Raw genomic sequence first — 144,179 nt, forward strand, 5'->3', positions numbered from 1 at the left:
CAACATTAAAAAACTGGAAAAAATGAAGGGGGTCAGCTAAGGGCTTCTGTAAATCACTGGTATTAGGTTAAGTAATAGTAAAATAATGCACCTCCATAAGCGCAGTTTTCATTAAATCATTAGCACGGTGAAATTCCAGGATTAAAAAAAACAAATAGTTTTGATAAAGTCGATATTTTAAAGGATTTGTAATGCCTCGATTTTCATTCAGACCTTTGCAGTACTCCAGACAGCCATCAGGAGGCGACAGGCTGCTCCATCTCGTTTCAATGTTTTGGGTTTGTGCTTTATGCAAGTTGCACCGGTGCAGAGAGCGAGTGTTTCATCCTGTGCTATGATTAAAGTCAGATAAGAATCGACCAACGTTGCTCCCCTCTGTAAGAAGTAAGTTAAAGTATTTTTATTGAGCGCAAGATAAAATATAGGCCGTATCCGAGGAGGCGAAGGGGGTCTGTCTGCTAGTTAGCCGGCTAGGTCGCTAAGCTAACTTGCTAGGTGTAGACTCAGTGCTGCTAATGTTAGCTTACTTCGTTCATTTTCAAGCAGGCGTATCTTGTCAGTTCTGTGGCATGAAATTTCTGTTTTGACTTGGTTTTGAGAAAACACGTGTATTATTTTCAGTTCTGTTATTTAAGTAGGACTATTGAGAAGGGGAGTAAGAATAAAGAAGGCAAACTAGAAAGTGCATTATTGTTAGCTTACCTGCTAGCATTAGCTAGTTGTCATCATGAAACATAAGAGCGACCTGTTGTCTCGCAAGGTGCGCACTGTGACTGAATTTGTCTTCACAGGTGGGAAAAGTGTTGCTTTGTTGGCGGAGCACATGCACAACGATTTATTTCTCTCCCCTCTTTATTCAGAAACATTTAATTTGCAGTGGTGTCTGAATATTGACACCTCTCAGCTGCCCATCTATCAACTCTCGGTGTAACGGAGGAAATTGAACCCCGTCATGTTTAATCCACACATCCATCAGCAGCAGCAGCAACAACAGCAGCAGTTTCACCAGCACCTGCGGCAGCTGCAACACCTTTTTCAGCAGCAGCCTCCGCCCCCACCTCCTCCGCAGCCGCCTCCTGGGCATCATGTCCCCCATCACCACCACCAGACTCCCCGGTAAGTCCGTCAACTCGAGACCGGGGATTAGACAGGGCCCTCCGGATCAGATATGCGTGTCTGGCAATGGCTGAGGTGCGACAACACATGCCAGACTGTACGAGCCTGAAGTGGCTGACATGTATGGCTGTGCAGGATTTGAAGTAAAATAGCGTAATTGGGGAGCTAAGGCTGGGATTATTGTGAAATAATCTTTAAACAGGGAACAGGAACGTTTAAGAGTTTTGTTTGTGTTTGTCCAAATCAGCTTTTCTTTTTGAGACCAAATTAGATTTCTTTTAACTCCTAAACTGAACCACACATTCTTTCTTGATCAGACATTTATCCCATTTATGTGAACATTAACATTTGGACTACCACCATGCACTTTTTCTGGCCTGCCCAGAGATATAGTGGATAAGATGCAGCAAAAATGCAGAGCAAAAAATGTATGATAAGAAGTCATTTGTTCGGCTCTGTCCCTGACCAAGCAACCAAATTGAGGCTCCTTCTAATGTCACCACTTCTACTAAAGTATGAAATTAACTGAGTGTCCCTGTCATTTTATCTGTTGGCTTTTGTTACTTCGTCTTTTGTCTACATTAACATTTAAGACTTATTCTTTTTGACATGCTCCCATGCTTTCAGTCGGTTTTCTTTCCTTAATGCTACTTTTGTGGTGAAAAGATAATTTCTATTTCCTCAACTTAATTTTTTTATAGCATACCAACCTTTTTTTTCTTTTTTATCTCATTGTAATGGTTTAACCTATCAAACACTATTTAAAGAAGTTCATCAATCAGTCTTTATTTGTATAGTGCTAATCTAAAGCAAATGTTATCTCAAGACACACAAAGAGGGCAGAACCAGATCGTACTCTTTGTTATATTATTTATGAATGCACTGAGGGCATCTGCCTGAAGGGAGGTTTGAAAACAGAAGTGTGCTGGGTGGGTACAGTCCTGTATAATGAGAGAAGCTTTTCCCCTGCAGTAAGTGTTGTGAATGTCCTGTACCTGTGGTAGTGGTGAACCGATGATTTTTACTGTGTTCTTGATAAGATTATGGTCCTGTGCTGTAATGTTGCCAAACTGAGAGGTTCGAATCATGTCACCATTGGTTGGCGCCATCTTTATAGTTTTATTTGTTAATGTGGCAAGGGAAAAAAAAAAACATTTAAACAGGCAGAGCTGGGTTGGGGGTGTAAGAGGATAAAAGGAGATGCAGAAAGAGAGAGACAGAGGCCAACAATTAGAACATGAGACTGAGTAAGAAAAAGTTATGGCTGCCCTGCCCATCATAATCTCATGTCTTCCACATGGCTGCAAAGCTAGTGATAATGGTAGCAAGACATGTAGTGTTAGCAGTGGTAACTATGTAAAATAACAGGCTGGTTAATTTATTAATAATATTGGCAACTGAGATGATAATATGAGTTTTTAGAGTAATTACTCCAAATTTTACATTATAAAAAAGCTGAGGCTTGGTCAGATCTCAGTCTACAGGCAGGAAATAAAGAATACCCTCAAAATCTTTGTTATTAGATGTCCAGCTTTTTCTGCTTCTTCTTCATCAGTATACTGCATGTGCCTATAAAAAAAGACAGATGTTGCTTGAATATTGAAGTAATTTAGCAGATTTCTTAGAAAGCAGACTACTACGGATTGACACCAGGGATGCACAATACTGACGGCATGATATCTGTATCGGCATATGATGAAATTTCTGCAGATATTCACGACCGACATTTTGGCTGTAAAATCTAAACAAGTCAATCGAGTTTTATGGGGCTTTTCCATGACATGCAGCGGCTTGGCTTGGTTTGACTTGGCACAGCAGCCCAGTGTGGCAGGGGATTTGCTTTTCCACCACAGCCGAGCCCGTTTAATGGCGCGTCTAGAGCTGATGACACAGCGGTTTGAGTTGCTGTCGATCTCATCCACAGTCTGATCTGTATGATCTGATGGACTTTACATTGTCTTAAAGCAAAACTCAAACTGTAGACTGACAGCACTGCATGCCACTTTTCTTTGTTTTTCTCTCTCTCTCTCTATATCTCTCTCTCTTCTGACAAAGGCCAGTTAATCAATAAATACTCATTAGCTGGACTTTTTTTCTATCATAAGCTAAATGATCAAACAACTCCAGCATTTTATTTTGTAAAGCCTAGAATTAATTTTTTTATGAGAAGGGGAAATGGTTTAAACTTTTGTTATTAGGAGGCACGGACAAAGTTGTAATCCTGGTGCTTTGCCTGGTTGGTCCTGATTTCACGTGTCAGTGTGAGAACTCAGGCTGTGTGTGACTATTGGACCACAGTATAAGCACATAAAGCTTGTATTTTGGTCGTGTCTCATAAATGTTCAGTCGTACAGCGAATGCTGAAATTAGGCCACCACTGCTAAGGAGTTGTAGTCAGTCTGAGCAGAGGGATGGATAAAATGTATCAGGCTGAAAAGTTATCATCAGAGGGCAGGATGTTAGATGCAGTAGGGGAACCCCCTGGCAAATTGCACCCTGACATCACCACAGCATGCTCAGAGGTGGGGTGGGCGGGCTTTGGCCCTGCTCTGGAGGAGGACCATTCTCGGCGCAGCTAAAACGATGATGGAAAAGTAAATCAGCACAGCTTTCTTTGGCTCGGCCAAAAGTCATGGTAGAAAAGCCCCATTAGGCTGGATCACCAGATCGTTGTCACCTGAAGTCTTATTCTTTGTATATCATCATTCCTTTCACTATGAAGTGTGTTTGAAGGACTAAAATTTGTCAATTTGTTAGCCTAAAACCAACAATTATGTGTTTTAAGGACTGACATTTTAGGTCTAAACTACATTTAAGTACCACTAACAATGCCAGTGTCAGCAAAAATTAATTTGTAAATATCTGCATATCGGATATCAGCAAAATTCCAATATCATTTATTCCTAGTCGACATGGATTTATCATTCAACTGACAACTGACTGCGGTCTTGAGCTGCAGATTCTGGTATTAATGCTGCATTTTTATGCTACATATTTTTTCCTAGAGCCATCCCTGTTCCTCCCCAGACCGCCCCTCCTCCCAGGATGGTTAACCTGTGCCAGGCAACCCAGACCACCATCATCGCCCCTAATCCCATGCTGCAGGGGGCCCTGCTGATGCAGCAGATGCAGGGTATGATTTTTATTAAGGTGTATTAAGGGAGCATTTGTAATAGCTCATTTGCATGTTGAATAACTTTAGTACATAAGCAGTTAACAGGACTGTAGTTCTTACTTTCCAGTTTCTGTTCATCTTCTTCCTTTCAGGTAAAATGCGCAGTTTTGGGATGGGTGGGCAGCAGTTCCGACAGTTCTTCGCAGCTGGAACCCGGTCATCCCTGCTCGGGCCTGTTCCAATGGGTATGGCAATCAAGACGCCGATGATGGGCTTCCCAGCTGCTCGAATGTTTCACCCACATGGTCGCTATCACAATAACAACGCCACTGCCAGCACAACAGCTTCCTCCTCCTCGTCGTCGTCCTTCTCTTCCACCTCTACCACAGTAATTACAACAACATCATTTTAATGACTGTAATCACTGTGCAGGTTTTCTGTTGATGTCCTTCACCACACAAGGCTTCTGTTTGAGGTTTAGATGGAGACAGTGGGAATATTACCACGTTAAAAAGTTACTTTTCATGCTTGCAAAGTTATTAACTTTGAGAAAACTATTATTCTCCAAATGTAATAACATGTCCCTCCTTGGAGTTATTGCCAGCAAAGTATAGCCCTAAAACAATAATGATAATAAGAAGTAAGCCAATTTTTAAAAAGTAAGAAAGGAAACTGTTTTAGGGAATATTTAAATTTATTATCTTACCAGATATGCCACGAAGGTGTTATTCTCACTTTCTAAAAATAAATATTTACTATCTTTTTTTTTCCTGTACTATTTGACATACTGATGTCTGACGGTATTCCTTAAACTTGGCATGTGTCACACAGAAACACAAAGCTCAGCTCTGCAGGAGCTGATTGCCAGTAGTGTGTACCAACCCTTTAAAAAAATAATCTCTCTAATTATGTCAGAATCATCCATTTTTAACAGACTTGGTGTACAGTTTAGGGTAGAACCCTCGTCAAGTGCTTATAATTTGATTTAAAGACTCCTAAAGTCAAGACAGTGGAGTTTGGAAGGCATTTCAAAACACCAGAAATACTCGTTGATATTGATTGGACAAGTCTATTACCTGGTATTCACCTCTTCAACAACTTTCACATGAACATGTAGGGTCAGACTGGACAGCGCTCCAACCATTCTGTATAAAACTTGGTGTATTCTGTGTAAATTTTAGTCTAGAAGTCACTCATAAGGTTGGCTACAGACTACATGATTTAAGCCTGATTTTAGGCCAAATTCGCCTCCCACATCGATCGTGGGGCGTATCCTGAGTGGAGGCTCTTCACAACGATTATTTGTGATTATTAATCCACAAGTGTGTGGTATCAACACAATGATTTTACTGGTCCAAATTGGGTCGTAGCCTGTCAGACCTTAAATTATAAACATCAAACATGTTTGATGGTTATAATTCAGGGTCGAAATGCCTCTGTCAGAATACCAACAACAGCCAACCAGCGTCAGCAGCCAGATCTTAGGTACTTTGACCGCTCAGAGACATAAACTCAACTGTACCTTTATTCTAGCTAGGATTTCGTCCAGATTTTTCTCCTTGTTTTATGACTTTTTTCTGCAACTGTAACGTACATCAGGACAGACAAAAAGTTGAGAATCTCGTCATCTATTTTATTTTGATTCAGAAGTCACATTTGATCACGAGATTCTGTGAAATCTCATGTGTGGGGAGTCTACACTGAGATATGAAAAGGGTGTGGCCAGCCTAAGTCAGAGGTAGGAGACAGGACCAAGTTTATTTATGCGCTGCTGCTGCACTCGGTTGCTGTAGACTTGTGTAGACAAATCAAGCTATAACCCTTAAGCTGTCTTTTCATTTTGTAAAATGTCATTGTCCTAAAGGTAAAAAATTACCCCATAAAGCCATAAAGAAAGTAGTTTAACGTGAAGAAAAACCTGTACGTACTCACAAAACCTTATTATTTGTATTTTTGTTCTTCACGGTACGGAACGACTACATTTAATCACAGAATTACAAGCCTTCTGTAAATTTTTACCTAATTGAAGTTGTATTATTATGGGGGGTCATAATTACCATTGTTTTTACTTCATGTCTGTAGTTATAATTTCTTGGCAAGATACTTGTGTAGCCCCAAAAATGAGGGAAAATATGCAAAAAGTTCAACCTCTTATGCAGAATGCAATACTACACTTTTCTATATACTTAACAACTCAGCCACTAAATGCCAGACTAGTCAAGGTAATGTCATACTTTGACACTGAAGCCACTTTAAGAAAAGCAATCAGCATAAAAGTGTCAGAAAATGTAAATAATGCACAGTTTCAAAATTAATAGATAATTTTTTGGTGGTTTAAGTCCCTGTAGGCCAGCTGTTAATTGTGTAGTTAGCTCAAAATCAGTGCTAACCATGTTTGGAAACTATTTAGCTACGGTCTGTTGAAATTGGACAAATTCAAATGCACTTTATACATATTTTTTAAAAATGGATCCCAAAGCAATCAAATCCAGGTACACATTTTTCCTAAAATGTTCTCTCAAATTTGTATTCATCAGGTTGTTTTATCTGTGGCTTATTTTAGACTTTATTGCATTGCTATTACAGTTTTCTTCTCCTCTAGATCTTAAAAGCCAGGCCTCTTATATCAGCATATTTACAGTGCTGTTGTCTTTCTCCCTCTGTCTTTTTTTCCGCGTAGGACGCAGCTCGCCAGCCAGACAGGAAGAGAGACAACGAGCAGATGGCAGTGGGGAGCTCAGATGACCAACAAGCAACAACTAGCACCAATGACACTACAGACAAGACTGACACGGGTAAATCTGACAACCAACCAGACCTAAAACAGTAATATTTGGCAACTGTAGCCTGAGGTTTTTTCCATTTTAATGTCAATAAGATTGGCTTTTGATTCTAGGTCATGTTTCATTCCTTTTTGCCAAATTTGATTTTTCTTTCCTCTACCCACAGATGGTACAGTTGGAGGAACGGATGGACCCACACAGCCGTCTGAGGAGCAACCTGAAGAGCCAGTAGTGAAAAAGATAAGGACAGAGGGGTAAAGAGAGCATTTAACATTGTATCTTCAGTCAAAAATACTTGGCCAAAAACAAAATGCAGGGTTAAGTTTATGGAAATGTTCTTGAATCAGTGGGCATGACTCTTGTGTTTTTCTCAGGTCAGAGGGGCCTAAAGGACAGGATATCGTTGAGACTTTGACTATATCAGACACAGAAGGGGATGCTCTCTTCTCAGAATGTATCAACAACACAGAGGACAGCCAGCCCCAAGGTAAAGCCACCAGAACCATGAAGCACAGGCCTTTAAATCTCTAGTTTTTCTACATGTATTGGTCTATAAACCTTTTCTTTACCTTGAATCTTTTCCCTAGACTTCAGCATTCTGGAGGAAGGAGGCTCTGCAGGGGGGTCAGATGTTACTGAGAGGTTAGAAGAGAGCAGAGCTGCAGAGGTGAGTTTCTAATCAAAGTAAAAATGCTAAATGTTCAAAGGGATTAGTACTAAGTGCCAGTATTTGTACAATCTCCTTAAATTACATCTCTGTTCTGACTCAGATGCTCAGCTGTTTGTCGGCTGCATCCGCATCTGGGCGCCTCAGTGAGGACTGCCAGCAGGTTGATTTACCAGCAGAGGAAATGCCAGACGTCAAAGATGCTCCTTTGGCATCACCAGACAACCAAGAGGAAGGAGAGGAAGGTGTAGCTGACGGGGCTAACAAATTCTACTGCTACCTCTGCGGGATTACCTGCCACAACCAGCAAGTAGGTGAAACATGCACATTCATTAGTATACCTTAAGAGTTGTTTTTTATCTTAATAATTCTCCGCTCCTCTTTGCATTGTATTTGTCCTTTACAGAACTTCAGGAGTCATATGAACAGCATGTCCCACCAGCAGAGGATGATGGAGATCCAACACATGAGCAACGCTTGCCTCGTCACTCTGCTGCCACGAGTGCAGGAGTCTCTACAGGGAGCGATTAAAGACGGGTCAGTTAAAGCACACTATAACATGAGAGGCTGTCAACATTTTCAATACTTGTTCAGTACCTCGTGATTTAAAGTATTATACACGCTGTTATTTTGTGTTTTTTATCAACCTTATTTCATCCCTCTCGTAGTCTAAATTGACTTTAAAATAAACATAACAAGCTTTTTGCCACATAATAAATCATTTTTACCCCCTTAATTGAAATAACAACTGACTCAGAGCTATATGCCTGTCTATAGTCTTGTAATTTCTGTGATCACAGCACTGTTAAAGAAAAAATAACTTCAGTTAGTTTTGGTCTTATTTTATGACATTAACACTTAAGATGACCAACGTATTCAGCCCGTGCTAGACATAAATTCTGTCCAGGCAACATGCAAGGTAGGTTTGTTTACAGAGGTGCAAAAGTCTGCAAGCTGGGACATAAAAACATCTAAGGACCATGTGTTAGCATGTGTGTTTTTTAATGTGATGCTAAAAGGACTTACTAAAATGTATTTGCTGAATAAAACGTGCAGCGGTGGGTCAAAACTGTGACAGAGGGCTGTGCAGAGACACTTTTCCAGGATTGATATTATCTGATATTAGGTGCCAAGGATTGTTAGTTTTGTATGAAATCATGTGTTCATAACAGTGAATTTTACCATTCTCTTGTCGTTGTGACAACAGATCTTTCAATGCATTTATTAGGAATGTCTTTGTGTTTTAACAAAAATTGATCATCCTGGTTGAACTGGTCTAGTGGCTTTCGATGGCTTGGATGGTATAGAAGCAAATAGCGCATCACTATTACTTTCAGTGTGTTTCATAACCAGCTAAAAACTCCCCACATGAGCTCTGAAAAGTGGAATTAATTCCTGTATTGTGTTTGTTTGCAGAGAGAAGAAAGCAGGTAAGAAGCACTGGTGTGCCACCTGTCACACCCACTTCACCTGTAGCATCACAGACCACCGTCGCACCGAGGAGCACAAAGTAATCTCACTTTATAAATAAACATAAACATGTTACAAATGTTATGAAAAATATCAACAACTGTCTTTTAGTCTCTTGGAATAATGAGTAATGTTCCGGTGTCCTTTCGTCTCCTCAGCTCGCCAGTCGAGCAGCCGTCTCCTCCTGCACGATCTGCAAGAAACATTTCAAGACCTCACAGATCTTTGTGGAGCACCTTCAATCCCAGGAGCACAGACTAAAAGTGGAGAAGGTATCTGTGGAAAAAAAAACTCCTAATTTAGAAGAATCAGAAAAGCAACATTTAACATATTGATTTTTGTTTATAGCTCCAGGAACAGGAGGGCTGCGAGGCTTTGGGCAACCTGACTGCCACGGACACAGACGGCTTCTCTTTAGACGAGGTGGAGGGCAGTGAGGTGGAGGAGGGGGAGGAAACACAGAGGGAGGAAGGAGAACAAGAGGGCTCTGAAGTACAGGTGATTTACATCTACTTTGTGTTTGTTTGTAGAGCCCCTGCTGAGTCAATGGGCAGTATTTACATAAAAAAAGCCAGAAAGCTTTGCTTTGACTCTCTTTCAGATCCTCACACAATGAGAGTTAAATCTGTTCTATTCAACAATGCATAATTTTTTTTAATTATAATGTAACTGTACAGAACATAGGACTAAATGTAATCTGACATCTCAACACGGCAATTCACTGCTTTTCTCTCATTCTAATAGCTACCTTGCAGCAATTTCAGTCACTTCTGGTGCATTTCTACTAGTCAGTTTAGTTTGGTTCAATACGCTTTGGGACATTTTGGTACTGTTAATCCTGCTTGTGTTTCCACAGCCAGTGTTTCGGCTGTAGCGACGGGAATTTGAGCCCTTTTTAGAGATCTGTGTAATTTTGCTCGGCTCAGTAACAAGAACTGATCTTTCAGCTCTCAAGCAGGAGCTGGCTCCTCTCATTCACATAATACAGCTGACTCAGAGCTCTGTTATGAGTTTTGTTATGAGAGTGAACTTGGGCAACTGAACAAGCAGATAAGCAGGTGGAAAATAATCATGGTCTCATTATGAAACATGAATAAGATGCAACAGTAGAAAGGCAGCATCCAGTGGCAGTTCCCACTTCATTAGGTAGCAGTTTTTCACTTAACAGCCAGTGTTTCCATGGAAACTGTAAACAAGACATGTCCGTGGCTCTGCCATGACAGCAGCTTTGTTACTACTTTAACAACAATTGAAAGTTGCTGAAAATATTTTAGGTAATGTAAGAAATCAACTTAAAAGTATTTAAACTATATGGACAAAAGTATACAGATGCCTGCCCATTACACCAATAGGGTGTACAATTCTATTGTATTCAAGTACATATATTTTAATATGGAGTTGGCCCCCCTCTTCCAGCTATAACAGCCTCCTTTCTTTTGCAAGGCTTTCCACAGGATTTTTGAGAATTTTGTTGCAATTTGTGCCAATTCATTCTATAGAGCATGCAGCCAAACTCATCAAACCATGTCCTTATGGTCCTTGCTTTTTGCACTGGGGTACAGTCATGTTGCCACACAGTTGGAAACATAGCATTATCCGAAATGTCTTGGTATGCTGAAGCATTAAGATTGCTCTTCGTTGGAGAAAAGGGGCCTATCCCAAACCCTGAAAAACAGCCCTTTGCCATTATCCCTCCTCCAACAAACTTCACAGTTGGCACGGTGTAGTCAGGCAGGTAATGTTCTCCCATCAGTGGGAATAGTGATTTTGTCAGATTTCTGACAGATTTTTTTTGTGTTAAGCAGAGTAAAATTTCAAAAATTTGGCCTTCCAGTGTATGGTTTTAGTTAGGAAAATTGTCAGTCTGTTTGAGTTTAGATAACAGACTGTAGAGGATTCATAGGGAACAGGTTAAAGTTTGTAGTATGATGATCAGAGAGCATGTGACTAAAGGAATAAAGGTAAACACAACTTCAAAGATATAGATAGATATTTTATGTCTTAGAAGATGATTAAAAAAAAGATGTATGTTATCTTAGCTCATGTTTACAGATAAAGAGGAAGATGTTTGAAAAGTGTATTGAACACCTCTCTGCTTCTTGGGCAGAGGGCTGCCAGAGGGCTTTAGGGGATACATTTTCTCCCAAACTTGAAAATCTTACAAAAAGTGAATTCACGTCTTTTAACTGTTCATTTGGTTCCTGATTCAGGATGGCTGGTCCTCCATTAAAGAAGTGACTCTGAAGAATATGAGCAGTGATGAGCAGTATGACCCCGACACAGTCTATGGTTAGCAAACAAACTCCTGATTCATCACTGATGATTGCATAAAGTACTTCACAAACTCCCCCATTATTACTGTGTGAGATCACATTTGAGTGAAACTAATTCTCGAGTTTTTCTCCCCTGCAGGATCCAATTTTTTTGTCCCGGTTGCAGGTTTCATCTGCAGACTCTGCAACAAGTTTTACCACTTTGAGTCGTCTGCCCTGCACAGCCACTGCAAATCACTGACGCACTTTGAGAACCTCAAGGTTAGTTAAAGATCATCTATGTACAGATTTTACCAAAAGGTAGAATCAGTTCTCGGTTGTCTGGAATTGCTGCATGGGAAGTGGTCTGATTTCTGTTTGTAGTACGATTGCAGCTGTCCCCTTCAGCGATCTGAAACTGTCTTTTCGTATCACAAATCTTTGGTTTGTATTGGGCTAAAGCATATTAAAGCTCTCAGTGGGGATTCCAGTAGGTATTTGCATTGTTCTGAAACTTTTTATGTTTTCCCTTTCAGAGGCACAAAGATTTTCTAAGTCAAAAGAGTGAAGCTGCTGAATCTTCAAAAGGATCTCTTCTTGCTGCAGACAGCCTCAGGTCTTTGAAGGATATCACCACAGACTGCTTGGATGGGATTCCTCTCTTTGATGACACTAGCTCAGTGACTGACATAAACTCCATGCAGGCTTCTGTCGCTCTCAGCCCACTGAACAGGCAAACAGGAAACCAGCAACACACACAGCAGGCAAGCCAAGACTCCACCTCAGCGACCAGCACTGGCAGCATGGACCAAGACCTCGGCCTTCTGAGCACAGAGGAAGAGACCACTGCGCCGCTGGATTCTGTAGCTCAGGAGAGTCTAGCTGAGTCCAGAGAGGAGGCAGAGGAGGAGGTAGTTGCTGCTGATACGGGGAAAAAGAACAGTGCAGAGAAAGCAAAAAACACATCCAAACGCAGGTCAGGGAGGGCCGCAAACAGACGCTGACAGATGTGGGAAAAAGAAGGAAACCAGGTAAACGGGAAAGTTTGATCGGGATGTTTCCATCTGTGAGGGGGTGCTGTCATGGTACAGAGACCAAGAAGTGAAAAGCCCTGCCTCTGTCTGTGTGTTTGGAGGTTAAGACTGATCACACAGCAATTAATAGGAAATGAAATGAAGGTGAATACAGTGGAACATGACGTCTTATGATAGCAGCTCTCTCAGGGTGGGAAATTAACACACAGCAGCTTTTAAACACTGAAAAATCAGTGGAAGTGGGTACATTTCTTAGTACAAAATCCTTTTTAGAAGAAGATGTTCTAATTTTAAGCCTAACAATTAGAATCCTGCAATTTAAATAGCACTTTCCCTTCCATAACATCCCTCAAACTGCATTAATGTAGCCTAAATGTCTCATTTTTAAAATATAAAAAGACCCTAAATCTGTCATCAAGAAGATTACCTTATTCTGTTGTAAATACTGTAGTATCAGTCCCAAAAGAAAAAGGAAATGGTGTGTGACTGTAAATAAAAACAGTATGTATCAATTTGCATAAACATTAAAACTAGATATTTAAGAAAATCCAACTAGGTCAATAAACTTAAGGAATTAAAGGCCCTGGTCATCTTAGCGACCCAAAAAACTTACATTGTATTGGTAAATCATGACTCTGTCCCAAATTTTTTGAAACATGTCAACATAAAAAAACAAAAGCGGTGACATTTCTCAATTTTTGCATTTGATATGTTGTCATTAGGCTTTTTTTTAATCAAATAATTGGGTTTGATCATTTGCATCTCATCCCATTCTGTCTTCATTTGCAATATTCATGCCTTTTAATGATTGGGATTTTTAAAGTAAAGTCTAAGAAGGATCTGGGTATATAGATCATTAACAGTGGAGAAGTGACACAGCCACAGAATTTTGAAATAAGTCGTAAAATGTTTCCCAGATAATGAACCACACCAACTTGTTTGATCCGGGGACTTTCCTTCCAGCACCACCAACAAGGTTAAATGTGATTGAGGGGAAATTTCTTAACAGCTTCTGGAGGTATTGCTATGAAAGACACTCCACAGAATTTACAACCCTGACAGGATGTAGTCCCCTGAATTCCCGTCACTATCAAACATCATAGTTAAGATAAAGATTTCAGTTTTTTGTGTACTTTAATGTCCAAGTACATGCACATTTTAAAGATTTCCCTTATTTGCTGTGTTTGACACTAATTAGTTGTTAGCATACTGACATACAAATATGGTAGAATTCTAATCTATTTATGAAAGAGCAGATTTTGAAGGTGTGGGATTAGATTTTCATTTTAAAAGTGTTTGAGCAGTATTGACCAATCTTATGCAGGAAAATAGTCTGTTTGGAGAGCTAAAATAGCTTGGGGGACATCCTAAAGCGTTCTCTCTAATGCAGCTTCCTTTGAACCAAGTAAAAATGTGCATACATGCGCTCAGTGTTGCAGGTAACATGTTACAAAGTAATCTGTTGACATATTTAGATTACTTTTTTGTTGTAACAAGTATTGTACCATGTTAGTTTTACAATTGAAGTAATCTGTTATTGGGTCCCTTTTCATAAAAGTAATCTGTTACTGAAAGAAAATTCCCCAATTTGCTTTCTCCTCTGTGCCCAAAAAAAAGAGAGAAGAAGAAGAAGAAGCTCCTCGAAGCATCTGCACTGTTTTTCCTTCTTTATTTCTTGTATGTAAGCAGCATAAGGTAAACACAGCTGTGCCAGTACGCTCACGTTGCTAGCTTATTGAGCTAGTGAGATGGCAGAGAGGACAGATTTATACCGTGGACTTTTTTTCCCCTGTATGTTGGGTTTTTGGATGAAGAGACAAGAATAGCATCATGGTGTAAAAGCTCTCGTTTTATCTGCATTGAATCAGCTGTTCAGAGTTATGAACTCTGCCCAGGTTGTTATTGGTGTTATCAGGCTGCAGAGATGCAGACTATGGGCCGTAAATCAGGCCTTGCAATGACAAAAGAGTCAATACATTTAAAGGCAGATGTGCTTTCGTATGTTGTTTTTACAACCAACAAGCGGAACAAGTGGTTGGAGGGTCTGAATGTTTGGGAATGCAGAATAGCTCTAATGTATTAGCTTTACAAGTAGGTAACGCAGTGTAATGAATTACTTCTCTCAGTATGTTAGGCAGTAATCTTAAAAGTTAGTCTGAAAAGTAATGCTATACAACATGGCATGTGCTGTTGAAATCTGCTCTGATAGGGTTTTATTGCTTTTTGATTGTAAACAAACTAAAGCAACTAAAAGAAAAAAAGATAGTCTCAACTGAAAGTCAGCTAAAACACTAAATCCTGGCTACATTGGAACTACCTAAGAATGTTGTCAGTAGCTTCAAGGAGCTATCTACTTGTCAAAAGTGTTGCGATACTGGTAAATACTATTTGTTATAAATGCAATTAAGATGAATCTCCATGCCCAGCCTCACAAGGTTGCTGGCTGGCTGAAGGTTTGATCATATATAAGCTATAATATAAAAGTATCCTAAATTTGAAAACACTGATTTAAAATAATTTAAGCTATAGTCAATGTGGAGTTTTTGAAGGTGAAGTATGGCATGTCTTAGACCAGGGGTGTCCAAACTTTTTCCACTGAGGGCATACTGAAATAAAAAAGGATGGAGGGACCACTTTCGTATACCAAACCTTGAGGTTATGAAAGTCCATAAAAGCAATTTGATATAGGTTAAAACATTCTTAGTGATTGTGAGTCCTCACAAGGCAAATAGCCAATCAATTCAAGGACTGGGGAGGCCAATGAGATTTCAGGGGGCCCTGGTTGGCCCTGGCTACCACTGACTATGCACCTGGAATGCAATTGGTGCTGCCATTTTCTGTGGTAATTAATTAGAAATTAAGATATTATTTCTTTGGTGGCTGATATGTTACTGCTATCTACAGTGTCTTCTTAGTTTAGTCACAAATTTAAAAAGCTCATCAAGAAATTCTTCTTGTCAAAATGTTTGTTCACAGAATTAGCATGGTAGCACCACCTAGTGCTAAACGTGAGAAGTACATTGCAGCCAAGCAAAAGCTTCATGTTCTAATGTGGGCCAAATTTTACTATATCTTATAAATTTGCTGTGGGTCAGTCGAAAGTGGACCTCGGGCTGCATTTGGCCCGTTTTTGGCCATAGTTTGGACACCCCTGTCTTAGACAAAAAGAAATGATAGGGAGTAAGAAGAAAGCTGTTGTCTTTCATTGAGAAGCGGAGTACACCCTAGACAGGTCACCAGTCAATCATAAGGCTGACCAATAAAACATTCACTCTCAAAGTCACACCTATTGGCATTGTAGAGTCACCAATTAACCCAAATGGCGTTGATTTCTTTTTTAAACATCTGAGGCCTACGCCCAATTAGTTAATTTCCCACCCTGCAGTGTCCTGAAGGATGAAGAAGTCACTGAATGTTGATTGTAAGCTTTTGCTAACTCTCCAGCTAGCTAGTTGAACAATTGTTCAAAACATAAAGCAGAGACATCTTCATCATAGCTTATCGCTCAAAACTTAGCAACCCGAGAAGTACATCATAACCATCATCAAGTGTTTGAGCAGGTGGAAACTTTAAAATAGGTGTTACAATTCAATTTGAGTGGAATTTTGAATCTCATAGCTTCGTTCTGGGCATTTTATCATTATGTGTTATCTTTTTCCCACTTTTTTAAAATCATTTGTAGATGAAGCTGGCAAAAAATGTTGCGTTTGTGGCCTCCCTGAAACACCGCCACTCACATTTGATTTATTCTGCTGGTGGCAGTTTGAAAGATACAAGTTTATGTGAAGTGGGGTCTCAAGGTGGAAATTAACCTTGGAGCTACCATCGGTGAAACAGTCCTAAAACCATTTTACATTCACACAAAGTTTAGAGAAAAGAAAACTTTTGGGGGGGGGGGGGGATCTGCAGGCAGACATCTGCCTCAACAAGACCAGAAACTTAAATTAAAGCTCCTGTGAGGAACTTTTTTGATTTTGGCACCCTCTGTGGACAGAGTAGTTATTGTAATCTCTTAGCTGCTTTTACTCTGTGCATCTGTGTGTAGTGTTCTGTGTTAAAAAATCTCATTCTACTTTATTATAACAGCCGCATTAATCATGCATAGTAAATCCTTGCCATGGAAAATTGTTCTGCACCTCGCTGCCCATCTCTATGTCTGACATCTACCCCTCTGCAGCTTTTAATGGCATTAATATTACAATATAAAAAGTGTCATAATTTGGAGGCATGACTATCAATTTCACTATGATTTACAACCAAGTAAAGTCCTCACAGGAGCTTTAAGAATGGTCTCCAGCTCTTTAAAGAGTCTGTATTTACAAAAGACTGCAGTCAGTCTGAGTTTTCTTTTACTTTTATGATTGAAAGCTTGCAAGGGAAGGATTGTTTATGCTGCTTTAAGATTAAAAGACTCGAAAGTTCTTTTTCTACTTCCTTATAGGACCCTAAACTCTGACTTTTTAGCTCAGAACTTGTATAAAAAAACAATTTGTGTAGAGTGGTTGTTTTGGAACATCTCGACTAATGTATCTACATTTAGGGGGAGAAGTCAATTAACTTTAAATGCTGTTAGTGTCTATAGTTGCTCATTTTCCTCCAGTTAACTATTGCGTTGATTCCTCATCATTTTATTAGCAATACACTGGACGGATCAAATAAAAGATGAGGTGATAGAAAGAGAGGGGTCAGTTATGTATCAGATGTAAGCAATTTTAAGCAGCTGCTGCTTAAAACAAAGCATGAAAGTGTTTAACTTTGGGTCCAGCATTTCATTTGTCATAAGGCTTAAATACAGATTCATCACTTCTGTTTTTCATGACTAGTCTTCTTTCCTGGAAACTTTTCATCTTGGTTATTAGAGAAGGATATTTCAATCCACTGAAGTGGTTTGCGGATTCATGTAGCAACTCTTGGTAGTGATGGTGGTGATTGTCACATGATAGGAAACACATCATGGTCTCTCTGAAGGAAAAAAAAGACATGATGGAAAAAATGTACCTGTTAGATCCCAACGGAAGCAAGGAGGGGAGAGAAAATTACATGTAAAATATAATTTCAAACAAAGCTGTATGTTTCTTATTGTATTTTTATTCAGCTACTGACAAATTAAGAAGAACAAACAGTGATGTTTTCTAACTGCTGGAAGTTTAATGTATTTTTGGATGTTTGTTTTCTGTTTGGGGGGTCATTTTAATTTATATTAAAATGTCTGATAATTCCCACACGTTGTTAGCTTTCTTCTTTAATCAACTTGCAGTCACCATGACATATAAATTCTACAATACCTGATCTGATTGCATTGGTAATTGTACTCAAAGAATGTAAAGTGGAGAAAAACAATGAAGATTTACAGTCATGCTGCAGATCAAACATTTTAATACAGAATTAGACACCTGGAATGTTGCATATTTGCTTAACAGTACAACAAACAAAAACACACACTTCAAAGTTCTCGAAAGCTGAATGATAACACCAAATGCATCAACACCAAAGACAAAGATCCTCTATTAAAACAGAAATACAGACAACCGTATATTTTAAGGTTAACTTAGCATGTTGGGTACTTATAAAGATATTCAAGGAAAATCAAAGTATGGTTGTGAAGTCTGAGCTGCTGAAATTAACAGTAAAATTGCAAACATTTTACAGTATGATCCTGATAAAAGACTTTGTCTTCATGATGTTAAACTTAAGACTTTTACAACAATGTCCTCAGATTTTATCAAATGTGACGTAGATTTTCCCAAAGCACCAGATGGATACAGCTGTTCATGAAGCTCTTAGAGCTCAATAAAGTTCAATCTACTAAGAAACCAAACATCAGCACATCATAGTTGAACGAATGAGAAAAATAGATTCTGGATGGGATGTAAATTCACATATTTATCAGCCAGAAGGTCAGCTTACATAAATACATCTATCATTCATTTCTCATCTCCATCATCCTTCTCCAGATCTTCTTTGTCTGGACAGGAGGAATCCTGGTCTGCAGGACATTGTTCCTCCTGTGTCGGGGTTCCCAGCAGCTGGGCCCTGAACTCCAGCCGAGCTTGCCGGTTTGACTCCATCAGTTCATGCAGTTTTCCGTTGAGTGAATCATTGCGTTCCTCCAGGTCATCGAGATAGGAGTTGATCTGATCTAGCATGGAGTTGATGGCTTCATACTCTGTGGATAAGGAGCACAGATTAGTCTTTCTGTCTATGATTGTGTTCATCTTCTTGTATGTCTATTTAAATGTGTGATTCAAAGTCAAGATGACAAGAGGGGAGCTGAAGCCTCATTTGAACAGAAGTGGATATCAGCTTTTTATGTCTTCATTTCAGGTTTATATTTAGAGTTGTTCAGACACTGGATGATGGCATTTTTTTGAGAAACTGAATGAGTGTGGCCTGGTGAAAAGTCTTAAGTTAGCTCGAGTACATGCATCCAGTTTTACAGTTTATATATATATATATATTTCTGCCTTTATCTATAGAGGACACACTGGACAAAATCAGCATCACTGTGAATTACGTTCATATAATCAGTTTTAATGTTATCTGGAAACAAAAATGGCCCCTCATGTGTAAATTAACTTGCAACGACATGACACCTCAATGAGGAATCCCATGACCCGGTGTTTCATCTAATCTTGTGACCGTGTTAGCTGGTGAAGTTAAGCCAAATGCGTCCGTGGTTGTTGTAGCTACACCAGATTATGAAGATTAATCATGTCCAGACGATTTTTCTTTTTTTTTTTAATATTACAATGCCAAAGTCAATTCATGTAATACACACCTTCAGAACACCTTAGAAATCGCTAGAACACTACATTTTCAACAGCTTTGGTTACTACTACAAGCCCAGACGCACTCGGCTAAAAGTCGCTAGATTACACGGTCACTACATAACCCGTTACACCTGACATATGCTCCGCACAGTACAATACTAAGTCCATATTTCAGAATATTGCTGTTGCATAGATGGTTTTGAATTTGTAGTCAAGAAAAATAATAAAAGAAAGGCACATACAGTACTTTCGAGTGGGGGTGGTTTTACCAATTTGCTGTCATACAGATACTACATCATCATCGACTACAATGAATGAAAACCACAAGACAGTACCTTCTTCGTCGTCAAATTCATCGTCGTCGTTTATAATACCATCGTCGGCTGAGATGTTTGGATCCCCATTTGGTCCAGACATTGCGTATAAATTCAGGTCTCAAATTGTATTACCAAGAGTAAGCTAGCGTCAGAGATAAGCTAGCGTCGCTGCCAGCTGAATGACATTAGTAAATCAATAGACAGTAGTTCACACCAGAAACATATCAAATGTGTTTGCTGTGTTATGTTCGGACTAAATGGATAAAGCAGGATTCTCCGAGCTGATATCCACAAGGGCTACTGCTAGCTTCAGCTGTCATTACTGAGAGACGTCAGATATTTGTTTATTGGACTGTTGCATTCTGGGAAAAATGTAGGCAGAGCGTTTACGTTCTTGTCAAAGATTGCAACAGTCCGAGGGAAGACCGCTCACTCAAAATGCACCGGATAATAGATACGAAAGAGGGAATGTATCCCTTCTACATTGGTAAAAGAATAAAAACAACACTTTAATGTTACTTAAAGTAAAAACTGTTTGAAGCTCCTACCTGCTTTCTTAAATTTGAAGTTTCTTGGGCAATTGTCGATTACATTTACGGTTTTGTGAAAACAGGAACAGAGTGAGCACTCTTGCTGCTCCGAATGTTTCAGTCTGTAATGAGGGCTTTTTTTAGTGATCCGAAGCATTTGTCTCGGCTCGCCAAAAAGAGTCGATTCTTTCAGCTAACAAACATTTCCTCATTTGGTATCAATTTTGCAGGTGAACATCCTCATGTATCAGTAAAATTACATGAATTTACATCATAATTATTAACAGTGAGATAGTAAATCATTGTCAACCTGCAATGCAACCTGCAATTACTTTTCTTAACTCTCCCCTTCACTATGGTATGTATGTTTGAATGTAAACGCACTTCTTATACAATTTTAACATGAGTGCTTTTCTGAACATTGGTTTCAAAATTGATTGAGTAATTAAGACCGCCTCATGATTTTGGCAGGAAAGTTATTTATTATATTTAATTAAAAATTAAGGAGTAGGGTTAAATACCTTTAAACTTTCTCCCACTCCTTTTTACTCATGTAAATTGAGATGCTTAAATTTTTGCAGGTGGAAGTTATTGCCTCTTTTTTTATTTTCTTGTTCTATTTTCTTTTCTCTAACTGTTTTTGTGTTGTCATTTTACATGTTCAAAGTAGAGGCATCAATTGAATAAGAAATATGATTGATATTTGTGCTGGTGTTTTCCCTCCAGTTGTACTTAAAGAAATATTTAACTTAGTGCAAGGTTTTTTTTTTTTTTATATTGGTGGGTGACATGGCCTTTTCTTTTTTTGGTTCCGAGTGGTAATTTTAAATGAATTAAAATTTGATGATTAATTTGTCAGTCATATTGTCTCAGAGTCCAAACTTTATATTTGTGTCAGTAAAGATAAAAAACATGTGTCCCAAAAATAGAAATCATGCGGTGTGACACAATTTTATAATATTTTTACAGTTTATCTGAAATAATAGGGGATTTGAGTTCAACCAAAAAAATAAACAAACACCTCATTAAGAGATATTGGAGGGTCAATGACTTAGATAAGAGAAATTCTGTGTCCAAAAATTAAGTTTAAATAACTGCGAAAAAATGAGTCAGATAAGAAAACTCAACCGTATTTACATTCAATACAGAAAAATGTTATACATTCAAATATAACTCATTTTTGTCAGGGATATTCTGATTCGGTACAACACAGCTCAAAAAATTCCATTCCTAAGTTTTGAAAAAAAAAAAAGAAAAGAAAAGAGTAAACTCCCCCAAAGAGTAATGTCACCCATCCAACACCTTGCAGGTCACAAAAAAAAAAAAAAAAAAAAAAAAAAAAGACTCTTAAACCAGATCTAGTAGTTCGCATAAAAGTTCCTGCTCTTTGAACCGGTTCGTTTACGAACGACACATCTGTCACAGTCAGGTAACTTCAAGCACAAAGCCCCTGGCTTAGATCAGTTTAGGTTTATTCTTATACGTGGAAAGAAAGAAAATAGTCTTATAAATTTGCCACGGACGATATCAAACAGGGACTGTCCCATATAATAACAGCAGAGACAGTCTATGCATTAAGGACAATTTCTAAGTGCGTAGTTTGCCTCAGTTTTCATACTAGCGTCAGTCCAAAAACCTCAGTCTTCATTTTAATTGATTAACCACGCGGTCATGATTGATAAATTCCATGCTAATCTCTCAATAAGAATCTTTGTCTCCTTTGTCAAAACTGCCTTTCTTATCTTTGATCAGTGGATGGCGCCAAGATATCACAAAACACATGTCTGCACTGAGTCGGCGCTGTCAACCCACGTGGAGTTATTTCCTGAATGGGGGTGGCCTGATCACCACGCTGAAATACTTGTTTTGAGGTGTTTCTAAGCTATGGAGGAATTACCCACGGATCTTAAAGATTTTCTCCACAACCATCCTTTCCTCCAGCTTACTGATGGCAAAAAGGTTTGCGAGCCAATGGCTTCTCTTAACTCGACATACACTGCTCTATATACTGTGATGCTAGCCGTGCTAACTTATCTAATGAGCCGTGTAGTGTAAAGTGTTGTGATGGTTGGACGTGTTGACCTAGACTGGAAACCTGTCAATGATTAGCAGGTTTATTGCTACAGCAGGTCAAGCTACACGATTAAATGTACCATATGTGTGTCCTAAATGGTTGTTTTTAGATCAAATGCACTCTGAATGGCCACGAGTTTCCATGCAACCTCACAGAGATTCAGAAGTTCACTGAAGGGAAGAAATATGAGAAACTGAGTGCTGCTGCAGACTTCAGCTACAGCCAGTATGAGCCACATATTGTGTCAAGCACCAAGCAACCGTAAGAAGACCATTTTATTTCTATTCCCAAGAATAAAAACTGATCTTATCTTATGTATTGAGATGGTTATAGCTGGCAAAATTAACAGTTTGCAAACTACAGTTTATTAAAGTTCCTGCAAGAAACTTTGAGCTTTGCAATTGTTTCATATAGTCATGTAGTGTCTCACTCTTCTTTCTTTCATCAGTAAAATATATCACTCATTGTGGATCTGTTTTGATAGCATGCTGTAAACACACTTTGCCTGACATTTACCCCTGCAGCCAGGGTTTCCAGGCATAAAAACCCTGTATAAAAATATTCAGTCTTGTCCTTGATGGTATTGTTTACTTTTAAAGATTAAAGAGAGGCATCAGTATCAGTTTGTTCCACAACCAATATAATATCCCTCACAGGAGCTTCAATATCACATAATTTGTGTTGACTGTACTAATTGTGTTTTCAGATGCATATTTTATATAGCTGTGTGTATGCCTTTCATGTGGACCCAGGAAGGCTATCAGGGCACTTGGGTAAAGCGAATGGAGATTTATCAAATAAAAAGAAGAATCTCCTCACTTTATAATTTGTCTTATGCTGTTACTGTCTCTTTTCAGCAATCAACTCTTCTGTAAGCTGACTCTCAGACACCTTAACAGGCAGCCACACCATGTCTTAAGACATGTTAACGGGAAACGCTTCAAAAAAGCTCTTGCAAAATGTAAGTACAGCACTTATCTAAATGTACTGGGCCGTTTTTCACAGGTTAACTTCTGTACTGAAGGTTATAGTGTGTGCTATGAAGAGAGGGGATGTTATACAACACATGAAGCAGACTTTCGATTGACAGTCATTATTCAGGAAGAAATTAAAGCTATCTTGTGTTTATCCTCTTTATGGAAATTCTAAATTACTCTTCTGCTGAACACAGAACTGTAAGCCTGCCTGACAGATATGTTTGTAATATTTCAGGGAATTAAAACAGACTCAAACATCCAGTTTCTATGAAAAGCAAGAACAAACTATTAAAACTGCCTTTCTAACATCACCAAGTGTATGTAGTCACAGTTATTAGATGAAGCGTTTATTAAAAAAAGAAATTCACTATCTGTTCAAGATTCTACTGTGTTGCTACCCCAGTTCTTATCTCTAATATCAAAGTACTGTACCTTGAGCCTTCAAAACATCTTTCTGCTATTATAGGAATGAACTGATACATCAGTTTAACATTGGCATTGGCAGATATCTGCCCTTTCCAGACTGACAGACTTTGTTTCTCATGTGTTCTTTAATTTCTTCAGATCGGAGCATGATGTGTTGCTTTTTGAGATCTTTTAGCCTACTTCACTTGTTCATACAGGCCCTATTTAAGTGATTTCCTGATTCAACAGATCCGACAGTAATCAGGCTAGTGAAATTGAATACAGCTTTCCCAAAAATGTGTTTTTCACATAGGGAAGTGACAGTCCTTTTGGACACACTTTAAGGTTTGAGGATGACCAAGGAAACAAACTTTAGTCCTGAAAAACACTTTGAAATTTAAAGAATGAGGATAAATAAAGAAGAAGACCTCAACTGACATAGGTCTGTTGGTTAAACCTAAAACTCCACTCATTTATTAGTATATATGGCCAAATTTACAGTCGATATATGCTGAAATACACAGGCAAAATATCTGATGTAAATGTCGGCAGAAATTTTGATATCTGCCGATACCGATACCGGACCAATAATATTGTGCATGCCTAATGTGTATGTGTAGTTCTCTGATTGTAAATCTTGGCCGTGAAATGCTATTCTCTCAGCTTACAGTTAAAATTTCTGACACCTACCCTGTATTAGTATTTACAGGCATTCAAAATACTACATAGAAAAGCCAGTCTTTTAAAGATATATTTTTGGGGCTTTTTATGTCTTTATTCAGATAGGAGGACAATAGATGAAGTCAGAAACAGGGATGAGAGATTGGGGGAAAGACATGCAGGAATGAGCTGTCCTATACATGGGGCGCAACCAAAATGCTAGGCCATCTGTGCCTTGAATAAGCCAGTCTTGTTGCTGATACCTTTTTTCCTTTGTAGACCATAAAGATGTATCAGCATTAACTTCATTCTGTTTTATAATCAAATAAAAATTACTAATCTGAGCTTTTACCTTATGTTGGCATTGAAATTATGCACTTGCAATTTTCGGTCCAGCATCATCACAGTACAGGGCAGATTTCTTTTCTCTACAGTACTCTTGTATCTTATCCATCAGATTGTTGGAAAATATCACAGAGTGAAGATCTGCAAGAGGACATTCATGGTTGTTCATGGAGACAGATTTGTACTGAGGCCAGCTCCTCAGAAAAATACCAGACTTAAATTCATTCAGTACAACTGGATATTGAGCCAGCCCCGCGATTCGCTGGGGATCAGTTCAGGGTGTATCCCGCTTCAACTAGCCCTCCCTAAATCAGTGCTTCCCAAAGTGTGGGCCAGATAACACTGGTGGGTACTTTAGGTGAGCCGTGAGAGGCCTTTTACCTTGTATAAAAACCATGGGCATCATTTTGACAATTAAAATCAAGTGTAAATTGATCATACAATACATGTTAAAATGTTTTTTAAGTCAAAGAAGTAACAGAACAGCCAGAGTTGTTAACTTGCATGCCCTCTTTAAACATGCGGGGGGGTTTGTTTTGTTTTTTTTTCAATGTACAGAACAGGTGTCATAGTTTAACTGGTTCTGAACTAACTGGTGATACTCCATTAAACATTCTACTATGCTGCATTAATGTAAGTAGGAAAGGATTCATGGAGTCACAGCATACATTTTAAGAGACTGATGTTAGAAAAGACACAAGATACTTCTACCACTGAAAAGATGAGCTGTAAGTGAAGAAGTCCTAGTTTGCCCTAAATGTTGGTATCTATAAGCCAACTGTGCAGAGTAATGGACGTCAAAAAACACACACTCACATCGCACAGCGTTGATTGTTTGTTGTTGCATTACTCAGCCTGTTATCTTGATCAATGAATGCACTGTTCTCATTCCTGCTCTAGATGAAGAGTGTATCAAACAAGGGATTGAATTCACCCCTGCCAGACTCAGGCAGAAAAGGCCCAAAGATATCAGAGATGACGACAGTCGGGGGAGGGCTCCGAAACACGGGAACAGCCCATGGGAACCCTCATCCAGTGACGAGGATCACAGTGACTCAGAAGACAGCATGAGTGACCTCTACCCTCGTCAGTACACAAATATGTTTTTCCACTTTTATTTAGTTTGACAACAAAACTCCTGAACGAGTTTTAACACTGTCATACTTTATGCTTCCACAGCATCTATGTTCACATTAAAAAATCCAGCAGAAGAGAGTATGGAGGCTGACGAGGATGAGGACGACGATGACTTCCAGACAGATGAAGATGATGAAATGGAGGTGGATAAGCAGGTGCAACAGAAACGGAAGAAGGTCTGTGGAAATCTGATTTTTTTCTTGTTTTTTTTTTTTTTTTTTTTTTTTTTTTACAAATTCCAGTGTATCTTTGTCAAGTCTTATTTAATTTGACATGTTTAATGCTGAATTTTTATGTATTTCAGGTCCAGGGTGGTGGCTTTCAGAAGAAATTCAGGAATAACCATTGGAAAAAGGGGCGCAAAAAACCTGGAAAAGCACTAAGTGAAAAGTAAAAAGCAAAACTACGGAAGCCCTAAGCTGACAGTGATCCATTTCAGTGTGATTACTCTGTTTTCCCCACGCTATCAGTTACTTTTGATTGTCTTCCCAGATCTTGACTTATTTATTGCATATCCCCAAAGATTCAAAAGTACAAAACAAATAGTAAATTAGGTTTATCCTAACTCATCATTGCAATGGCAGTATGGCCTGTCACAATGACCAGCATATTGGTTTTTTAGACCAATGCAAAATGAACAGTGTTATCACAAGAACCATATTTTTCTCATAATAATAGGAGGAATGAATATGTAATCATGGGAAACTCTAGTTTTTTATCGCAAAATAAAAAAAAATGTAAGTCCAGAACTACAAGAAAATTGGAATAAAACATATCAAAGGACAATGGAGTACATAAATGTATGGATGCATGTTTGCTTTGGGCTTCTGTACATAACCATAAAAGTTCAGTATTTTTATACCTCGTGGTTTATCAGGGAGTGACACTGCACTTCCAGTCTGTAGCAGTTTTCCGGTGTCTGAGCTGGCCTGACATTTTTTATAAGTCAGCATTTATTAAGAGTTTCATATTCTCTGGATATGAAAGTCGGCAACATGTTTGGGACATTAAATGTGTCGTTTTTGATTGGAACTGTGGTTTAAAATGAAATCTGTGGCACCAAATACAACTTCACTTGGATATAAAAGTATTGTCTGTGTTTTTGTTCTCATCGTTGACCGTAGGTTAAATTAAAAAAGAGAGAGATGTTTACTGACATCAGCAATTTAGTCAAAAAAAATCCTATAATCATATTTGCATTTCTTTAAGGCATCTTATGTACGAATTGCAAATCTTCAAATGCATTTTAATACTTTGTTTTGTTCACTGTGCAATATGTCTCATACTTATTGCCAGCTTACATTTGTTTATGTGCATTTCTAAACAAAAACAGCTGCCATAGTGATCATTGGACCATTGCTTGTTAAAATACCATGTTACTCTGCTTGGCTAACAGGGAGCGGACATGCTTCAGAAGTTTAAGACTTCTCCCTGAGTATTTGGACTTAACAAGCCACAAGTTAGCTCTGGTTCCTCTGAAAAACATAACCTCCAACAGCCACAGATCTTCTGATGATGACAATGAGCTCCAACAAACACAGCTGCATTGCTTGATGTCCCTTTGGGTTGCTGTCACGTAGGAAGGAAACGTTTGCGAATCCAAGCAAGAGGCCAAAGAAGTAAGGAGGCAGAGATCGTAATAAGAGCTGGCAGGAGTTTCTTGTCTGCTTCTTTTTGTACAAACCATCTGTGGTGTCCTCTAATGAAGGAAAAGCTGCTGTTTGTGGTCTTTCTAAAACAGTAGTGTAAACAATCTTCAAAGGTGTGTGTATGGTTACAAGAACCAGTTTTACCTCCTGGAGGAAGCAAAAAATAAGTAATGATACTAATACTGAAATATAGATTTTTGCTTTTTACTACGATAATTTTCGCAAACACTGATCATTCCATGTGGAACAGTATGAAAAAATATCTTCATACATCATTGCCGTTTTCCAAGTCATAAGATATAAAACCATAATTTGAAATTTTGTACAAGCCTTTGTATATATTTTTACAGCAAAGATTCAAAAAATGATTTAAATGACTTGTAAAAGATGTGGCGATTTTTTTCCTGTCAAATCACTACCTTCACATGAAAGACGGTCTGGCTATGGACCCCACATCTCTGATGGCCACTCACACAGACTGTTAATCTGAGATACTGTCAGAAAAGAAATACATAGTAAAACGTTTGAATTAAAATTGGATTAAACTTCCGTTTGGGATTAAGGTAAGGGTGAGGATACCAAAAGTTAAAAACCTTACCTGCTAAACCTAATGACAAACTGTTTGATAAAGCCGAGTAGACAGTCTTCTTACAGGAAAACAGCTCATCCTCCATGAAAACATTCCAACGACGCAAGCATAGCTTACGTTGCATTGTTAGGTACTTAAGCTACATATCTAACGTGGCTAAAGCTAAGCTCACAATGCTTCATAGGCTATGTAGCTACATTCTCTATGTAACTACATTAATGTTAGCTACCTTTGATTAAGCTCATATAACATTAATAACGTACCTAGAGTAGCTATATTAGTTTTAGCTAAAGCTAACAAAGCTAAAGCCAAAAAACGTTTGTGTAACTACTATTAAAAAGGGTCTATACATAATTCAATCATAGATAACACCTCAATTTTTTTTTTGTTTTATTTATGGAATATTTTATGAACAAAACTGAATTTTAAAAAAATCTAACTGGAGATACCCTGTACCAGCAAATTATAGCACTTCCATTCTGAAATGGTTGGCATCTCAGATTTACATTCTGTGAGCTGCCGTCTGAGATGTACAGTCCACAGCCAGACCCTTCATTCTCACATAGACAAGATCAGCAACGTAGTAAAATTATTTGTCCACAGGGGGCACCAAAATCAACATAGTCTTAAAGTTTGTTACAGGAACTTTAATAGAGTTTCACGTGTGGTTGTTTTGCATTTATTTGGTAGGACAGTATTTGGAGAAAGAAAAGGGGGAGCGAAAGTGAGTAATGAGATGCTGTGAAGAGATCAAAGTTCAGACTTGAACCCTGGTCACCTACTTGAAAGACTACAGCTGCCATTTTGGGCTTGGCCTAACTGCTAAGACACCAGCGCCTCAATTCTTGCTTATTTTTTGTGAATTTTAAAAGATATGTCTTTTTTGGGGTGGGGGTACTCTTCTATTTGATAGGACTGTCAAAGAGAGACAGGGAACATGGAGAGAGAGTTGGGGGAAGACATGCACCAAACACATGCTAAGACGAGGAATCGATCCCTTGACCAGTGTGCTGAGATCTACAGCCTCAGCTCATGGGCATCTGCTCTACCAGGTGCCCAATTCTGGCAAATATTGAATGTAAAAAAATGCTACTTAGAAGGAACGCTGAGTGTGGAAGTTTGTCAGAAATATAAGGCTGTGTGCTGTTAATCACCTCCTCTGACACCTACCCTCTGGCGGCAGTTTCAGACATTGAAAGTAAGTCCTTTTTTTATGAATAAATCTATTCTCTGACAATTTTGTTCACCTGTTTAGGTCATACAGAGGGGTCTGCATTAATTTCAAACAGTTTCAAAACAAGCTAAAAAAAATCCTCATGGGAGCTTTAAAGTGAATTTAAATGGTCCTTTCCCCTGGTGTCAGGGGTTTAAAAATCAAAGGGTCGGAGCAGAAGTGATTCAAACTTAGGGGAACTGTTATATGTAATGATAAAACGGTACATAAATTGACGCGTGTACTGAGATAGTTACGGTGTACATTTTTCCTACATTCCTACATTCCTCAAAATAAAACCAAAATTATCATTAACTTAATCCTGGGGGTAATAGAAATAAAAATTGAGCAGTAGGCCATAGAATGGTAGTGGTGGTTCAAGTAACGTGTCTTGAGATTTATTTTATTTTGATCAAGATGGATCAATAAATAAAACATTTTCCAACTGACAAGACGGATGCCCATCCAACCAGAGTTGTACCGTTGCCATTTTTAGTTGAATGGGTAGGAGTCCCTGAGTGAGTTCAGTATTTAAAGGCATTTACATGCGCATGTCCTGCAGACTACGATTAACGATTACAGTGGGGATGGAGGTTATAAACGTGTGCTTGTTTACATGTGTAATCTCCGTAAACAAGGCTGGATAGTTGTGTCAAGCCCCCGGACAGATCAGTATACGTGGCATACAGCGGTTGCAGTACCATGTAGGGGGCCCTTGTATGTCTTTCGTCAAATCGCGGGGCATTGTGGGGCGGAGGCGGCCTTTCTCTGCGTACAGGCGATCGGGAAATCTTCAAGTAAATAACGTTAACAGGGGGAGGAACAGCTCGAGCGCTGCCTGTGAAAAAACCCAACACATCAAACTGTGTTGCGCTTAGCCTTAATAATTAATAATCATTACATTTAACAAATATGGGGCAGGAGGATCTCATGAACACAGCCGAAGACGTGGCAGACCAGGTAACTTCAATTCTAGCACGACAGTTGATAACACTAGCCTCTGTTAGCATGCTAGATGCTAACTAGTTTGTCAGAGCAAGGAGTAACGTTCGGCGCTCGAGCGTTTCCGCTAACATTCTTGCATTATTGTTTCCACAGGTTAACGATACTAAACGTCGACTGTAATATGGCAGGCTTCAAGAAATAGCTCGCCAATTTGCGTTTTCAATTAGCATGTCAAGTGGCTGTGGTGTTTGTAGTGTCATGTATATTGACATTATAATACACAAAGTTGAGCTGTGTCTGGGAACGGGTAGACTAGTAGATATAAACACGTACCATTGACTAGTACTAGCTATTTAAGCTAGTCGTCTTCAGCGACCTGGTTTATGAACAGTATCCCTCTTTGTGCCAAACAACCCAGACAGCTCCAGTCATTGTGAAATCGCCTAGCTTAGCCTCTAAGTTATGAGCGAATATAATTGGTCATATTGTGCTTTAGCAACCCACTGGTGGGTTGGGGTAATAGGTAAGTTAAAGGAGCAATCCCAAACTGCATGTGGCCTTTGACAGAGCAGCTTCACGACACATAGCTAAGTCCAGAACTACCGGTGAACCTTCACTTTATTTCACAAGCCAAGGTAGCGACAGTTTCCTCAATTGTAAGAACATTTTTGGGTTTTTTTTTGTGCTGCACCTATGTGACTGTTATGGATGCAGTTAGCTACTATAATTGAGGTAGTATGTCAAAAGGAAGTTATTCTGTATGCTTTCTAAAATCCCAGTCAGATGTCATCTCTTGTACCTTGTATTTAATGTTTCTGTATGTGTGATTAGAGGTAGTTTTGTGTTCCTGATTTATGTCCTTGTGTTTGTGCAGAGAAATCCACTCTTAAAATCATGGCCATGTCCTTGGGAAAGTACTGCCAGTCTAAAAAACAAGTCATGGAGTCATTCTGAAGCCTGCTCTGTGTATTTTTATGACAACTTCTCAATGATCTCACTACTTCCCCAACCTAGGGACAACTGATTGATTTACACAGCGCTTATCACGGGTGCTGTCTGCTTTGCATTGTAAAGAATAACATGAAGAGATGTGAACCAAAAGGTGTCTCTTCAGCCAATTTTTTAGCATACTTCCCAGCTTAAGGGGTCTTTATCATGTTACTTGTATGTTACCCTACAAAATGGTCTATTTCTAGGCTGTCGCAGCAACCTTGAGCTTGTTGGGATTGGCTCCAACTTAGTCCATTCATGTCCCACATAACAGTCGTAGTGGGAGTTGGTGGAGTGTGATAGGCTGCTGAGCTCTGACAGTGCTGATGTGGACTGCAGAGGAGGCGGGGAAGTGTAGGGGGGCAGGTCACAGCTCTTCTCATGTGTCACTGTGGTGTCTGAGGATCTTTTCATAAATTCTGCTTGAGTGAAGAACTTTAGGTAGTTTTTCCCTTTATATATTCAGTGAACTTTAGCTCTAAAGAAGACAATGGGCGATTGAGGGTTGTAACTAGATGGCACAGACCTGTTGATGTCATGAGATATGTGGAGAATATCCTCCTTTTAAACATTTTGCCATCCTACACTTTTAACACTGAAATACTCTGTTGAACTTTGGTTTTCAACTTGAAAAGAGCACGACCTCTTTAAATGATCCCTTATATTTCTTAATATTAAAGACTTTTGAACGTTTTATGTATTTCAGGATACAGCTGTATCTCTTTGAATAGTAGATACACAAGAAGACACCAGCAAATTGTCTGAATACTAAAGAAAGTGAAACAAACCAGTGAATGAAAAAAGGTACATTTACTTGAAGTTTACTTATAAAGTCAAAGGTAAAACTTGCTTGACAACTATCACACCATTTGCCATAGCTTCAGGCTGGCTGTTCTTTCTCTGACTTTACAAGGGGGTCCTCAGTATTTGACAGAAGGGCCTGCTTTTAAAAGAAAAATAATCGAGCAAAGTCTATCAAAAGCAGGAGTTCTGTGTTGAATTACTGTTATTACCTTCCCTTATGTTAACTACCACATTGATGTGACTGGTGCATTTTTTTTCTATCCCTCTAACTGTCAACATAAACATTATTTAGCTAAGATGATGACCTCCTTTCTTACATTTGAGGAGTAGCAGTTCATGATATTATTGGGTGTTATGACATGTGTGTCAGGTTACCGAAGTTCCAATTGTGCTATTTGGCAGCATTCACACAGCAGACAAAAGTGACCCAAATCTGATTATTTTGTACATATGCATCTCAAACCAGTTTTTTTACACATGTATTTAACAGCAAAAGTCACATTTCGGGAATTGATACAATTGTATTATACTAGATGCCAATATTTATTCATCTTATAGATTCATTTTTTTTATCATTCAGCGTAATTTTCTGAGAAATGAAGCCACACTTTTTTACTGCTTTGGATTTGGCCTTTTTTCTTGTGACTGTCCATCTTGTTTACTTCTCTGTTCGTGTTCACGCTGACTTGCTCTTGCACGACCGTGTTTTTCAAGGCATTGATAAGGGAATCATTAAGATGAGATGTTAATGAGCCATTTGATTGAACCAATTGGAGCTGGTTTCCCATCCTTAGTCATTTGGAATAAGGGTGGAACAATTCTTTGAAATTTTATTTTCCTTATGCAATTTTCAAATTGCAAGATGGGCAGTTTCTCATTAAGTTGAAATGTATCACAGACCCATTTCGAGTGCCATTTTAATTTAAATATTTTGTAACAGAGATGTTCTGGCACACATTTTAAACATGGATGTAATAATAGAATATTTTTGGGCAGAATTAGCAAAACAAACATACTCATCAATCTCTTTTATTCTTAAAAAGAAAATGAGGTAAAAAAAAAAAGTGCAAGTGAAAAAAATTGCTATGCAATTTCTTTTTGAAGCCCTACATGGACTCTGCTCTTTTCTCATCAGATTTTTACCACTTGCATAGTCGTCCTAGTTTAGATGCAGATTGAACCTTTCCAATATCTGCTGGGTCTAAACAGCCTGGTTGTAATGCAGTCAACATTAATGTCATTGTGAGTGACACTGTCACAGTTGTGTGCTGGCAAGATGGGTAGAAGGAGCAGGCGTCACTATGGGTCTTGCTCAAACAGATACCTCTACCTTCCCCCTGCACACTTTCATTCTGTTTGCACACTCTTGTGTAAGGTCTGCCACATCAAGTGACATCCAAAGCCTCAGCATGAGACTGTGCCCTTTCTGACTCAGTGAACATGTGCAGTACCTTTTCATTGTTCGTCATGGTAGATGCTCTGCCGTCAAAGTTCTGCATCATTATCTGCACAGATTCTCAGGCACCATAATAAGTTAAGAGTAGCAGTATCATACAGATTTAAAATAAGAAAAAAATGGTACGTCAGTATCATTACCTGTCAAAACTGAAGATGGTTTATTTGTTTATGACTGTGAAGTATTTTATGCTTACAAGGACTGAAAAAATAATCCTCTTACAAATTATTAAAATTCCTTTATTGTTACAGTATGATCAAAATACATTAGAAACAAACGGTTAAGCATAATTTCAAGGTCTTTTCGACCCTGTTGCGATCATTAAAGTATTTTAATGTTTGAATAATGTGCTTTGGAGTGTTTTCTTGTTGCATCTTTGACTACATGAGTCCCGTGCAAAAGAGCTTCTCCAACTTACTCTGTATTGAGTCCATAAAGCACCTTTTAATGAGTCCGCCTAGTATTATTTATGTGGACAACCTTAAGTGACATAAACTTATGCTACATTAAGTTCTAGTTGCATGGCAGTTCGTCCCAAAGCAGACTGTTTTGTTCAAACTATCCACCTTAACAGAGGAAAGTTAATTTGTGATATCACACAGTGACAAGGAAGGCCCTACCACTCAATGAAAACAAACATGGAGTACCACTGTAATTGAGGTAGTCAGTAGAGGGACAGTGAGGCTACATTGGCTGTATTTGGGGTGGCACTTCTAAAGCAAGCAAAATTTGAGGGTCAGTACCATAGCCAACCTGTGTTTGATTTTTTTTGCATGGGATGTCTTTGCTGCTCTTTTGTATATGTGGGTCACTTTAGGACTGTGACTATTTCACATGGGGATCTGATACAGGCCACATTTAAAGGGGAATGTGAACACCCCGCCTAAAAATAGATTTAAGGAAAAATAATCAGAGTTTTCTATTGAGGCTTGTTGTGTGAGTGTTGCCTCTGACTTGTTAAACAGCTTGGAGATGAGGCTCTGTTCTTTCTCAGTTTTGCTGTAGATAGGAAGTTCAGCATCGTCTCATAAACCACATCCTTTGATTGTTTCATTTTATGTTTCTTATTTTTCTGTAGTAATTTACCCACTCTTTTCTCCACAGTTCCTGCGGGTAACCAAACAGTACCTGCCCCACCTGGCACGTCTTTGTCTCATCAGCACTTTCCTGGAAGATGGCATCCGTATGTGGTTTCAGTGGAATGAGCAGAGAGACTACATTGAAGGTACCTGGAGCTGTGGCTACTTCCTGGCTACTTGCTTTGTGCTGCTTAACCTCATAGGACAGCTGGGTAAGTGAATCAGAGGCTGTGAACTGTCAGGTTAAGGTCAGGACATGTGATGAGTCGGACATTTGGAAATTTGGAGTTTTTTTTGTTTGTTTGTTTTAGTGGAGGGTGTTAGATAAATTCTGGTTACAACACTGAGAGGAGGGAGTAAAATATTTTTTGTTACTTAAATATGAGGTAAAAGATATCCTACACATTAGTATGCTCATCAGTGTCCTCATGTGAAACCAAAGATTGAGTGATGTTTTAGGTCAAATTTGTGTCAACAGTTTGCAGAAAGTTGTGCAATAAATACACAGTGAACTTCACTTCTATGTTTAAACCACCTTATTGATTAGAGAGGTCAGGAAAGCAGCCTGCTTGTCAAAGATCTCATCATTATATCGGTGTGGAAATATAGTCCTGATCTCCTCAATCTTTGAAGCAGAGGAGCTGCAGAAGTTCACACAAAGCATGCTGATGAAGGCATCAGCCAAAACTTGGCTGAAGAAGTGTCAAGTAGATGTCAGGTTCCATTCCTGTCATGTAAGAGCCAAAATATGAAGCTGCAATTTTCACAAACTGCAATCCCCAGAGCATGACAGGAGGCTGGAAAATCTGTGGTAGGAGTCTTATGATCTCAGTTGAAAACTGTTGAAGCTAACAGTCAGATGTTTACATAAATGGATAGACAGATCCTGCCCTTTTTGATAGATCAAGAAGCATCTACAACTATGGTTGAGCATCATTTGTTTTTTTTTCTGTTATCGGTGCTAAATCAATACTAAACAATACAAAACTATAACAGTGTATAAATGGTGCTTGTATCGATAATTTTATTGGGGGGGGTTAAGGATATTAAATGCAAAGACAACTTTGAACTTCAAATTAAATATATATCAAAACAGAAACCCCACAAACAGATTCACACAATGAATACAACATTGCCTGACAGTATAAGAAACTTTCTAGTAACTACTTTGCCCTCTACTCTTATCTAAACTTCTGATTTTAGGAATGCATAATACTATCAGTATGAAACCAGTATAGGCAGATATGAAAATTTCTGCTGACATGTACAACAGTTATTTTGGCTCTACAAATCCGGAGCTGGACAAACAAACCTACCTTAGCGGAACTCTTTTCTTTATTTGTCATCATTCCTTATACTTTTAAGTGTGTTTTAAGGAATGAAATTTGTTCATCCCTAAACCTAAAATTGTGGGCTTTACTGACTGAAGTAATAGGTCTAAACTACTTTAAATATCAGTAATTGGTATGGGCTAGAATTATTTTGTAACTATTGGCACATTAAATACCAACAAAAATCCAGGATCATGCATCTTTGCTTAAGTTATTTTATTTTGGCTTATTATTGTGTTACTCCTACTAAAACTTGCACATTTAACTTTGGCCTGCTACAGCACTGAGAGGTCATTTGACAATGACTAAACGTTCACTGAAGTAAAAGTCAGACACCTTTTTTTCCTCTCCTTCATCAGTGTGATCCTAAAAAATGCTGTGACACTGCCTCTACTGAGTGCTACTCTGTTTTGCCTTTGTTTCATGTCCATAAAAACATTTCATATTGAGACATATAAATCTGAAAAACAAACAAAAAAAAATAGCAGGTAGTGCTGGGAGTTCCTGCTTGATCTGATCATTATAAATTGTTTTTGGAGACAAGCTCACCATCAAACCTTGCAGCCCTCATCAAGGTGAAGTAGATCAAATTACATCACCCATTTATGACCTTTCCCTTCCTCTGATACAAATATAAACAAATAATAATTCATCCAGATTATTTAAAGAGGGGGTTTTCTTATATGGAATCAATATCATTGACATGCTTTACTTGCTTGTTTTAGAAGTCAGAAGCTGAATAAAAGCTGTAATTTTATTGTAAATGGTTTGTACAAATATCTTTTAAAAAGCCAGAAGAGCATGGGATAAGAAAAGGAAACTGTTGTAATTTCTGGCAAAATTCATTATGCCTGCTGGCACTGCATCACAGGGAAATAATGAAGTAAATGTGTCAAACAGTGTGACTGTAAGAAAATGTGAGCAGAGTACAGGCATTGCTCCAGACAGTGAAACAAATGAAAGACTTTCATGCTCTGCTGAAATAAACTGAGTGCACATAAATAATACAAATACACAAAAGTCTGTATTGTGACCTAGCCTAGTAGTAGTAGGGAAAATATATAACATACCCATTTATACTTCCAAAATGACTGGACAAATGCTACAAATTTTCTTGATTTTTTTTTTTAACCTATGGTTTGTCACAGCACTAAATTTTAAAACTTTACAAAATGTATTGATCAATAACTATGTTGATAAAAATAGAAATCATACCTAGAAGGTAATAGAAACATTTTTGTATTTAGTGAGGGTGACTGTGGCTTCTCTCAATTGGAGGATCAGGGGTTTGATCCCCAGTTACACGCCATTGTGTCCTTGGGTAAGACCCTTAACCCCAAACTGCTCCCAATGCTTAGTTGCTTATGTGAATTTGAAGTAAATGGATGTCAATGGGTAAAGTGTGACCAGTGGTGTAAGAAGCGCTTTGAGACGTCAGACAATTAGAAAAGTGCTGTACATGCTCAGGTCCATACTCCCATTTGCCAACAACTGCACGCAAAAACATATCTTAGGGCGTTTTCACATTAAACATCATTTCGTCATTCTATGCTCAAGTATGGGTACCCCAACCCTCACTGCGCTGTCTGTTTTTAAGAGAGTTGAAAGCAGCTTCTATATGTTTATGAGATGCCAAAATGACTTCAGAGAGGTCAGTAACTTTGAATAAACCAATTCTCAAGATGCATAGACCACCATTACTCTGTCTTCTGCTTATTGCAGGTTTTGGCTGAAATATAGTTTGTTTCAAAACATTTGGTATTGAAAATTCTGATAATCTAATCTGATCTAATCTCTGTTTGAATCTCTAATGATATTCAAACAGCACAGTCTGAGAGCCCTAAGGAAACTCAAGATGATGTTTTAGTGAATGAGGACGGAAGTCTGCCAACTGTTTACTTTTACTCAAACACTCGAAGCTATTTCATTAGCATAAAGGAAAAATTTGACTAAACATATGGTGAATAATGCTAAACTGTAAACACAGTATCTTCCTGTGTCCTGTCAGGCACATTTTCTTCAGCAGTGTTATTAGCATTTAGAACACGGTGATCCTATGGTACTTCACAGCTGACTTAATCCACCTCTGTTCTTAGTTCTGTTTTATATAGAGACCTCAATCACTGAAATGTCACTGAGCTTTCATACTGTTAAATGATGGCAGTTGTTAATTATAAAATCACAAGTGGTTCAATATTGCATTTGCCAGTGTAAACTGAAAGTGGAAAGTAAAACCAGGTCTCTCTGTAACATTTCAAATGTTCTTTTTGTTTTTGTCCAAACAGGTGGTTGTGTCCTCATCCTCAGTAGAAATTTTGTACAATATGCCTGCTTTGGACTATTTGGCATCATAGCACTACAGGTGAGACCTTTTAAATACTTTATAATATTATTTGCATGTAAACTTTATGTCAGTAATCGAATATATGATTTTTTTTTCCCTGGCAGACTGTTGCATACAGCATTTTATGGGACCTTAAATTTTTGATGAGGTAAGCAACAGTCTTTGCTACAGTTGCTATGCATTGATTCAAATATGTGGCATCAAATATGAAAGACTGTTTGCAGAACTTTTAATCTTTGTGCATGATCATAGATGAAATTAGGCCAATCAGTCAGATAGCAATGACTGCTGTTTTGCTTAATGTCGTAGTATATGAAGGTCCTGATTTGTCCAGCAGTCTCCGATAATAACCGTAATTACTTTGCATAGGACCTGTGATTTACATAAACCTTGACAGGCTGGGTGAGCCATCTCAGCAATTTGTTGAATACAGTATGTACAGTGAGTTTATAAGTGTCAGCAAGATAAGATCGTAATCAACCAAAAACATCTTGAAACATAATATCATTCTCAGAAAGTTTATATGTACTCAGTCTCTTCTACAGATCAGAAAGTCTCTTTTTTTAAAGTTACCCTCCCTCTCTCTCCCCCAGGAACCTCGCCCTTGGAGGTGGTCTGCTTCTGCTGTTGGCTGAGTCCCGTTCAGAAGGAAAGAGTATGTTTGCTGGAGTTCCCTCCATGGGGGAGAGTTCACCGAAACAGTACATGCAGCTGGGTGGTCGAGTACTGCTGGTGCTCATGTTCATGACCCTGCTGCACTTTGACTCCAACTTTTTCTCTGTGAGTTCTGACAACAACAGCCTCCTGCTCAGTAATTGATATTTCAGCACTAATTACAGACCAGTACTACAGCACCAAATACTCACAAACGGAGACAAACATTAAAGAAAATGTGTAAAAAGGCATCGTTCAGCATTTTTGTAAATACATATTTGTTTGCTTTCTTGCAAAGGATTAGATGAGTGCAAGCAGCCGCTTAGCAAAGCGTGACTATGTGAATAAGAGGAAAAGGTGGCATGACCCTGTCTAAAGAATAGCATTTCATAACTTCCTTACATGTCACATTATAACAGAGTATAAATCATGGAGTGTTATTTTAAAATTGAGATATTAAGGAGATTAAGAAGATGTTTAATAGCAGGTTATCACATCTGAAACTAGGTTTCAGAAAGAAATATTTGGTATTTTTTGGTATTTTATTTTTAAAATTCTACCTCATTCCTGTAAGTTAACATGGAGGATGTCAATTCATGCAGCAGTCAGTAAGGGGAGCTTTAAAACTTTTTTGCTTCACTTTAAGAGAGGTGATGTATCGTTAACCTTCTTATACAGTCAACGGTCCAGACCAGGAAATAGTCAGACACTACTCATTTGTAAACACACATTTTTCTATACTTATTCCTTCTCTCCTGCTGATTAAAAACAAGACAAGACAAGACATAGAACTCCCTTCACTTTAGTTTAATAATAACTTTATTTATATAGGACCTTTATAACCAGATGTTTACGGATGTTCAACAGACATGGCAAAGACATAACTCACCAGATCAAGCATGATTCTGCCTGGCTACACATGACAGATTTATTTTTGGGCCTTTTCATGCCTCTATTTGATAGCGCAAGGACCGTGGATAGGCTCAGAAACAGGGAAGAGAGTGGAGAGAGACATGCGGTAAAGGGCAACAGGCCGGATTCGACCCTGGGCTGCCCGCGTACATGGGTAGCGCCTTAAACCACTCGACCATCTGCGCTCCCATACACACAACAATTTTAGACCTAATTTTTGAGCATGGTATGGGAGAGTTGGGGTTCAAAGCTTGTCACAGCACAATAACCCTGAAGAGTGTAGTGTCAATACAATTACTTTACTGCACCCCTTGGAAACCATTTTTTTCATAGGCCATGGAGTTGTGCCTTAAAAATTACTATGTAGCAGAAAGTCTATGATGTGCTCTTATTCTGAAGGGCATGGCTGTATCTCTTTGATCCATCACATGTTTTGCAGCATGTCATGTCCAAACTACACCCTTATTTCAGTAAAAACATTTGGGTTTCATTAGGAAATTTGGGTCACTGTCATTAGGAAGTGGTGTTGGGTTCTGATGGTAGACTAGCTGAGAGCCACTGGTGTGTGCATTCATGTTTTAAAATTAGTTAAGATTTGAGTATCATCTAGCGTTGTTTCCAGCCTTAGGTTAACCTTGCAAAGCAGGTGGATATGTGTTTCTCACTGGCGAATCCATCTTGCAAAGCTTCTGTCTGAACACTTTGAGCCCAATTAGAAAGTGACACGACCAATCAGCAACAAGGGGCAGTACTTTCAGGTGCAGCAGAATCATGATGTATGCAAGCAGCAACAAGAGGCCGGTGCAGATATGGCAGAAGAGATTAGCGTGGATGCTGCAAAAGCGCCAGGTTTATCAGAAATTGATGACATTTCTTTGTTAAAAGAAGAACAAAGAACAGCATTGAGTTGTTTTCTTTTAAAAAATGACATAAGTCATGTACTGACATGTCTACAGCTGCCATGCTTCGTGTGAAACACATCCATCTGGCATGTCAGGTTAGCCTTAGGTATCACCAGAGGCTTATCAGATGAATATGGTGACAGTGTATTTATAACCCAGTAAAAGTCTAAAACACTACAATGACCCCTGATGCATTTCAGCTGTTGAGGTCTGTTCATAACAGGAATTCATTTTTAGAGTTATAACTTACCTGTCAGTCAGAAGCTGACCTGTAAGGTTGGTACCGCTTATTTTATGGTTTAGATTCTTATCCATGTATTCTTCCTCAGATCCTGCAGAACATGGTTGGGACTGCCCTCATCATCCTCGTGGCAATTGGCTTCAAAACCAAGCTAGCAGCATTGACCCTGGTCGTGTGGCTCTTTGCTATCAACGTCTACTTCAACGCTTTCTGGACCATCCCTGCTTACAAGCCCATGCACGACTTCCTCAAGTACGACTTCTTCCAGACCACCTCGGTCATCGGCGGGCTTCTACTGGTCGTGGCACTTGGACCTGGCGGAGTGTCCATGGATGAGAAAAAGAAAGAGTGGTAGGAAAAGAGGGGGGTAAGGAAAAGAGGATTGCACAGCACCACTAACTTCCCCCATCGAAGGGACACAGAGACCCTCCCTCTGTTCCAGTTCCCCCTCACAAGGGTACACTGTTTTTTTGGTTTTCCCGATTTTTTTTTTTTTAATTTAATTGGCCAAATCAACAGAACCACATATGGACAATTATTTTTCTAGTTTCACTCAAACATTGGGTTTTTTAGTTGTACTTAAACAATGCCAGATTTTTTTCTAAACACTTCTTGTGCGTCCTCTCTCGTGTATTTCAAAGGTTATTATCTAATGAATAAGTGGAAGAAAAGATGATTTGTTCCATGTGCAGAAGAAGCTGAACACAAATGGTATATTGTGTTATGTGGGTGTAATGCCATAAGTTATAGTAGATTCATGTTCATATTTTCTCAATAAAACCCAAAAATCTGAGGAGTACAGCAGTTTGGGTTCCCCTGATGGATGCTAAGCTCTTTCTGCCGTTGGATCTTGGAGACTTAATCCTCATAGCGATGAGAACATGGGCACTGATTTGACTGCAATTCGCCTTGCCTCTCCAGGTTTGATCTCCCCTTTCTAGTTTTCTTTTCTGCCTTTCAGTAAGTCTGCACACCTTCACTCTTAACTGACACTTGTTTACGGGGGGAGTCGAATCCAAGGGGGAATGTGTACATTGTGTACAAAGTGGTGGAATGCAGTCGTGCTTGATTGAAAATTTCAACACAGTTGTTAGCTCCAGGACTTGGTATTAGGCACTGTACGTCTTGGGCAAATGCCTAACTAGTGAACTGTTTATGATTGGGGAAAATAGGGGGGAGACTCAACATTTGTGAAACATCATATTCTGCGATCTAGAAAAGCAAAAAAGGACTAAGCAGAGTCACTAGCCATTTGGACTTTGTCTTTGCTCAGTGTTTTTTTTTGCCATGTGTAAGAAAAAAAAACATATTCAGTGTATTGATTTTCAGAAGTTTATATTGTATTTTTGATCATTTGTTTTTTGATTTTGGAAGTTCATGGCGGAGAAATAAAAACACAAAAACTTAAAAGTCATTGTCTGGGTTGAAATTTTTAGCATAACAGTCAAATTGGGTGAAACTAATGTATGAGCCTGTCTTGTAAATGCTTTGTTAGGACTTGTTGGGTCCTGCAACAGAAAATGGGGGTGAAAATCTCAGGATCAGTGTTTTACAGTACTGAATGAAACAAAAATAATGCCAACACTTACAGCATCTAACTTAGGAACAGATGTGTTTTTAGGAACGCTGTGGAATCAGCCTCCAATGACAGGTTGAAAACTGAGCAAATACTGGCCTCCAGTGGACATTCGTGGTACAGTTTTTATTGCAATGAAGCACTGTATCATAACCCTCAATTTTTTGTGCTCTTTACTCCAAACTCTTGGAGTTGCTCATGTTGCTGTTCCACTGTTTATGAATTGGTTTAAAGGTGGATCAAAAGGACAGTTTCCTTCTAACTTTGTCAGAAAAATACATTTAAATATACAGGATATTTTGCAAGACAGCAGTGGTTTGAGAAGAGTAAACTTTGCCTCGGATCATCTCAAAACCACTCATTTAAATTGTAATCCCAGGGCCCTGGCCTTGAAATACTAAACTAAACAGTTCATAAAGTCTTTTTTAAAAAGCTCAACTTCAATCTATTAATAGATTACACATATAGGAGCATATCAGTTACAAGAACAAAAATAAGAACGGTACAAGTTATGTGGGTTAAGTATGTTGTGATGGACTTCCAAAATCTGGTTAACAAAAATTTGCTTTAATATTACCTTATAAAAACAATAGTTTCTCAGGGGTAAAAATGCAGCACTATTTCTCCACTGTGAGGTACATAATACATTTGCTCATTTTCTTCTCTAGCATGGCATTTATACATATTTTGACTGCTTTTTCTTGTCCTCCCCTTCATAAAATACCTGGGTCATGAATTGTTAAAAGTCTTATTGCTGTTGGTAACAGGGATCTCCTGAATCTCTCCGTTCTGCAGCACAGAGAGAGAAACCTGCTGCTGCCCCTGTGCACAAAGAGGAGGCTGAGAGAGGGGTACTTAAAGTATTTTCTTTCAAAGAAGGGAGACACAGAGACTTGTTTTCTAAGTTTTTTCATTCACAAAAAAACTTTGTTTTTTTCTAATAGCAGGGTAGCACAGAGGATGTCTTATCACATTTTTTCTCAAGGAACATGAACTAGTAGGCACTTGACTTTCTCCATTAGAAGACTTGTTTAAAGGAGTTACCGAGGAAACATTGCCACTTTATTTCGCTAGGAATATACCTTAGTTGGCACCTTATCACATTTTCCATCAGGAGGGAGCTTCATAATTGTTTCTTCACTCAAAGGGGAGAACTCTTAAGGTTTCTTAAATATCAGGGGACTGCAGAAGAAACTTTATGTCCACTAAAAACTTATCCTGGTGATCGCTTTATCCTTTTTTTCCACATTAAGAGGGGGTTTCATTTTTTAGAGCTGTACTTATAAAAAGTTTTTTATCAGATGTCAGGGTACCTTGGGGGACACTTCATCACATTCTCCTCTAGGAATGTACAGTGATCACATTTTCTGATTTCTCTTTTCCTACTAGATTTGTGATTGTCTAGATGGGTAATTTATCAGGTTTCATCTATAACAATATGAAATTAAGACAATTTTAGTGTGTTTCCTCAAGTGGAGAGGCTTTAAAGAATATTTGTGTCTGCACTGCCAAAACTCTCAGTGATTGTTTTGTAATGTTTGCTTGCAAACTGAGCACAAAAAAGCAGCACTTAATTGTTTGGTTTTATGTCATGGTTACATATGGTTATGTTTTTTTAACTGTTTGTCATTTCTAGTCTCTTATGGATGATCCAAAACGTTGTTTAAGTTTATGATGTTTGTGTTATAGAAATTTTCATTAATTCAATATGCGCCATAGTTAATTCTTGTTGGTGCCTTTGTGTGTTATTGCTGACAACGAGACACTAATTTAATATACGTTAGCTCTGAACACGTTGTATCCAGTTATTTCCGTGGTGCAACTCCTATACAGTTATTTCATCATGTTAGGCACATTTTTACGGTGGCGTGTTGCATTCACTTGAAAATAAAAAAAAAATCGTCCTGTTTTTACGACATAACTATCTCGTAAAAACAGGAAAGTTAAAAATAGATAATTTTCTGTTTTGACGAGATAGTGTCTCGTCAAAACAGGACGAAATGTTTTATTTTCAAGTGAATGCAATACGCCACCGTTTTACATTTTAAAGGTGTGACCATAGTGACGCAAGCTCAGACTGCAGTAGTCAAAGGAGCGCAAAGCCGGCGCAGCTGCCACTCTCTTTTTATACCATGAACCACCATTGACGGCAGCAACGACTACAGATAACTTTCATCTTTCTGCTGTTTAAGAGAAGAACCCACTCCCTGGTAAGTAAAAAACACCGAATGTGCTTTATTTTTCAATTTAAGCTTTTATACATCGGCCATAACAGCCTTTTTGGTGTTAATGAGGCTATGGTGGCAGCGGTTGTGGCAAGGCTCTTCTTTCAACATGCGTGTTACAGCTGCTGTGGTTAAATACGTTTAAACGTTAGCGCTTCAAATTCAGCCAGGCAATTCTAACGAAAAGAGGAAATTGGAGGTGTTTAGTCAGTTAGTCCACGACTTTTAACAACTCTCCACACAATTTATTAACACAATTTATTAAAATATAAGCCCCGAAAACTATAGAAAAGAAGGTAAATAACTGTAGACCACTTTGCTTTCAAAGCACCACATCAAAGTGATGCGTACGTGCTGAAAGACGCTGTCATCTTCATCACGCGCAGTCAAAGAGTCTTATCCAGAAACTCTTTTCTAACCACGTGGAATCTCAGTGTGGACGTTCATGGTACTCCTGGCGCCAAACAAGCATTAATTAAAGGGAAAAGTGGTTTCATTGCAACTCCACTTACTTTTCCCCAGACACACACGACACGGAAAAGGTTGAGCCAAGGATGTGAGGAAACCACTTGGGAATATTTCATCATGCTGTTAAAACAATGCTTATCAAACTGTTACGTCCTACCTGTCAAGAGAAACCTCGTCCTGTCAAGTTTGACTGTTCAATGCAAATGAGGTAGTCCTATGTCTTTTAGAGACGTTATTGAGGGTTTTATGTCGAAAAAAGAGGTTAAAACTATGTATTTAGGTTATTCCCCCAAATAGTTAAACCCTAGTCTGAACTACATTTAAATATCGATATGTGCTAAAATGATTTTTTAAGTATCAGCATGTTGGATATCGGCAAAAATTCAATTTCTTGGATCCCTTAAATCTGCTCATACCATTAATTTACTTTTTAGGCTATTATCTGTTGATACAGTTGCCATGCTGACAATTTGATCCCATATAATAAAGGACACAGGATGGGTGATTTAAAGCTCCCGTTAAGATTTTTTGCTGGTTATCAAAGCGACTGAGACAGTTGCTTTCTAAATAAACTGAAAAAGCAAAAACAACTGTCACTATAGTTTTTGTATTTCTGTAAAGTAATATTAAATGTCAGAAAAGTTTGCCGGGGCGAAGGTGTCAAACATGTTTAACAGCATGCAACAGCCAGAAACAGCCTTTTCTTCCACAGCAAGGATTCTCAATGAATAATATGTTTTAAAACGCAGCAAAAGATCAGAAGATGAAAAATGAAAGGAAGAGAGCAAAAAGAAAGTTTCCACTGGAGCTGTAATAGTTTATGATATTTCGCTACTTCGTTGTCAGGCATTCAATCACTCATTTTCATAGAGGACCTTCTACAGCCCCAGGTCCAGGCTTGCAGGTAGCTATTTATTTTCCTCTCTGTGCTGTCTTTTAGTTGTAAAAATGTCAGAAACATTCCCATATTGGTTCCCAGAGCCGAAGGCAGTGTTATCTTGTTTGTTCCACTTTTAACAATTTTGCATTAAAGACAAACAGGAATTGTTCACGTTTAAGAATCTTGAAGCAGAAAAACATCAATATTAATGAAGATTGACTTTGAAGTTGTGCATTAGCAGCAGTGCTAACTGGCAGTGAGATGAATGAGGCTCTTCTGCAAACTATAAAACCAGAACAAACTTTGCCATGTGTTTTTTTTAACATAGGTTATCTATTGACATTAACTTTCCTACTCTGCTAGTTACTGATGTATTTGTCTGTCTGGTGTCTGTCTGCTGCAGCTTCTCCACCATTTCTCTGCCTGTTGCTTTGAACCAACTTCATCATGTCTAAAGGTACAGTGGTTCTGGCCTATAGCGGTGGACTGGACACGTCCTGCATTCTGGTTTGGCTGAAGGAACAAGGCTACGATGTGATCGCATTCTTGGTAGGATGTAAAGAAGAGTGTTTGTGCAACAGGTGTCCAAGTTTGTGCTTCCTGCCAGCTGCTTTTGCTTGGAATGTATCTGCAAAGTTTGGGGATTTTCTCTTGTTGGACAGCTGACGCAATTTGTCATTTAGCTGTTTAGCTTGGGGAAAAAACAACAATCTGGGCTACAGAACTGGTTAGCTCCTGGATTCACTGCTATAATGCCAGCGTAGATCTGACAGGATTTACTTTCTGCCCTGTGGCAGTTTTAAACTGCACTGCACGCAGATTTTCCTGTTGTCCAACTTCTCTTTCATTGGTTCTGGAGTGGGGGAGGGGTGGTGGTCTATGGTTCACTGCCGTTGCATGCTAGGTGCAGCCCCCCCCCCGAATGTTAATGGGCTCTGCTCTCCAGGGTAACAGAGGAAGAATGGCAAGCCCTGATCCAATCCATGATTTATTGTTTTTGATCAAGTATGAAAACTATGCACTTTTGTCAGCTTGACAAAGAACTGTGGATTCACAAGCTGTCAGGCAGGATAATTACACACAAGTATTTGCTTGTGTCTTACACTGGAATGTCACTTGCAGTATGATGAGGTTTGCATTTGGGGAGTCATATCTGTATCAAATAAATGTAATGATACATCTCGTGTGCAGGATTAGTTGACAAGAAAAGGAAAAAATATTGTGCAGCTGCAGTGCCATATCTACTTGTAGCATCTAAAATGATTATCTTAAATAGTTTGTTCCTATGATCGCAAAAGTGCATGTTCACAAATAGTTGAAAATACAGTAGAGCAAAATAAAGTTTTAGTGCTGCAGATCTGAACAAGTGTTTGCATGATCAGTAGCATGCCATTGTAACAGAATTACCTTGTATTCCCTGAAGTGCTCATCTCAGGAAATGGCGAAAGTCTGTTCAAGCCTTGAGACAATGCTCATGTGTTTACTGTAAGAACGGATGTTACATCTGCTCTAAAGACATGATCTGATTTACAAGATGAGGGATGGTCTGAATTAAATCTTACACAGTCATGAGTAGAGCTGTTGAATGTTGGCAAAAATCATAACCATGACTGTTTTTATTGATATTGAGGTCATATTTATTAGACATGATTACTGACTGATCATTCAACATTTCATTGCCTCAAGAGGTGACTGTGTAAAAAATCCTACAGATTTTTTTCATTGCTCTAGATCTGACTCCTAAAAACAATGTAACTGAGTCTATTTTACCTTTTTTGTAACCACTGTCTGCATTTCTGTCATCTTCTTTAGCTCTCAAACTTTCAATCTAGCTGTGCCGTGTCTCCCTCTGCTCCTCACTGAAATGAAAATGAGAGCTGTTTGGGTGGGAGGAGCAAAGCACATGCTGTACTGCAAAGGAATGCATGGAAAGCCAAAATCTTGATTGAGATTGAGACTTGTTTGATTTCCCAGCCTGAGTCATGAGTTTGTACATGTTTGTGAGGTAGCTTTACAAGAAAATGTCATCATTGCAATGATAGTTTAATAAGCACTTGTATCAATTCAATGTGTGCTGTGCAACTAAATGTTTGTGGTGTTGTTTTCAGGCCAACATCGGGCAAGATGAAGACTTTGAAGCTGCTCGGAATAAGGCAGAAAGCCTTGGTGCCAAGAAGGTACGATATAAGATGAAGCATTATGTTGCTTTAAAGCTCCTGTGAGGAACTTTCGGTATGTGTTAATTTGGGCCCCTTGTGTGGGAAAAGCAATATCTTATCTCTTTGCTAAATTTTATCATGCACATGTGTAAGTAGCATCCTCTAAAGAAAAATCTCACCCTGCGTTCTCTTACCAGTCAGATACACCACTCATTGTAAATTTGTAAGTAAAAGAAAACAAAAGGTATGTTATAATGTAGCTCACTTTGTCTGACAATATAATCTGAAACAGGATCCAGGCATCAGGAGTATTTTCACTCTGGTTCATAACCAGCTGAAAACTCCACACAGTTTTAAGGACAGAATTTTTTGTTGCATATTCCCATACAATTTTCTTCAAAAAATATTTGATTTTTTTAATATATTTTATATTTTCTATATTTGATATTAAAGATCACTGATATTTGATGATATACTTTTTTTCTATAAAGAAGTGAAAGAAAACAAGGGAAGAAAAAATGTGGAACAAGAATTTTAATTCCGTGAGTAATTTCCAGTAGACTCTCACTTTTTCTCTCACCTCCTGGGTCTGCTTAGATAAAGCGGTCTGTGTTTCCATGTAACCACCAAAGAGTTGTGAGGAGAAGCTTGTATTTTTTAGTTTCATTTTAGTTGGACCAACACAACTAATTAAGTTTTTTGTGACTGTGTTTAAATTTACTGTCTGATTTTTAATCTAATGCTGCTTTTATTTTAGAGTTCTTTTGTTTAGAATGAGTCAATACCCATGTGTAATTCAGCTGCTGTTAAAAATCCCATGAAAGTTTAAAAAAGAAGGGAATTTATCCAAAAACAAGCAAAGCATCTGGAAACAAGCGGAGTAGTGGAAACACCATCATGTGATAAATTCTTTAAAGTCATTATCGTTCATGTTGTTTCCAACAGTAGTAGTTAGTTCCAGCCATCATACATCCTTAGTGTCAGGTTTAAGAAAGATAAGTTGCTTTCCATTTTTTAAAATGGCACTGTTGGGATCTCCAATATTCTTTGTGAAACCTGATCTCACACTTCAGGCTCTATCAGAGACATTACATTATTACTCTTAGCATCAGTGCAACTCAGCATCAGTGTTTAACACACTGATCAACCTGCACTTCATCTTTATTTGAAGTGGTTCAACCCAAAACACCTTTTATTCAATGCAATGTGATAACAGTGTCTCTGCAGGAAGTTTGGAAGGTAAGCCAAGATAATTTCCCTTCACCCAGAGCTGCTCTTAGTATTAACTCCCACAAGTCAACCATGCAGAATGAAAGGCAGCAAAACGCCCGACCTTCACCAGGGTTATCAAGTGGGAACTCCCTTCACTGGGGTTTTGCTAGTTGGTCCTATGACTAACTCCATCTCTCACCTCCCACCATACCAGCAGAGTTTTTTTCTTACCTACTCTGCCACACGCCCAGAATAGCCCAAGCAGCATTTTCACCTTAAATGACTCATAGTTGCTACCACAAAAAAGAAACTTTTCCTCTCATGGGCGCTACTTATGATGTAACCGCTATTTTTACACCTAAAAGAAAACGTAATAGGCACAGAAAAGTGTGAAAAGAGTTTAGCAAGTGGCTGGGGGAAACAGAGACAGGGTGAGACAGAGACAGAGCAGTGTTGATTCTCAGTTATTTTGAATTTAGTCTTAATCATTGGATTAAAATTTCTTTCAGTTTCAGCCAAATTTTAGTCATTTTTAACCATTATAGTTTGTTGAGTGTAGCACGTCAAAAAGTCCTTACATTTCAGTCTCTACTTTTAATCAGGACATTTCTTTAAACCAATCTAATCAAACAAACTGTAAAATTAATCTAAATGCATAACACCTGTATTAATGCATTTTCAATACTTTAATTACTGTAAAGTATACTGAAGAAAATACTGAAATAACTTAATAACACAGTGGACATTTTAATCTCCGTGACGATAACTAAACTTACTTTTAATCAGAGATTTTGTTCATACAGGATCTTAGTCTTAGTCTCATCTTTCAGGTGGAATAAAGGTGGCCAACTTTTTAGTTGTAGTTAGAACTGACTCATCTGTCTTCTCCTTATCTGTCTTTTGTAGTCAGTCAATAAAACTATTGACTTTGATATAAAAACCCTACATCCCACTTCTAGCTTCTGCCCCTAACTCTGTCTATAACTCTGTCAGGCCTCAGATTAGTGCAAACCGTCTCCTGAAGCACTAAAAGATTTCCTCCCTCTATCTGCATCTCCCAGTCGTTATATATTACCAGACTAATACCTGCCTTAAAACCTATTTCCTTTAAACTGCTCGCCCTCACAAGAAACTGAACAGCTGCACTCTCTTCTTGATAACATCCGGTATCCACCTGCTGCCTTCTGCTTTCAGTTCCTGCCGCTAAATTTATAAAACTATGTTATGTTGGCATGTATACCTGCCTTGTGAAAGATGGATCTTAAACCCTATTAAGAAGATATTGAACCCATTTTTTTCTCTTCATACATTTTTATTGGATGTTTGCTTTAGCACACTTCATTAGTTGCACCTAAATCAAGTTTCAAGCCTCTACAAAAATGAGTTCATAGGATGCTGAAATGGCTGGGAATCAGTCGTTCTTTTACCCCGACTCACATTCAGTTTCAGACAAAGCTCCTCTGTGGCAAACAATCACCAGTTATTTCCTCTCCAAGGAGGGAAAATATATCATGAATAATTCATGGAATATTTTTTCACATGACAATGACCCTGAGATGAAAACAATCCAAGATTTAACACAGAGTCTTGTTCTGTGTCCTGGCTTTGTTTTCTGTTTAGGTTTACATTGAAGACCTGCGAGCTGACTTTGTGGAGAACTTCATCTGGCCTGCAGTTCAAGCAAATGCTGTCTATGAAGACCGATACCTGCTGGGCACTGCTGTGGCACGGCCCTGCATCGCTCGCCGTCAGGTCGAGATTGCACGGAAAGAGGGGGCCAATTTTGTCTCCCATGGTGCTACGGGAAAGGTAACTGTGACACATAAAATAAGACCACACACTTGGGAAGGAATTTGTAGAAGAACCCACTGAAATGACTGACTCCTATCACCTTATATAAGTTAACTGAAGAAGATTTACCATCTCTTGTCTGTATTCTTGATGCTTTAGTTTAAATCGAGGCAGTGTAGTTCTATGCTGTGCCTGATCTACAAGTAAGCTTCAGCCAGCCTTTCTTAAACACTATTTAACAGGGTCACTGTCTGGAGTTTGGACACAAAAATTCAGGCCACATTTCTGCAGGGTTAACCATTAACTATTTTCAACCAAACTGCAAAAAAAGAAAAAATCAACCCCCCTTTCAGTCACACATCCCCCTCACAAGCCATAATTTCTTCTTTTCACTCACTTGTTCCTTGAAAGCAAACCAGTGCTTCCTTTGAAAGAGAAACCGATTCTAACTTCTGTACTTCCTGAGCTGCTGACTAAATGAAATGAGTCATTGCAGCTAAAATTAAAATGCAAATATGTTTTAAAGCTCTGGAGGCCTGCAAGACACTTTTTGATTGGTATGAGTGATGGTGAGTGGAATGTTAAATACATTGGTATCTGTTCATAATACAGGATAGATGAAGAATTTGTGCTTCACGAGATTAACCCATCATTACTGGGTCCTCTTGATAGGTTACCACAATATCAGAATTTAAACTTGAATATGATGCAACTCAAACCATTTCAATACCTGTTTTGACGCCATGCCAACAAAAAGAAGTCAAAATCACCAAGCGTTGGGTTATTTCCTGATTTTGATAACTAAAATTTCAGGCTTCCTCTTGCACATTATCTACACTGCAAAAGAAAACTACTAATTTTCATTTTTTTTACAACTTTACAGCATTGCCCAGATAACCATGGATGCTTGTTTTCTTGTTATTTTACATAATATCGTGCAAACCAGTACAGCACTCACTATTGTTATCATGAACTAATTCAGCTTATTGTATGTCCCAGATGTATATGAAGTGGTCTAGAACAGTGATTCTGATTTGATCTAGCCTCAAGACCCCCCACCACAACCACCTCCTTAATAACAAAACATGAACCAATTATGCAGAAATTTTTGACTACTTAAATTTGTTTAATGAAAATTTAGCAATTTGAACCTCAACTGGATCAAAACTTATAACCAGCAAAAAGACGGGACTAAACGAGTGTGATTAATGCACATCTTTACAGAGGCCTTAAAGATGGGCATGCATACATTTAACTCTGCTCAGTTTCTTTTGATATCGTATACATTTAGGTTGTTTTCTGGAAATATTAAGCATTAATACTTTATCAGGGGAATACGAGCTTTGTTATCCAAAAAATAATAAGATCAGTCAAGAGGGGACAATAAAAATTTACTCATTATCACAGCTAAATGGAGTAAAATAAAGTATACAGATATGTGTCCGCTAGGGGCTTCCGTACATCATAGACTTTTGGCAACTTTTTTCCATTCACACATTTGCTGCCCACTTAAAACAGCTACCTAATCCATTTGGGGTCCTGACCCAACAGTTGCAACCCATTGGTCTATAAGATTAAGTCTAGGTAATTTCTGTGTCAACATTATCTAGGTTAAGCCAGCTTTACATATTATACTGAAAAATTAAAAGGCCTCAGTCTTCTCAAAACTTTGGCTGAATTAACATTACCAGAAAATATGCCAAGTTACTGCAGAAGTGTGAAGTCCGTGAGCCACAGAGCAACTCATAGTCAAGTTGAAACTTCTTGATTGAGTTGGAAGGAATAGAATTGATTTCAAATAAGTTTGCATTAGTTGTCATGAGGAGAATTGTTTTCCTTGAAATTTATTTTATCTTGGATGCAGGAAATAGAGAGATGTCTTAACATGCAGTGCTCATATTTAGCCTGTAGATGGAGACATGCACCATATTACAAAGTTCATAGACTTAAACTGATGCTTTGTAAATTCTGTTCTGTTTTAGTATTGTTTTTAAGAAATTATCTCATTTATTGATGCCACATAACATGATGTCCAATCCTGATTTATTATTTCTGCCAAAGAAAGACAAAAAGGCCCTAAATAATTTTACATGAAAAAAAAACCTTTCAACTTCAGGAAAAAGGAAAGGAGAAACACTCATGCAGAAAGGGATCTTTTGCTCATGCTATGAGTTTATACTGACCTAGAAAATGTAATTGATGTAATAATTTATATGAACTACTCATGTACCTTATTTTACTTAAAACACTGCAGATTAATCAACAATGAAAAGCATTCTTGTTAGCAGGCTAAAGCCGAATACAGATAAGTATTAAAGCGCCTTACATGGGATGAACTGAATTTTCATAATTGTGTTTTTCAGGGCAATGACCAGATCCGTTTTGAGCTCACGTGCTATGCCCTCTATCCTGAAGTGAAGGTAAGAGTGCCGTTTCCTTACAGAGATAAAGGCTGATCCTATAGCTGTACTTTCTGATTCTCTAACTCCGTCTGTTTGTGTTCAGATCATTGCACCGTGGAGGATCCCTGAGTTTTACAACAGCTTCAAGGGAAGGTCAGACCTGATGGAATATGCACAGGTAACCTCATCAGTGTGTTAATGACAAAATCACAAAATCTTAACCTGTCTGATGTCACCTAGGGCTACTAAGTAAAGATTGCTTTCATTATTGTTTAGTCCATCAGCACTCACAATAAAGATGTCACCAAGGCACAAAATAATGTCTTTAAAGTATTAAAAAAGATTGTCATTACTTTGTAGACTTAACGTTTGTTTTCTTTGAATCAGTGACTTTTTAAAGCATCTCTTTGAACTTTTGGCGGGACAGATTTGGTGTCATTTGAAACAGTTAGGATAATTTTACAGCATCACTTAAAAAAGAAAAGAAAAGAAAAGATGGAACTAAAAAAGACATTCAGAAATATCTGTCCAGGCTGTTTAATTGTACCAAGTCTAACTTCCCTGTATTTTTCTCCTAGATTTTAGAATATGTTTACTCTCCTTTTTAGTTAGGGCTTTTCCTAGCCTTAATGTTATAAAGGGCCCTCCCAATGTTATTTTCTGTCAAAAGCTGAAAACAAAAAAATTAACCATTTCACCATGTCTGATCATTTTAGATGCCTCTAGTAAAGAAAACAACAAAATTACATAATTAGTACTCTCCCATCCTCTGCCTGTAATTGGAACTCAGACTCATGATGACTATTTTAGCTACATCAACCATCCTCAGAGTTTTGTGACTTCGACCACACACATTCAGTGGCTGTTTGTTCCTGCGGTCCCATTCGATGGTGGTTTAGACTAATTTCTACCACTAGAGGGCGGTCATGATATTTGATTCTCAAGCCTCCTTTCACTGACTTGTGGAGTATTTGAGAAACATACATCCTTACAATGCTTTTCTTTTTGAAGATACCAAGAACACCTTTCACTGTTGGTTGTTTTTTTCCACCACTGACTCTTAGAGACAAAAGCAATATGGGTAGAGAGGTATTTTTGTTACGCAGCATGTCAAAAACAAGCCACTGGAAATAGTTTACTTGCTTCCTTGTATTCATAACTTTTGTCAAAGGGAGGTAGAGGTGTGATTTAAAGTCTTGGCATCTACCTTCAGATGCATTACCTTTAAAGTAAACAATGTGTAGTGTAACATCTTTCTCTGTCACACTTTAGAAACATGGCATCCCTGTGCCAGTCACTCCTAAGGCCCCATGGAGCATGGATGCAAACCTCATGCATATCAGGTGTGTATTGTGCAACTTCATTAAGTTCTTTATAATATATTGTCATGATAAAGGTATAACCAGATATTATCTTAAGGAGACAATTATTGATATCAACAAGTATGAATTTCCTGCAATATATTTTGTCGGCCACGTGTAGTGTGGAGTTTAAGGCTGGACTACCAGACCGATGTCAGCTGGACTCTTCTGTATGTGTGTATAAAGGAATGAAATCTGCACTACATTCATGCATTGATATCAGTTAAAATTGCTTTTGAATTGTAAGCATATCTGAAATCTGCAGAAATCCAATATCATATATCCCTTCCTATCTCAAAAATTACAAAATACTTGCTAATTTTCCTACATTTCCTTTACAGCTACGAATCTGGAATTCTTGAAAACCCTAAGGTAAGACCAGTTACCAACCTTTATTACATCCTTTTGCTCCGCGTGGTCGTCACTTTTAAAGAGGCAGCTTTATTGTAAAATGAAAACTGAAACTGCTATCTACGTATGTGAAACTGACACCTTTTTAGAGACTCAAATCTTGATGCTGGTATGAATAAGTGCCGGTTAAATTCCCAGAAAGAAACTCATCTCGAAACTAACAGACTAGTATCACTCAAACCTGATGAAATATCTTTAGGTCATACTTAAACATCTGTGCAGTTTATCATCTTCAGATCTGTACCTCATCTTAAATGTTTTGTATTTGATGTAATCTGGTGCCAAACTGAAAAATCAGAGACAAAATTACACTGAGTGTTTGTTCATCTAGAGTGAAATTGATTTTAAAATCAGATGGTTGAGTACAGTGAATTATCTCTTTTGTCATCCTCATGCACTGTCTGTTTGCCGTCATTTCCTCGTTCTGCTGACAGAGAAGACAGATCATGTTTTTGTATAGTTGAAATGTATGATCCATCTATGGTGAGTGTTGCAATAACACAGCATTAAGGCTTCTCTTCCCTCTGGTGACCCATGCCAGTCCCACCAGAGACAAACATAACTCACTCTCCCACAGTGCCATGAGTGAGACAGAGTTTGATCTCTGCTGGGGTCAAGGTCAAAGCTATACGTACAGGTTGCCCTCAGTGACCCCCAAAGCTCCCATCCTCGGCCGCTGTGTCTCTGTCTCTGTCGCTCCTCACCCCGGGTCCTCGCCGGGCCCTGGGAAGAGCCTGGGACACACAGACACTGACTTGTCGTCAGCAACGCTTCGACTAATTCCCGATTTCATGGGAGCCAGGGAGGGGGAAGGGTTAGGGCGTTGCGCCCAGCTGGGGCCTCCTGAGTTCCAGCCCCAACTCCTCGGGACCTCATTGTTCCACTTGTTGCGCCGCCGCAGGCTGCAACGTGGGAGGGGAGCCATTTCATCGTGACACCGTGACACCAAAATGTCACCAGTAACAGTAAAGTACAAAGACAGCGCGCCAGACAGATGAGTCCCCCAATGGACTGGGTGTCACAGGGAGGCGAGGGGTCCCCTGCTGCTGGAGTGGAGATGCAGGGGCAGGGCCACTGTAACTCACAGACCTCTATCTCCCTCACTCTCTCTGTCCCTTTCCCACCCCTCTCTGCCTCTTTAGTGGTCGGCCTGTGGAGAAATGTTTTGAAAAGAATGAGACCAACCGGCTCAATAGCATAGCGATGCATGATGACAGTATTGTGTAACTGATTTCATTCAGGGGTTTTGTGTTGGACCATTTACTCCAATATTGAATCGATTAATGGCATAAAATACAATGAAATATTTATGGTGCGTGGGTCCAGAGTGGTAAACGGATTTGAATACATTACCCCGGGTACAAAAATAATATTTTGAACCTTCAATGAGGTGTAATGAAGGGTTATTTTCAATAGCCCTAAGCTCACTTCGATTCAGTCGGTTTGTTTTTTTGCAAGTATGTCTGTAAATCAGGGTCAGTCCAAATGCCACAACTAAAACACCAAAGGATTTAGCTGTAATTTCTTGGCCTAACATTGATTTAACCACTATTTAAAGCAGAAAGTTTATATAAATAATGCTTAGTGTTTTATGTGTGTAGGAAAACCAAAGTGAATTTCTTTGCAAAATGAGTGAGTCTGATCAACCAGGAGGGTCATCTCAAAGAGGTCACCTTGTTCTGGTATCTCCTCTCTGTATCAGCCTCTGTCTCTCCTCCGGTTACAGCCCTAGAGGCTCAAGGAGGACCTCGACTATTCAAGCCCCCAACGCCCCCCACCTGTGATACAAAGGCCCCTCTCTGCTCAAACACAGTCAGATTAGGAAATGTCCAAATGGTCGCTCATATGTTCTGCCATAGATAAGAGTCAGCAGAGTTCAGGTTACTCTATGATTAACACTGTATCCTTCCTGATAACCCTAAACCATCCTGTCTGCAGCACAAAGGCACTGTGACTCTTTATATTTACTCACCTCCATCTGGTGAAGTTAACCTGTGTGAAGACATGCGCCCAGGGCAACTGTAGATATCTGTTATCATGTTTATACACACACATTAAATACTATTAGCATGTACCTGCTGAATACACTGAGATAAAGCAAGGTTTGTTTAACTAAGACATCCTCACACATCAGATTTATAGGTATGATTTAAAGGAGGTACGACAGTAATTTTAAAAAATCCATCCTCTAGAGATGGATGCAAGAGATTCTAAATGCCACACATCCTTGCAGTATCTCTGCATGTTTTTGTTTAATGTTGGCAGTGTTGCAAAATAAAAAGCAGAATTACTCTGACAGCTTTTAATTTGTTTGATATTTGATTAAACAGGCATAAAGGTTAAACTAGACACAAGAATTCCACCTAGTTATTTCATGCCCTTTTAAAATTACAGAATGCCTTTTAATGATACTTTATTGTAGATAAATTGATCTAATTTTATCCACTTTAACTGTTAATGTTTCTAGCATCATTCACCCTTAGTTTGCATGAACTAGACAGATTTTAATAACTGTCTTAAAGAGGGTTATTACCTGAATTGTAAAAATGAAATGATATCAACACCTGTTTTGATACCACAGCAACACAAATAGAGGTCTCAGGCACGCAGTAAGGGGTCATGTCTTGCTTTAATAACCCAAAATTGCAGGTTAACTCCTGCACACTGTCCAAATTCCCCTAATGGTGTGCAGGTTTTGTCACAGAAATATTACCAGTGTATTTGTATAATGAAGACAGGACATCCTTTCTTTGGCTCACAGCAGCTTTTAGTTAAGCGTATAATGGAGGGCCTGCAGTTTCTCTAAAGTTGAGGCACTTTTTGAACTATTGATCATAAAAAATATAGAACTCTTGACAGCTATTTTAATTTAACTTAGTCGTTAGATTGCTATGCCCTTTCATGTTATTCACATGCAAGTCATTTATATGCTTTAGTGTAGTCTTAAAACAACATTTTAGTCCAGTTGTAGTCTGTAAATAGTCCTTACATTTTAGTGAAAACTTTTAGTGAAAACATTTATTTTTTTTGCCTGGATCTGGTGTAATTAACACTTGTGCGTTCTTGCAAACCCCGGGTATCCCTGTTTTCTACAGCTGAAAGGCAGAAGAGCTACAGATTCACCCTACCTAACAGCTTGTGCTCTCTCATATCATCGATCTCGATATGTCAGACAAAAACTAAACTGCATTTCTTGCTTTTAATAATGCAATATTGCAGCTTAGCTTCTGTAAACTGTCTTAACTCCACAGATGGTGCGCTGGTGTCATCATGAGAATGTTGCTAACATTTAGACAGTGTCTCTTTTCTTTTGCTAAAAGCAGCTATTAGTTAAAATATAACTGAAGATCTGTAGTTTCTCTTAGGTTGTGGTACTATATGAACAATAGATCTAAAAAATATAGGACACTTGACTCTTGACGGTTATTTTAATTTTAGTCTTAGTCTTCAGATTGAAATCCCTTTTAGTTTTATCCACATTTAAGTCATTTATGCACTTTATAGTTTTAGTCTAGTCTTGGTCAATGAAAAATATACAACACTTTATTCCAGTTTTATTCCATATAAAGTCCTCATATTTTAGTCAAAACTCTTAGTTTAAAGAAATCACACTTTTGGTATATGCACCCTGCAAAACCTGGTATCCCCGCTTTCTAAAGCTTAAAGGTAGAAGGGCTGCAGATTCATCTGACCTGTTACCTTGTGGTCTTTTATATCATGGCTTTTTATATGTCAGATAAAAACTAAATTACATTTTAGTCTCATTTAGATTCCTTAATGAAAACTAAACTTACTTTTACTTTTTATCACCAGTTAGTCTTAGTATAGTCTTCCTTATGTAAGAAGAGGTAGTAAACCAACATTTAAGTAATAGTCTTAGTCAATAAAATTAACACTGCTGTCTCATTTTTAAGGACTGGTTCCAAACCTTGGGTCCAGGACCCCCCAGGGTGGGGCGCCAAAGCTCTCAGGGAACAGTTTTTCTGCTCTGGGGTTTTCAAAATAAGGCCTCTATATACTAACAAAAATATTGATAAGAAACTTACTAAATACAGAGGTCTTTTGGGAAGAATAACATGCATAGGCCTGTTTTTTGGGGTTTTTTTAATCAATGAAAGAATTTAGATGCAAGTGGGGAAGTTCTGATGAAAAAAGGTTGGAAAAGACTGTTTAAAACAATGCAGAATTGAAGTTATTAAATATCATAACAGCTTTAATTTGGAATGCTTATCATTATGTTATTGGTAATATGCCAAGGTTTGGATGGCTCCATACACTGCAGCTTCCTCTCCATCTCCTCCCTCCATCTCTGTCCCTCCACACATGAGCAGTCAGCACACAGCCTGAGGCAGCCCGACACTCGTCCTGAGTCATTAAAACATCACCTCAGTCTTAATTATAGCCTCTGTCAAGGAGCTTCCCCAGGCTTTGATCAGGGAGCTGACGGGCCACTGCTCGTGTTGACCAGGAGTAAAGGAGCGTAACGCCAAGCCTCTGCTCACTTAGAGGAAATGAAAACTTGTTTTCTGCCGGTCGCATGGGTGGCTGCAGAGATGGACGGACAGAAGGCTGCCTGTAGGGGAGAGGAAGTGGGCTTGTAGGTGTATGTATGCATGTGAATGTGTGCTTTGAAGCAAAGAGGTCAGTGTTTGTCATTTGCCTTTGCTGCCCTCAGGTCTGAATGGTGTGACCTGCGACACTTGGAGCGCACCCCATTTTCATCTTTACTGTAGCTCTGACTGCATGAGGAAGTGTGTGGCGTCTTCATTAAATTCAGCTGAAGTCCCAACATTAACCAAAACATCCTGGGTGTTAAGAATATAAATATCCTTCAGCCCATCATGCGTGTATTGTTTTATTTTTGTCTCAATTTGCCATGTTTGCATTTTAAAGAGAAGGACAGACTTGAAACGTTGTGATTTAAGCGTCATTTCCGACCCATTGCTCCAAAGATGTTTTTACCATTCTCTTCTTTCTGACTCTCAACTCTCCGGTCCTTTCCTTCCTCCCCCTCTCTCCCTCTCTCTGCTGCCACCTCTGCCTCCTTTGGCTCCGTTGGCTTCGATTGAAAACCAATGAGGCAACTAATATGTGGAAAGATAGAAATTTACTTGCTTTAAGTTCATGCCTCAGCCTTCTTTGCTGTATGGGCCACGTTTAGCACAACAATATGGCAGAAGCAAAAGGCTGCCAAAGGAGCTGCTCTGTGCTACATGATGGTGCGCTTCATGCCCCATTTCCCACCAATACCCCCTGCCCCCCGCCTCCTCTGCCTCTACCTTTTCCTCTCTTTCAGGGCCATGGCTTTGGGACAGGTCCACCTGCAGGGGGTTTGAATTGAAATGCATTGATCTCGTGCTCACTGGAAACAAGCCTATTCCCCCTTTTTTCTCTTCTGTCTTTGTATCCAATTGCATTTAAGTTTAAGCTCTTATTGTTGCAGTATGAGTCTTAAAAAATGACTCGCCATGCATTTGTATAAATTGTAAGGATATAGTTCAAATTCTGGGAAATTGTTTGCATAAATGACACAGGAAACATTTTGATAAATGGCAGTGTGCATGACCAAAATGCTTTTATCCTGGATAATCAGTCTGTTTTAGCAGTGAGACAATATGTTTTCTAATTAACTTACAATGTTTGCAAAATTATAAAAAGTTAACTTTATACAGGGTGTATGTTTCTATGCATGCTGGCAATATAACACCAAAAAGTACTGTTAAAACTCACAGTTTTTATGAGGTTTATTCTTTTTTCTGATGGGTAAAAAGTGCAACCATTTGTTTACAACCAGCCAAACAACTACAGGAAACGTAGAGTTTCTCATCCCTTTTGTATTTAAAATTCAGCACATCTTCCCCTTGAAGAGTATGCATCAAAAGGCCTTTTAGGGGAGTCATTTCGCCCCTCTCCTGCTTGCTCTCATTTGGCATCTTTCAGGGCACTGAGGCAGAAAATAAAGGAGAGGAAGACAGGCGCCTTCCCAGTCAATTTTGGTGTTTAGTTAAAAGGAAGGAAAGTGATTGCGCTGCTCGTTTTCTCCTCAGTGACAGGCGACCAGCAGATGCCGATTAGTTATTGTATGATGATTTAGTGTCTGGTAAAGCTTTCCATTTAAATGCACCCAGTAGTTATTTTGCATAGTCCCCCTGCAATTTGCCTCAGCTCAGGAGACATTGGTCATCGTCTTGTCCTAATGCTGTGTAATTGTTGGAGGACCACATCGCTGGGCAGACATGTCGGACCGCCACGCTCTTTTGGGTCCCAACTATGACTTACTGAAATCGCTCCTGGCTCCCACCAACTGGAAAACGACCAACGTCTGTCACCTAGGATGACTTGTATGGAGTTTGTGGCTTTGTTGTGTGATGCCCTTTAATCAGAATTCCTCATTTGTGAATAAAAGAGATGGGAAACGTCACTCAGGAAATCAAATCTGGAAGATAAGAGGAAGTGAAGATGGGTGGGGAAAAGCTGCAGACCCATGATTGAAGCAGCAGATCTGAGATTTTTACAGAGATTGAGATCATAGTGTTGCTTGAATAGATTCTGTCAGTATCAGGTGTGTTTTGACTTGTCGAGTGTTTACTGTTCTTGTGGATGTGAGTCATTTCTTTTTGTTGCCCTTTTCCACTCTCCCTCTCCATGCTGCATCCCATTTTTCCCGCCTACCCCTGTGGTGAAGGGCCACACGGGGAAAATGAAACCAAATAGAGGAGAAAAATGGAACATTGATTTTTTTTTTGTCTTCCCTCAGCTCCTGATGGTGTTTTCAGGTTTCTTCCTTTTCACGCTTCATCCTCTCTTTTCTTCTTCCCGCCTCATCTCGAGTTGTCCGTCATCACCTCAGACAATAGTTTCTCAATCGGCAGTACTCTTCTTTGATGAGGTCTCAGGAGGTCCTGGTTATTCAACAAGAGGAATAAAGTGTGTGAAATAGAGAGAGTGAGTGTTTTTGTGTTTTTTTTTTCCAGAGTCAAGCTCCAGCTGACCTGTACCTGATGACCAAGAACCCACAAGATTCTCCCAGCACTCCCGACATTCTGGAAATAGAGTTCAAAAACGGTTTGTATTTGCAGCATGTCACCTGTTGATTCCTCTCCTTCAATTTTTTATATATAATTTGGATAGAGAAACAGTCTCCTGGGTTTTTACTTTTATCTGGCTTAATTTATCTGATTTATATGATTTTTATTGTTAACATTTGGTATGATATAATAAAAGAACACGGGGAAAAAAGAGTGGAAAAAAGTAAAAGATGGTATAGTATTTGAGCACCAAGGAAAATGCCTATTCACTGCCTATTGTTGTTGATATATCAGGGATTTGATACACGTGACTTATGATATGGCTATCATAAAACTTGCCTTACGATAGAATATCACCACGATTTTCTAGATTTTTATTTTTTTAAGATGACATTGAAGTCAATGTATGAATATATGATCATGTTATTTAAGTGTTCTGACCCTTACATTGCAAAATGTTACTTGTCTTATTTTTACACCCCCTCTTCTTTAGTTACTGAAGTAAAATAAGGGAAGCAAAATAGCCAGATGGCAACCTCCACTAGTTAGCAAGAGTATCGCAATAGTTTTTTGTACAACTGATTTAAAATATCATTTATTTCCGACAGTTTTGAGCTGTACTCCTTCCCATCATACACCCTAAAGCTGTGATAATCAATCTGCTCCCCTTGCTGCATGCGGCTCTTTTGCGACTATATTGAATTGTTATACAGCTTTTTCGTCACCATTATTTTTGCTAATGCTAGTATTACAGTGATCATGACTTCACTTTTTAACATCATACTTACATCTATAATCGTTACTAAAGTAGTTTCATTGAATCCAAGAGCAATACAACCTCACTGCTATGATAAATGAACACTGGTCTTATTATGATAAGGTGTCGTCTTTATTTTAACATTAATGATTAACACTGGTGTATTATAATAGGCCACATCAGAGACCACGGTCTAGACCACCTTCCTTGTAAAGTGTTTCTAGATAACTTTGGTTATGAATTGGTGCTATACAAACAAAGATTGATGATTGATTTGTGATGGTGGTGGCTCTTTTAAATCCTACTTTAATAGATTTATAATAATAAAGAAAACAGGGAAAATACGTTAACAAAAATGGCTGGTTGAGGTCACAATAGGCAGCCTGCATGAGTATAAATGCCAACATTTAAAAGAATAAATAAATCTGTGTAGTCATAACATGCAAGAGAAGCAAAAGATAGAAGTCCACAGGTGCATCACTCTATGAAGTGCAACGATTGAGTTGTAATGTCTGAAGTCATAACGTTACTTTATGTTAATATTTATCCAGTGCTGTCCTGCACTCATAGTTTATGATAAGTATTATGCATCATCATTAAAACTTCTACATGTGGGTCACCTGATCTGATAACAGAATATTAAATGAAACATTTCATTACAAAGGTAATCGTATACGAGAATGTTTAATTTACTGCTGAGGGATATTGTCAAAAGCACAGAAATACACAAAATGCAAATCTTTAGAATGTGCAAGTAATAATTCATAGGTTTCACTGCCTTAAAGTGTTTTACTGTCAAACTAGTAGCCATGCGTGAATACAGTAATACGAAAGAGACCCAATCATATCTTTTTATTAGGGATACACCATACTATCCCAGCATGATATTCATATTGGCAGATGATGGCTAAAAATAACTATTTATCAGTACTTACAAATTACAGCCCATATATCACCTGTACATGTCTGAAGTAAGGAATGTGCATTTCAAGGAAAGTACCATTTAAAAAACATTTACGAGAAAATTGAAAGTGAAGAATCAGGATGTAGATCTACATTTGTGAGCAAACACGTATTTAAAATTGCCTTTAAGACATGGAAATATTTAGCATTGCATGGTGCTAATTTTAACTTCAGACAATGGATTTCACTCAACACTAATGTCAAGATAGACTTTAATTGATCATTTTATTCAAAAATTCGATAACATTTGTGGTTTCTTTGCACCTCTGAGTCACCTGACATTACTGCTTTCTTTTCCTTTAATTTAATGATTCTTAGCAATGGCTTTAAAATGTGCTACAGGTGCTGTTAGATAAGAATGGATAAAATATGTTTTCAAATTAAGACAACAGCTGCATGAATTATTTTTTTCTAAATATTCAAATACATTTCCCATCCCTTGCTTCAGATTACAAAGCAGTCATTAAGTCTGTTTAGTTTTATGCAGAGGAAACAGAAAATTCCAGCAACAATTTTGGTGTAGAGCACTGGTTCCCAAAGTGGGGGTCAGGATCCCCAAGGGAGTCACAAGACACTAAGAGGGGGTCACAAGATGCCTTACAAAAACAGAGTATTTTTAAATGATTTCAAGTAGTATGTTTTACCAATTTTTGTAGAGATTTATGCATAAAATATGCATAGAATATGCATAGCTGGGTTTTACTGTGGTTCAGCCACCTTAAGGTGCAGTGTTGGTCCACAGTCTCTCCTCTGCTATTTTTGAGGTTGTAGGCTTAAAAGTGTGAGAATCCCTGGTTTAGAGAACAACTTATATTTATCAGTATCAATATAGGTATCGGCAAAAATTTGTAGGAAATATCTGCATATCAGATTTTTGATTTTAGATTTTCAGATTTTAGATTGTGCATCCCCATTTATAATTCATGACATCAATAGGTCAGTTGTATGTTTTGAGGACTAAGGATTTCTATTCGAAAAAGGTGAATAATCACAGTATGCATTTTACTCTTTTAATAATGTATTTGATTTGCACAAAGACTGAACATACTTGTAGGAAAAAACAACAAGAAAACAAGAAAGCAGGAGAGGCATAAAATCCAAGAGTGCTTGTGTGAAAACCTCCAACAGAAAAGTAAACACTGGAAAGAACGATTTAGCTTAATATGATAAAAATAACAAACAAATCAGCTGTATGTGAACACACAAAAACACAACTATTGAATACAGGTTGCTCTTGTGCATTTATTCATTAATATATTAAGATTTTAGGGCAGTTTATTTTACAGAAAATTGGTGCTTTACTTTTAAACATTTTTTATCTGAAAAGTTCAGTTGGATGAAATATTTTAATTGCTTTAATCATGCACTTACTGCATAAAAATCCTCCTTATGTTTGCATGCATTTTGCTCAATGATCACTGCATCAGTAAGTCATAGTGTCCGTCCTCACTCTTCCTGTTACTTAACATGATGGTCATGGCTGCAGGGCTACAGCTCTCATGTTGACCCGGTTGCACTTCATCACCATTCCTGACCACCCAGACTTATCCTTAACCCCTCACAGCATTACCCAGTCTAAAGCTGCCATGTTTGGCCCGAGGGCAGGCACACGGGCCGGAAGCATTAAGTCCAGCTAATACACCAAGCCCTGAGGGGCCAGAGAAATGCTCATTAGATATACTGCCACAAGCTGAATAGTGGAAAGTGTCACATGTTTGTGCAAAGAGAAAATGGCAAGAAACATCCAGGCCTGGGGCAAACGGCACAGATGTCCCTTCATCCCTGGACACTGGGGGAGGCTGCAGAGAGCTGACATCAATCGGCTAAGAAACACTAGCTCCTCTGATCACATGAGCTCGATGGCACTTTTATGAGCTATAAGGGTAATTTAGGGAAGTTCAGAAGGTTGGCCGAAGATTTAGTGGTGCTTGTCTGACCAGTAAATCTGCCTGTTGTGCAAATTAAAATACCAATTAGCTAGAATCCAAACTGAAATGTTTGGATCACTTTTTACCAGTTCTCCACAGAAAATGTTTAAGTATAAAACAAGCAGGTTGGTGTCAGTTCAGCCAGAGCTTTTGTAAAATAGCGTTGCACTAGTAAAGTCTGGTTTTTCGCGGGGTTCTTTGCAAGCTTGCGCCGTTTTCACACATATTCCTTGTGCCTTTTATTGAGCACCCTATGACAAAAGCTGTTTTAGTTGTCCACACAAAAGCCCAAGCCTACTCCTCCCTCTGAGCACAAGATCAGCACAAGAATGTTTCATTTCATTCCCCCTCCCACCTTTTCATCCCTGCCTTTCTCACCAAAGTTTTCTCACTGATTAAAAAAGAATATTTAACGACAGGAACCTTTTTCCCCCGTCAAACACTCTCCATTCCCCATTCCTCTCCCCCCTTTTTTTTAAGGAATAAAAAAATTCATCCCTCCCTCCTTTCATTCCAAAGGAGTGGAGAGGAAAAAGAGACAGAGAGGAAAAATGTAAAGCAGTAATTTTTCCTACAACTGTGTCTGCACTCCCATTGTCTGCACTGTTAGGCTGCGAAAAAACTGAAGAAAAGGATCATGGGGAGAAAAAGAGCCCTCAGTGAATGATCGAACCCGCACGATGGAGAGAGTGCAGGCACGAAAAGGCCAGCCCCTACACTCCCACGTTCAGACTCTTAATTTATTTGAACTTTTAATCTAATTATTAGGTATCTGGGAGGGGGCGCGGTTTTACTAATTCATCATCCATACTGCCCTCTCCTGAAACTTTTTCTTCTTCCATGGGAGCCTCTGAGATTCCCGTGATATGAGAATGGGGCATCAACAAAGCCCTTGTCTAAAAAAATTTGTCAAGTCCTTCACGTGTCATTCCTGTCGGGGCTTTGTGAGGGCTGGCTGAGAGGCGACTAAAAGTGCTGCTTCTCCCTTCAAGGCTACTCGACCGAGCTCTGCCAAACAGCATATAGAGATGGTGAATTCATTTTTAATAATTTCCCTCCTTAAAAGTCTTTAAACAGTCGTCCTTGCTTCTCAAAACACATTCACGTGTCATGTTTGTTTCCTCGCTTCCACCTTTGCCCCGTGTTGCTCATTGAAGACTGTGAATAAGCAGCTCCCTGACAGTGATTGATGTGTACTTGGCTTAAGTGGCTTTACAGAGGAAACGTGTGGCTGTCTGTATTTTAAAGTGGCTGTTTAGAGACGTATTAATAGAAAGATTGTTGATGAATCCACAAGTGGTTTCATCTCCTGCACATGCGCATAACGCACAAACACTTGTTGGCGCAAAAAAAAAAAAATCTCAGCCCCAGAGTGAGTATGGGTAATAAAGCTGCGTGAGTAATTGAATTAGGTAAAGGCCTGCCCACAATTTCACAGCTTTCAAACAAGCAGGGCCTTTGAATTTATTAGCCTTTCTCACCACCTCATTTTGAATTGGTTTTCACTTTAAGCTGATGACTATTCATTTCACTGACTGACATAATGAGCTCTTGTCAGCAGATTTTACCAACTCTCTGCGCGTTTCTGACAAGTTGGTTAGTTTGAATAATTACAACCATTGCTTTAAAAAAATGTGCATTCCCTCAAACTGTTCCTTATCAAGCTTGTGCAAAATTAATCTTTATTTTAGGCGTTTTCTGTGGAGTTCATTTTGTGGGGAATATCATTAAATTCCTGCAGGTTTAGTCTGTTTCCCCTAAACATTTGTAGCAATAAAGCATTTGTATTTGACGGCTGTTGCTATGAATGTTTTAATAAAGAGGAACTTTTCTTACTTTCAAAGTAATAAATCATTATAAAACCTAAATTAACATCATGGACTTTAAGATGATGAACTACAGGATATTGCAAATTACAAGTGCTATTAATCAGAAAATACAAGACCTCTCCTGCTGTAATGAATGTTCACAGCCTTAAAACTCAACAAGGTTCATACAGGTGTTTGAAACCCTTGAAAATGCTTAAGTGGCAATGTGTTTTCAAGATTTGAGAAGTGCTTTGATTTTGGATAAAGTGCTTTAAAATGCTTGAAATTATGTGTGCCTTTTATGATAAGAATAGCTATCTGACTTGCTTGTTAGATGGAGAAATAAAATCAGTCAGAAGGTCTTTCAGGTAAAATTAAGATAAAATAATATTTAAAAAAACTCCCTTTTCTCTTTTGAAGAATATATGACAGTAACCAAGTAAACTTGATGTTTAAATCATTATTTTTCATGGGTCATCACGTTCACAATTTCCTAAAAAGAAATATAGGCAATAAAATTGTTTTTCTCAACAATGTTTTATTATGCCTTTGTTGCTTTTTCCTTTAATTTGTCATACATTTATAGACTGATACAATACACAATTTAGTCTGCTTATATATGACAAGGAAGTGAGATGATTTAGCATCCATGTAGACTCATAAATACAGAATTTACCTCAGCTAATGCCCCTTGAAAGTGTTTGCAAAGTGCCTGAATTTAATCCCGCAAAAAGTGTGTATGACTAAAAAGTACAGACTGCAGAGATTACAGTTGTGCACAATTGGAAGGTATATGCTTACCATGTAAAGTATTGAAAACTAGATAGGCCACACAAGTTTACCACATTGAATCTAAAATTAAGATAAGTACATAGTATATGAGATGTTTTGACATTTGTACTGAACATTGAAATAATTTACAAAACATATTTGTCCCTCTAGGAGTGCCCGTAAAGGTGACAAATGTTCAGGATGGCCAATCCAGGAACTCACCCCTAGAGATCTTCTCTTACCTCAATGAGATTGGGTAACTATATCGCTTTTTGTCTTTATTTCTGTGAGGCATTTTCCATTGCCAGTATGTGTTTAACAAATCCTTTATTAGATATCCTAAAGTAAAGAAAAGAAGCCTTTCTGATGGAAAAATATTGAAGCATTCATAGTGGTGAAGTTCAGCACCTCTGGACTGATGTGAGATTTCACTCTTGCCTCCTTCACTTTGTCCTCTCTCAGCCTTGAAACTGTCAGAGTATAAGATCATCTCTAAAGGTGATTTAACTGAGGACAAAGAAAATTAAAGATTACTTTACTGGTTCTTTCTCTTGTCATAATCATAAGAGTTAAGATTTTCTTAAGTTATTTCTTTGGAGAATTTGTCTTCATCTTTAGACAATATTATCATTGAACTCATGTTGTGTCAATACTTTCTTTTGACAATACAAACTTCTCAGAAAGAGAATACATGTATACAGTGCTCATGTTTGGTGTCATTTTTCTGCACTACCTCAACTTTTTCTTTTTAAGTTGAACTTGTTGCATCAGGTACAGCCCCCCCCACCAATTTTTAAATATTATTTTTTAAAAGAAATTACAAAATGCTGAAATTATTTTAAAAAATTCCAGTGCCAGTCCTGTGCAGTATGGTCCACTGTCCCCTATGTGTAAAATAATTTTTTATAGCAAATTCAAATGCTCATATTTCCTGTTTTACTTGGCCTATTGAAATCAAACAAAAACAGAAAGAAAGATTAAAAACCACCCTTCCACAATAAGTGATTGCTATGCAAAATGTAGCTTTGTTTTCATGCTACTGTGTGACAAAAACAGCCAATGATAAAATCACTCTGGCATGATTTTGGACCCCTAACGGTTAATTGAGCACTTCTTTAAATTAGAACTGTTTCCTGAAGAAATTCACAACAAGCTATGCTCCTCAAAGACGAAGGGAGTGAAAATATTATGTGTCACACAGTTAAAATATTTATGAGATCCCTTCTTTAAAGATTCTGATGGTTTGTCATCTGCTGCTCTAGCAAGAAAAAACACAAAATGGCGTTTAGTTTGGCCATGAATGCATTTTTATGATTTATCGAATGTCATTTCTAGCCTTGTGTGTTGATCGAATAGAAATATCTGAATTATCAGAGGTAACTAAAAAAGTTTTTCAGCCTTTTTTTCCCCTCATTATTCTCGTTAAGAAAAATATTTCTGACCAAAATTAAGAGTTCAGGTGACTTCAGTTGTTTCTAATGCAGGCTCATCTAACTCACATTGAATTGAAGTGTGTCCACTTAAAGTGCTCCTCTCATTTTCTCTCCGTCTGCAGTGGAAAACATGGCGTGGGTCGGATCGACATTGTAGAGAACCGTTTCATTGGCATGAAGTCCCGAGGTAAGAAATTAAATTTATATTCATATTCATTCAGTTTGATAATGATATTTTTTATTTTAATGCCAAATTAGCCAGCAGACTTCCTCACTTAGATAAACAGTGATACACTCTAAATGATATGCGATGGATGCTTTCGTGCTCACCATGAAACACGTCTCAATATTTTAATTTAACATCCATTCAGAAGCTTTCCTTTCACCATCTTGGGCTTTCAAGCTATTTGCAGTTATTTTACCTGAGTGCTTTAAGTGTCTCACTTGCTATTCAACTTCCGTTAAAACGAGAGCCGGATGGCAAACACGCTCTCGTCAAAGGAAATGTTTTTACCCTGGTTCACCTGGAATCATAGACGCTGAAGTTACTTGAATTCATTTATGCATGCACACACATACAGAGAACATGTGGAGAAAAAGAAAAAGGTGCATATGCTTCACTGCATACACATGACATACAAAGTCTATCACATGTTTGCACAAGCTGACATGCAGCGATGTTTTTGTCTCTTTATGACACTAGAAAAGCTCTTTTGTTAGGCCTCTACATGCGTTACAGCTGCTCATATACAAGCGCAGTGAGCTGTTCTGTCCCTGTATAAAGCATGCACACTCTCCTTTTCCCACACGACACGATGTGCTGTGATTGGCAAATTGACTGGCCAACAGACTGTGGCTGTGGTGCAACTTGGCAGGTAGAAATTGGAAAATGGGAAGCCCACTTTTCTCTCCCCTCGGCTGAACAAAAGATCAAAGCTCTTTTCCTCCACCAAAGCAATAGGAAGAGGTGGAGCACAAGGTGTCCAAGTGGTTGAATAACTACCATGGAGTGTACATGTTGGTCTTCTGCGGAGTGATGGCAGTCATGTCAGCACAATGGATGATGACTGGGATTGAATGGGGACGTGTCATACCTATTTGTGTTGGGTCATTTTTATTTGTGTGGGGTCAGGGGGGCGGAGGGGATTGAAATGGTTTGTCAAGAATGTTGTCACAGTGCTACAAAACATTTCAACAGTGGCAGACTAACATTTCCCATCTGTCACGGCGCTGTCAGGCCTCTGACCTGAGCAGCAGTGATGACAACATGCACCTATCAAAAGCAGACGGAAATGGCTGTTTCTTCTGATGATGAACAGGCTGCTTTATGTAGTGGCACTGAAATAGATGTTAAATACCTCAGAGTAACTTTACCTGTTCAGTACAGGATTTCTTAATTTCTTACATAATCAGTGTAACATTCAAAAGGATCAAATAATTGATAAAATTATCACCCATTGTATAAATCAGTTCAGGATTAGAATTAGAAAGATGATGCCGAAAACTGCCACTTTAATCAATAAAAGACTGATCAGTATGTGTGTATCATCTTCTGAGCCCTGGATGGAAAGCTGTGGAGGACCTGATTTGCCCTCTTGGGCCACCAGTTGGTTGTCACTTGTGTCTGCACCTCTTTCAGTGCTCAGTCACTAGTTATCTATAAAATAGCAACAGGTTAACATTACTCACTGTCTTGTCAGCAAAGCGTCACAGGACTCGACGACCGAACAGTTCAGCAACTTTTCAGATTTTTATCCAGCTTGTAGCAGCAGAGGAATTTTCCTATTTGTCACTAGAACCTCCAATTTTGTCAGAGCTTCCCTGCTAACCTTAACAGGTGTTGCAGTTTAAAGAGTGACCGTGCTAATTGGTGGCCTTTAGCCATCTCTCTTTGACACTGCAGTTACAACAAATGTGAAAAACCCCAATTGTACTCACAAACATGTTTTATTATATTTTTAATTGTCAAGAAAGAAATACAGTAGCTGATCAGAAATGTGTAAATTCTGTGAATTTAACAAGGAAGTGTTCACAAAGAATTTTTTGTTTTTTTCAATTCTGTTATTTTGTTTTCTGGTTTTAATGAAAATCTTGAGGAAAAGGAAATCATGTGATCCATTAGGAAAGGTGAGCATTTCAAAATAAAAGCCTCCATGTCAAAAGTTAAGCCATCCTAGCCAACATTTACCTATCAGACTGATTGTTTGCTTAATGTTTGTTTTGTTTTTAGCTCTGAATATTTATTTATTTATGCATTCACTTTTTTTGTGTACACACATTAATAAATAGACCTTTCACCCAAACATTACAATCATAAATTGAAAATTCGACTCCTGCTGTGTACATGGATAAATACCTCAAGCAGTCCAGGCTTATTTATTCATATAAATTTATTTTCTTCCTAATATTATTATATTCTATAAGTCCACCACTACTTTTTACCACTTTATTTTTATTACATACTGCAAATACGAGGGCTTGTACTTTGAAATGCTCACCTTTCCCAATGGGTCACATGATTTCTTTTTCCTCAACTATGTAAGTAAAACAAGAAACCAAAATAACAGAAATGAAATGAAATGATATAACAATATATTTTTTAAAAATATTGTTATATCTTCTCTCTTTTCTGTGAACAAAATGAAATAAACGAGACAATGGCTTGTTTTTTCCATTTTTTCCCCCCAGTTTTGTTAAAAATGAAAAAACTGGATAAACAGGATACGTTTCTCCTGATTTTTTTAATCTGGTTTCAACCAGAAAATGGATCTGCAAGAAAATACACTGACCATTTGACCTCCTCGCTGCTCCAAGTTAACACATGTAACGTCTTGAATTCAATGTCCAGAATTTCATTGTCTCAACATCAACAATTAATCACTTTTATCATCTGAATGGAAACAAAGAACACAAGCTATAGTCAAGCCAAGCCAGTGTATTTATATAGTACATGTAAGAAACCTTGCTTGACCATAGTTTTTTATTGGCTTTAAACACTGTTTTTAATGAAGTAAATCAACAATGAAAGCACAGTTGATAACACAATAGAAACACAATAAACAGGATCATAAAAAATGATCAAAATGTCAAATCCAGCTTGTGTTGAATGCCAGTGCAAATAGGAGAGTATTTTTGCAAGAATTTGGATTTTCACTGAAATGAGCAGTCGAGAAAAAACCCGTAGACAGTATCCTCACTTTGCTTGATTGTTAAAAATGGGCCTTTTTTTGTTTTTCTTGTTTTTAAACAATTCATAAGTCATATTGAAATATCAAAACTCTTGTCAATCTTCATAAAGTTGTATAAATGGCCTTTAAATTGAAAAGACTCATAATGTGGTGGACTGTGTGCAATCAGCCTTCATGGTGTCAGATATGGCATACAGGTATAACAGTAAAACAGTATCAGTATTAAATGATGAATCTGTTTTTGCAGCAATATTTAAACACTAAATTAAACTCCATTCACATCTTATCGGCCCTTAGATCTGCTTTTTTCTTACCGTAGCTGCCTGTTTATGCAGGACTAACAGTTTGCCCACAGGGTCAGAGGGGATCAGCTCAGGAGGAATTAATTCCTGACCTGAGCCCCTCTAGGCCTGCAGCATGGGTTAGCATACCTGCAGTACCTGTATGAAAGATTAAAACCTCAAACACCACTGGGGGTGTTGTCTCATGAAGCTTAACTAAACCGCCACTGTCAGAGCTTACCCAGATTGCGTTTCATTGTGTGCTCCTCTCCGTTAATCTCGCTCTCTTTTGGAGCACTTAAGCTAAGTTGTGTTTGAGGGCAGTTTTAACTTCCCTATCTGATAGAGCCAGCGGAAATGTCCCTACGTGCCCTCTGCGGCCCCGGATCATCAAAAAGCCCAAAGCCGTTGGAGCTCTAGATCAGGTGGCAACCTTTTGAGGCTTATGACAATTAGCAACATTGCTAAGCTTCTCTTTGGCTGCTAGCTGGAAGGAGGAGCTTCTCCATTTTCAGACTGGGACCAGTTTGTACTGGTGTATTTCAGGTTGCACAGGTTTGATCCCAGCTCGCCAGATCTGACAGCATTTTTAAGGTGTGGTGAGGTACCTGTTTGGCATCTTGGCAGCACAAGTTAAATTAAACAGTGTTTGAAAAATATGTTTGTTACAACACCTCATTTTTGATCAATGTTAGTATCAAAAAGGACATTAAGGAGAGTGAGCATTATCTACATTGTGCAGATTGACTATGTATCACAATGTAGTCAGTGTGCAGGAGTTTGCATGCAGTTTTTGTTAATCAAAGCAAGATTTAACCAATATTGGGTGCATAGGACGTCTGTTTTTGTTGCTGTGATGTTGAGAAACATAGCATCGTTTCAAAGTTTGAAATCCTGACATTGTGACAGCCCCAGCTGTAAGACATCACTCAAATAGACAGCTGATGTGAGGAACCATGTATTGGATGGAAGGACAGCACTTAGAAAAATGGATGTCATTGATAAAGCTCTCATTTCTGTTGTCAAGTCTGTCTAATAGCATTTTCCATGGTCCTCTTTTTGTTTTAGTTGACATTTGAGTGACAGCTTCATTTCTCCTGTCATCCACCTCATCTTTTCTCTTCTCACCCCTCCCTCCCTGTCCAGAGGGGGTAAATTGCAGGGTAGTCAGAACCCTGGTCCAGGCTCCAGGCTGGCAGGGGCCTCCTAACCTGTCATTTACCCAGGACGGACTCAAACATAGTTTGTGATTGCCATGTTGGCTTGTCTGTCAAACAGTAGATGAATAATAGAGCTGTTTGCTTATACTTAGTTCAGATGAAGTGGGCTTGTGTATTATTCCTGTAGAAATGGCCTTAGAAGACTATGATGAGGGTGGGGGTATTATTATGTTTCCCTTTATGTCTATTTTAGTATCTAGACCTGTCAGACTATAAATTCGATGATACAGTTGCTTGTATCTACGTTCAAGAATCTTAATTAAATGCTTAGGTTATGTTACACTTTCTGTTGTGCAAAGATTTATTTGTTGTTCTGTATTTTTTAGGCATATATGAAACCCCAGGTGGCACGGTTCTGCTGTCAGCCCACTTAGACATCGAGACCTTCACCATGGACAAAGAGGTGCGTCGGATCAAGCAGGGACTGGGTATCAAGTTCTCCGAGCTCATCTACAATGGTAAGTTCCTTAGCTACATCTGACATTACTTAAATTTTTTTGTTTGTGGTAAGATTAAACTTTCATTGTTGTTTATCTTTATGCAAAAGAAAAATATTAGACTTACAATGATATTGGATTTTTTAAAAATTCTCTGTCTGCAGACTTGAAACAACACATTATCACAATGCTGGGTGAGCCCGATGAGATATAATCTTTTTTTTTTGTAAGAGGTCAATCTATGAATACATAGGAGTATTTAGTTGGAATCTCAGACTTATAAAATAATGATCTCCCAATATGTATCTAATTCTGACTAAAACATAAGATATTATTATTATTATTATTATTATTATTATTATTATTATTATTATTATTTTAAATGTAAGTAATGGTGGTAAACTGATATCAGTCAGTACCATCACAGGTATTACTTCTGCCATGAAACAGATTTTTTCAGTGCCTTCATTACTGGTTTAAACACATGCATTTGATGACTGATAGCTCAGCCTTCTAGACACAAAGACAGGTAAATATAAACCGCTTGTAACTGTGATTTTTAGACTGACAACATCTCACACTGAGTCCCAGTCCTCTGCATGTTTCACGAAGAGCAAACCAGGCACTTAGACTCTCCCTAACCAAAATGTCAGCGGCTCCTCCTCATGTCAGAGCAGGTGGCAGGTTTTGTAATTAATGTGCAGCAGGTAAACACTGTTTGGTGTTAGCAAATAATAATAGTATTGTTAAAGCATCTTCCTGTGAGCTTGGGTGCAAACATGAGTTGCGTATGCCATCACAGGCTCACAGGGGGGAAAGGGTTCTTGGTGCCTGAACTTGCATTTAAATGCATAATGTCTTAATAAAACCATGTGATGTAATACCACTGCTGTAAGGAGCAAGAAGTACTGTAATATAGATTATAGGCTGTAACACTCACTATGAATAAAATTTTCTTTTTAATTTTTTTCATGTTAGTGTCTGAGGTGATTTTTTTAGTGTTAATTATGGCAGTTTTTTTTTTTAATTTCAAGATTTAAAAGTAGTTTTAGTCACATTTGAGTCATTTCTACCCTTTATAGTTTTAATCTTGTTTTAGTTCAGTGTTTCCCAAAGTGGAGGTCACAAAACACTGAAGGGGGTTTGCTTTCCAAAAAACAAAGAAAAATGTAATATGATTTAAAATAGCACATTTTATTATAATTATAATATTGTTAAATTAAGTTAAATTTAAAATAAAACACAGTTATCAAGTAAAATTTGTGGTCAAATGTACCTAAAAGATTAAATAAAACTACCTAAAATGAAAGTTTTGAACATGAGGCTTTGTGTAACTTCGTGCACTTTTTCCCCTTCAAGGGAAGGTGGGGGTCCCTGATCTCTGACACCTTTATTTTAGGGGTGACGGGCTTAAAAGATTGGGAAACACTGTTTTAACTGACGAAACTCAGACATTTTAGTCTGTAGAGAGTGAGTACATTTTACTTTTAGTCCAAACATTATTCTCTTTGCCTGAATCTGGTGCCGAATTACGTTAGTGTGTTTCATGAACATCTGCCACACCTGTGATCACTGCTTTCTACAGCTGAGAAGACAAGAGCTACACATGCTTTGTTTTTGATGTATTTGCCTACAGTGGAGAAATTTCATGGATTTTGAATGTCCGATGAAAACAAAATTCTCAAAAACTCTTTGATGAAAACTAAACTTACTTTTCTTCAGAGTTTTAGTCATCAAAGATCTGTTTTTAGCACATTTTAGTCCAGTCTTTCTCACGCTCAGTCGTAGTTTTAGTCGGCAAAATTAACAGTATTTTTTGTAAAAGTTTTTTTTTTTAATAAAAGAAGGATTTTGAAACAAACAATTCAGCAGATCAGCCGTTAAAGGTTTTGAGAACTTGATGATAACTTTACTATGTCTAACTGCACAGCAATCAATGTAGCGCTAAATATATTGACACTATAAACGGCACAGGGAAAGCAGCAGGAGAAAGGAAGTGATGAACTTCGTCACTGTGGTGTTAATGTCAAGTGCCAATTACTGATGACGTCTAGCCAATTAGGTAGTAGAGCCAGAGAGACACACATTGGTGAAATAAACTGCCAGTGCAGAATGTCGGCCGTACGCAGAATATCAGCCACGATAATCGACCAGGCTGATTATTGCAGCTCCTGTTTCTGGTACTGAAGTGCAGAAAGTTTTAAAATATGCCAGGCTTTCACGACAGATTTTGTGTAGTCTACTATTACTTTTATCCACATTTTAAAGAGCTGGGTCATCACAACTGGCTGCAAAATGTTATAAAACATGAGTCAGACAGGACTGATTTTTTCAGGCCTTTTTGTATTTGCAGGGTTTCAAATTCCAGCATGTTATAATATGTTCTGTTGTCTCAAGTTTTGTAGCATGGGCCTATTTAATGTGCTTTTTTTGCCATGTCTGTATGTCTATCTTTTTCAACTAATACCCTTTGCTGGTGAAAATAAAAGGTAATTCCAACATGTTTTGTTGAATCAATTAGAATTATCCATGTTTACATCCTCTTATCGCTGTATTTTGAGGCTGTTCATCCCTGCTAATACCACAGTTAGTAACACAAAGTGCAGATCAATCCAGCCAAAGTCAACAGCAAATAACTGTTTCATGAGAGAAACAGCAACAGTTTACATTAGGGAGAAACGATCACGCTGAACGTGTACCGTGGTGTCTCTGCGTGCTCAGTGTGTGTGTTTGTGTAAGCTTTTCTTGGCTCAGGTGTCTTAATCATCCCTTCTGCTCGGTCTCCAGTCCCCTGCACCTTCATCCACATAATAGGATCAGTGCCATTAGAGACTCCTTCCTCTCTCTGGAGGGTATAATTGAAGTGGCCTAGTACTCAAACACACACAAAAACACACACGCACAAAGGTGCTACTTTCAGAGGCAGGGCAGAGATTAAACCCATTGTGGGTTTAAATCATTAATAACTCTGCATATAAATGGGGCTTATGTTAACAATCCACCTGTCCTGCATCTGTTTTACATTAATACGTCACCACTTATCCAGAGGGATTCTTTTTTGGGGGTGAATTTGCACCAATTGAGGGGAATGCCGTTTCCACATTTCCAGTTAAAAGAAAATAAAATGATGTAATTCTAAGAAGCTTTTTCCAATATTTTTTGTTGTTAAATAAGAAAAAAACCCCATACTTATGCAAACCCTGGCATTTCATTTGCATTATAATTTTTTAATATAAGAAAATTGTGACCCTCTCCTCCTGATATAACATTTTTCTTTAAAACAATATGGATTAAACAAACAATGATTAGGTAATATAATCTGAAATTTCTCAAAAAAAAAAAAAAAAAAAAAACTACCATAAACTTGATCTAGCGTGTAGTTTCACATGTGACACATTGTGCTATTTGGAGCCAGTAAAATCAGGGAGCGATTGTGCCTTTGAACCAGACAACGAGGTGGAGGTCAGCCCGCTGATGAGAGGAGAACCCCCGCTGAGTGGGGCGTTCCTGACCTCTGAACATACACAGACACATCCCTCGCCCATCTGTCTCAGAGACTGACGGAGCAGGTCAGCGAAATGAGACAAAAGAAAAGGGTGTGTGAACTTCACCTGGAACAGAAATGAAACCAAAGCACAGACAGATTTTAGCTCAACAAGACATCACAAAGACCCGGTGGACTCTAATGCCAATGGAGGATTTGCAGGATAACAGACCCTTTCTTCACATGATCTTCCTGGTTTCTTTTGTTAACTAATCATATGTAAAAATGTAAATCTAAACGCAAAAACTGAACAACATGTAAAAAGTCTTATGGGCAAGTTAAGATCAGTTTGGTTTGCACATTTTGGCCCGTGCACATTAAAGCTTTTTCTAAATCTGAGATTGTCCTTTGTAAAAATAACAAATTGTGCTCATCAGTTACGCTCTTCTCCAGCTTTAAACCTCTAGTAGAGGGACGATGTTAAAAGCCAAACAGAGTAGAAAAATAAACCCCAAAAGCTTTTTCCAGAACATGACTAGAAACAGTACACTCACCCAGCTGCCAAATGGACAAAAGCAGAAATAAACACTCTCACAGCTAAGCTAGCTCATTAGCTTAGTTTGACTTTACTTCTTTGGCTTATTTAAAAAAAAGTCATGCAAAAACTTTCCAGTTAAATGCATAACCAGTGTTAATTTCGGCAAGTAAAACTATGGCTAAAATGTTTGTCGACTACTTTTTTCCAAAACGAAGACTGGCTAAAAATGATCTAAGATGACTAAAACTGACGTAAAGTAAGTTTAGTTTTCATCAAGATGACTTAGACTGACCAAAATGAAATTTAGTTTCTGTTAGACATCCAAAATCCATTATATTTCTCCACAGTGGCTAAATCTGTCAAAACACGACATATCTGTATTTCCTCTGCCTCTCGGCTGTAGAAGGAAGGGAAACTGGGGTTTTCAGGGTGCATAGAGCCTACTGACATGATTTGGTGCTGTATTTAGGAAAGAGAATAAACTTTTGGACTAAAAGTTAAGACTGAAATATATGGAATTTTAATTGACTAAAATTAAAAACAGTTGTCAAAATTCACACTGTGTATAACTAAGCTGATTTGCAGGTGAACACATTGCTGCTGTTTGCCAGGTGGCGTAAGGCCAACCTGATCTGCACCTTTGTTTCTAGATTGAGATAGCATTTCTAATTTGTTACCCACATCGTTGGGCTTCAAACGCCTCTTCAGAAACCAATGGGTGACATTGCTTTGACCAGTGTTTCTTAAATAGGGTGGCAAGGCATGCTGGTTTGCTCTGTGGTAAAGTTTTGTGTGCCTTGGGAATTTGTGCAACCATATGTAATTATTACAATTATGCAACAATTTAAGTTAGTGTGACATGTCATAAGTAGTATTTGTATGGATATGGATATGGAAAAGGTGTGCCTTGGGCAAAAAAAGGTTGGAAACCACTGCCTAAGGCTATGCCCATGTTTCAAGCAGCTTATGACTTGTACTCAACTTGTCCCTGCATTATTTACCACTTTAGGTTTCTGGTACAGTCCAGAGTGTGAGTTTGTGCGGCACTGCATAGCCAGATCTCAGGAGAACGTGGAGGGGAAAGTTCAGATGTCTGTGTTCAAGGGCCATGTCTACATCCTGGGACGGGAGTCACCTAAGTCCCTCTACAATGAAGAGCTGGTCAGGTAAGAACGGACACAATGAAAGTGAATTTCATCCCGTTTCTTTTCCAGCCTCAAAGGCTGTTACAGAAGCGTTAATGTCATTTTGGTTTCAGACACCGTTGCTTCATCTGTTACTTCATGTTTAAACGTCACGTCTTGCTTCCTATTCGACGGGGCCGCCTGTCCTGAAAATTTAGCATGAGTGGACAAGGCATAGTGGTTGCTTGTTTGAGCGGCCACCTGTATTTGGCTGGTCTGTGCACTGTGTTCAGAGCAGCCAGCCTGTTGTGTCAGATCAGCTCGCTCAAGTTCTCTCCTGACCTCCACATCAACACTACACCAACCCGGCCTCACAAAGACATCAGAGAAGTTTCAAGCTCAGTTCCTGGAGGGCAGACCCTGACCCCAACCCTTCCTACTGCACCCCCGTGGCCCTCTTAGCCCTGCTAACAGTGGGTTTGTTCAGGAGGCTGACCCCTGATGCCCTGTGGGCAGGCTCAGCACTGACCAAAGTAAAAACCTCTCCATATGCCCCTCCATCTCCACTTCAGTCACACACACTCCAGTTGTACCCTAAAGTCAGCGAGCTAATGGGGTTTTCAGCCAGAGGAGAGAGGTGATTTCAGTGGGCTTTTAAAGGGAAAGTACGTGGGTGTCATGCTAGTTTAGCAGGTCAGAGTGAGGGACAAAAGGAGAGATTTCTCACACAGTCAGCCTTTCTGTTCCTTTTGCTGGAGCAGCGGGAAAAAAAATCACAAAGCTAAGTGCATTTTTTAATCCCAAGTGAAAGTTAGCAATAAAGGAATAAATAGATATTATACTGTATACAGATGGTGCATTCATTTAGCCCTTTTAACCCATATTTAATTACCATGTTACTTTGCCTCCAGTGTTCAGATTTCCAAAGAAACAATTCAGAAATAACCGCTGAGTCACTGTGAAGATAAATTATGACTCACTGACCTCTCAACCAGCCTGTCTCTAAGAAACTCTGACTAATGAAGGCTCATGTTTGAGTACAACACCTGACCTTGTTCAGACACATTTCTTCAACACGTGTGTGACGGAGGTGTTGAGTTGCAGGATCACAAAGACCTCGAGGCCACTGACAGATGGGCGCAGTGGTTCCTCAGAAGAGAGCCCATTACAAGCAGCACGATACAAAACCCTCACAAATCAGATTTAAGAACAACGATACTGTTAACACTCAATTATATGACATACTAATGAGGTCATTGTTTTAAAATCTGTCATATAAACAAAAATACCTATACATACACTCAGGTATTTTATGGTATCAGAAAGATAAAGATGTAAAAGCTCATTATATGTAGATTTAGAGATGAAATTTCTTTCTAGCTCTGTTTAGCTTCATTGAGATTCTTCAGTTTGTTATAATCTATAAAAAAAGGCATCAAACCCTCAAATCTGAGAAACTGAAACTAGCTAATCTCTGTTTGTTTGGAGTTTTTCCTTGGAAATTAAATAAATAAAGACTGGTTACTTCATGCGAAAAAAAGGCAAGTAGAACCTTTCTATCCATCAGTAGAGTCTAGCTGTTTCAGCTCTACATGCACATGCATAACTAAGTTTTTTTTAGGAGCTGTTATCATTGATGCTTTAATTGTGATGCGATTAAAGGGGGTAGGATTAGATAAGTCTATACTTCTTCCTACTTCTTTTTGCTTATGTAAACTGAGATGCTTAAGAATTTGCAGATTCAAGTTACTTTCTTGTCTTGTTTTCATTTTTTGATGTTTACTTATTTGTATTTTTAACTGTTTTTAAGTTGTGATTTACATGATCGAAATAAAAATATCAATCAATCGATCAAAGGTCAATGATTAATGCATTCTTTTAAATAGAGCAGTCTTCTCTTCTCACCACAGTTTTCCCCTGCAGCCACAGTATTGTAAAATAAGTCCACCACTTCTCCTTAATGTCTCATTTTGCAGTAAAAACTCCGAAACGGCTCAGTGGAAAAGGGAAAAGTAATCTGCACCTTGTATCATCAATCATTTCACTTTTAATTATTCCCTTACTTTCTTTTTAATCCATAACAAGATCTTTTTTTCTGTGGTTAAGTTCATCGCACAAACTCTGATCTACCCTTAGATCATTCAGTTCTAATGCTTTTTTTTTTTTTTTGTGAAAGAAAACTACATTTCATCATTTAGGGAAAAAAACAGGTTTAATTGAAAAAAGGAGAATTGTCACAATTAATTTGAAATTTTTTCTTTGCTGTTTAAAGTAGGGTTGTCACCAGATTTTTAAACTTCAGTATGAAACTAGTAAAGTTAAGAGGAAGAAAAACCACTGGTACCCATCTTGATTCCATTGAAACAAAACAAATGTCCTAGGCATCTAGTATTTGGAATTTAATATTATTTTTAGCTCTTGTTCACTTTCTTGATTGCACAAATATGTTGGCAACATTTTAGCACCAGTACCAGCATTTGATTTTCATTTTAGTTCAAATCTTTTTTCTAATGAAGCGGTTAAACATTAAAACTACAAATCTGTTTTAATTCAAACTTAAGAGAACAAACCACCACACATTAACATGTAAAATACAGACAGTAACAAAAGAAGAGGGAAAAAGATACACGACTGACTCCTTATCCATTCCCCCTCTGTTTTTAATTTGTTTTGTGTAAACCAAATGAAGCTATTAATGTCATTCAGTCTAGCTTGTGTTTTTAGTGTTCTGAAGAAGAGGTTGCTAAATCTTGTGCAAGTGCCACAATTTCTTTTATGGCCAGAGCTGAATTCTCTCCAAATGAGAGGGTTTTACTGTTACAGCCAGCCATAATTTAAAAGTTGGGGCTACTACCTCTTTCCAAAATGTTAACGTGATTTTTTTTTTTGCCATGGTAAGGATAGCATTTGATATCAACATTTATCAAGCTTGATAGACTGATCTAACTAGTTTAATTTTCCAGTGTCTCCTAACTCTTACTGATGCTACTATGTCCGTAAGTAAGATACATAAACTTTTGCAACTCAATTCTCAAAGGTTCAGAGTTAAATCTAAACTTTGGAAAGTGTTCATTTTTAACTCTCTTATTGTGTTCATTTTTAACACTCACATTAAAGTATACTTTTTACCCAGCATTGTGTTATGTTCTTCCACTTGTTTTAATTTGGAGTATTTTAAGTTTTAAATACTGACTCTTTTTACGCGCAAGGATGCCATCTTGAGTTGAGCACTTGTGACACATCATAGTGTACGCTGGCAAGGATGAAACAAAGCAACAAAAGTATGGCTTAGAACACTTTTTGATGAAGTCCATCTTTTACTTCAGTCCATTTAATGCTACAGGCAGAAAGTCACTAACTCGGTGAACAACCTCACCCATGGTGCAGTAATGTCTACTGTCAAAAACAGCGACAATCCACCAGAAACATGTCAGCATTGTACAACAGGCAACATCCAAACTCATACGAATACACATAAATGCAACAAAAAACACAAACACATTGCCCAAGTGCATGATGGGACATAGCAGTGGGCTGAGGTTTGACCAGCTGACTCTCTACAGAGTTAGACTAACACTGCTGAATCAACACTGTCAAATAACTCCCAGCACTTTCAGTGTTATATCAACTCGGAAATGTTTAATGCTGAGATATCAACACTCCTGTTTTTGCTTCGCGTACTGTCATCCTGATTTTCTGCACTATCCCGTCGTCTTTTCCAAATGAAGGCAAGATGTGCAAAAAATAAGTTTAAAAAAAAATGCCTGAAGATCTGAACTTTTCAGCTACTTTTGATCATTGTAACAGAGACTGAAATGTTTTCTAAAAATGTTGTGTGAAAAAGTATTGAAACTATTGTCATTCTTAAATTATCGATAAAAATATCTGTCAAAAGTTAAAAAAAACTACTCAAGGAGACTTCTGCTTTGTTTTTCCTGCATTATCACGACTTTAGCATGCACCTATCCTCTTGCGTATACACATGGAAGTGTCAGTCTCTTCTCTTTCTCTCATGCACGCTCATTTGTGTCTACATGACGACCCGTCACACTCACACATACACACACAGAGCAGATTAGGCATGAAACCCCCACTGACATCCTGTTGGCTCTCCACGGGCAACAGTAAACGGCGTCATTAACACAGTGGTAACACAGCCCGTCACCGCACCCATCTGAGAGAGAAATGTCACCCTCCTCGCTGTCCGCCAGCTCCGCTCTCAATTAGACTGCAGGGTTTCAGAAAATATCACATGCTTCCACACATACACATACACAGACATATTCTTTGTAGCCACTCACTCATAATGGCATTCAGGTGCCGGGTAGGGAGCCTTGTATTGAGAGTTGATGATTTAGTTGTCGCTCTTTCTTCTTATAGTGTTTATCCTATCATTTGTTGGCAATTTCCTCTTTTGCTAAGTGCTTCTGAAGAATGAGTGCAAGCTGTATGTTGGGAGTTGGGGGTGGAGAGGACTCTGTGAGGAAGTGTATTAAGCACTGCAGGTAGAAACTGCTGCAATTACACAGCACACGGACACGCTTTGTGAGAAACATTAAGAACAGAAGACTCTACAATCTGCATCTTGAGTGACAAATGTGGCCTAAGTTAGGACTAACTTCTTTTCACGAAGACAGAAACATCAGATCACAAAATCATCTCTCAGAGCTGATATGATGGGTTTGTTTTAAAATGGGTTATGCGCCTCTTTTGTGTGCTTGAGTATGTTTTTAATTTTCTGATATTGATTCTTTGTTATTCAGGACAAACAATGCTAAAGAGGAGCCTTCAGAGAAAAATCGATGGGAACAATATTTCAAAGAAGCAGATAGTCAACGATCCAGTTATCCCAGTAGTTGCCAAAATTTGTCTCTTATGTTGTTGCCACAATACCAAACATTGCAATCAATTTGTAACTACAAAACCCACCAATTTTTCCTTGTGTGCTTGGTCTCTCTTTAGCTGTATTTTCCTTGAAACCTTACATTAAAAGATTGTTCTGACGGGGCTGTTTTTTTTTGTTTTCTTTATCTCTTTAGCATGGACGTGCAGGGAGACTACGATCCTTGTGATGCCTCCGGATTCATCAGGATTAACGCTGTCAGGTTAGCATCCTTTGGGCCTCATGCTGCAAAAACTCATAACCAAGGTGCCCTGGTATAGGTGGTTTGCTGATGATGGCACAGCAACACTCTGGATGTGGGGCAGGAAGTGTTTCTGCATGGAGAAGTGCAATCAGAATGCCAGGATTTTATGCTGTTTAGGACTGTGCCGATTGTGAGGAAAAAAATCATCTTAAGCTACTTTTGTGTTTCGAAAGTGAGATTAGCACAAATTCAGGCAAAATGAAAAAGATGCCAGGAGAAAGGACGGCAGACGACGCTCATGTATGGTCGATGTCAACCAAGTGGTACAATTTGGTTTTGAAGTTTCCAACCCTGATCTTGATTGTGTTTCCACGGCAGATATCTGTCAAGTCTATCTCATTGCGATGGGAAATCCATCCCTTTACAGAGATTTAGATATGGTCCTCAGCTTCTTACTAAAAAAATTTGTTTTGGCTCCCAAACATCGCTTCATTTAGAGTCCGTTTGACTATTTAAATGTGCATCAGATAACAAAAACAGAAGGCTCGTTCTCAAACACAAGCCACACGTTTTGTAGATTATTTTGTGAACCAGAAGTTATTACCCAGTTGTTTACACCACCCATTTTATTTGGTTAATAGTACATCAGCGTTTCAATTGAAAGAGTATTTGAAAAATAAGGGAGAAAAGCTGTCAAAGCAGCTAAACTAGCCTCTTCACTCACCACAAGACTCCTCAAGGCTCCTATCTTCCCTCATCTGGCTAGACATGTAGGAGGAGGTCTGTAGGACTGAGTAATATGGGATATTAATCAGCTTCAAGCCAGGTTGATCAGTTAACCTGTAGGAAAAGAAGATTTTTTCTAGAGCAGTGGTTCTCAACTGGTGGGTCGGGACCCAAAGGTGGGTCGTGGAGCAATTATCAGTGGGTCATGACTGGGTGGCAAAAGTCCTGAAGTCCTTAATGGACCATCGATACCTTTTATTTTGCTCTGTTTTACTGTGAAATTGGGTTAATTTACATGTTTATCTCCTCTTCTTGCAATAAATGGCTACTTTTCCCATGATAATGAAGTAACTTCACAAGGTCTCTGGAAAAGTGGTAGAAATTGACACGTAATGATGGGGAAAGTGGGTATACAGTTTGTCAGTTTTGTCCCTTTATTTACATCAGGTCCAATCATGCTCCAAACTGAAATACAATCAATTACCAAACGTGTTGTTGAAAATTTGTTGTAAACTTGGGTCGTGATCTTTCATAAGACAGACTGGTGGGTCCTGAGGCCAGACCAGTTGAGAACCACCGCTCTAGAGTATAGGATCATACCTAATGCATGTAGAAATGTTCTGATCTTTGCAGGGAAAACAGCTTGAACTGTATTTCTTTGCGGCTGTGTTGCTCTTTTAGTATCTGTTTCATCCGTACTGCTTGCCAACTACTAGCTTTAATACAGTACTTGAGCTCTCAGCCTGTGCTGATTGTTGTGAGACAGTCTCACAGCCAGTGAGTTTCTCTGCCCACTTCCACTTGTCACATTTTTGTTTTTCTGTCAGTTTAGCACCCCACAAAGCTTATTTGACAGTATACTCCCTGTTCTCTTTAAATGCAGGATTATGTTTTAAAGCTGTTAAAAAGCAGCGCCAACCTCCACCGTTCTGATCTCTGTTGCTGTGTATTCCAACTTTTTTTGAGCATTGAAGAAGCCCACAATGAATTACACAATGAATTTGGTGAATTTTCAGCACTTATGGTTATACTGGTACATTGGTCACCAGTAAGGGATGCAGCCTAGACTGCATGACTAGAAGCCAAGCAAATAAACTAGCTAAGATTTGAGTTTCTACTTTTGTCAAACAGCTGTAAAAACATTTATGTTTCCATTATTCATTTCCCTTAAAATCATATTCTTCTGTCTTTTTATTCTCCTCAACAGGTTAAGGGAACACCATCGTTTGCAGGGTTTCTCCAACTCTCAGCAGTGACCACAGCAGTCCTCTGAGCCATCTTCCTTCTCTCCACCCTCCCTCAGGTGGTAGTAGATTAAGACTTTGTGCCTCTGTTATCTTCATGTTGCCTTACTGTCTCCTGTTATTTAAACAAGCACAATGTATCTACACTACTAGTCACACTTACTGTTCAACTGTGATGCTTAAAGCTGAAGGCTAGGGGAAAAAATATCAGCAAGCTGTTAAAAGGAAATAGTTTCAATCAGGTTGATTCATACTTTATGGATAGGCATATTAATAAAATGTATTTCTCAGTATTTTAACTCATGGATTTTGTCTTTGTCGTAGCATCAGTCGGCAAGAACTTGAACACAAATAAAAAAACTGAGACTGTTACAGAAAATACTGAGTATGTGTTTTTCTTCCTCAGCTCTAATAATTGATTATATTTTAATAAATGGTATTTATGATGAGTTTAAAAGCAAACACTGGCCCTACTCTTCTGCCACTGTCAGTGTAAGTGTCAGTGATTAATAGCTCCTGTCATTGGCAGGCATCCTTCTTATTAATGCCTCTGCCTGTTTAACTCTCAGGGCTGTACAGTCACTGCCCCGTGAAGACTTTGGGCCAGTGAGAACAAACGGATCATATTTATGATATGTTGATGAAGCAGCAGCAGAGCATGTGCATGATACAGCAGTGATAATGAACATGGGGGCTCACTGGAGCAGAAGTGACAAGGCCATTTCTGAGCTCAAATGGCACAAGTCAAATGGAAGGAAAACCAATTGGCTGAATATGTATGTTTCTCTGTGCTGCAGGGGGTCTCCAAGCTCAGAGAACAGAGTGAAAGGGTGGAGTCAATATAAAGAGAAGCCTGGGCTAAATATACAGTGCCTATAAAAGCATTCACCCCATTGGATGTTTACCATTTTATTGATTTTATACATCAATTGTGATCAATATTTGGCTTTTTGACCAAAAAAGTTACAAAAACTTGTTAAATGTCTCTGTTGTCTCAGGTCAGTCACTTTAAAGGGGATGAACATTTATACAGTAACTTACATTACATATTTTTATTGAATTGACATTACTTTGAAGAAATTTCAGTTTGACATAAAAGGTTAAAAATCTGAAAAGTACCTAAGCTTCATGGTCCCAATTTTTTTTTTTTTTGGGGGGGGGGGGTCTCAGACAGATCTTAAAAGTTGCAAAATAGATTCATAAAAGTGTGCAGCAATTTACTTTACCTGTTCTCTTCACACATAAATATTCTCCATGCATGCTCAGGACTCATGTCTATAGGAGCCAGCAGCTGCTTCGAGGCTACCACTCCCCATTGAAAGCTGTCACTCCTGTATTGTAGCACCGAGTTCACTGAGGGCTTCAAGGTGGAGTCCACAGGCACCAGAGACCCCCTGCCAGGTCTAATGGGCAATGAGGGCTTCTCGGACCCTTTCAGTCCTTAAAGAGCCCCGCAGCCCCCCCGCTCAATTACACGGCAGGCGTCTCAGTCTTTGCCTGGTCAATTACCAGCCAGCCCCTGCATTTACTGTCGTGCACACACAGGTTGTAAGATAATCAGTGTCCAAAATTGCCCGGTTAGAATGAAGCGATGGAGAGAGCGGTATTCAGATTAGTCAGTCAAGCTGAAGGGGAGGTAGGAGGGATGGGGACAGCTATCAATCTCAATCTGGATTCGGTTGTTGGAGGGGGAGGATCGTGGTGACCTTTTAACTTTATTTCTTCAAAGATATGATCCTGGAAATTTTTACTGATGTGATACCTGTCTTACACATGGTGTTTGTTATATGAATAGAAAGGTATGATATATTTTTTAACATGGACTCCAAAAGGCTTGGCTCTGCATGTATGTTCTCCTGGATTCACATCTCCTTACCCACTGGTCTCATATTCCATCCGCCTTCCCCTCCTACCTGTCCCCCAGCCAGCCAGGTATGAAAACTAACTGACACCTGACCAAGGGAATTAATCATCCTTGACCCTGGACCAATTACCCCTCATTACCCACTCTGTGTCCACCTCTCAGGGGAGAGCAGTGTAACAATAGCACGACATGAAAGTCGGCGGCGTCACAGGACCGAGCCCTAATGGACGTCGCTGTGCGACTGTGTCTCCTCAGGAGTCCAGGTTGACTAACCTTCAAGTCCTTGTCACTCTGCCGACAGCACATGCACAAAGGAGGCTATTGTTCAGGATCAGAGTCCATGACCTCTTGAGATGGAGTGGCCAAGAGGGGAGACACTCTGGATACTGAACATGCAAGAAAAAGGAGACTCTTGATATTAGACATACTTTTATCATTGCTAACTTATGCTTAGAAACACTTATTGTTTGTCTGAAGGTGAAAAAAACTGACTTGAATCAAGTGAATGTGTTACAATAACACACATACATACACCTCTAATTAGAGAGCACTTCATGCCCTTTTGCACCTTATTTGCAGCAATATTTGAGGCCATTCAACCCTTTGGTCCAAACTGGAATATCTCAGCAGCTACAGGGTGGATTGCTATAAATTTTTTTGACAGCCATTCATTATCTCTAGCTGATCATTTGCTGACTTGCAACCCTGAAGTAAAAAAGAGAACTTTTATGGAGGCTGCTCTCAGACTAGCCCCTGTTGCCCTATACCCATCTAAAACACTGTTTCCCCTCCCCAGTATCCTGCTGGTTTGCATTCCCAATCTTCTGAGCCCAAACAGGCCTTGGCATGGATATGTCATCCCAACACGATATTATATTAACATTTTACACAGAGTTGGCACAAAAGAAAAACACACAGACGTGATAGTCACTCAACTCACTCTGTGGCTTATTTTGAGAAGTTAAGGTCAGATAGGGTCCTGTAACACTATGCCATGGTATGATTTGATTGTCGAGTGGCATGGTCTTAGTGATTATACAACATGAGCATGTTTTATAATGCCGATATATAATCCTTAAGTGCACCTCTGCCAGGGCTGAAGAAGTGTATTATGCTTTAGCAGAATCAAGTACTTGTACTGGTCAAACAAACCACTTACTTTTCCAGCCTTTTGTTGACCCATCCCTACTTTTTTTAATTGTGTTGCTGTGATCAAAAATCAAAATCAACTAATATTTTTCATTAATGGTAGATGTCAACATCTGATATGTTGTTTATGTTCTATTGTAAAGTATGGGTTTAAAAGATTTGCAAATAATTTCATCCTGCTTTGTTTACATTTTATACAGTGCTCCAACTTTTTTGAAATTGGGGCTTTGAATCGTAACAGCTGTGATCTCTGGGCTTTCATTCATGCAAACCCCCATTTTTACGTTCCACATTTTACACACATACTGAAGTTGAAGTCATAGACTGTATAAAGGTGGACATTGTTTCAGTAACATCAACCACTGGTTCCTGAAGATCATTTTGAAGCCCATTGATAACGACGACCATATTGGTTACCCTATTGCAACCTAACTTTCAATCTATGAGTCTGCCTTTCATGTGGTTGTGTGATTTGTGCTTAAACTTCTCGATGTGGTTTAGTTCCTTTAGGGCCTAAAACTAGCTTTTTTCTTTCATAAACAGCATCAACATTAGAAAAGTATGAACTTAATGTTCATTTATTTTGATTATCTTAAGAAAAAAATCTGTAATACTCCATTGGCTTTGTTTTCAGCACTAGAGGTTTCCATTTGGCTCAAACTTAAAAAAAATAGTGAACTGTTTATTGGGCCGAAATGAAAGAATAAAGCCATCACAATTTACTTTCCCATCGGGATAATCTAATCTATGCTCACAATCTCTGCTCTCCATGTACCTGTGAGTGGAGAGGGCTTCTGTGTTCACTGACCTCTCCTCTTTAAACACAATAAGACAGGAACAATGACCATCGGTGGGGGTGTAATTATAACCAATTAGAGGCTGAAGTAGCTCTCCTTCACTTAGGTTTGTGTAATCCAAACCAAGAACGGCTGTATCAAGGCTCCATTGTTAAATTTACCATCCTGTTTCTGGCTCGTTGGAACAGATTTCCACTTTTTAATCAACCTTTCAAGTCAAGAAATTTAGTTTTTCTGCCGTCATGCCCATCTACTCCTACTGACGCTCTGATTTCATTTCACTTAATGCTACTTTACTTAGCAGGTAAGGGGTTAATGGACCGGTCCCGTGGGGTTTGTGTGGAAAGCTAATGGGCCAGGCAAAATGATGAGGTCACTCTCTATACTGCTGAGAAACAATGAGGGATTTACAGGCCAGGATATCATGCCAATGCAGCTGTATTAACACTGATAAATTATTTATGTTTGTATCTTTTATATTCATGGGGAGCGTTATATTGAGCCAATCTAAAAACTGATGATCACAGGTTAAAATGCTGTTATTTCATTTTGATGTACTGAAGAAATCTAGGACTGAAAACTTTTTATCAGTTTGTAAAGAAGAGAATCCATAGTGGAAGTAAGTTATACTCAACAAATACAGTGACTTAAATCAGTTATTGGCTAATTTGAGAGCTGCTTCATCCTAAGTCCTGAAATCTCTGCTTCATTCACACTTTAGAAACTTGATCTCCAGCAACAACATGAAGAGACCATCTGTGAGGAACCATTAAAATAAAGCAGGATCCACTTTGCCTTCCAGGCTAGCTAACATGCATGGATCCTGTGAGTGAGTGCAGTGTTTTCCTTATGTGGAAGCCTATTTTCTGGTGTCAAAGGACACCCATACACTGATGTCCTTAAGATCTATAGACAGATGGGACCATTACGGTCAAAGCCCCTGGCTTTGTTTGGCCTGAGCCGGTGATGAAATATTGATGGAAAAATAGAAATATTTTGCCTGCTGCTCAATGTTTCCCATCTAAAAGGGTTAATGAGTGTGAGGACTTCCCTGTATCCTGTTACAACAAAATGTAGCTCAACTACCCACCAACATTGACTGGACCAGAGTCTGCAGGCTCTTCAGGGTTTAGAAGAATCGATAACTTTTTCAGTGCAGGATTAAGTTACCCTGTTATAATTGCTGTTGCAGCTGAATTTGTTCTTATGATGAGTGGTAGGTCGCCAACTTTGGCACTGTCTAAAAGTATTGATAAGTGCAATATTGATCTCTATTCATTTTTAGTATTATCTACACAGTTAGGCCTTGTTTGATATGTTCTTGCTGTCATTGTGCATCAGGAACATTTTGATCAGCTTTCCTCATGACAAATGTTGTTTTTGTTTATGAATGTGTCCGAGTGGCTGGAAGGTCCAGTCACTGGTTAATCAGTATTCCTGGCTACCATTACATCATGAAGACAAAATAACACCCCAAACGACTCAGAGAAAAGGTTAGTGAAAAGTGTAAGTCAGGAGATGGTTACAAAAAAATCCAAGGCACTGAACATCCCCCAAGTTCAGTTAAATCCATCATGATGGAATGGAAGAAAGATGGCATATGTGTGAATCTCCCTGGATCAGGCTGTCCTCACAAACTGAAAGCAGCTCAGCCATGAAGCAGAAGACCAAATAAAGTTACAGAGCAGGGTCAACAAGTAAATTTTATGCTGAGCCATTCATGAACACGACTCTTGTTGAAATTTAGACAATTCAAAAGGTTAATTGCATCAGGAGATCATGTAAGTTATAAAAGTAAGATCATGAAAGGTCTGATTAAGTAAAGTTATCCCCTGTAGGCCATGAATGTACGTACAAAGTGTCGAGGCACTCCACCTACAAGATTATTGAGCTATCAAGACCAAATCTCAGACTGAGCCATGTCCTAAGCATGACTACAACCCACCTTCAACCTTTACACCCTCCTCTACTTCCCAGATCCCCCAGGGCTGCAGCAGTAATGCAGTATGCTGAAATCAAATCAATAGATTTATCTCCTTCATTTGAAAAAGGACTTGGCTTGTGCCTCTCCCCTTCCCCTCCTCTCCCGGGGGTCCGCTGGTGGGATTTGTTTGCTGGCACACGCTCTTTATGTTCTTCGATCTGTTAGTGAGGGAGGTGGTGAATGAACGAGAGGCCTACCGGGTTCAAGGTGGCTGTCCTGGTCGCTCCGGCTGCTCCACTCTCTGAGAATCCCTCAGACGATGTAAATGTTTAATGGCACTGGTTATTTGGTTGATATGGGGTGTGTTATGATGGATGGTAATGCAGTGATGGTTATTTCCTGAATTACACCACAGGGTATGCTGACTCTTTGGGCTGGGTGTTTAACTGATACTCTTTAGTGACACAATTGCATAAATGTTCTTGTAACAGATGATCTTTTTCTGTTATCAAGTTTGAACTGCAAACTGGTGGCAAAAATTAGATCATTCTGCAAAGTACAAAAAACTGCTTTTTCTTGAGAGTTCACCTAAGGCTAGCTCCAAAATTCAAGCTTATCTTATCTGGGATTAAATTATGTATACACCTGTTTTATAAGTAGTTATACAAATGGTGGCTCACTTTAGCTCAGTCAGCTTTAGCTAAATCTAACATAACTTCACTAGCTACATAATTAACATAACTATGTGAGCCAGTGTAGCTACATTAGCTTCAGCAAGTTACAGCTCCTCGTAAGCTATAATGTAAAGCTAAAGCTGAGCATCATAAACTCAAGCTAGTTTACCTACAGAAATATTGTAGTCTGGAAGTTAAATAACCATACTGGAAACATTACAGACTAAGCAACATGTCATAAATAAAACAGAGAAATTGTCTAATCTGGGATTAAATTATGTATAGATCTATTATGGCAGTAGTTATACAAATGGTGGCACACTTTAGCTACGTCAGCTTTAGCTAAAGCTAACATAACTTCACTACCTACTTAATTAACATTATTACAAAAGCCAATTCAGCTAAGTTAGCTTCAGCAACATGAGCTTTAGCTCATTGAAAGATAAAGCTTAAAGCTAAAGCTAAGCCTTGTAAGCTAAAGCTAATTTAGCTGCGTAAATATTGTGGATATGTAGCTTATGTGGCTGCACTGTAAAAATCTAACGTGATTAGTGTAGAGGGAACAAAGTCTGATTTACTGGGTGCATTTTTGATAAGTGAACTAGCTGACAGAACACATTATATTGAGTTTCTAAAACTATGTAAGATATATACCAAGTGAACATATAGATTGAAGTTGAGGCAACATTAGCTTGGCTCAACTTAAATAGTTGGCACAGCTATTTCAGTCGAGCCATATAATATGCACATTTTTAATGGAAACATTTTCTGCCAACTCAACATTTGTAGATATGAGCATGTTAAGTCAACTAAGTGGCAACATAAAATTTTGAGTTGTGAAACTTATTTAACGTTGAGCCCTCATATTCATTTTTACAGTGTGCTTTGTGAGCTTAAATTTGTTAGCTGTTTTAGCTACGAAGCTATGTTAGCTGTTTTAGCAATGTAGCTATGTTAGCTACATAGCTACTTTAGCTATGTCACTATGTTAGCTATGTAGCTACATTAACTATATAGCTACTTTATCTATGTAGCTAAATGATCTATGTAGATCAACATAGCTACATAAGCTGTGCATTATTCACTCTGCTTTATTAAATGTTTTGTGATCAGATTTTTCAGGTCCGATTTTTTACTTTTGACTTTTGGTATCCTAACTATATTTGGTATCCCCTTAAAGGATATTTATTCTGATTTTTTTTTTTTTTTTTTAAGTTTTAGCATGTACTTGCATTCTGAGATATATAGCATCTCAGATGAACAGCTTGTGAGGGTGGCTGCCAGAGATGTATGGTCTGCAGCCATACCCCTCTCTAAAACCTTGCAAAGTCTCAACTTCGTGGTCATTTTGAAGATTATCCAGCCAGATTTTTCTGGGTTGAAAGTGATCCAAACTGCTCGGAAGAACTCAAGGCTGATGCAAAAACACAGTGAAACCAAGAAAAGACTCAGAAGAGCGTTCAAACAGGCAGGTCATTTATTAATGTTTGATCAATCAAACAAAATCACAAGTGCAGGCAAAAGGCTGGACAGAAAAACAGGCAGAATCCTACACAAGAAGACAATACGAATAAATGCTAAGACAAAAAAATGAGAACTACTAACTGGTAACATGAAGAAGGACACTTTTAGAGCAAGCAGAGAGACAATCATGTGATAGCTGCCTTTTTGTTAGAGAGTACTTCTTTTGCAGGACAAGACTGGCAAAATAATGAAAGTACTAATTTGTTGAAACTTGAAATTGAAACCTCTGTGAGGAACATTTGATACTTGTAAATTTCTAGGAATCTGATAGGGAAACTTTAAATGAAATATTCAAAAAATTTCAAGGAATTTATTTGGATGTTTGGTGAAATTTTCTCTCATTCTTGTGGTAAGAAAAGACATCAGAAATTTTAGGGGAAATTTATGTTCATATTTGGGAGAATTTGCTTGAAAATTATCAGGATTTTTCACTGGATTTTGGAGATTATTTTCTTATTGAATGTTTGGCTTTACGATAAAACTTCACTGACTCATTTGGGGAATATTTTCAGAAATTTGGGGGTGAATTTCTTTGAGATTCAGGGAATTTTTGTGGATTTTTTAAATGAAACTTTCTGATAAATCCAGAACTTTTAATAGAGATTTGCAGACATCAGTTTTGGTAAAATCCAATTCCTGTTCAAAGACAAGGCCGAGCCTCCAAACTTACGGGGTCCTACTTATCCCAAATAAGTGGGAGGAACAGAAAAAGTTCAAACAGAAGCTCAGGTCTCAAAAGGTTAAATCACTTTGTCTGACACCTACCCTCCAACCAAGCAGTTTTAATATTAAAAATAAACAGTGTATAAATAATCTATCATGTTGCTTGTTGTTCTTTATGTTTTTTTACCTTATAAATAAAAGTCCATATCAATTTCCTCCTGTTTCATAACCATCTAAAACTCCTGAAAGGAGCTTTAAGTTGTTGTGGTCCATTGCCTTTAATGTACCGCACTGATTTAAGCTCTACAGTCACAGTACAGCAGTAAGTAAAGCTCTCAAGTGTTTGTTGGCCATCTCTGCAAGATCTTTGCTCCATTTTCCTGCGTGAAATGAGAAAGACATGTTTTTCTCCCCGCTACTTTGGGGATGTTTTTCTGTCACCTTAAAACCGATCGAGCCGTACACTTTGGTTGAGCATTACTTGCCGCTTTGCACCTCAGTGAGTCTGAGCGACACAGCAGTAGGTGAGGGTTTTATCTTGCGAGTACATTCAAACACCAGCAGAGTACATCACAGATAGATTCCACTTTTAAAATGTCTCAGACCCCCATAAGCGGTGGGTTTAAAGTGCTGAAAAGAGTCACAACACTGCTTTTGCTTTGGATGAATAAAAAAACAACATTCTGCCCATCTCTGCAGCTCTGCCTGCTGATGTGCTTTTATTCCTGTCATACCTGGTGTTTGGATTTGAACACCTTGTGTCATCCTTAAGAAACTCTTCTGTGGCTCGTTGTGTGGTCACAGCAGAAAAAATTACCTGCAGAAAAACACTCTTTGTCAGCTCGCCATGCGGAGAGCTCACAAACAAGACCATTTAGCTATTATTTCCTCTCAGTCGCAGATACACACAGAAAAAGCAAACGTTTATCAAGAAAAATGGGCGAATGTGAGAGAGGGGGGAAAATAGGACAGGTGGAGAGGAAAAGACGAAGAGGAGGAGGTGGGAAGGAGGGGGTTATTGGAGCCGGGGAGGGGTCATGGTGTCCCAGTGGAGAGAAATAGTGGAAAACATCCGTAATTTTCACCGCAGGATCCTGTGTAATTGAGTCATTTAAAATACAGATACAGAGCTGAATCAAAGCAAAGTGGCTCAAGGAGAGGGGGAGGAGGTAAAAACAAGGAGTGTGTGTCCCATTATTTGACAAAGCTGCTCTGTTTATCCTTTTCATCCATCAATCCTCTCCTTTAAGACAGGATGTTACCTGTCAGAGATTGTTGTTTGTTTGTTTGTTTGTCCTTTAGGATTCTCCGTCACCTCCCATGATATTCTTCTCTTTACTCTCTCTTTATTTAAGTTTTTTCAATCACCGGTTTTCTGATGACCATGATAGGTCTCTGACAGACGTATTTATTTATTTTATTCCAGAAATTTTAAGTTAGTTTTGAACTACAAGTTAAAGAGAATCATGAAAACTTATAACACTGCTATTGTGCAGCTTCAACATTCATTCATAGGTTATGTGATCGGCAGGGTTTGTTAGTTAGTTTGTTATTTTGTTTGTTAGCAACATAACTCAAAAAGTTATGGACAGATTTTCATGAAATTTTCAGGAAATGTCAGAAATAGCATAAGGAAGAACTGATTAGATTTTGGGAGTGATCCAGATCACCGTCTGGATCGAGGAATTTTTTAAAGGATTCTTTACTACTGGGAGGTAGGGCTAAAGGCGGAGGCCTGCGCTCTCTGAGTGCTTTTCTAGTTTGATACAATACAAGATGATACATTACGTCACGATACCATAAGTTATGAAACTATATGATTTGATATAACACAATACAATAAGTTATGATAGGATAGGTTAGGAAAGGATAAGATACATAGGATAGGATAGGACGATGGTTTTCAAACTTTTTTTGCCCAAGGCACACCAAAAAGCAAGCTGACGTCTCAAGGCACACCATATTAATGTCCTTGCAAAATAACCTCTTTAGCATGTGTAGCAAGTAGCAACATGTCCCAGTCCCAACTGCACGCAGTGTGAGCAAGTGCCAGCTACATCAGTTTGATTACAGAGTTTCCTTTTGTAGCATCCTGACACTCTGCAAGTGATGCACTGCAGCTCCCCAGGTTTATCCCCAGTCACCCTGTTCCTTTGTTCTCCCTGTAGCTTCTATTAAGATGGACAAGTAACAGGGGAAGAGGTTGCACAAAGGATGAGAAGACACCAGGAGTGTCCCACCAGAGGATATTCTTAATTTTCTTCCACTTTTCTCACTCCCCAAACTTGTCAGCTTGTTTTACAAAGAGAAGTGTGTTGCATGGATATTCTCTATACCCATTTATGAACTTTTATGGTCTGACTTGTGCCAATATGGAGACAAAACTACGTGGCTCACAGCTGTTAGAGGCACCATACCTCTGATTTTCTAAGTATAGCATGAGATGTCATATTTTTACATGTAAATTTACATTTGCATATTTAACAGATAATAGATGGACAGTAAGCATGCAATGCTATATGATGCAATGCAACGTGTAATGCTTGCATGCAGTAAGGACATTGGTTATAGTCTCTTTAGTTGTTGCATAGTTGTAGTACTTATGTAAAGTCAGACAAATTTTCAAGACACACCTAGACTTGTCTCAAGGCACACCAGTGTGCCACGGCACACCATTTGAGAACCAGAAACGATAAGACATGCTACAATATGCTATGATATATTACAGCAAGATAAGTTTTGCTACATTAAGTTATGTTACAGTATGGTATAAAGCAATACGATGTGACAAGTTACGAGATGATATGATACGATTAGTTACGGTATGAGTGACAATGTCATATATGTAATACAATACTATAAGTTATTATATGAGATCATATAATACCATATAATTCTATATATTTCGATACAATAACTTATGATTCTTTATTTTTTATTTTGTGTGTAAAGCACTTTGTGCTACATTGTTTTGTATGAAAAGTCCAATAAAAATAAAGATTAATTGAGATTGATTGTCATTGTTTACTCAGTACTCTTCTTATTTTTGTCCGTTTACTTATCATGCCTTATCCCTTAACTTCTTCTCTTTGCTTTCCTGTCTAAATCTGCTCAGAGTTAACCTGGTACGCATCTGGGAAACCACTCACTAATTGGATGAACGTTCTGTCTGTCACATCTTTGGGCCAATCAGAGCAGCAAAACACGTGATGTAGCCACCAGCGAGCTGCACCCCTACCAAAGGAGTAAACTCCATTAGAGCTGCATAACGCGAATCATGGCAACTGTAGACACGTCAGTACACAACTTCTGTCGTTTTTGAAAAGAAAACAACTCACTGCTGTTCTTTGTTCTTCTTTTAACAAAGAAATGTGGTCAAGTTCTGATAAAACTGGCACTTTAGCAGCTTCCACGCTAATCTCTCCCGCCATAATTGCATCGGCCCCTTGTTGCTGATTGGTCCTGTCATTTTCTAACCGGGCCCAAACGGTTCAGACGGGAGCTTAGCAAGATTGATTCGCCAGTGAGAAACATGGAAAGGGGCCTATCCATCTGCTTTGCAAGGTTAGCTGAGAGTGTGATTTTTTTCAAACTACAAAACAATAGTGTCACTGGAAATCAGTGAATTTAATCCACAAGTCAGGATGATGATATATTGCGGATGGATACTCTTTCCCACCCATATTTGTAGCTCATTTCTCTATGAGACAGGAGTCTAGCAACTAGAAGCTACATCAGCTGCTATATGCACTTAAATCTCGGGCTGACTCAATGTGCATTGATTTCATAAGAAGAAAATGAGGGAAAAACACATTTAAACTTGTCAAAACATTCAAAAATTGGCTTTAAATTTCACTCAGAAATGGTTTACAATGTTTGCTTTGTATTTTATCCAATGGGCTTCTTAATATGACCTTTTTTATGTAAAAATCTGCCTTTTATCTGCTCTTTGTGAACGTTGTATTCCTGAATGAAAATTGGGCATGGATACCTCAGAGGTCTCTGGATGAAATACTATCCTGTTGCTTTTGCCCTGCCTTTAGAAATTCACGCCCAAAGCAGAACCATGGCAATTATGAAGCAATTACAGTTTCTTACGGCTGCTTCTTCTGAGGTAAAAGCTCACAGTTACTAGTGTTACTAGGAACTAGTGTGCCAACAAAGATGATCCCTGTTAGATACTCCACTCGCCTTCTTTTGATGAAATGGATGGATAATTTCTTGAACTTTCAGTTCTTTCTCATGTGCACTCCACTAACAATTCATCAAAATTTAAATGCTTTTAGATACTTTTTTAATACCACATTTAAAAAATGCAGTCTGTTATTTTACTTTGTGTGCTATATAGACATAGTGCAGATGTTTACCTGCAGTTTTTGGACATTAAAACAAAAAACAACTTGGTATTGAGGCCTAGGACTTACTGCCAGGGGTTATTTTCATTGCTGTGGCTGCAAAACAGATATCAACATTGTTAGATTCTCACTAGCATCATATCAAAGTTTAACGTTCTGGTTCTGTGACAACCCTTCTGATGAGCAGACCTATATTTTTATGGCTTTGAACCCTGGGAACAAGAGTCTTTTCTTTGCAAAACAATGCCAGGGAGGAAGCTGTGTTAGTTTGTGACACTTGATCAGCCGGCTATGGTAACCACAGCACAAAAAACCCACACTTGGTCTAACTCAATTGTCACTGCTTGATTGGCAGGACGCCACAGACCCACACCTGCTCTTACTTCCTCTGCCGTCAACACTGTTTAACCAGATGGAGCCATAATAACTATCTGTATGTCTGTGCTCCTGAATGCATCGTCTGGCTGAATGTGATCACCACCACCTGCTTTGATCCCAGAGCTCTAAAATCACTTCCCATGCAGCCACCTTGAATACATTGCAGCCACATGGTAGCAATATGTTAGGATCATACTTCAGTCATGCTAAATTGGAGGTTTTCATTTTGGAGTTGCTGCTTGTCTGGGAACCGTCTTCAGCTCTGACTTAATTTCGCTGCTTCTTTTTTGGAGGTGCTAACATGCCCGGGGGCCAGCGAAGAAGGGAAGGGGATATCAGCACGGATGTCTGAAAGACGCAGCAGCTCAATCTATGAGTCTCAAATTCGAGGTCAATCATCCCTGTTCTAGCAGCTGCATGATGCATATAAGTAACCATGCAGGGAAACAGCCATAAACACCATGTATGTAATCACATTTATTTTTAAGTTGCAGTGCAGTCACTCTTGTGCTTAAACTTTAAGATCTGATCCTTTAATATTAAAAGACAGTGTGCATTTCAAACCCCATAGAAAGGTTTTATCAGAGTCAAACATTTAGCTTAACTGTTTCTAACTCTGCTGGACCACACACCAATTTAAAGTCCTTTCTGGTTTTGCTCATTGAGGTTTGGACACAATTTATGGAACAGGAACTGTTTTGCATAAAATTTGCTGCAATTTGACTTTCTTCTGTCTGGCTGCTGGCTTTTTCCAGATGTGCAACAATAGATGTTTCCACATGTGCAGAAAAAGAAAAAATCTAGTTTTCCTCAGTGTCCATTTTGTTGTGTTCTGATTGTTTTTATCCCTGGATAGTTTGCAATTTTGGGACAGAATTTTGAAAAAAATCTGTGGACTTTGGTCTGTAGAATGCTGACTAACATTTTTAATCCAAGCTCAGTAACTTTCTGTACCTCAGGTTAGGTATTGGAGCATGTGCCGGTTCTGCACTCTGCCGCATCAACCTCTGGCCTGGCCTCCTGATGGCTATCATCCAGGCCTGCACCAGGTCCATGTCTTCAGGTATTCCGGCGTCTGGTCCAGCCCACCTGGTCCTGGGCACCAAGTATGTAGTTAGCTGAATCATGCCTGGGGAAGGCGTCTATCCAGCAGCTGATCCTTCCTGTACCCGCTCTTCTTAGTACATCAGCATCTGTCATGCTCTTGTCAACGATACCCAAAACTGCGCCGAAGTGAAGTTTTCACAAAGGAGTCCAGTCTGCATCTCTGGCCATCAGTCAACGCCTAGGCCTTGCAAGAGTATGGTAAGACCAGGAAGACCAAGGACCCAAAGACTCAGACTTTTGACCCTACGCTCAGATACCAAGAATGCCACACCACCTTGCTTATTGAACCCATCAACCCAAACACGAATCCAAGTCTGCAGTTGATCTCAGCACCCCCAGTCATTAAAATAATGGAGATACTATCATTTTTAAAAACACAGGGTATACAAGAGTATTAAAAAAATCCTAACAATCCCATTTTACAGAATTTGTACAATTTAGAACATTTTCCCAAAAATTTCTGAACCCATAAAATTGAAAAGTTGCCCATTATTGGTTGTCCAAGACTCCCATTTTTTATGCCATACAGTTTTGTAGGATATCACAACGTCTCTACGCAGATGATACTCAACCATATATCTCAGAGCCATCACATAGCTACAGTCTCTTAATCTCACAGAGTCGGTGCATTGAAGGCTTTAGGGAGTGGATGTGCCAAAAATTCTTACCGTCAAATATAGAAAAAAACTGAAATACTTGTCTTTGGTCATATAGAAGAGATTAACAGTCAATACTTGCTCAGACTCAATGACACTAAAATCTATCATTTAAGCCAGAAATCCTGGTGTAACCATGGGGTGGGTCCTTAATTTTAACAGCCACATAAAGATAGTCACAAAGTGCCAGAAATGGACCCATTCTCTCACAATACTTCATGTTGCCATTTAGTTGACATTACATGTTCAGAACAAAAAACAAACGTTGACTAAACGTTAACAAATTCAAGTTTATATTTCAGCTGGTTCACAAAATAGTTGTACACACTACTTAAGTTGAGTCCCCAGAAAGTGTTGGCTCAATTAAAGAAAAAAAAAAGAAATTCAATATGATGTGCTGTATCAAGTAGTCTGAGTGGGAAGTAACCAATTACATTTACTTAAATTACTGTAATTGAATAGTTGTACTTTTTTGAGTACATTTTGAAATCAGGACTTTTACTTCTACTTAAGTAAGTTTTAACCAGAGTAACTGTCCTTTTACTTGGGTATGACACTCCTGTAGTTTTTCCTCTTCTGTTGACTACACAGTAGCCCATAGTGGAAGATGATTCCACATCATATCCCAAAACAACTGGAGAGCTGATATCTCAGGGCTAAACAGTTCAGTGTTGACTTTAATAACCAAAGTGTAATTTTAACTCTATGAGGGAAATTGTCTTAAGTGTTAGAGTTATATGACAGTGTTAGTGTAACTCTGTAGATTTATTTCATCTAAGCTTCGACCACTGTGATTTCAGATCTGGGGGTGTGTGTGGGCGGAGATATATTTGCACCATGAGTGGAGTTATCCACCGAGTTAGAGTTCTGGCCTGTGATTTTAGGTGTTCATACAGGGCGTATGATGTATATTCATCAGCAATGAGGTCGACTCTGCATTGTTCTTGTCAGAAAAGATCCACCTTACCACAGTTTTTCAAGAGTTATTGCATATTGTATATTCATTGCTTTTAAAAGTGTAGTTTAACTGTATGCAATGTGGACCAATATAGACACTTTTAAAGTGTTAAATTTAACTCTATTTGAGTTTAGCTAACACTTTCAATGTTGTTGTGTCTTTTACTTTATTATAGAGGTGTGACTTTACCTGAACAAACTGGGAGATCTATTCTTTTGCACTTGCCACTAAGGAAAGATTGTATTCTATTGTACAATTCGGCAGTATCTACTCAGTAATTAAAGTAAACTTTAAATCAAATACTTTCACTTCAGTAGATTTACTGTAATTTTACTTGAGTACATTAGAGTACAAAGTGCACCCAGTAGATCAGAATTTGTTCACTCAACCTTAATCAAGTTGGCTTTTTTACTCTGTACTTCCCCTAAATATACTTGAGTAAAAGTAAAATTACTGATTTCAAACTACTAGCCTGGATAAAAAGGTACAGGTACATGAGAAGATATTCAGTTGAAGTAATTTGGGTAACTCCAATTAGTTGCTTTCCACCCCTGAATTAATTATTTTTTTAAATTTAATTTAATATTTTAATGGACTTTTAATTGACCTTCTTGCTATCTTAATTGGTTAAATGATTTACAGTGAGTTCAAATAATTATTTGAAGAAAAAAGATATTACTTTTTTTATGTTAAATTTTAATGTTTTGTGTTTTAATGTTTTCTCCTTGCTCTGTGTCATAAATCTGTCATTCCTAATGTTTTAAATGCCTTGGGTCTAAATATGAATGATACTCTCTGATTCAAGCCTTGCAGTTGTTTTTTTTTTTTTTTTTTTTTTTTACAAAAATCTTATCAATGTTTATAATTATGGTACTGTAATAACCTTAATAGTAATGACCTTAATAGAAAAGAAAAACGAGACATGATCTCAGCCGATATCGTCCAGCCTAAGTAAAAGTGTTTTCATGCCTTCATGGTATTTGTGGTCTCCCATCAACTCGCGAGATCATGTGGCTCGCGGAGCTTTGGCTCGGCACGTGTGCTGCTGTTTTTTTTTTTTTTTTTTTTTTTTAAGTGTGGCTCTCTCTCTTTATACAGTCTGTGCTCTCAGCTGCCGAGGCGGATGATGATGATGGCGGAGCTGGTTCAGGGACAGGCCTCGGTGGCTCAGCCCGGAACGAAAGATGACTTCGCAGACACGATACGCCGGGTCCGACAGGTAAAATGCTCTTCAGCGAATACGGCTGTGATGCTTTCGGACCACAAATATCGTGTTTTTATGCAACACTGGGCTGGACTTTTGGTCGGGGCAACCCGGACCCCCCCTACTACAAACACTCCTCATGCACCCAGCAAGCTAGCAAGCTAACGATAAGTACCAGAGAGAGAGCATAGCTGAGAGGACAGATTAGAGTTTACACAGGATGAAGACGCATTAACGTACATCGTTTAAACTGTCAAAACGACGAGATAAGTCGTTCCTCACGTTTAACACGAAGGCCTCTGATAATGTCGAAGTTTGTGCAACTTTAGTAAGTTTAGCCGACACTCTGCAACCTGTTGTCAAGTCACAGAAGTTGCAGTTAGCTTAGCTTGCTAACTTACTATCACTAATATGACACCCTACAGCTTGGCTCGTATCGTGACGAGAGCTAATATTTAGTTTAGACACGAAGCGAAGAGTCTGACACGCTGTCAGAAAGTTAGCATGCTAGTTTGGAAGTTAGCTTAACTGCTCCCTGTCCCATTTAAAGAGAACTCAACTAGCAACCACATGCAGCACAGACATTTAAATCCCCCGTTTCCGCACCTTTAACTCAATTATAAGCTTCGCTGTGCAACGTGAAGCACATAATAATATATTGAAGTAAGCTAGCAGAGGTGGTGTTGGCTAACTAGCATGTGTGGCAGGGTACTATGTGTCCCAACAGGCAGCATTGGAGTAAGGCCATGCCATGTAGTGTAACGTCATCTGGTCAAATAAGCCCCCCTCCACTCCTCCTGTGGAGCACACTTGGGTTTTTCCATTACTGCTGGGAAAATATCGTGAAATATGACCTAAAAACAACGTGCATTTCACGCATCCCCTGTTTACATGAAATATTTGAGGAATTATCATTCGAGATTTCATATTACCAGTATTTAAAAGTTGGATATGATGCATATGAAATTTAATCAATGTTGATACCTGTGTTGATATCATGACAACAACATTAGAGGTCCTAAACATACAGTGCTGGGCATATGTGCCTTCAGTTATGATACATGGCAGGCACACAGAGATTGTTAACATTTTCTTCACTTAAAACCATACGCTTAAATTAATACAATCTGCGTTTATTTTTCAATTTTTTCATTTTCAGCATTTAACAGCAATCTACCGAATGAATGCCATAACAGATATTAAACATTTCTTATAAGGTCCAGTGGAAATAAACAGATAAAGTGTCACAAATACCCCAAGCCTGTTAGGTAGATTAGAATCCATTGTCTATCTCCAGTAGGATCCAGTATTAATCACTACAGTTTCAACAAGTGGTTGTATTTTTAATAACAAATGCTAAGTTCCTAAATTGCACAGATTCATTGGCAACGTTACAGTACTTAAACCTGCAAACTGAGCGCAGATGGCCTTGTGATTAAGGTGCACCCCATGTATGTGGGCTGACGGTTCAATTCCAGCTTGCAGATCCTTTCCTGCATGTCTCTCCCCACTCTCTCATTCCTGTTTCTGACTGTATTCACTCTCCCCCTCTATGAATAAAGGCATACAATGCCAAAAATATCTTAGAAAACCTAATTTGCACAATTTTAACTGTGTGCAGAGACTTGCCTACACATTTTGGTTAGTTAAGACCAATAAATTACCCAAATATGGGGTTCCTATAGGACTTCTAGTATGAATGTTGTATCAAAACAGGTATCAAAACAATTACATTTTCACTGGAATTATATTGAAATTTAAAATTCTGGGTTATTTTTTGAGTTCTTTCCCATTGCACTCTGTTTATGGGTGGAAATATACTTCCTGCTAGCTACACACACATGTGAGAGCTGCATCTGTTTAGTGCTTCAGCTGTGCACATTCTCAAAAAGCAACTCAATGAGGAGTCTGGGGACAAGACTTTCAGTATATTTCTGACTACTGAGGATGGTGCAGAGACAGAGGGGATAAAATTGAGTAAACAGGGAGCAGGGATAACTTCAGCTGAAGTTCTTAGACATGCTGATAGACCATGTTCACAATGATTCACGCCTGTTTATGTGCTGCACAGAGATTATCATACCTGTCAAACCAGCTATTTCAGTTCAACAAGTGACTGTTTCTTTCTGTTGAGTATATGCAGGCTGTGTATGTGTTTGAGTTTTTCTTTAAATTCATATCTGATAGATACAGACGCATCTGGCTGGTAGTCACCACTTTACAGGGTCATGAGTTAGACTCAAACACCAGGATTTTTATGTCCATAAACAGAGGAAAATGTTAGAGAAACAGACAGTAGATGGTAGAGTCTTCATTAGACACTCTTCATCAGTTGCCTTTGCCAATCTGATGTTGGTAATGATTACTGATGGCAATAATTAGGGGTGCACAATATTATTAGCATGGTGTCAGTATTAGCAGATAATAGCTTAAAAAGTGAATTATTGGTATTGGCAGCTAGGAAAATTTCTGCCCATATATACAACTGAAATTTTGGCTTTAAAAATCTCTATATTAGATAATATCTAGATATTGGCTGTACAAACAAAAATGTTTGTGGAGTTTCAGGCTGGACCAACAAATGTACGTCAGCTGAAGTCACGCTGTCTACTCATAATTACACCAACACACAAGTATGCAATGCTCAAAACAGCAGAGGCCACATATATATATTGTGGACTTAATGCTGGAGTCTAAGCCAGGCTTTAAACTGGTAAAATGCACAGCTGTTTGATTTGCTTTTGATAAAAGTGAAGTATACAGCGTCATCAGTAAACTGTGTATTAATTTGACTTTGGTCATACCAATTAAGACTTTCCCTGTGTATTTTAAAAACATTTAGTTCATTATTTTGTAGTTGCTGAATATGAGCATTCGCATGCTAAACTCTTGGCAAAGGCTTTAACTCTCTGAAATAAAAAAGGAGAATTAAAAAAATATACATTTGCAAACTATCCTGCCCCATCATGTTGAGTGTGTTTACCATGCTTTCTCACAGGAAAGAAGGTAATGTCAGATTAATTGATGCTAATTTATTAATAAGAAATCTTACTTTTGGGTGAACAAAGAGACATGTTGTGAACACAGAAGTTGTGTACAACACAAAGAACAACAGTTATATAATTAAAAAAGCTAGTTAGAGCATATATACTAGCCTAAATTTTTGTGTCCCCTCTTGTCTTTATTTCAGTGCTTTACAGTGTTATCCCTGACTGCATATTGTCTCATATCATTCAGGCCCAATATACAGACAAATTTATTCAAATTTTAATATACTCATATGAAAAATATGACACAAAGTATCATAAACTGCCTCCATAAACCTCTTATCTACTGTCCCTCATCTTCTTTTCTTTATGCTAGGTCACACCTGGATTAGAGTGCCTGGAATAAGGAGTTTCCTTAGCATTTACAGCAAGTAGAATACAAGAGCCTTTATGATGACAAACATTAGAATTGATCACATATTAACCTCATAAAGGAGCTTAAATGTGCACCACTTTGTATCTTACATCATTGTAATACACTTGTGCTCAAATGGTGTGGCGAGGTCACATACTGGTGTGCCTTCAGGCAAGTGTAGGTGTGCCATGGGAGTTTGTACAACTATAGAATAGTACTACAACTATACAGTGATTAAAGACTTTATAATGAGTATTAAAGAGGCTGTTTTGCATATATATAAATATGGTGTGCTTTGAGATTATGGCTCAATCTTAGGTGTGCCTGTTTAAAAAACATTGGTTTTGTGTATTTGGCTGTTTTAGGGAGGAAATGCATCAGAGTACTTTGTAAAAAAAAAAAAAAAAAAAGAAGGGAAGTAATTTTGTTGTTTGCTGTGCTATCGTATGACATACATGTGTATGTGTAAGAGATGGGAAGTAGAGGACTAGTTTTAATGCTTATTTACATTGGTGTGCGTAGTGTTAGTTCCCACAGATGCAGTTGCAGAAGTCATTTGCTACTTCTCACTCAGGGAGCAGCCAGTGGAGATGTGCAAAATATGTATTAACAGCACATTGATACTCAAAAGTTGTATCAATAATTTAAAAAAAGTGAAACCATAGATGGATATCAATCTGCAGCCTGTTGCACCAGCTATGCCTAAGTTATGATTTAAGTTGTGGTGGAAAGTTTACTCCAAACCCCACATTAAAGCTTGTTATGTTGCAACTAAGAGCTGAGCATACAACCTGTGGTTTTAGACAAATTGGACACAAGTTTTGAGTCCTATGACTCACTTGGAAGTCGTGCTGACTTCAGGCTTGATTGCTTGATTGTGACCTACCAGCTCCTGACTGGTCAGATGAATGCCTTGCATGATATTTTGGTAGTACTTTCCTCACACACTTGCACAGTCAAAGCAGAGCCTCTTTGGGAATGTTTTTCCCTTGTAAACTGTCAGACAGCATCTTGAATCACCATTACAACAGCAGGGATGTCTGCCTTTCCAAAGCCCCCTCCCACCCCCCAAAAAATAGTGCTACAATGTGCTGTTTCTGCAAGATGCTATCAATGCTGTGGGTTCACAGTTGTTTAAATTCAGATTAAAGAGCATTGTGGCAGCAAGGCAGCAGCCATCAACTGTAGCTACAGTGGCTGCTAGTTGTCAGATATTGCTGTATAGTTTAGACGGAGCAGCTGCCCAGGGTTGTGGGCCTGACGTGAATATTAAGAATTAGGTTATCTGACTAGTAGTACTGGAGCTGATTACCTGGGGCAGTTTCTCAACTGTTTTTCAGTCGACGCACCCTTTCAAAATTTGAAAAATTTCAAGACACCCCAGTCACCCTATGGGGACAAACATTTGACATCTCTATGAGTGCTAAGGGATTTGTGTAGTATAGAATTAACAAGATGAATCTTAAAAGCAATCTTGAAAAGAAATGAAATGCCTGAATTCTCATGAAATTGTCTTGTAGACTTTTAGAAGCACTTCTTGACATGTTTTAGCGTTCTTGCTGGGCTGAGGAAAAATAAACATTTTGATTATTGCACAGTGTCGTAAGCCTTTTCATTCGCTGACCCTAACTCTGATGTTATATCAAGAAAAGGGCATATGAGGCAGTTTCAATAGTTTATGCTGGGATAGCCTACCTGTGTATTCATTGGAGTTCTCGGTTGAATTTCAGATATTTTGAAGACACCCCTGACAATGCCAAAAGGCACCCCAGGATGCCACAGCACCCTGGCTGAGAAAGGCTGACCTAGGGATTGGATGTTTGTTTAGTTAATCATGCACATTCCTAACACAAACATGCACATTCCTGCCATCCTCTGGAGTGTATTATGGTACAGCGATGCACATTATCACATGACCCCAAAAAAAACCTGACCTCTGCTCTTGTGTGAAACATCAGGAAATTGATACCCACTAACCTGCGCTGTAGTTTTGTTTGTTAGTTTGAACTTTTTTTGCTGCTTGGCAGGAAGGAAGTCTAGAAACGTAGATGTTGACACATGAGGTTGGGTGGGAAAAGGGGCGAAGAAGATAGGCCAGAGTTGCAGAGAAGTTGTGATGGTTGGACAAAATTGTATGGCCAGGCAAAATTCGTGAGGATTGGTTGAACTTGTGTTAATGGTTGCATAAACACTGAAGGGCTGATGAATTATAATAGTAATATAAGGTGCTTTGTGCTGATTGAGATATTTAATGGCAATTTGGAAAGACATTTTTATCACAAAATCATGTAAAGGAATAAAAAAACATTAGCTTAGATGAGCTGGTTTCCCATTTTCTGACTGTGTCCTGCCTCCTGATCTGTTTTGCTTTGCTAAATACACCCTTTGTGAAAGAAAATATAAAACATAGACTACCCTGTTAACAGTTGAACTGATATATGACCACTAAATTAACCCTCTGTGAACAGATAGATCATGAACATAGTGTCTTATTACATTATCAAGGCCTTTCTGGGCTAAGAGGTCATGAAGAGTTGATAGCAGTGATGAAACAGTGTTGCTACAGAGCACATTGAACATTATGTTCTTGGACTCTGCATGTAAACTACACATCTCAGTTCTCATTTGACCATAGGTCATGTGAGTTCTTTGTCTTGTTGAAGTACGTATTTTAAGACTTAAGTCATGAAGCCTGACTGACTGAAGCTACTATAACACAATTTTGTATTTGCTCTGCAGAGATTGCATTTAAGAAGAGAGGTGGAGTCTTGGACTCCAGTCCTGTCCACAGGAGTGTTTACTCTGAGGCCTCAGTGGACTCCAGGGGGTTCCTTTTTAGGATCCTCTTTTTGTATCAGACACTTTGACACAGAATCCACTGGACCAGGACTGTGTGACTAAAAGCTTTACCTAGTGTTAACTAAAGTGTGTATTTACACGCAGATGAATCTAAAAATAAATGTAATGTTTCAACTTTAAATCAGCATCTGACAAAGAATATTAAGCTTTTAACACCTTTATAAAGTGCTTTTATCTCACAGGCTGTCAAGACTTCAGTTACACCCATACTCAGTGGAGTTCTCGACTTCAAAACGGATTTCTAGAGTCTTGATATTCAAGACGGAACTTTGTTTTATACAAGTAAAAAATGTCTCCCTTAAACTGTTGTGAAGGATGGAAATCAAGCCTCAACTTTTACTTTAATGCCTTTTCTTCATGTTTACTGTGATCCCTGTAAAACACAGGAACAACAAAACAAGCTAAATATAATCCTGTTATCCTGTTTAGATTTACAAGTTAAACTGAGATTTTCAATCATGCTTTATAAACACATAATAAACATGCTCATTAACTCCCTGGCTTCAAATCTTTTAAAGATCTAAGTCTTCATTTTAATATTGAGTATTTTATGGCAAAATCAGCTTCAATATATGCAATGATACAATTTATGTGATGTTTTTGGCATTAGTGAAACTTTAAAACCACACAATAAATGTGTACTTAAACACAAAAAGGAACCAAACCTTGTGTAAAATGGGAAAATTGCTAAGATAACTGAAGTATCAATGCAGAAAGACATCTAAAAGTGGAAAACTTTAATATTACAGGCAACCAGCTGTGTTCATATGAGCTCTTTGTGTGGCAACATGCCTATTTCATACAGGATTGTCATGATTACATTGGAATGGGCATCTCTCTGGCCTGCACAGTTCTTGCTAATGATAATGTTTTAATCCTACAACTGATGGGATCTTTGCTAAAATAATGAAAATGCTTTATTATGTTTTCTGCAGGGATGCACAATATTATCAGCGTGATATCAGCAGATGTTAACATTTCTTCCAATATTCTGGCTAAAAAATCTGCCTTTATCAGGTGTAAATATTGGCTGTATGAACAAATAAGTGGAGTTTTAGGCAGGACCAACAGACCTATGTCAGCTTAAGTCTTTTTCTTATTCATCAGTACTCTGTGCATTAAGAGTTTTTAGGACTGATATTTATTTATTTGTCCATCTACAGACTTTAAATTGTGTTTCAAGGACTGAAGTTTTAGGTCTGAACTACACTGAGACATCGGTATCAGTATCTGTATTGGCTAGAATTGATTTGTAGATATCAGATATCAACAAAAAAGGGAACATTGTGTATCACTAGTTTTCCGTTCACTGGCATCTTCTCCTTCACTCTGAATTTACTGTAAATGGGTCCAATTACTCGTAGCATTTTATAAAGACAGCAGCTGTCATTATTAGAGGTGTGACTCCCTCTCTAGAGGATTTGATTCAAAACTCGATTAAAAGGCTGTAATTTGATTCTTTAAAATACAGATCGATTTCAGTTCGATACAATACGATTTGATTTGGTTTGATTTAATCCAGTGCAAATTAATTGTGTAATTCAACTGTTTGCTCCAACATAATTGGGAGAGAAAAGAGAAAACAAGATAATTTATGATAGTCTAAGCGACTGAGGTTATTGAATAAAAGAGACTAATACCCAGGCCTTATCCTACATCCTAACATTGTTTAAGTTTTTATCACCACACCTACTCAAGTCTCTCACTTTGACAGTGAGTTTGGAGACAAAATCATTTTTGCTGATACACCAGTCTTTGCTCCCTTTGCATTTTTAACTTCACTTTTTAATCCTGTTGGTCCTAATAACTAGATATTACATTTGCCCAAGAAGCACAAATTAAAAAGTTAACGGAGATCTGAATAAGCCCACTGAGCTATGTGTGCCTGTTAGTACAGGAGAGTAATGTGTTAAAATAATATTGTAAACAAATTAAAACAGCTTTCTATATATTACATTTTCTTCTTTGAATAATTCCTCTGATTGTAAATATTTACTCTGCAGGTTGTTCTGACATTATTATCTCTAACTCCCCTGTATCCAACTGTTTTCATTTTTGAACTGATCTCAAGTTCGCTGCTCCCTTTTTGATATCAGTGGGCTCAGACGCATTGATTTTGTCAGAAAATCAATCCCTCTTGTCAGCACGTTACAGCTGTAAGCCCCAAGAAAAATAAAGTCAATGGATACCTTTGTAACCGAAGACTTAAGAGTTTTAACTAATAAAAGTGTTCAATATTCTGTTTGCTTGTGTTGGCATCTTAGCTAAACTTAAGCCCTGTCATCTTAACAGGTGAGATTTATGAGCTGCCGTTGTCCCTAATAGCTTTTCTCCAGTGCATACAGATGGGCAGAAATTTCCAAAGTTATCTCTTCCTCATATTAAGTTTACATGACTCGATGTCTGAGGGAGAGAACTGTAACTGTAAGCCGATGATTAGTGCAACACATCCAGCTACCTAGCAAGCACTTAAGACTACCGTAACTCTAGTATAAAGGTAAAAAGTCACTGCGGATTGCATAAGATTAAAGATGCTGATACAAAGCAAGGCGGAATGAGAAGTGAAACTAAGCTGCAAAGACTCTGTGAACTGATCTCTAACAGTAAAACTGGTTCAGAGACTGATTTATGCTACATTTTTACCGATCCAGTGCTCCACAGACCAATGCACTCGGACCCTTAACGTGGAGATTGGTTAACTGATCTAGATCGGTTTATCGTTACACCTCTAGTCATTATAGCATCAGAATTTTTTGCTCATTCTTTTATGTCAAGTCTCGCCCCCTAAAACATCACTTTGTGAGGGTCCTGAACAAGCAACTCAAAGATAATCTGAAATTTTCTATAAATTTTCAGCACATGTGCATGAAAGTGGTTTACAGTCTGTCAAAACGCAGAAAACCTGCACTCTTTAAGTTTTCACTTTGTGTTTCCACAACAATGCCATAATGAAGCTTAGCTGTCTGTACACCTTACGAGATTCATATTGATACAGCCACAGCATGATACTTGTCCCTGTCTTTCTCTTCATAGTGCATTTCAGATTTGCAGGAGTGTGAGAGCACAGCACGGTGGAAGCTCCACATACACAATCAGACATGTACCACACGGTGCTGAGCTCCCGCTGGCTCCACTGATCCCTTTTTTGCCTCTGTATCGCCCAGCACTACCGCAGAGGATGGTACAGAGGGACAATCACCTCAGTCCCATCATTCTTTGAGAATATGAAACATCACAACGGTGCAGATACTACAGCTTTAAACTTTACTGTCTGAAGATAGAGCCCACATATCTAATTCTAAACTCAGACAAAAACAAATTTCAAACAAAGTTGAGCTATTTTCCTGAGTATAGTCCTGAACTAAAAGGCTGTTCGGACAGATTGTAATATGTAGCTGTGGTAGCAACATGAAAAAAGCAACCCCACACCTGCCGCCTTCTCTCCCTCCTTATTTCCATCTCACCCCTCTCACTTCCACTTGTGGGCTCTGAAGTAGATAATCGTCCCCGAAGGTGATGGAAGACTCTAATTGCCGTCACTTTATTTTCATATTGTGAAAAAATTCCAGTCAGGCACAGATGTCAATTTAGTGTAATTTTCTGAAACTCTATACTTTAGTGTGGAAAGAAAGGTGGCAGATTAACAGGGAACAGAAATACTGTTGGCACTCTGAAGCAGCAGAACTGCAGTTTTACATGTCCATCACTGCAAAACATAAGCTTTTAGTTTAGGGTGTAGTAGACAGAGATTACTAAGCTGTAAAGAAAATAAGTACAATCTTAGAAGTTGCCCGTAAGGGCTAAGAACATTTTTCTTTATAAAGAATAAACATGTTAGAAACTGAGTTTGGGATGCGAAATATCTGCGATATTACCCTCTGAATACAGCACTCATATTTGTTCAACATGACAAGAGACTTGTGTATATTTTTTAGCGGTGCTGGATGCAAACATTGCCAGAAGTACTGAAAAGCAGTTGCGTTTTAACAAATTACATTGACATGACTTATTACAGTCTAGTTTGTTATATTTGTTTCCCTTCTTTTTACTTTTACATACAGGTGCATCTAAAAAAAATAGAATATCTTGAAAACTTCATTTTTCATTTTTTGTGCTTTAATTCACAAACCTTACATTTTAGATGCATCTTATGCAAAGTGGAAATTTTTAAGACTTTATTTATATTAATCTTGATTATTACAGCTACAGCTTGCAATCAAAAATCAACCATCTCAGAATAGAAGAAAATTTCAAAACATCGTTCCAAAAAAGGGTTTATAATACAGAAATGTCAACCTACAGGAAAATTATGCTTTTTCATGCACTCAGTACTTGGCGTTGCATGGAGGCAACCAGTCTGTGGCACTGCTGGGGTGTTATGAAGCAAAGGTTGCTCTGATATCAGCAGAAGTATTTGTTTTGAGTGTTTTAAATATGCATGTACTTAAAGAGGATGAGAAATAGTTTGATTTTACTGATGCAGCTCTTTATATTTCAGTCTGTTGTAAATTGTTTTTAAAATTATTTTCAAAATAATCTAAATGTGCTTATCATTATTATTGTAATTGTAGCAATAAGTGCATAGTGTAGTAAAATAAAGATGTGGTAGACTATTAAATGAGAGATTTTATTAGAAGAGCATTTAAATGTACAGTTTGAGTCAAATATGACAAACTGTGTCTAAGCATTGATAGGCTTTTCAGTATAAGAGGAGTTAGTTTAAACATTTTTGAATAGACCCGAGTGCCTCACAATAATGACTTTCAGTTGTATAAAGGACATATTTTCCACTCATAAATTTTTTTCCAAAATTAAAAAAAAAAACAAAAGTGTTAAATCTCATCTTGTGTCTCGTGGGCCCACATCTCCTATCATCCCGTGAGATAAGCGTCTCATCACGCCCTTACTCTTGATCCTCCAACTCCAGCCTCAGTTCACTCCTTGTGAAGCTCCTCTTGAATCTTAAATCTGCTTTGTTTAACAGTCCTCTGAAGGCTGAGCTCATCTCTGTTGCTTGTGCACCTTTTCTTACCACTCTTTTCCCTTCAGTCAGCCTTTCATGAATATGCTTTGATACAGCCTCTGAGAACAGCCTGCCCTTTCAGCAGTGACCTTATGTGGCTTACCCTCCTTACAGGATAACATAGATTGTCTTCTGCACAAGAGTCAAGTCAGCAGTCTTCCCTGTGTGATTGCAGTCGTGTGTACTGCACCAGAGTGAGGGAATGAAGGTTTAGGAAACCTTTGCACATTGGACTTTTACACAATATTCTAATATTTTTAGATAGTGGGTTTTTTAAATTTGTGAGCTGTAAGCAGTAATCATCAAGATTAAAAAAAAAAAGTCTTGAAGTCTTTCTCTTTGTATGAAATGAATCTAGAATATATGGAGGTATATAGTCCTTGCACACCTGCTTGGTAAAAACCTTCTATTTTTGCAATTTAGTAGAACAACATGTTAATATTTTTAACAGGAAAGTCTCAAATTAAGTTTCATATTTTTGCATATTTACAAATATGAACTTACATTAAGAGAAAACTGTTAAAATTCACTCGGCCTGCAGCTTTGAAGTGTCCATAAAAAGATAATCGGTAGCCATTTGGTGTTACCTTAGACCGACTCCAACACAAAATTCAAAAGCTGTGAATTCCAGTTTCTAAACACAAAAGTGTGATTTCATCTCTGTGATTTTTCTTTCATTTCTACTTTTGCACATCTCTTTCTGCTTCTCCCAGCAGCCCTTTCTTGACAGACTCTACCTTGTTCTTGCACAAGGAGCTGTACGTGCATTTTTAGGTAGTCGTTTTAGGTTTTTCCTCGTAGCTGTCAAAAACTTTGAGGCATCTCCAGAGGTATTTTGTTGAAGAGTTGCCATGTGCCATGAAAATCTGTGTCATTTGTCACTGAAGCATTAAAGGAATTGGTGAGCTCACATGTATTCAAGGAACCTCTGCCAAAACTTTAGTGGGCTGCTTCCCAAAATAATGCTTTCTGTCAAAAACTAAAATACTGCAGCAGCCTGACATGTGAAAGCAAAACTACAAGGCAAACTTGAAGCTGTTAGAGAAACATGTCACTTATCATCTCTGCTTGTCATGTTCAAAAACATTATTGCTCATCCACTTTTTACCTTCATTCAAGCCGTCTTACTATTTTGTGTCTCCAGATGGCAGCCAAGATGGGAGGAGACCAGATGCCCAACATGAACAGCTCCTCTCCAGTCCTCGACCCCTCCCTCTATAGCTTTGGAGGCCAAAAACGTTCCCTAGACAACGGAGGTAAGCCTTCAGCATACCACTTTAATGCCATTATAGGTTGGTTCGTGACTGCACTAGGGTTGCCACACCTGTCTTAGAAGGGTGTCAGGAAGAAGAGGAGGACATAAAATGATGGCCCAAGATGGCTGATGAGCAACAGAGTCCAACACTATGGTGACAGTTTTTGCAGTTCTATCAATTCTATGTATAATTGCACATATTTACTGTATGAACACAACAGCAAAAAAGGGAAATCAAAACACTTGTTTTATTTTGTGCATGTAGATGGTTCTCTTGCATGGTGTAAACATCAGCAGCCCACCCACTCATTCAAGGTGAATTCTCCTGGATACTTCCAGCTGTGTTAATCAGCTTACCCCTTATTCTTGCAGATAGTTTTCAAGGCGTCTAGCAGGAAAAATTGAACAGTTGGTGTTGCAGCTCCGCCCTAAAATTCTAGGGGATTTTTAGGAGTTTTGTGCATGTATGAGAAAGAATACAGACATCCAATTGTGCTTTCACAGATGCACAAAATACCTGGAACAGAACTCCTTCCCATATTTTTGGGGTGAACTGCATGTGTGAATGAGACAGTCTTTACCCTGACTTTACCTGGGCTTGTTCCTGAAACACCCTTTGCAAAAATTTCTGTATGAAGTTGGGGTGAGCCAGTGTTTGATATCAACAAGAAGATTTTTCTTTTTTTAATTCACAGTGAGTGAGTGAAAGGGATGACAACATTTACATCCTGCTCAATGCATTTCTGTGAGTGTAATTAAGCAGCTTCATTATGTTTTCTTTCTGCCCATAAGTTCTTCTCTGCTGTTTTGTTGATATGTTGATACCACAACCATGCCAACCTTCATGTTGCATTGATGTTGCAGTAAATTGCCATCACAGGGTTGGAGTGTTGCTTCATCAGCCATGTCTTCATTATTCTTTGCACTTTCACACCAGAGTTGTTTGGTCCACTTTAAACAAACCCTGGTCTGTTTCCCCACATAGTCTGGATCCTTTGGAGTGGTGTGAAAGCTCGTTTGAACTCTGGTGTGGATACATGTGTGATTTAAAACCCTTAAAATATATTTATACCTCACTCAGTGACGGTGTAACCAATATGTTGCACAGACAACACGTCGTAGTCTCGTGCTCTCATTTTGGCTCACCTTCGTCTGTTCTGATTCACTCTTCTCGTGCGAAGAACGAGATGCTGGACAGCCTGTTGCTCCTCATGCTCAGCACCTTTTTGTGAAACCTATATGATATTAACAGCAAAGCAAATAATAGCACATTTAAAACAACCAGGGTTGACCAAAGTGCTTCACAGTATAAAAGGAAAAGCATGAAACAGATTTTTTTTTTTTTTCTTTGAGATTTATTTTTGGGCCTTTTCATGCCTTTGTTAGATAATTGAGGACAGTGGATAGACTCAGAAACAGGGATGAGAGAGGGGAGAGACATGCGGCAAAGAGCCACAGGTTAGGTTCGAACCCCACGCCCACATACATAGTGCTCGGCTTAAACCACTCGACCATCTGCGCCCCCATAAAAATAAATCTTTAAAAAACGATATTGAATAAATTGAATCAGTTAAAAATATAACAACATAAAATAATTACAAAAGTAAAATAAAAAAACTCTGTTGGGATAAAACAATCTCATCTTTTAAAAAAAAGCCAAATAGAAAGGATGAGTTTTCAACAGTGATTTAAAATGTTCAGGTGTTGGGGCAGATCTTAAATGAAGGGGTGAGCTGTTCCACAGTTTTGGGGCAGCTACTACAAAAGCTTGATCCCCCCTGGCTCAGCTCTGACTGGAGCGTCAGTATGAAGTAGTTCACTAGTAGCCAAAGGGTGCTCGCTAACAGATCAGGCTCACCTCTGTGTTGCTGTCATTCAAATTTAGAAAATTCAAGGTCATTTATGTTTAAACATCTTTAAATCAGTAAAATAGAGGCTGTGGGGCTGCCCCTATTTTTACATCTCAGCGCCATGTAGATTTGAACTTTATCTGCAAAACAGTTAACCTTGCAAAGCAGATTGATACATCCGTTTCTGTGTTTCTCACTGGCGAATCCATCTTGCAAAGCTCCCGTCTGAACTGTTTGGGACCGGTTAGAAAGTGACAGGACCAATCAGCAACGAGGGGCAGTACTTTCAGGCAAGCAGCAACAAGAGGCAGGTGCAGTCATGGAGAAAGACAGCGTGGATGCTGCTAAAGTGCCAGTTTTGTCAGAATTTGATGTCATTTCTTCGTTAAAAGAAGACCAAAGAAAAGCAGTAAGTTGTTTTCTTTTCAAAAACAACAAAAGTCATGTACTGACATGTCTACGGTCGCCAGAGTTTGCATTATGCAGCTCTCTATGGAGCCTTACTCCTCTGGTAGGGGCGCAGCTCGGTAGCAGCTATGTCACATGTTGTATTGCTCTGATTGGCCCGTAAAGATGTGACAGACAGAACGTTCATCCAGTCTCTCTCTGAATCAGCTGCGGGTTGTGCTAAATGCCACCATTAAATTGATAAGCCACAACTGGTATACACCTGCTATAGACATAAGTTCCTTCCCCTCATTATTTGCTGATGGCCAGAGTTTGTCAAAAGGGCTGTTATTAGCCAATACTGACAATAAACTGACACATCTGTGCATCCCTAGTGTGCTGCTCATCAGCACCTCCAACTCCAGTACTGAATGATGGACCGAGATGGGCCAAAGGTTTTTCAGCCATCACCAGCCAAAAAAACATATATATGTATATCACAGAAAGAAAACTTTGGTACAAGTCAGAATCTTCTTAACTCAGTAGGAACTTAAAAAAAGAGGAAATTTTACTAAAGGAATGATAGAAAACCAAGGCCCATTGCTTTAATTAATGGTATGGATGTTTGTTTTTTCACAAAGGAATCAAATAATGCTTGAGGTGTGAATACATTAAATATGTTTTAAATATTTAAAAAATCTGAATGTTCTCCTTGTTTATCTTTCATTTATATATACATGCAATTCAAAGCTGTTTTTTAATCAGTAAAATATCTTACAAGCAATAGAACAAACTGAAAAATAAACAAAGCGAACAGCAAAACAGAAAAAGATGAATTAACCTGCCCTAAAACACCTGAACTGATCAAGAAAAAACTATATTCGGAAAGTAATAATTACTACCAAAACAAAACTCTGAAAGAAGACCAAAATATCCCAAAATTAACCTAGAGTGCTTTTTTTTACAAGATTAAAATACATGATTTGCAGCCCATGACTGTTTACTTATTATATCTACTTTTCTAAGTGAGTCTGAGAAAAAAAACAGAGAGAGAAAATGTTTGATCATTGGACTGTTAATTAAAGCAAAGCTTTATTTCATGGCACAGGTTAGTTTTGATTTCAGGGCCTTTTGTTTGGGACCAAAAAAAGACCTATTACTGTATTTTTCCAGTTCTGGAAGAATCAGGAAGCGGGACTTCCTCTAGGCCACCGCTGATTGGTCAGTTGGTGTGATGTCACATGGAATGTTATGACATTCCGTGGCTTTGATGTCACAGATCAATGCCATGTAATGTTATAACACCAACGAACATTCCACTGGATATTCATTGTGATAATTTCAGAGTCAGAGGTGATTTCACTCAGACAGAGCTTTGAAATAAGCAAGTCAGCTGTTCACAATTTATTCTGATACAATCTCTAAACCAGATTATCAGAATTTACCCATTTTTACCCATTTACATTTGAGATGCAAAATTTTGAGATGAGAGGCACACGCCAACGGGACTTTGTCATTGTGGACGAAGTCTCAGATGAAGAGATGAGTGAGGGCCAGAAGACCAAACCACAAGTCTGGCTCAGCGTGGAGGAGGAGGAGAAGATTTTGATGGCCACCAATAAGAAGGGAAATAAGAAGAAAAAGAAGAAGAAGGCCCAGAAAAATGAAGAACGGAAGGTCGATAAGGGTGAACCTGAGGAGGTCAAAATCCCTCAGTCTGAACCTGAGATGAAGGTTAAATCTGGAGAAGACAGGGTGTTGGAGGATGAGATCTCAGCCCCAGCATTAAACGACGACCTTCTCCAGGAAGAAAAGGACAGCCTTCAGGTTTCATTGGATGAAGTCGACCAAAGGTTTGAAACAACGGTGACGCCTTACAAACATCAGGTTGACAACCTTCAGTGGCAACAGGAAAAGGAAGTCCAGAATACCCAGGACAGGACGATGGACGGTCAGAGAGTCATCAAAGCCTTGAGGGCAAAGCAGACAGCTCTCCATAAAAACATGACCAAAAAGATCCGCACCCTGAAGCGAAATTTAGCAGGTAGGGAGCGGAAACGTTTGAGTCAGGTGAAAGAGCTGAAGAGTCGGCTCAGCCTCCGGGACCGTCTTCATAAGGAGGATCAGAAGAAGCTGGAACGAGAAAAGAACAACCTTCTCCAGCGGGAAAGGGAGGTGTTTTTAACGGATCTCATGCTGGAGCAAGAGATGAACCAGCTTCTTCAGAGAGAGCGAGACCAGTTGGCTGCTGATCTCAAGCAGGAAAGGGAGCAGAACCAGCGACTCCAACATGAACGGGAGAAGTCTGCTGCTGATCTAGCGCAGGAAAGGGAGCAGAACCAGCAACTCCGACGTGAACGGGAGAGGTTTGCTGCTGATCTAGCGCAGGAAAGGGAGCAGAACCAGCAACTCCGATGTGAACGGGAGAGGTTTGCTGCTGATCTAGCGCAGGAAAGAGAGAAAACCAGCTGTTTTCAAAAGGATCAGGGGAACCTCCAAGTTTCATACCAAGAACTCAGTCAGAAGTATGAAACAGATGTTGCCGCTGTCCAACATCAGGCCGATATCCATCTCACTGATGTGAGGAGGATTATCGAGACTTATGAGGACAGGGCAACGGAGGACCAGAAAGTGATCATGAAATTGAAGGCTGATCAGGAAAAGATGGTTGATGAGATGGACGCCCTGAGAGAAAGATCAGAGAAGAAAGAGAATCATCTTCTCAAAGAGGTGGAGGCACTAAAAAATCAGGTTAGTGGCCAAAGCCTTCTCCTCAAAGAGATAGAGGAGCTAAGAGAGGAGCAAAGAATCAGCCAGGAGAAGTTTGCTGCTGATCTCCAGCAGGAAAAAGACCAGAACAAGCTTCTCCTGGAGGAACAGGGCAGGATCATCATGATGAATGAAGAACTGGGCCGAAAGTATGATGAAGAGGTTGCAGCTGCCAGACATGAGATGAGCATTCTCCGAAAACAACTTGAGGAGAAAGTTCAGGCTGATGAAGAGCGGAAAGCAGCCGTGGGCCTGGTGGTGGAACAGCAGGCTTCCTTTAGAAAGATGGCGGAGGACATGGACTTCTTGAAGGGAAAGATCCTGCAGGAGGAGACCTACTCCAAAACCATCGAGGAACTTAAAGCTCAGCTCACACTCCAGTCCTCTATCAATCTTGAGCTCTCCACAGCACTCAAGGTTGAGAGAGAGAAACACATGGAGCTGCAAGAGACTGAGCCAACCCAGCTGGAAAGGTCTGTCCCCCATGGAACTGCACAACAGATCCGGGAAGTTGCTGAAGACCCAGCAGGCTCCAGCTGGTCTGCATGCTTCAAAATGCTTGGACAATGCAGACCAGCAGGCTCCAGCTGGTCTTCATGCTTCAGAATGTTTGGACACACCATCGGACAGGGGACACGAGACGGTTGGAAGAAAAAGGAGGAGCCTAAGTCTTCTTCTTCGCCTTCTGACACCTCCTGAGCCACCCCCTAAACTCCAACTCCTTGAGGGTTTTCCCCGGGTGCTCCGGTTTGCCCTTCCATTTAATGGAAAAAAAAAAAAATAATAAAAAAAGATAAAAATTAATCAAAATCGGTTCAAGCTTCTGAGATGTCAATAGCAGTACAAATAAATATAGCAATATGTATTTAGGTAGGCTTTCATGGCCTCTTTCCCTTTATAGATGAAATAATTATTCAAAAAACAGTGTTTGTTTGATCTGAAACATTTAAGTTTAAAGCCAAGATTTTTAAAGGAGGTATGTTAATGGTGGGGTTGTCACATTAGCAGTACTTTAAACTCCAATGTAATAATAGTGAAATACAAATCATAAAACACACTGATTTGGAGAGTATGCAGCAAAAACAGAAGTCCTGGGACCCCAATATTAGCTGCAATATTGTCTTTAATAAACTTCTGCATATGTCATCATTTAGGCTGAATGGTTTGTGACCAAGTGTTGCACATTGTTTGCTACTTTGGTGGCAGAATTTTGTCAAATATATGAAAAGCAGTTGTACAAGTAATAGTGTGACTAATACAGTATGTTTTCTTTTTAAAGCTCAAGTACTGTTTGATCCTGCTAATAATTACAATAAAGTAGATTTATCATTTCAAAAATGGTATTAAAAAGTACTGAGGTGCATATTAAAGAAAGTTTTGAGTAAAATATCTACAACACTGATGACAAATAGGCCTCATTCATCAATATACCATCATGATTTTTCTTAAATTTGTTCTCAGAAAGTTGCCAGGAGAAACCACTAAATTGTTCTCATGTTATTAGAAGGATAATAGCCATGCACTCATAAGCTGAAAGCTTGTGCACATGCAAACTAATCAGCACAGAGAAATTCCTCTTTCTATCATTTACACCTATGGGAGTGCCTTTAAATATGTTAGACATATATCACCTGTTTAAACAGTGCTGCAGTCATCAGAACAAGAAATCACATTTGATGGAAACCTAAGTTACTCTAATAACTGATGCTGTTGAATGTTGAAATTCATTTAAATACATGTGCGTGAAGGTAGGTTTTCATTGTTTAAAATAAGCTAAATCATCATTGAAAAAAATCCTACTAACATGCCAAGTTTATATTCAGAATTGTACATTTTTCAGTTCAGATCAAACATTGCATGGTCACATAAAAATCAGACAATATGAAGGTCTTGCATTGCTTTTGTTATGCAATAATATAAAAGTGCTGAATTGATAAAAATCTAAGTTTGTACAACTGAAAATAATGTTATTTTGCTTCTTAATGTGGTATTTGAATGCTGATAAAAGGCACAATTAATACTTTTACTGTCAAATGTTTCCAAGAGTGACTTTGAGTGTTCTTAGATTTCGTTCCTAGCCAAAAAAAAGACATTGCCATGCCACCTGTGCAACAACTCCAGTTGTGAAATTTCCTCGCTCCTAAATATTCCACCATCAACTGTCAGTGGTATTATAACAAACTGGAAGCGATTGGGAACGTCAGCAACTCAGCCATTAAGTGGTAGGCCATGTAAAATGACAGAGCAGGGTGCTCCTTGTGGCATTTAAACACAAAAAATAATGTAATGTTAACATTTTCATAAAGAAAACCAGGACGAGTGCAAGCAACGTTGGTTGATGGTGCAGAGCAGCAGTGTTCCTATGCATACCATTTAAGGCTAAGCCTCTCTGTACACAACTTCACTAAACTACTTCATGATTATGAGTTCCATTTGAAGGCAAAATATAACCAAATATTTGAGGTGTCCAATCTGTGTTTACTGCAATAAAGTCAGTGCTGGTTTTCAACTTTGCATCTTCTCCATCCTTTATGGCATACCCAACCTTTAGCTATCATGTGCACAATGACAATGTAACGCATTCCTGATCATATTTCCTTATTCTAAAGTTTTGGACAGATTCAAAAGGCTGTTCTTAAACTGCTGAATATGAATGCCAACTTGGCATGTTTCTGCCAGAGGTGGGACTTTTCAGTAGTCTTATTATTCAAGTATACTCACAACATGATGGAGTGCTTGAGTTCTTGCTAAATACAACTATAAAATACCAATATGTGGCACACAGACCCCGTTGGTCAGCCTCTACATTCTCTATGGTGTGTTGTAAAGATGCACCAATGATAAAATCAGGGCCCATGCTGATACCAATGTTTAGAATAACAACTTAACTGATTTAATTCAGTTCGATTTGACTTAATTTATATATAAAACGCAGAAATCCCCAGAGAGCATATCATATAGTGAGAATATTTTCAGGTTTTCATGTGAATTAATTCAAGTTTGACAAAGAGACAAGTTATCAATTAATAGCGTTTCTTTTTACATCTTATCAGTGACTGCAGACTTTTTTATCTTTAAGAACATCTCACAGTTTTACTTGTCAGCTTACAATATCACAATTACATTTTCTGTGCTACTCATTTGTAGACTTGTACTGCTGAAGTGGGTTCAGTTGTTTTGTATTTGCATGTTTGCATAGAGTATAAAGTATCTGACACTGAGGTGTGTTGAAAGTGTCACCGTTCTTTGCACACATAACAAAGATTTGATCCATTTCATATCCATGAAGCGGAAACATGAGTCATTTATCCTCCTGTCCTCCTCTTATCTTGTCACAGTTGTTTGTATGATAGCTCAGCCCTGAATGCATGGATAGATAAATTGTATGAAACTCCAGTTTGGGTTTGACGCCCAGTTATTGTTGCAACAATTTGTCCTCAGTTTCTCTCAGTCAAGGTTGTCCCACAGAATGAAGAGAAAAACAGAAATGGTGTCTGTGAAGCGCTGCACTTAGCTAAATTATCAAATGTGCACAAACAGACTCATAGTATTCAGGTTTTTATCCCGCGGTCTGGTCCTTGAATGGATTCAGCACACGTCCTGTTTTATATTCATAGCTGTTCCATTCTCAAGCGTTAACCCCGGCGCATTTCCAGAAGAAGTGAAATCAGCGCAAACGACCATAAAATTGATTGAAGCTGCTAGATATCAACTCAGGTGTTCACGTCCATGGCAGCACATCCTCCGCTGACCCTGCAGGACCCTTGCTCGGTGCTACCTGTCAAAATTCAATTCATGACCGGCAGCCAGTGACCCGGCTGCTGCCTCTCGGCTCTGATTGAAACACTCACTCAAACGCTCGCAGGCCTGATTACCATGCTGCCCAAAGTCCCCTGCTGAGGGTCAGACACCAACAACAGAGGACTGGCAGGACCAGATCCATCTGCTCCTGTCCCCTCTGGCCCTGACTCAGTCCCGCTTTCTGCTGCTTCGTCAGCTTTCACTTTAGAGATTTGGAAAATTATCTGCCTATGAACATGATCTCTGGTCATTTCTCACATGCTAATTTGATTCTTTTCACTTCTCTCAGTAGGGAACCACCTCGGTGCAATGGTACATCAAAGGTGAGCAGAAAATATCTCATCTGTTTCCTCGCTAAGTTGTGCTTAAATGTTTTTCTAATATTTACTTTCAGCCTTTGTTTTCCCTAGAAGAACAGGCAGCAACTTTACATCGGTACTTTACATTTTCATTTTTTTTTACTGTTTCCCATTTAAAAAAAAAGAAAAAAACTCTGGGAAAAACGGTAATGATAATAATTTATTTGTGTAGCACTTTTTACTACAAATATTAATAATAACGAGGAAAGCAAAAAAACAATTAAATGATTAAACACTGCTAAAAAAAGGGGGGGGTCAAAGAATTATATCAAAATTATAAGTAATATTTGATATTTTCATATGACTTAATTTGTCAGACTAAAAGTAACAAAAACAAAGATGCACTCATATTTTTTCTGTTTTAGAATATTTAGAAATATGTCAAATCTTAGGTGAAAAAAGGATAGTCTAATTTTAGCTGTCTTCTGATTTTACTGCCTCTGGTCAGAGTTATTGATCATGCTATAATCTCTCTCAGGGCTCTTACGACAGAAGACTTCAAAGTGCCTGATAAGATGGTGGGATTCAGTAAGTAGCTGTTCAGTTCATTATTATCAGTTTTAATGTTTGACATGTAATCATCAGTATTGATGTTTTGCTCAGTTTTTGGGTCATTGCTCAAGGCCCCCCTGTCTAAAAATCAAAGCGGCTTAAAAGTGTCCCCTTCTCCCCCTTCCCTCCTCTCTGAAGTCATTGGAAAAGGAGGAGAGCAGATCTCAAGAATTCAACTGGAATCGGGTTGTAAGATCCAGATCGCTTCAGGTAAGTTTTGTCTTGAATTCCTCACTCACAACAAAAGCAGTTTGAAATTTTCTCCTGTGTTCTGCATTTTTATCATTTGGAAACAGTGTCTGATCTAGTTTGATGAAATTTTAATCGTTAAAATGATAAAAAAAACTTTTCAAAATTAAATGATCAATTTTACAATTACATTAAAATTAAACAGTGTAAGGGATGTGAACAAATGACTAAATTGTGTCACTTCCTTTAATCAGAAGGGGGCGCTACTATGAGAATTTTGCACGTGGGGTGTTCTGACCATGACTGTTGGCTTGCATTGTTAATTTAAAGAACACAGGATAGATAATGTTTACAAAAGTTTGTATGTTCCCCAGTCATTCAGCACCAAACATGAGCCATTATTTTGAAATTCAAGTCAAATTTGTGGCCTTCCTGTTCAGGGTAAGTGTAGATTAAATGCTGTGTGAGGGCTAAATATTCAGACATTTTCAGGAAGGAGAATAATATTTCAGAATAGGAAACATCCTTTTGGCAGGAGGTGGGCACGGGGAGAAAACCAACATTTTCAAATATATGTACAGGTAGGGTGTGGCCATACCTGATTACAGCCCTGCCTTTTGGCAAAACTCACTTTTTTACGATAATCTTTGATCTCCAGCTTGTGTTAAAATAGAAAATCTGAGAACAATGCAATGAAATACCGCTGACTAGTTCTTTCATATTTAGAACGGCCAAAAATGATAAAATTTGATTTTTAATGGAAAAAAAAGAAAACTTTGCATTTTACAGTCCCCTCGCTCACTTTCAATAGAGCTGTGGAGCCACTATCATGAAAATTTCTCACTAGGGCTGAATTTTGTGCTTTTTTTTTTTGTTTTTGACCATGTCTTAAACCCAAATAAGGCCACATTGTCGGAAAAAAAATCCTTGCATTCTGGTAGGTCCTTACTCTGAGATTGGCGCTCAGGTCCCAATTACCCTGGCTCTTAATTTTCCTCTTACTGGCAATATTACTCCACATTTTGTTTTATTTAACCAGCTGATATTTTCATTTAGTGCTGTCATACAATCAAAGAAATTAATCTAATTGCAGCTTTTCAATTAATTAGTTGTAATTGTCACATATGAGGATAATGAGTAAGACTCCATTGCAGGTAGCTTTACTGTACAAATCCTGTTTGTAACTGCTTGTATATACAAAAATTTGTTTGTATGATACACTGATGTCCATATTTGACTCTGCATTTCACATTATTAGGAATAAATTCACAATTTACTGTATCTGATCTTATACTCTGACACTTGACATCCTACTTGTCCTCCATCATAGACACTGGCTGTAGGTCTACCTCTGCTCTCAGTATGCACATGCTGTCTGCTTCTTCATTGGTGTTTTATTAGTCTCTAAAGTTATGTTATTCCTCATGAAAAGATTTCATAACCCGAGAGCGTGCATGTTGGTGACGTCACAAAAGTTCAACCTTTTTGTGACGTTTTAAAGCAGCAGTGATAAAAGTAAACTTGTAAACAGGAAAGTCTGCACATCAGTAGATAAATTCAGCGTTTATGGACAGTGTACTGCAGCACATCTCTGCATGCAGTTGAGAGTCGCACACTAACACAGGCAGGGAGGACGGATAGAGAGTCTGGCCTACTGATGCTGAATGCTGCAGGTCTTTTGGATGTATAAAATGATAAAAATCAAGGCCCTTAAAAGTTTAACTTTTTTTCCATCAAGTTTACAAGGCTATGGTGGGTTGTTGTTGAAAAGAGTGACATGTGACGCCAGTGCGATCAATTTGAGATATGTTTTTATGTGGTTAATTTATCGCTATTTTTATGTGATTAATTAATTGAAAGTAAGGCATTATTTGGAGGGCACTATTTGTAACTGACTTTCCCGTTATCATTGCCACGAGTTGATTAGCTGTCAATAAATGCCCTGAATTCTTAATTCAGACACTGCTAACTTTACCAGTTTAGCTGAAGGCAAAAATAAAAAGTGAAATGAGGAGTGGAATGAACTGAAGGTGAAGAGTAAAAACTACTTGCTACCATTTTTACTGAGTTTATCATTTACCGATGTTTTACATTTGACTGCTGACTACTGAAATTAATGGCTTGACAGTCATAAAAAGATGTTTACATTTAAATATACAGTGAAATCAGGTGCTTAAGATGCACCTCCAATATCTGTCTTTACAGCTAAACAGTTGACTACCTTCTATATACCAGCGCAACCAGTATTTCAGTATAAAATAAGACGAGCTGTTAGGACTGTTAGTGCAGCCGCCACTATCATGTTTGCGCAAGATCAGATGCTATTGAAAGTTGACCCCATGGCATGGTGTATCAAAAGTGTCAGATTCACTGCTGTCAACATGCTGTGGTACAAAGTGGCTCAGTGCAGATTGGTGACGCTTTCTGCTGTCTTTTCTCCCTTATGTTATAATCCGGCATGTAAAGAAAGCACTGATTAGTAAGTACACCTTGTGGAGTTTGTTTGAAAAGACTCCTTAATGAAAGATGAGGGGTAGTGCAACTCAAACTGTCAACTTCACAACAATCACCAGTAGCTGAGAGCTCAGGTTCTGTATTAAAGCTAGCAGAGGAGCAACCTTGATGGTAAAAAAGACGGTACTTGCAAAGCTGCACAGAAACCACACATTTTGGACTTTGTTGAATGCAATAGAAATTGTCACCCAGGCAGTTTAAAGCTTTTTCCTTTGGGACCCTATATACAGGTTCAACCTATAATTCAGGTTTTACCGTGATCTCAAACCCTTCTGCATTTTTCTATGTAAAAACAAATGTTTATATATTCTCCAACTTAAACTCCATGTGTGAAAACCTGATGTATAGTTATCTTAAATCATCATACTTGTTGTTGCAGACAGTGGAGGCATGTTGGACCGGCCCTGCACCCTGACCGGGAGCCCGGAGAACATTGAGTGAGTCTCACCTCTCAGCTTTGACAGATTTACTGAAACTGCAGAGACCATTTGGAAAGTGTGCCTTATTGTTGAGACACAGAGGGCATGAACTCAAATCTCTTTTCACATCTCCTCTTCATCAGTCACTGAATCACCTGAAAACCTTCTTTCACATCTGACAAAGAGAAACGTGACTAAAACGGTTTTTGTATAGAGTCAGTAGCTGTGGTGATAAATGTATCTGTTGGTCCTCTCTCCGCCCACACAGGCAGGCCAAGAGGCTGCTGAGTGAGATTGTGGAGCAGTGTCGGTATGGTCCGGGCTTCCACAGCGAGATGGACGGCAACAGTTCGATCCAACAGATCCTCATCCCTGCCAACAAAGTCGGCCTGGTCATAGGGAAGGGAGGAGAAACCATCAAGCAGCTGCAGGTCTGCATTTAGATCTCACTGAGCATACAGACACAGACTATTTAACAGCCTTTTTCTTAGATCACACCTTCATTTGCACAGTTTACTCATCACTGTGTACAGATTGTGGACATGTCAGTAAATACAGCTTTTAAGTGTTTAATTTGAAATTTACATATAAAAAAATGTAGGCAAAATCCTGCACTCTGTCTTAGTTTAAAAATTACAACCCCCTGCTGTCATCTCCTTTGTTTATGATATAAATATATGCAACTTTAGCATCCTTGTGAGATGCCAAAAACAGTGGTTCCCAACTGGTCCAGCTTCAGAACCCACCACCACCTCCTTAATGAGAAATTATGACCCTAATTAAGAACCACTTTAAAAGATTAAATTAAGAGTGTTGCAGTTTTGGACATTGGAAGGAACAAAACATGACTGAACAAAGTGACAGGACAAAAAAAGCACATCTTTGCAGAATCCCTGAGCAGATATGCATGCAAACATATAATTTTACTCTGTTTCTCATTATAACATGAAAATGTTGGTTGTTTTCTTGATCTTGATAAACTCACACTTTGTCATGTGAAAATCAGATAATGAGATACATGGGTCAAGGGCTCAAGAAAACATCCTTAATCTCATCATAAGCACAAAAATGCAATGAAATAAGTGGATGTGGTATGTCTGCTTATCGCTCATCTAAATCATGGGGTCTTTGACACTTTTGTCAGGCGCACATATATAACCTGCTGAAAGCAGTTTTGTTTTCCACTTCTGGGTCCCAACTCACCTTGGGGAGAATAACTGCCCTAGCTTTGTTCCTAGCAGCATTTGGTTAAAAATCTCTCTAAAGAGCTGTAGTTTTCTTCTAAAGTTGAACTTTCTGATTCTGTTAATGATGAAAATTTGACAACAGAGATGTTAATATAAAATGCATGGATTTAAAACATGTCAAATATTTTGATAGCTTTCTTAAATTTAATCCAGTTCTATTAAGAACCTTGTCCTTTATCAGAGATGAAACCAGGGAGTTAGAAGAAAGGCATTGTGTGGTATATATGGGTTGAGGTGCAGATATTCCCTTTAATTTATTCAGATATTTGTGGGGTTAGCTCTAGATATGATCCAAATAAGTTAGTCTTAGTCTTTTAAATATTGTAAGTCTAAGTCTTTATCTATAAATAAATGTTTATCTTCATATATAGTCAACAAAACAAACATTGCTACTGCTGATATATCAATATCGATTGACCGATATTGGTTTTTCAGGGCCAGTTATTACAGATAAGTAGTTCACTGATATTCAATATTTGAACCTGATATGCATTTATTATGAAGTATAAAATATACTTAAGGAGGCAAAGAAAAATTTCATCATCAAAAAAATGAAGGAAAATAAACATTTTAGCCTGAGATCTGTCAGCATGAGAAACGGCCCAATGCAGCAGAGTAGAAGCAGGAAAGCAGAAAGTGATGCCACACAACGCTGTCAGCGGTACCCAGGCTGAAATTACAGAAACCTCTCTTTACAAAGAAACTATTATTAGATTGATTTCCTTCTTTCTAGATCCTCAGTTGCATCACAGACTCTCAATTTTATTTGCTCTTATTATACAATCGTTTCTTAATACCTTAGGTCTATCCACATCCTCCTGAGCTATTCACCTCCTGCTATATGTTGTCACGCTCCCATCAGAAAATAAAACCTGTTCTTTAAGATGCTACTGACTTCTGCCCCGCACGGTGAATAGTGTTTTTGGCCCCAGGTAACTCTCTGATGTATGTTTTTGCCACGGTCTGATTGTACCCCTGCAGGAGAGAACAGGAGTGCAGATGATAATGATTCAGGATGACCCCATGCCCACTGGAGCAGACAAGCCCCTGAGAATCACCGGGGATCCCCACAAAGTGCAGGTCGGTCTCTGAGGAGCTCAGTGTGAACCGTTAGCTTTTCAGTTTACACTCAATTTTACACATTTTACGCCTTTAGTCTTCCACTCTTTACTTTTATCGAGAGGATTTCAGTGGGAGTTTTTGTTATGCCTTCCATGCAGTATTGTTTAAGATGTTTTTTGTTCATAAAGATTTTTTTTTTTGTTTACAGCAAGCCCGTGAACTTGTGGTGAAGCTGATCCGAGACAAAGACCAAGGAGACTTCAGGGTCGGCAGAGCGGACTTTGGAACCAAAATGGGGGGAAGCAGTCTGGATGTAAGCGCTTTTGACAGTTTTTTTATTGATGAGATTTTTTACATATAGAAGCCCACAGATGAAAATTAAGAAGACTGGATTGTATATTTTATTTGCAAATTTATTAGAAAGAAAACACTGAGATGTCACATTAACACAAGTATTCAGACCCTTTGCAAAAGCACTTGAAATTTCACTTAGGTGCTTTCCATTTATCACATCTTTACTGAGAAATTCTTCAACTTGACTGGAGACCATCTGTGGTAAAATAAATTGATTTGATATGATTTGGAAAGAAGAAGAAGAAGAAAGCCTCAGCTGATGGTGCATATTAGTGCAAAAACCAAGCCATGAGGTCAAATGAACTGCCTGCAGAGCTCAGAGAGGGGATTGTTGGAAGGCACAGTAGAAACATCTCTTCAAAGACTAAGAGAAATAGGAGGAACCTGAGCTAATTTTTTTAATGGTCGTTGCAACGAGTCTGAATACTTATCTAAAGGTCACATTTGAGTTTTTTTATTTCTCATAAATTTGCAAAAATGTCTAAAATTCAGTTTTCACTTTGTCCTACTTTCTTGATGCATGATATATTGAATTGAAGACTAATTTGAAATCAGTGTCTGACACAGTGCAGATATAATTCTATAATCGATATATCTGATAACAAGTTACTCCATTGGTTAACTCTCTTTAGAAATTCTTAAGTTGTAATCTCTGTATTTAATGACTTTTCGCCTGTTTCTCAAACGCTGGACCGCTACGGTAATCCTCTATTTACCTAACATAGTCTGAAGTTTTCCTTCTGTCACCATCATGCAGGTCGTTGTTCCCAGATTTGCTGTTGGCATCATCATCGGCAGGAACGGAGAGATGATCAAGAAGATTCAGAATGATGCAGGAGTCAGGATCCAGTTCAAACAAGGTCAGAGGACAAAACAGGACCTGATACCTACAAGCTGCATAAACTAGAACCGTGTAATCTCGATCTGTTTTTCTGAGTGAGTCACTAAGATATGGGACCCAGGGTGACTTAACAGATAACTACATTTTAACTGACATGAGCCTCCTCACAGATTTAACTTCTAGGATACAGAGAGAGGTTGATTTTATTTTTCTAATGCATGTTTTTTTATAGTCAGGATAACATAAACGTGATTTAAGACTCTTTCTTTTTGTCAACACGTCAGACCAAAATGTCATTTGTGCGCTCGCCTCGCTGCACTGGCTGTTGTCTCTTATCTGTGAGCACAACGTTGCTCATTCAGTCCAAGCTAAATAAAGGTTGCCTGGCTGTACATCTGTTTCTTTAAGTACTGTTTTTAGTTCTATCATAGACTAATTAAAAGCAAGTAAATAACTGAAGGCAAAGCCAATCTGCTCTGTTTATATAGCACATTATAAAATACAAAGATTACCAAAAAGCTGCACAATATAACAAAAAAGGACTGAAAATTATTGGTTATCTTATCTGTATCAGCTATCAGGTGAATGCAATTATCTGTTTTGGCTCAGAGAAATACTTAAAGTGCATCCCTAGAAATAAACAGTCAGCAGGCATGAAAAACATAGAAGCACATTGGAACACAATGAAACCCTGCCTGGAAGTGCTTTGATGCTATTGTTGCTTCAGCAGAATTAGGGAGAAATTCATGTCTGTTCCCAGAGGTGTATAGTGTCCATCAGTGGATGATAGACGATGATTTCTAATGGGTTCAGAGATTGTTTTTTGTTTTCCCTGTGAAATTACTACACCTTGTACCTTAAAAACATGCAAGCTGTTGAAGTTGCTCTGATTTAGCTTGATGATTAGTTTACACAATTAATCTCTTTGCATGTTTATCATTGTTTGTGTAATTTTCTTTTCCTTGCATCTGATCTCCAGATGATGGAGTGAGTCCTGACAGAGTAGCTCAGGTGATGGGACAGCCCGACCACTGCCACCATGCGGTCCACCTCATCAATGAACTGGTTCAGACTGCTCAGGTATGTTCCTGCTTCTGATTGTATGACTTCAGTGATAATTATTGCAAATGACAATCATTTTCATTCTTCTGCAGAACTCAGACCATCAACTTGCACACACTTTTTAGATAATTAAAGGAAAAACACTAAATTGCCAAATTTAAATTCAGTGATTGCAGTTTATTCATAATGATTAAGATTTCAACACAAGACCTGCTTTACACTTCCGCTCTCAAATATCAGTTTAGGACAGCGTACTGTCATGTTTAGAGGAATGAAAATGTGGAATAGTCTTCCATCAGACATCATAAGGTTAACTAGGAAATTTGTTTTAAAAGAAGTTTCAGACAATAACAAATGTCTCAGACTCTCCAAATAGGTATTAATCAGATTCTAAATTTTAGATTAAATGTACAGATCTTTTGGTTTATATTGCGTACCTCTTAGGGGTGGGAGAAAAAAATCGATAGAGCATACTATCAAAATATTTTGTCTAGTGATATAGCGTATCGTCTCATCCACCCAGTATTGATTTTTTTCAAATTAATTGCTAATATGAACTGAAGTCTGATAAAGAAGAATAAAATCAATTGTTTGGACAATTGTTTGTCAAGTGAAGAGCAGGAGGAACATGACACATGAGGTTTGCAAGAAGTGCTACATGAAAATAAAATACTGCAGAAATAAGAAAAACGTGAGGCCAAGACTAATGCTATATCAGCTAAACAGTTGAAAAATGGTATAGAGCGCAATATATCGCAATACTCACTGTATAGCAAAATGTTTAAAATTGCAATAATATCGAATCGTGACCCAAGAATCGTGATAATATCGTATTGTGGGGCCACTCGTTATTCCCACCCCTAGTACCTCTTTGTCATATCTAGTTCCTCATCGTTTAATGATGAAACATTACATTCAAACTGTGTTTTGTCTGCATTTACTATAAGCCAATGAGAAGCTTCCTTTTTATAGCCAGTGGGTTCATCTTGGTCAATATGGGCAATATGGTTAAAAAATTTGTTGCTGATTTTTTTCACACCAAACTTGATTTATATTTTTAATCTTTTTTTTCCAAATGAAAGGGAAACTACTCAAACAGATTTTTTTATTTTTAGCAACAATGTGTAACAAAATCAAACTGAATTTCCTTTAACGGTCAGAGAGGGAGCTGTAAAGTTGTCTTTAAAAGTGCACTATGGAGGGTTATTTACATTAACACATAATGCTCTGAAAGTTTTGATCTGTTTATGAAACAGACTGAAAGTAACGCCAATGTCTCTCCACTATCTTTGCATGTAAACAAGACCATCAGAGGAATATTGATTATTTCAGTATTTGTATTTGATTGCTTTTCATCTCTGCCAGAGAATCAGTGTCAGAGAAAAATGTTGGCAAGCGGACCAAAACTACTTTAATTTCAAATTCTACTAAAAGGATTCAGAGTGAATCTGATTATTAAAACTAAGTAGGATGTGTTTTTTTGTTTGTGTACACTGTGGTGTGTGTGATTAAAGTTTTTTACAGTAGCTTTTACTTTTGGTATTACTGCAATAAAGTTTAGGGGAAAATCTAAATTTTCAATTTCCAAAATCTTGATTTTCCAAAAACCTGATTTATTGCCCAGCCCTAATTTCTTGTATGTTTCTCTTGTTTGGACTTTTATGACTGAAATTTATGAATTTTTAGGTTTTACATGTGAGGAGTCAGGAAGAGTAGTTGCCATCTTGATGGTGTCTTATGGGGATCAGAGAAATAAATAGAATAAATATTCTTTAAAAGAGAAACTAGGGCTGACATCCTCCAGCTGGTTGGTTGCTTGGTCAATATGCTCCGATCTGACCAAGATCCTGCTCGTTGGTTGGTTGGTCACGCGTGAGAACAAAACGGTGGGAGCGGTCTACTGACTGAGAGTCGCACATAGAGCAGCAATGCAGTGTGTTCAACAGTCACAGTAGAGAGGCACACAAAGTGACACAGAGCATTTGATATTCTGATCATTTCACAGCATTTGGGCTGTAAATTAAGAAAAAGCAAACCTGAAGATGCAGGATGCCCGTATTTATTCACCGGTCAGCATTAAGTCCCTTTATCATTGCATTAAAATGTGCATGTCAGCATTAGTGTCTGTTACAAAGAGAGGAAAGATGATTTCTTCCGGTCATGAAGTCCCATGCAGCAGACTTTTTCCTTTTTTTCCACTTTACCTCAGTAAATAAACGCTTGTACTGTCTGATATATTCATAAATGACACAGGAGCAGAAATGAGTGCTCCTGTTAATAGTTATAGTTATGACTTAATGCAGACAATTATCTGAGGATATTTTGTAGGCTATACAATGCTCAAGAGTTTGCGTGCTATGATCACATAAATTGTGATTTAAAGGCAGATGCACACTAATCGTCTGAGTCAGCCATTATTTTATTACAACATAAGGATCAAAATTATTAATAAGGCTTCATAAAGCTTATGTAAATGTTTAGATCATTTAGACTGCCAGATAGGGTACAATGAGGAACCTGTTATGGATTAAACTGATTTTGAATTAAATTTAAGGTTGTTGTTTTTTTATTTAGTTACTTGAATCCATTGGTCATGTAGGGAAAATTATGGTTGACCAAGTTTTTCTTTGGTTGTCTACAGACCTATAAAGAACAAGCATGTAGAATTTAACTTCAACTTTCTTCAACTCTTTGACAAACTGTAAAGTCTGGGCTGTACTTAAGGTGGAAATGTAAGAGTGTAAAAAAAAAATGTTTGTCTCTAAAAACTGGAAGCTCAAAAGTTCTGAAAGGCAAACATGACTTGAAAGTAGCAAACACAGACAAGAAGAACAAGTGGTAATAATTTTTCGACGGCTATTTACTTAACATATAAAGAACAGAATTTCAAAACTATAGTTGAAGTCAGGCAGAAGGCATAAACATGGACTGAATACATCTTTGGGTGTGCAATAGTGGTGCCTCCTTCCTTGTCAGCTCAATACCCAGTCATTCTAGTAGCATTGTTTCCCTTGACAGTCCATGGTGCTAACTTGGCTTTCCTTTGCCCCACATAACTGGATATTGTATTGCAAATATAAAACATGAATTAAAAAACTTTAGAAAGGATTTCATTAAGGACTTGGTTGAGAGTATGTTTGAGGCACTCTTTGGAATGGGATTCATGTAGTTAATGAATAAAGTGTGATCTTAATGCCTATACTGTGTTGTAAAAATAGACATTTTAATTGTTCGTAGAGAGAACCTTTGAAGTTTTTTTTTGTTTGTTTTGTTTTGTTTTTTTACTTTGATGCATTTGATATTAATAATTTGAAAATCAATGTCGCGCCAACAATATTCTAACAGATTGGAGTTCTCTTAACTCACCTCAAACCAAAGAAAAATCTATAATGATAATTTTAAGAATCATCAAGAATCTGTACTTTGCTGCTCTGGGTCCAAACAAGGGAATCTAGGCCAACATTGGCCTTCCTTTAGTGTAAAAATTCTGTTATTCATGGCCTTTTTCTCCTTTTTCCCTTCCTTTGTAGGAGCGGGATGGGTTTGGGGGTATGATGGGACGTCGGGGGCGAGGTGATTGTAACATGGGAGGACCTGGAGGCCTGCAGGAGGTGACATACGCCGTACCTGCTGACAAGTGTGGACTGGTGATCGGCAAAGGTGACAACCAGGCTTTTATTTAATTGATGCTTTTGGGACCTTAACAGAAAGATTTGCTTGTTCTTTGTGTCTTTAGCTGAGACATTTTAACTAGTTAGTATCTTATAGTTGCTCTGAGGCTTGTGTGAGTCTCGTTTCATCAGTTTCTTGCTGTTAGCTGGTATCCCAGCTTGTACTGATTGGTCAATAAATGCAGTTTTAATAAAAGCATATTTAACTTGCAAGATTGCCTTTTCCCCTTTTAATATCTGGATGCCGTTTGGTGCTGCCTCTGCGTGAAACTGATGAGAAGAGGGGGGGACAAGTGACCACCCGCCTTTTCTCCCTCCGGGGCTCATGTATACAGCACAAGTGGCATTCATTGGCTTCACTAAGGGCTTAATGACGGGGATAATGCGTGTAATGTGACATTAATTGTTAAAGGTGCATAATAACAGCCCTCAATCATGTGGAAGGCTGCCTGGCATCTAATGAGGGTCTTTCAGCCCAATAGAGTGCAGCGAGGGAATGAATAGGAGGAATTAGCTTATTGGCTATTCATGCCCACTCTATTGCCAGCTATTTAAAAGTCATTGACCACTGCAATGGAAGGCGCCGTGAGTGTGTGTGTCAGTGTGCATGCATGTGGCCTTGGTGTGTGTGTGCGTGCAGCGGTGGGCGGGGTCCGAGGGGGCCTCTTTACCTAAGATAAAAACATGGCAATAGAAATGTCAAGTGGCTTTTGTGCATGTAGTGGGCCGAGGGAAACAAATAAACCTGGGCGTAGCGTCCCCCTCTCTGTGCATTAGCATATGAAGTGGACCAATATGGTGGAGATGGCGGTGGGTCTGGGTGCTGTCAGCCATTCCTTAAAGGGTGCGGTGATTAATATCTTTACGATGCCATATGCAGCCCATTGCCCCTCTGTTTTGACCTCCAATACACACTCAGACGAACACAAGAGTTGATGAACCAAGCCACCCACAAACCTGCTCACTCTAAGAGCTGATATATATTAATGCATCTTAAAACTTAACTTATTTTCTAAACTAATGGATTAAAACCTAAAGCTCAAGAACCAGTTTGTGCTGAGCTTTCAGTTGTGTTTAGTTTAAGTTGAATGCAGTCGTTTGGAAACTCTGGAAAAGTTTTAGAACTTAACATGAGGGCATTAAAAGTGTAAAAGGATGATGCAAATTTGAGTGGATTTACCTCACCCTACATGTGCTAACTTTTAATTGTTGGATTTCATTTTTTGCTTATCATGCCCTTATTGTGGTTTATGACTTTCAAATGAAATCCAGAACTAAATGTTTAAATGGGCCCTAAATGTCAAACACAAACTGATGTGCAAATTATTTGATGCAGGGAAAATTCTAGAATTTGATTTATTTAAGATTGTGTTACAGAAATTCATCTTAAGTAGGAATGCACTAGATTATCGACATGATATCAACAGATATTGACTTAAAAACTAAACTAGTTCTATTGTAAGATATACAATTTCTACCGATATTTCCTTTCCTTTAATAAGCTGTAAATATCAGTCTTAATTATCTGTAAATATCAGCTTATATTGGCTGTAAATATCGGCCTATATTGTCTGTAAATATCAGCCTGTATTGGCTTTAAATATCAGCTTATTTTGTCTGTAACTATCGGCCTATATTGTCCGTAAATATCAGCCTATATTGGCTGTAAATATCAGCCTGTATTGGCTGTAAAAATCAGCCTATATTGGCTTTAAATATCAACTTGTATATCTGTAAATATTGGCCTATAGTGTCTGTAAATATCAGCCTATATTGGCTGTGAATATCAGCCTATATTGTCTGTAAATATCAGCCTATATTGTCTGTAAATATCAGCCTATATTGTCTGTAAATATCAGCCTATTTTGGCTGTAAATATCTGCCTGTATTGGCTGAAAATATCAGCCTATATTGTCTGTAAATATAGGCCTGTATTTGTATATATCAGCCTATATTGTCTTTAAATATTGGCCTATATTGTCTGTAAATATCTGCCTGTATTGGCTGTAACTATCAGCCTTTTTGACTGTAAATATCAGCCTATATTGTCTGTAAATTTTGGCCTATATTGTCTGTAAATATCGGCCTATATTGGCTATAAATATCAGCTTATTTTGACTGTAAATATCATCCTACATTGGCTGTTAATACCGGCCTATATTGGCTGTAAATATCGGCCTATATTGGCTGTAAATATCAGCCTATATTGTCTGTAAATATCAGCCTATTTTGGCTGTAAATATCTGCCTGTATAGGCTGTAAATATCAGCCTATATTGTCTGTAAATATCAGCCTATTTTGACTGTAAATATCAGCCTATATTGGCTATAAATATAGGCCTGCATTATCTGTATATATCAGCCAATATTGTCTGTAAATATCAGCCTATTTTGACTGTAAATATCAGCCTATATTGGCTATAAATATTGGCCTATGTTTTCTGTAAATATCAGCCTATTTTGACTGTTAATATCAGTTTTTTTTTTACATTTAAATATCAGCCTATATTGTCTATAAATTTTGGCCTATATTGTCTGTAAATATCGGCCTATATGGGCTGTAAATATCAGCCTGTATTGGCTGTAAACATCGGCCTATATTGGCTTTAAATATCAACTTATACGTCTGTAAATATTGGCCTATACTGTCTGTAAATATCAGCTTATAGCGGCTGTAAATATTAGCCTATATTGTCTGTAAACATCGGCCTATTTTGGCAGTAAATATCTGCCTCTATAGGCTGTAAATATCAGCCTTTATTGTCTGTAAATATCAGCCTATTTTGACTGTAAATATCAGCCTATATTGGCTATAAATATAGGCCTGTATTATCTGTATATATCAGCCTATATTGTCTGTAAATATCAGCCTATTTTGACTGTAAATATCAGCCTATATTGGCTATAAATATCAGCTTATTTTGACTGTAAATATCATCCTACATTGGCTGTTAATACCGGCCTATATTGGCTGTAAATATCAGCCTATATTGTCTGTAAATATCAGCCTATTTTGGCTGTAAATATCTGCCTGTATAGGCTGTAAATATCAGCCTATATTGTCTGTAAATATCAGCCTATTTTGACTGTAAATATCAGCCTATATTGGCTATAAATATAGGCCTGTATTATCTGTATATATCAGCCTATATTGTCTGTAAATATCAGCCTATTTTGACTGTAAATATCAGCCTATATTGGCTATAAATATTGGCCTATGTTTTCTGTAAATATCAGCCTATTTTGACTGTTAATATCAGTTTTTTTTTTACATTTAAATATCAGCCTATATTGTCTATAAATTTTGGCCTATATTGTCTGTAAATATCGGCCTATATGGGCTATAAATATCGGCCTGTATTGGCATTAAATATCGGCCTCTACTGGCTGGAAAAATTGACCTATATTGGTTGTAAATGAACACCTTTTTGGCTGTAAATATCAATCTGCTTTGGCTATAACTATCTGCCTATATTGGCTGTAAAACATTGGCCTCTGATGGCTTTAAATATCACCATATACTGGCTATAGATAACAGTCTTCATTGTTGTAAATATTTGCCATTATTGGCTGAAAATGTTTGCCTTTAATGACTGAAAATATTGCCTAAACTGGCTGTAAATTACAATCTGTATTGGCTGTTAATATCAGCCTGTATTGGCTGTAAGTATCTGCTGTATCTATAGATAAGGTTTTGGCTTTTGAAGCAGGACAAACAGAGCTATATTAGCTAAAGTCTTTTACTCTGTTCAGCCTCATTCCTTGTGGAAGTGTGTCTGAACCTCTTTTGTATACGTATTGATATGTATATTGGCTAAGATGACATTGAAAAATTCATTAAATCAGTCTTGATTTCTTGAAGTTGTGAGCTTGGGAAAATATTTGTTGACTTGAAGTGAGGGCTGTCACAAAAAGACATTTTAGCTTTGATACGTTTGTATTAAAATCAGATACTGATGGATCTTTTGATGCCACAGCGACATATATACAATCTCTAGGCACTCTGTGCTTGGTCTTTTGTTTTTAATGACACACTTTATGAAAAAACGCAAGCTCCGGCTCCCTTATACATTATATGAATAAGAAAAACTTTGAAAAACACTTAAAAATACTTTTAAAGCCAGCTAACTAGTAACAACATATACACAATGGGATTTTGAGGGCAGCAACAATTTCTGTCCTCCTTTTTTATATTTCTCCACTCAGTCAGGGATGCATATTTTTGCTGTTCACAATTCCACCAGTTGCTCTTCTCTTTCCACAATCTATAGGAAAACTTTGATTCATGCCCCCTGTCATGTTGGCTTGCTTTGTTGCCATTTCTTGGTGGCTGGCTGTTTACATAAGTCACATCATTTAACTACACAGTATTTCACAAGATGAGTCTAAAGACCTGTGATAATAAACTTTTGATTTTATCATTAGCCAAGATGGGAAATGGAGTGCCTAAATACTCTGATTAAGTGTAGCGACCACCTTACATCAATTGCTGAGACAACAACAGGAGCATGCTTCAACTATAGCTAAACACTCAGACTTCTGACATTTGTCTGGCTGTAAAATCACCTGAAATGTCACCATTGTGAGGCTCAACTTATCATTTCTGCCTTAGAGCAAACTTAAGAAGCAACTGATATGCATGGCTATTTGCAAAGAGTGTATATTTTAGATTTTAGATCCCAAAGGAAATTAATTTTAAAATTCAAAAACCCTGTAATTCAGTCACAATTTCCCCTGAAGTAGCTGTAACAACTCAACATTGAATCATGACAAACTAGAATGTGTCTGTTAAACATTTCTTCAGCTGATAAATTTAAAATGTTGTGTTGCCCTTATGTATTGATTTTATCATTACTCCATCCTCTAGCTTGAATTAAAAATGTCCATGTTACACACTTTGTTAGTGCTATTTTCCCTGGAGACTTTGCCCCCACCAGGAGCTAACCAGTTCCCCTGGCTTTGCCTTGAATGCCGTCACCAGTTGCACTTTTGTGTCCCTCCTTTTCTCCAGCTCACTAAACCAGTCTCATTAATAAGGCCCGTATTATCTGTCCTCACTACAGCCCAGTCCATGAAATGAATGGTCAGGGTCTTCATTGCTCTCTGCTGTCTGACTAGAAGAGCTCATAATGGCTTCATTAAGGCAGAAGTTTCATTTGGTTGACAATGGGTTAATGGCCCATGTGCAGTCTGTTGGCAGGGAGGAATAGGCCGCGGGAGGGGAGAGGTTTTTGATGAGCGTTTTCATTCGGAGGTCAGCCAGGGTCATCCGAGTGTCAGCCACAAGTGAACAAATGTGTAATTGATGTTGGGACAGCCCTGGTGTCCCCCCCGGGAAGCACCCTCAGCCTTTTTCGTTCAGATGGGCATTGTGGAGGGAGGGGTGAGGAGCGGCTATATGCCCCCCACCCTGGTTCACTCCCTCCTCTCATCACAGAGGACAACACAGAGTCAAGAATGAAAAGGCTAAAAGAGACAAACGATATCCCAGAAGGAGGATACGCTTCAATTTTGGCCCTTTTCTCCTGCCACCGATGTTTCATTTCTCCCTGCTGGTGTAATTGCTCTCTCCACACGTCGGGAAGCTGGCATCTGATGCCGAGGAGGGGGAGGTGTGCAGGAGATGTCTCCTTTTGTTTCCTGATTTGCATGGATGTTAGAACAGAATGGTAGATAAGTGCTGAGACACATGCCAGAGCCTTCATAAGGTAGCACCATCACACAACTTAAGTCTAGAGAGACAGGGAAGATCCCAGCACTGAAGAGATGTAAGCATCAGTTTGTGTGATAACATGTCATTGACAACTATTGCATCACTGGTGCCAAATATTGATATTTAAATTAATAAATATGGCACTCTAAACCGATTCCAGGGAGGTTTGACTCTTAACTCGGCCATTTGTGAGTCTTTAAAGTAGCTGATTATGACAGGTTAACGTGAACTAAAGTTAAGCTGATGGAGGTCGACGGCAGCAGGATCATTTCAGACAGGACCAGAAAGAAGTTAAAGGGTCATCAGTGTATCAGTTGCTACTGAATCACTCTATT

The 144,179-nt window shown here is 38.4% G+C and overlaps 6 protein-coding genes across 9 annotated transcripts in view; 5 read left to right on the forward strand and 1 right to left on the reverse strand.

Annotated features, from left to right (window-relative positions):
* Nucleotides 1-249: 249 nt before the first annotated feature.
* On the forward strand, nucleotides 250-17,662 carry ciz1a (cdkn1a interacting zinc finger protein 1a). Of its 2 annotated transcripts, none has more exons than XM_041810508.1 (16): nucleotides 250-377; nucleotides 861-1,116; nucleotides 4,122-4,249; nucleotides 4,384-4,619; nucleotides 6,912-7,026; nucleotides 7,181-7,268; nucleotides 7,389-7,501; nucleotides 7,602-7,681; nucleotides 7,785-7,991; nucleotides 8,088-8,218; nucleotides 9,098-9,191; nucleotides 9,310-9,423; nucleotides 9,500-9,649; nucleotides 11,362-11,440; nucleotides 11,564-11,685; nucleotides 11,940-17,662. In XM_041810508.1, exons 2-16 carry the CDS (start codon nucleotides 953-955, stop codon nucleotides 12,405-12,407), a joined length of 2,289 nt encoding a protein of 762 aa, XP_041666442.1. In that variant the 5' UTR covers nucleotides 250-377; nucleotides 861-952; the 3' UTR covers nucleotides 12,408-17,662. The 2 variants fall into 2 exon arrangements, with proteins under 2 accessions (XP_041666442.1, XP_041666441.1); XM_041810507.1 differs by having other exon boundaries at nucleotides 256-384.
* A 134-nt stretch (nucleotides 17,663-17,796) lies between these two features.
* Nucleotides 17,797-19,861, reverse strand: bbln (bublin coiled coil protein). The gene is made up of 2 exons (XM_041810509.1): nucleotides 19,543-19,861; nucleotides 17,797-18,603 (listed from the first exon to the last, which is right to left on the reverse strand). Exons 1-2 carry the CDS (start codon nucleotides 19,622-19,624, stop codon nucleotides 18,362-18,364), a joined length of 324 nt encoding a protein of 107 aa, XP_041666443.1. The 5' UTR covers nucleotides 19,625-19,861; the 3' UTR covers nucleotides 17,797-18,361.
* A 1,991-nt stretch (nucleotides 19,862-21,852) lies between these two features.
* Nucleotides 21,853-26,721, forward strand: surf2 (surfeit 2). Its single transcript, XM_041811236.1, has 6 exons — nucleotides 21,853-22,013; nucleotides 22,238-22,389; nucleotides 22,986-23,089; nucleotides 25,416-25,601; nucleotides 25,695-25,828; nucleotides 25,957-26,721. Exons 1-6 carry the CDS (start codon nucleotides 21,939-21,941, stop codon nucleotides 26,044-26,046), a joined length of 741 nt encoding a protein of 246 aa, XP_041667170.1. The 5' UTR covers nucleotides 21,853-21,938; the 3' UTR covers nucleotides 26,047-26,721.
* Nucleotides 26,722-29,846: 3,125 nt separating this feature from the next.
* Nucleotides 29,847-44,068, forward strand: surf4 (surfeit 4). Of its 2 annotated transcripts, none has more exons than XM_041811710.1 (6): nucleotides 29,847-30,063; nucleotides 34,403-34,523; nucleotides 37,994-38,070; nucleotides 38,157-38,200; nucleotides 38,646-38,832; nucleotides 40,850-44,068. In XM_041811710.1, exons 1-6 carry the CDS (start codon nucleotides 30,016-30,018, stop codon nucleotides 41,114-41,116), a joined length of 744 nt encoding a protein of 247 aa, XP_041667644.1. In that variant the 5' UTR covers nucleotides 29,847-30,015; the 3' UTR covers nucleotides 41,117-44,068. The 2 variants fall into 2 exon arrangements, with proteins under 2 accessions (XP_041667644.1, XP_041667643.1); XM_041811709.1 differs by having other exon boundaries at nucleotides 34,403-34,589; nucleotides 40,850-44,065.
* Nucleotides 44,069-44,399: 331 nt separating this feature from the next.
* Nucleotides 44,400-87,642, forward strand: ass1 (argininosuccinate synthase 1). Its single transcript, XM_041810138.1, has 15 exons — nucleotides 44,400-44,547; nucleotides 46,314-46,459; nucleotides 48,019-48,087; nucleotides 50,902-51,090; nucleotides 53,436-53,492; nucleotides 53,578-53,652; nucleotides 54,747-54,817; nucleotides 55,177-55,207; nucleotides 62,221-62,311; nucleotides 68,673-68,757; nucleotides 70,057-70,121; nucleotides 74,950-75,081; nucleotides 80,092-80,248; nucleotides 85,246-85,311; nucleotides 87,227-87,642. The coding sequence occupies exons 2-15, from the start codon at nucleotides 46,358-46,360 to the stop codon at nucleotides 87,273-87,275; spliced, it is 1,239 nt and encodes a 412-aa protein (XP_041666072.1). The 5' UTR covers nucleotides 44,400-44,547; nucleotides 46,314-46,357; the 3' UTR covers nucleotides 87,276-87,642.
* A 16,757-nt stretch (nucleotides 87,643-104,399) lies between these two features.
* Nucleotides 104,400-144,179, forward strand: part of fubp3 (far upstream element (FUSE) binding protein 3) — a 46,407-nt gene continuing 6,627 nt past the window's right edge. Inside the window, exons 1-12 of one of the 2 annotated variants that reach the window (XM_041810990.1) lie at nucleotides 104,400-104,531; nucleotides 116,945-117,056; nucleotides 126,152-126,185; nucleotides 126,700-126,749; nucleotides 126,912-126,983; nucleotides 129,856-129,913; nucleotides 130,164-130,326; nucleotides 132,124-132,222; nucleotides 132,413-132,517; nucleotides 133,316-133,418; nucleotides 134,379-134,479; nucleotides 137,992-138,121. In XM_041810990.1, the coding sequence (XP_041666924.1) occupies nucleotides 104,436-104,531; nucleotides 116,945-117,056; nucleotides 126,152-126,185; nucleotides 126,700-126,749; nucleotides 126,912-126,983; nucleotides 129,856-129,913; nucleotides 130,164-130,326; nucleotides 132,124-132,222; nucleotides 132,413-132,517; nucleotides 133,316-133,418; nucleotides 134,379-134,479; nucleotides 137,992-138,121 (1,123 nt within the window). In that variant the 5' untranslated portion in view covers nucleotides 104,400-104,435. The remainder of the gene's footprint in view (nucleotides 104,532-116,944; nucleotides 117,057-126,151; nucleotides 126,186-126,699; nucleotides 126,750-126,911; nucleotides 126,984-129,855; nucleotides 129,914-130,163; nucleotides 130,327-132,123; nucleotides 132,223-132,412; nucleotides 132,518-133,315; nucleotides 133,419-134,378; nucleotides 134,480-137,991; nucleotides 138,122-144,179) is intronic. The other variant, XM_041810991.1, reaches the window with a different exon arrangement.

This window comes from Cheilinus undulatus, linkage group 17 (genome assembly GCF_018320785.1).
Source record: "Cheilinus undulatus linkage group 17, ASM1832078v1, whole genome shotgun sequence".
Classification (NCBI taxonomy): domain Eukaryota; kingdom Metazoa; phylum Chordata; class Actinopteri; order Labriformes; family Labridae; genus Cheilinus; species Cheilinus undulatus.

What these genes read in the sequence shown, in the direction of transcription:
- ciz1a (XM_041810508.1), top strand. Translation starts at nt 953, where the DNA reads ATGTTTAATCCACACATCCATCAGCAGCAGCAGCAACAACAGCAGCAG. An exon ending in GCTGATGCAGCAGATGCAGG is followed by an intron (nt 4,250 to 4,383) that starts GTATGATTTTTA and finishes TCTTCCTTTCAG; the next exon opens with GTAAAATGCGCAGTTTTGGG. An exon ending in ACAGACTAAAAGTGGAGAAG is followed by an intron (nt 9,424 to 9,499) that starts GTATCTGTGGAA and finishes TTTTGTTTATAG; the next exon opens with CTCCAGGAACAGGAGGGCTG.
- bbln (XM_041810509.1), bottom strand. Translation starts at nt 19,624, where the DNA reads ATGTCTGGACCAAATGGGGATCCAAACATCTCAGCCGACGATGGTATT. An exon ending in TGAATTTGACGACGAAGAAG is followed by an intron (nt 18,604 to 19,542) that starts GTACTGTCTTGT and finishes CCTTATCCACAG; the next exon opens with AGTATGAAGCCATCAACTCC.
- surf2 (XM_041811236.1), top strand. Translation starts at nt 21,939, where the DNA reads ATGGAGGAATTACCCACGGATCTTAAAGATTTTCTCCACAACCATCCT. An exon ending in GTGTCAAGCACCAAGCAACC is followed by an intron (nt 22,390 to 22,985) that starts GTAAGAAGACCA and finishes GTCTCTTTTCAG; the next exon opens with CAATCAACTCTTCTGTAAGC. An exon ending in CATGAGTGACCTCTACCCTC is followed by an intron (nt 25,602 to 25,694) that starts GTCAGTACACAA and finishes ATGCTTCCACAG; the next exon opens with CATCTATGTTCACATTAAAA.
- surf4 (XM_041811709.1), top strand. Translation starts at nt 30,016, where the DNA reads ATGGGGCAGGAGGATCTCATGAACACAGCCGAAGACGTGGCAGACCAG. An exon ending in TAACCTCATAGGACAGCTGG is followed by an intron (nt 34,590 to 37,993) that starts GTAAGTGAATCA and finishes TTGTCCAAACAG; the next exon opens with GTGGTTGTGTCCTCATCCTC. An exon ending in GACCTTAAATTTTTGATGAG is followed by an intron (nt 38,201 to 38,645) that starts GTAAGCAACAGT and finishes TCTCTCCCCCAG; the next exon opens with GAACCTCGCCCTTGGAGGTG.
- ass1 (XM_041810138.1), top strand. Translation starts at nt 46,358, where the DNA reads ATGTCTAAAGGTACAGTGGTTCTGGCCTATAGCGGTGGACTGGACACG. An exon ending in AAAGCCTTGGTGCCAAGAAG is followed by an intron (nt 48,088 to 50,901) that starts GTACGATATAAG and finishes TTTTCTGTTTAG; the next exon opens with GTTTACATTGAAGACCTGCG. An exon ending in CTCCGAGCTCATCTACAATG is followed by an intron (nt 75,082 to 80,091) that starts GTAAGTTCCTTA and finishes TTACCACTTTAG; the next exon opens with GTTTCTGGTACAGTCCAGAG.